Here is a 140999-nt window from a genome sequence, read left to right on the forward strand (position 1 = left end):
CTGCAATTAAAGCAGAGTTCTTAGGGTAAAACTTCGTGTTGTGGGAGAGGAAATGCTTACACTCCTCCCTCCTGCCTGCCTTGGTTGAGACAGTTCGCTCCACATGGGAAACCCTGCATATGGAAGTTCATTCGAGGTAGAGCGCAAAAAGTACACAGTGGGAGAATTGCTGCTTGTGTTCCACCTGCAACTAAAGCAGAGTTCTTCGGGTAAAACTGCGTGTTTTGGGAGAGGAAACTCTTTCGGGCAAAGGCCCTTTGGGTACACTGTGGGAGAAAAGCTGCTTGTGTTCCACCTGCAACTAAAGCAGAGTTCTTCAGGTAAAACTGCGTGTTTTGGGAGAGGACATGTTTACAGTCCTCGCTACAGCCTGCCGTGGTTGAGGCAGTTCGCTCCATGCGGGTAAACATTCTTATACAACAAGTTCAGTAGGGGAAGTGCCCGTTGTGTACACTGTGGGAGGAAAGCTGCTTGTGTTCCACCTGCAACTAAAGCAGAGCTCTTCCGATAAAACTGCGTGTTTTGGGAGACGAAATGCTTACAGTCCTACCTACTGCGTGCCATGGTTGAGGCAGTTCGCTCCACGCGGGTAAACATTCTTATACAACAAGTTCATTAGGGGATGTGCCCGTTGTGTACACTGTGGGAGAAAAGCTGCTTGTGTTCCACCTGCACCTAAAGCAGAGTTCTTCCGATAAAACTGCGTGTTTTGGGAGAGGAAATGCTTACAGTCCTCCCTCCTGCCGGCCTTGGTTGAGACAGTTCGTTCCACATGGGAAACCCTGCATATAGAAGTTCATTCGAGGTAGAGCGCAAAGAGTACACAGTGGGAGAAAAGCTGCTTGTGTTCCAGCTGCAACTAAAGCAGAGTTCTTCGGGTAAAACTGCGTGTTTTGGGAGAGGAAGTGCTTGCAGTCCTCGCTTCAGCCTGCGGTGGTTTAGGCCTTTCACTCCACGCGGCACACCTTGCGTATAGAATTTCTTTCGGGCAAAGGACAATTGGGTACACTGTGGGAGAAAAGCTGCTTGTGTTCCACCTGCAACTAAAGCAGAGTTCTTCGGGTAAAGCTGCGTGTTTGGGGAGAGGACATGTTTACAGTCCTCGCCATAGCCTGCCTTGGTTGAGGCAGTTCGCTCCACGTGGGAAGCCCGGAATGTAGAATTTCATTCGTGGAAGAGACCAAAGAGTACACAGTGGGAGAAAAGCTGCTTGTGTTCCACCTGCAACTAAAGCAGAGTTCTTCAGGTAAAACTGCGTGTTTTGGGAGAGGACATGTTTACAGTCCTCGCTACAGCCTGCCGTGGTTGAGGCAGTTCGCTCCACGCGGGTAAACATTCTTATACAACAAGTTCAGTAGGGGAAGTGCCCGTTGTGTACACTGTGGGAGGAAAGCTGCTTGTGTTCCACCTGCAACTAAAGCAGAGCTCTTCCGATAAAACTGCGTGTTTTGGGAGACGAAAGGCTTACAGTCCTACCTACTGCGTGCCATGGTTGAGGCAGTTCGCTCCACGCGGGTAAACATTCTTATACAACAAGTTCATTAGGGGATGTGCCCGTTGTGTACACTGTGGGAGAAAAGCTGCTTGTGTTCCACCTGCACCTAAAGCAGAGTTCTTCCGATAAAACTGCGTGTTTTGGGAGAGGAAATGCTTACAGTCCTCCCTCCTGCCGGCCTTGGTTGAGACAGTTCGTTCCACATGGGAAACCCTGCATATAGAAGTTCATTCGAGGTAGAGCGCAAAGAGTACACAGTGGGAGAAATGCTGCTTGTGTTCCACCTGCAACTAAAGCAGAGTTCTTCGGGTAAAACTGCGTGTTTTGGGAGAGGAAGTGCTTGCAGTCCTCGCTTCAGCCTGCGGTTGTTTAGGCCTTTCACTCCACGCGGCACACCTTGCGTATAGAATTTCTTTCGGGCAAAGGACAATTGGGTACACTGTGGGAGAAAAGCTGCTTGTGTTCCACCTGCAACTAAAGCAGAGTTCTTCGGGTAAAGCTGCGTGTTTGGGGAGAGGACATGCTTACAGTCCTCCCTCCTGCCTTGGTTGAGACAGTTCTCTCCACATGGGAAACTCTGCATATGGAAGTTCATTAGAGGTAGAGCACAAAGAGTACACAGTGGGAGAAATGCTGCTTGTGTTCCACCTGCAACTATAGCAGAGTTCTTCAGGTAAAACTGCGTGATTTCGGAGAGGAAACTCTTTCGGGCAAAGGCCCATTGGGTACAGTGTGGGAGAAAAGCTGCTTGTGTTCCACCTGCAACTAAAGCAGAGTTCTTCGGGTAAAACTGCTTGTTTTGGGAGAGGAAATGCTTACAGGCCTCCCTACTGCCTGCCTTGGTTGAGACAGTTCGCTCCACGTGGGAAACCCTGCATATAGAAGTTCATTCATGGAAGAGCCCAAAGAGTTCATAGTGGGAGAAATGCTTCTTGTGTTCCACCTGCAACTAAAGCAGAGTTCTTCCATTAAAACTGCGTGGTTTGGGAGAGGAAACCCTTTCGGGTAAAGGCCCTTTGGTTACACTGTGGGAGAAAAGCTGCTTGTGTTCCACCTGCAACTAAAGCAGAGTTCTTCCGTTAAAACTGCGTGTTTTGGGAGAGGAAATGCTTACAGTCCTCCCTCCTGCCTGCCATGGTTGAGGCAGTTCGCTCCACGCGGGTAACCATTCTTATAGAACAAGTTCATTTGGGGAAGTGCCCGTTGTGTACACTGTGGGAGAAAAGCTGCTTGTGTTCCACCTGCAACTAAAGCAGAGTTCTTCGGGTAAAACTGCGTGTTTTGGGAGAGGAAATGCTTACAGGCCTCCCTACAGCCTGCCTTGGTTGAGACAGTTCGCTCCACGTGGGAAAACATTCTTATAGAACAAGTTCATTAGGGGAAGTGCCCGTTGTGTACACTGTGGGAGAAAAGCTGCTTGTGTTCCACCTGCAACTAAAGCAGAGTTCTTCGGGTAAAACTGCATGTTTTGGGAGAGGAAACCCTTTCGGGCAAAGACCAATTGGGAACACAGCGGGAGAAAAGCTGCTTGTGTTCCACCTGCAATTAAAGCAGAGTTCTTAGGGTAAAACTTCGTGTTGTGGGAGAGGAAATGCTTACACTCCTCCCTCCTGCCTGCCTTGGTTGAGACAGTTCGCTCCACATGGGAAACCCTGCATATGGAAGTTCATTCGAGGTAGAGCGCAAAAAGTACACAGTGGGAGAATTGCTGCTTGTGTTCCACCTGCAACAAAAGCAGAGTTCTTCGGGTAAAACTGCGTGTTTTGGGAGAGGAAACTCTTTCGGGCAAAGGCCCTTTGGGTACACTGTGGGAGAAAAGCTGCTTGTGTTCCACCTGCAACTAAAGCAGAGTTCTTCAGGTAAAACTGCGTGTTTTGGGAGAGGACATGCTTACAGTCCTCGCTACAGCCTGCCGTGGTTGAGGCAGTTCGCTCCACCTGGTAAACACTGCATATAGAATTTTCTTCGTGGAAGAGACCAAAGAGTACACCGTGGGCAAATGCTGCGTGTGTTGCCCCTGCAACTAAAGCAGAGTTCATCGGGTAAAACTGCGTGTTTTGGGAGAGGACATGCTTACAGGCCTTCCTACTGCCTGCCTTGGTTGAGACAGTTCGCTCCACGTGGGAAACCCTGCATATAGAAGTTCATTTGAGGTAGAGCCCAAAGAGTACACAGTGGGAGAAATGCTGCTTGTGTTCCACCTGCAACTAAAGCAGAGTTCTTCGGGTAAAACTGCGTGTTTTGGGAGAGGAAACTCTTTCGGGCAAAGGCCCATTGGGTACCCTGTGGGAGAAAAGCTGCTTGTGTTCCACCTGCAACTAAAGCAGAGTTCTTCACGTAAAACTGCGTGTTTTGGGAGAGGACATGCTTACAATCCTCGCTACAGCCTGCCGTGGTTGAGGCAGTTGGCTCCACCTGAGAAACCCTGCATATAGTAGTTCATTTGTGGTAGAGACCAAAGAGTACACAGTGCGAGAAATGCTGCTTGTGTTCCACCTGCAACTAAAGCAGAGCCCTTCCGATTAAACTGCGTGTTTTGGGAGAGGAAATGCTTACAGTCCTTACTAGAGACTGCCATGGTTGAGGCAGTTCGCTCCACACGGGTTACCATTCTTATACAACAAGTTCATTAGGGGAAATGCCCGTTGTGTACACTGTGGGAGAAAAGCTGCTTGTGTTCCACCTGCAACTAAAGCAGAGTTCTTCGGGTAAAACTGCGTGTTTTGGGAGAGGAAATGCTTACAGGCCTCCCTACTGCCTGCCTTGGTTGAGACAGTTCGCTCCACATGGGAAACCCTGCATATAGAAGTTCATTCGAGGTAGACCGCAAAGAGTACACAGTGGGAGAAATGCTGCTTGTGTTCCACCTGCAACTAAAGCAGAGTTCTTCGGGTAAAACTGCGTGTTTTGGGAGAGGACATGCTTACAGGCCTCCCTACTGCCTTCCTTGGTTGAGACAGTTCGCTCCACATGGGAAACCATTCTTATAGAAAAAGTTCATTAGGGGAAGTGCCCGTTGTGTACACTGTGGAAGAAAAGCTGCTTGTGTTCCACATGCAACTAAAGCAGAGTTCTTCGGGTAAAACTGCGTGTTTTGGGAGAGGAAATGCTTACAGTCCTCGTTACAGCCTGCCATGCTTGAGGCAGTTCGCTCCACGAGGGAAACCATTCTTATAGAACATGTTCATTAGGGGAAGCGCCCATTGGGTACAATGTGGGAGAAAAGCTGCTTGTGTTCCACCTGCAACTAAAGCAGAGTTCTTCGGGTAAAACTGCGTGTTTTGGGAGAGGAAATGCTTACAGGCCTCCCTACAGGCTGCCTTGGTTGAGACAGTTCGCTCCACGTGGGAAAACATTCTTATAGAACAAGTTCATTAGGGGAAGTGCCCGTTGTGTACACTGTGGGAGAAAAGCTGCTTGTGTTCCACCTGCAACTAAAGCAGAGTTCTTCAGGTAAAACTGCATGTTTTGGGAGAGGACATGCTTACAGTCCTCGCTACAGCCTGCCGTGGTTTAGCAGTTCGCTCCACGTGGGAAACCCTGCATATAGAAGTTCATTCATGGAAGAGCCCAAAGAGTTCATAGTGGGAGAAATGCTTCTTGTGTTCCACCTGCAATTAAAGCAGAGTTCTTCCATTAAAACTGCGTGGTTTGGGAGAGGAAACCCTTTCGGGTAAAGGCCCTTTGGTTACACTGTGGGAGAAAAGCTGCTTGTGTTCCACCTGCAACTAAAGCAGAGTTCTTCCGTTAAAACTGTGTGTTTTGGGAGAGGAAATGCTTACAGTCCTCCCTCCTGCCTGCCATGGTTGAGGCAGTTCGCTCCACGCGGGTAACCATTCTTATAGAACAAGTTCATTCGGGGAAGTGCCCGTTGTGTACACTGGGGGAGAAAAGCTGCTTGTGTTCCACCTGCAACTAAAGCAGAGTTCTTCGGGTAAAACTGCGTGTTTTGGGAGAGGAAATGCTTACAGGCCTCCCTACAGCCTGCCTTGGTTGAGACAGTTCGCTCCACGTGGGAAAACATTCTTATAGAACAAGTTCATTAGGGGAAGTGCCCGTTGTGTACACTGTGGGAGAAAAGCTGCTTGTGTTCCACCTGCAACTAAAGCAGAGTTCTTCGGGTAAAACTGCATGTTTTGGGAGAGGAAACCCTTTCGGGCAAGGACCAATTGGGAACACAGCGGGAGAAAAGCTGCTTGTGTTCCACCTGCAATTAAAGCAGAGTTCTTAGGGTAAAACTTCGTGTTGTGGGAGAGGAAATGCTTACACTCCTCCCTCCTGCCTGCCTTGGTTGAGACAGTTCGCTCCACATGGGAAACCCTGCATATGGAAGTTCATTCGAGGTAGAGCGCAAAAAGTACACAGTGGGAGAATTGCTGCTTGTGTTCCACCTGCAACTAAAGCAGAGTTCTTCGGGTAAAACTGCGTGTTTTGGGAGAGGAAACTCTTTCGGGCAAAGGCCCTTTGGGTACACTGTGGGAGAAAAGCTGCTTGTGTTCCACCTGCAACTAAAGCAGAGTTCTTCAGGTAAAACTGCGTGTTTTGGGAGAGGACATGTTTACAGTCCTCGCTACAGCCTGCCGTGGTTGAGGCAGTTCGCTCCACGCGGGTAAACATTCTTATACAACAAGTTCAGTAGGGGAAGTGCCCGTTGCGTACACTGTGGGAGGAAAGCTGCTTGTGTTCCACCTGCAACTAAAGCAGAGCTCTTCCGATAAAACTGCGTGTTTTGGGAGACGAAATGCTTACAGTCCTACCTACTGCGTGCCATGGTTGAGGCAGTTCGCTCCACGCGGGTAAACATTCTTATACAACAAGTTCATTAGGGGATGTGCCCGTTGTGTACACTGTGGGAGAAAAGCTGCTTGTGTTCCACCTGCACCTAAAGCAGAGTTCTTCCGATAAAACTGCGTGTTTTGGGAGAGGAAATGCTTACAGTCCTCCCTCCTGCCGGCCTTGGTTGAGACAGTTCGTTCCACATGGGAAACCCTGCATATAGAAGTTCATTCGAGGTAGAGCGCAAAGAGTACACAGTGGGAGAAAAGCTGCTTGTGTTCCAGCTGCAACTAAAGCAGAGTTCTTCGGGTAAAACTGCGTGTTTTGGGAGAGGAAGTGCTTGCAGTCCTCGCTTCAGCCTGCGGTGGTTTAGGCCTTTCACTCCACGCGGCACACCTTGCGTATAGAATTTCTTTCGGGCAAAGGACAATTGGGTACACTGTGGGAGAAAAGCTGCTTGTGTTCCACCTGCAACTAAAGCAGAGTTCTTCGGGTAAAGCTGCGTGTTTGGGGAGAGGACATGTTTACAGTCCTCGCCATAGCCTGCCTTGGTTGAGGCAGTTCGCTCCACGTGGGAAGCCCGGCATGTAGAATTTCATTCGTGGAAGAGACCAAAGAGTACACAGTGGGAGAAAAGCTGCTTGTGTTCCACCTGCAACTAAAGCAGAGTTCTTCAGGTAAAACTGCGTGTTTTGGGAGAGGACATGTTTACAGTCCTCGCTACAGCCTGCCGTGGTTGAGGCAGTTCGCTCCACGCGGGTAAACATTCTTATACAACAAGTTCAGTAGGGGAAGTGCCCGTTGTGTACACTGTGGGAGGAAAGCTGCTTGTGTTCCACCTGCAACTAAAGCAGAGCTCTTCCGATAAAACTGCGTGTTTTGGGAGACGAAAGGCTTACAGTCCTACCTACTGCGTGCCATGGTTGAGGCAGTTCGCTCCACGCGGGTAAACATTCTTATACAACAAGTTCATTAGGGGATGTGCCCGTTGTGTACACTGTGGGAGAAAAGCTGCTTGTGTTCCACCTGCACCTAAAGCAGAGTTCTTCCGATAAAACTGCGTGTTTTGGGAGAGGAAATGCTTACAGTCCTCCCTCCTGCCGGCCTTGGTTGAGACAGTTCGTTCCACATGGGAAACCCTGCATATAGAAGTTCATTCGAGGTAGAGCGCAAAGAGTACACAGTGGGAGAAATGCTGCTTGTGTTCCACCTGCAACTAAAGCAGAGTTCTTCGGGTAAAACTGCGTGTTTTGGGAGAGGAAGTGCTTGCAGTCCTCGCTTCAGCCTGCGGTTGTTTAGGCCTTTCACTCCACGCGGCACACCTTGCGTATAGAATTTCTTTCGGGCAAAGGACAATTGGGTACACTGTGGGAGAAAAGCTGCTTGTGTTCCACCTGCAACTAAAGCAGAGTTCTTCGGGTAAAGCTGCGTGTTTGGGGAGAGGACATGCTTACAGTCCTCCCTCCTGCCTTGGTTGAGACAGTTCTCTCCACATGGGAAACTCTGCATATGGAAGTTCATTAGAGGTAGAGCACAAAGAGTACACAGTGGGAGAAATGCTGCTTGTGTTCCACCTGCAACTATAGCAGAGTTCTTCAGGTAAAACTGCGTGATTTCGGAGAGGAAACTCTTTCGGGCAAAGGCCCATTGGGTACAGTGTGGGAGAAAAGCTGCTTGTGTTCCACCTGCAACTAAAGCAGAGTTCTTCGGGTAAAACTGCTTGTTTTGGGAGAGGAAATGCTTACAGGCCTCCCTACTGCCTGCCTTGGTTGAGACAGTTCGCTCCACGTGGGAAACCCTGCATATAGAAGTTCATTCATGGAAGAGCCCAAAGAGTTCATAGTGGGAGAAATGCTTCTTGTGTTCCACCTGCAACTAAAGCAGAGTTCTTCCATTAAAACTGCGTGGTTTGGGAGAGGAAACCCTTTCGGGTAAAGGCCCTTTGGTTACACTGTGGGAGAAAAGCTGCTTGTGTTCCACCTGCAACTAAAGCAGAGTTCTTCCGTTAAAACTGCGTGTTTTGGGAGAGGAAATGCTTACAGTCCTCCCTCCTGCCTGCCATGGTTGAGGCAGTTCGCTCCACGCGGGTAACCATTCTTATAGAACAAGTTCATTTGGGGAAGTGCCCGTTGTGTACACTGTGGGAGAAAAGCTGCTTGTGTTCCACCTGCAACTAAAGCAGAGTTCTTCGGGTAAAACTGCGTGTTTTGGGAGAGGAAATGCTTACAGGCCTCCCTACAGCCTGCCTTGGTTGAGACAGTTCGCTCCACGTGGGAAAACATTCTTATAGAACAAGTTCATTAGGGGAAGTGCCCGTTGTGTACACTGTGGGAGAAAAGCTGCTTGTGTTCCACCTGCAACTAAAGCAGAGTTCTTCGGGTAAAACTGCATGTTTTGGGAGAGGAAACCCTTTCGGGCAAAGACCAATTGGGAACACAGCGGGAGAAAAGCTGCTTGTGTTCCACCTGCAATTAAAGCAGAGTTCTTAGGGTAAAACTTCGTGTTGTGGGAGAGGAAATGCTTACACTCCTCCCTCCTGCCTGCCTTGGTTGAGACAGTTCGCTCCACATGGGAAACCCTGCATATGGAAGTTCATTCGAGGTAGAGCGCAAAAAGTACACAGTGGGAGAATTGCTGCTTGTGTTCCACCTGCAACAAAAGCAGAGTTCTTCGGGTAAAACTGCGTGTTTTGGGAGAGGAAACTCTTTCGGGCAAAGGCCCTTTGGGTACACTGTGGGAGAAAAGCTGCTTGTGTTCCACCTGCAACTAAAGCAGAGTTCTTCAGGTAAAACTGCGTGTTTTGGGAGAGGACATGCTTACAGTCCTCGCTACAGCCTGCCGTGGTTGAGGCAGTTCGCTCCACCTGGTAAACACTGCATATAGAATTTTCTTCGTGGAAGAGACCAAAGAGTACACCGTGGGCAAATGCTGCGTGTGTTGCCCCTGCAACTAAAGCAGAGTTCATCGGGTAAAACTGCGTGTTTTGGGAGAGGACATGCTTACAGGCCTTCCTACTGCCTGCCTTGGTTGAGACAGTTCGCTCCACGTGGGAAACCCTGCATATAGAAGTTCATTTGAGGTAGAGCCCAAAGAGTACACAGTGGGAGAAATGCTGCTTGTGTTCCACCTGCAACTAAAGCAGAGTTCTTCGGGTAAAACTGCGTGTTTTGGGAGAGGAAACTCTTTCGGGCAAAGGCCCATTGGGTACCCTGTGGGAGAAAAGCTGCTTGTGTTCCACCTGCAACTAAAGCAGAGTTCTTCACGTAAAACTGCGTGTTTTGGGAGAGGACATGCTTACAATCCTCGCTACAGCCTGCCGTGGTTGAGGCAGTTGGCTCCACCTGAGAAACCCTGCATATAGTAGTTCATTTGTGGTAGAGACCAAAGAGTACACAGTGCGAGAAATGCTGCTTGTGTTCCACCTGCAACTAAAGCAGAGCCCTTCCGATTAAACTGCGTGTTTTGGGAGAGGAAATGCTTACAGTCCTTACTAGAGACTGCCATGGTTGAGGCAGTTCGCTCCACACGGGTTACCATTCTTATACAACAAGTTCATTAGGGGAAATGCCCGTTGTGTACACTGTGGGAGAAAAGCTGCTTGTGTTCCACCTGCAACTAAAGCAGAGTTCTTCGGGTAAAACTGCGTGTTTTGGGAGAGGAAATGCTTACAGGCCTCCCTCCTGCCGGCCTTGGTTGAGACAGTTCGTTCCACATGGGAAACACTGCATATAGAAGTTCATTCGAGGTAGAGCGCAAAGAGTACACAGTGGGAGAAATGCTGCTTGTGTTCCACCTGCAACTAAAGCAGAGTTCTTCGGGTAAAACTGCGTGTTTTGGGAGAGGAAGTGCTTGCAGTCCTCGCTTCAGCCTGCGGTGGTTTAGGCCTTTCACTCCACGCGGCACACCTTGCGTATAGAATTTCTTTCGGGCAAAGGACAATTGGGTACACTGTGGGAGAAAAGCTGCTTGTGTTCCACCTGCAACTAAAGCAGAGTTCTTCGGGTAAAGCTGCGTGTTTGGGGAGAGGACATGCTTACAGTCCTCCCTCCTGCCTTGGTTGAGACAGTTCTCTCCACATGGGAAACCCTGCATATGGAAGTTCATTAGAGGTAGAGCACAAAGAGTACACAGTGGGAGAAATGCTGCTTGTGTTCCACCTGCAACTATAGCAGAGTTCTTCAGGTAAAACTGCGTGATTTCGGAGAGGAAACTCTTTCGGGCAAAGGCCCATTGGGTACAGTGTGGGAGAAAAGCTGCTTGTGTTCCACCTGCAACTAAAGCAGAGTTCTTCGGGTAAAACTGCTTGTTTTGGGAGAGGAAATGCTTACAGGCCTCCCTACTGCCTGCCTTGGTTGAGACAGTTCGCTCCACGTGGGAAACCCTGCATATAGAAGTTCATTCATGGAAGAGCCCAAAGAGTTCATAGTGGGAGAAATGCTTCTTGTGTTCTACCTGCAACTAAAGCAGAGTTCTTCCATTAAAACTGCGTGGTTTGGGAGAGGAAACCCTTTCGGGTAAAGGCCCTTTGGTTACACTGTGGGAGAAAAGCTGCTTGTGTTCCACCTGCAACTAAAGCAGAGTTCTTCCTTTAAAACTGCGTGTTTTGGGAGAGGAAATGCTTACAGTCCTCCCTCCTGCCTGCCATGGTTGAGGCAGTTCGCTCCACGCGGGTAACCATTCTTATAGAACAAGTTCATTCGGGGAAGTGCCCGTTGTGTACACTGGGGGAGAAAAGCTGCTTGTGTTCCACCTGCAACTAAAGCAGAGTTCTTCGGGTAAAACTGCGTGTTTTGGGAGAGGAAATGCTTACAGGCCTCCCTACAGCCTGCCTTGGTTGAGACAGTTCGCTCCACGTGGGAAAACATTCTTATAGAACAAGTTCATTAGGGGAAGTGCCCGTTGTGTACACTGTGGGAGAAAAGCTGCTTGTGTTCCACCTGCAACTAAAGCAGAGTTCTTCGGGTAAAACTGCTTGTTTTGGGAGAGGAAACCCTTTCGGGCAAGGACCAATTGGGAACACAGCGGGAGAAAAGCTGCTTGTGTTCCACCTGCAATTAAAGCAGAGTTCTTAGGGTAAAACTTCGTGTTGTGGGAGAGGAAATGCTTACACTCCTCCCTCCTGCCTGCCTTGGTTGAGACAGTTCGCTCCACATGGGAAACCCTGCATATGGAAGTTCATTCGAGGTAGAGCGCAAAAAGTACACAGTGGGAGAATTGCTGCTTGTGTTCCACCTGCAACTAAAGCAGAGTTCTTCGGGTAAAACTGCGTGTTTTGGGAGAGGAAACTCTTTCGGGCAAAGGCCCTTTGGGTACACTGTGGGAGAAAAGCTGCTTGTGTTCCACCTGCAACTAAAGCAGAGTTCTTCAGGTAAAACTGCGTGTTTTGGGAGAGGACATGCTTACAGTCCTCGCTACAGCCTGCCGTGGTTGAGGCAGTTCGCTCCACGCGGGTAAACATTCTTATACAACAAGTTCAGTAGGGGAAGTGCCCGTTGTGTACACTGTGGGAGGAAAGCTGCTTGTGTTCCACCTGCAACTAAAGCAGAGCTCTTCCGATAAAACTGCGTGTTTTGGGAGACGAAATGCTTACAGTCCTACCTACTGCCTGCCATGGTTGAGGCAGTTCGCTCCACGCGGGTAAACATTCTTATAGAACAAGTTCATTCGGGGAAGTGCCCGTTGTGTACACTGTGGGAGAAAAGCTGCTTGTGTTCCACCTGCACCTAAAGCAGAGTTCTTCCGATAAAACTGCGTGTTTTGGGAGAGGAAATGCTTACAGTCCTCCCTCCTGCCGGCCTTGGTTGAGACAGTTCGTTCCACATGGGAAACCCTGCATATAGAAGTTCATTCGAGGTAGAGCGCAAAGAGTACACAGTGGGAGAAATGCTGCGTGTGTTCTACCTGCAACTAAAGCAGAGTTCTTCGGGTAAAACTGCGTGTTTTGGGAGAGGAAGTGCTTGCAGTCCTCGCTTCAGCCTGCGGTGGTTTAGGCCTTTCACTCCACGCGGCACACCTTGCGTATAGAATTTCTTTCGGGCAAAGGACAATTGGGTACACTGTGGGAGAAAAGCTGCTTGTGTTCCACCTGCAAATAAAGCAGAGTTCTTCGGGTAAAGCTGCGTGTTTGGGGAGAGGACATGCTTACAGTCCTCCTTCCTGCCTTGGTTGAGACAGTTCTCTCCACATGGGAAACCCTGCATATGGAAGTTCATTAGAGGTAGAGCACAAAGAGTACACAGTGGGAGAAATGCTGCTTGTGTTCCACCTGCAACTATAGCAGAGTTCTTCAGGTAAAACTGCGTGATTTCGGAGAGGAAACTCTTTCGGGCAAAGGCCCATTGGGTACAGTGTGGGAGAAAAGCTGCTTGTGTTCCACCTGCAACTAAAGCAGAGTTCTTCGGGTAAAACTGCTTGTTTTGGGAGAGGAAATGCTTACAGGCCTCCCTACTGCCTGCCTTGGTTGAGACAGTTCGCTCCACGTGGGAAACCCTGCATATAGAAGTTCATTCATGGAAGAGCCCAAAGAGTTCATAGTGGGAGAAATGCTTCTTGTGTTCCACCTGCAACTAAAGCAGAGTTCTTCCATTAAAACTGCGTGGTTTGGGAGAGGAAACCCTTTCGGGTAAAGGCCCTTTGGTTACACTGTGGGAGAAAAGCTGCTTGTGTTCCACCTGCAACTAAAGCAGAGTTCTTCCATTAAAACTGCGTGTTTTGGGAGAGGAAATGCTTACAGTCCTCCCTCCTGCCTGCCATGGTTGAGGCAGTTCGCTCCACGCGGGTAACCATTCTTATAGAACAAGTTCATTCGGGGAAGTGCCCGTTGTGTACACTGGGGGAGAAAAGCTGCTTGTGTTCCACCTGCAACTAAAGCAGAGTTCTTCGGGTAAAACTGCGTGTTTTGGGAGAGGAAATGCTTACAGGCCTCCCTACAGCCTGCCTTGGTTGAGACAGTTCGCTCCACGCGGGTAACCATTCTTATAGAACAAGTTCATTCGGGGAAGTGCCCGTTGTGTACACTGTGGGAGAAAAGCTGCTTGTGTTCCACCTGCAACTAAAGCAGAGTTCTTAGGGTAAAACTTCGTGTTGTGGGAGAGGAAATGCTTACACTCCTCCCTCCTGCCTGCCTTGGTTGAGACAGTTCTCTCCACATGGGAAACCCTGCATATGGAAGTTCATTAGAGGTAGAGCACAAAGAGTACACAGTGGGAGAATTGCTGCTTGTGTTCCACCTGCAACTAAAGCAGAGTTCTTCAGGTAAAACTGCGTGTTTTGGGAGAGGAAACTCTTTCAGGCAAAGGCCCTTTGGGTACACTGTGGGAGAAAAGCTGCTTGTGTTCCACCTGCAACTAAAGCAGAGTTCTTCAGGTAAAACTGCGTGTTTTGGGAGAGGACATGCTTACAGTCCTCTCTACAGCCTGCCGTGTTTGAGGCAGTTCGCTCAACATGGGAAACCCTGCATATAATAGTTCATTTGTGGAAGAGACCAAAGATTACACAGTGGGAGAAAAGCTGCTTCTGTTCCTCCTGCAACTAGAGCAGAGCTCTTCCGATAAAACTGCGTGTATTGGGAGACGAAATGCTTACAGTCCTTACTAGAGACTGCCATGGTTGAGGCAGTTGGCTCCACGCGGGTAAACATTCTTATCGAACAAGTTCATTAGGGGAAGTGCCCATTGTGTACACTGTGGGAGAAAAGCTGCTTGTGTTCCACCTGCAAATAAAGCAGAGTTGTTCCGCCAAAACTGCGTGTTTTGGGAGAGGAAATGCTTACAGTCCTCCCTACTGCCTGCCATGGTTGAGGCAGTTCGCTCCACGCGGGTAAACATTCTTACAGAACAAGTTCATTAGGGGAAGTACCCGTTGTGTACACTGTGGGAGAAAAGCTGCTAGTGTTCCACCTGCAACTAAACCAGAGTTCTTCGGGTAAAACTGCGTGTTTGGGGAGAGGACATGTTTACAGTCCTCGCCGTAGACTGCCTTGGTTGAGGCAGTTCGCTCCACGTGGGAAGCCCGGCATATAGAATTTCATTCGTGGAAGAGACCAAAGAGTACACAGTGGGAGAAAAGCTGCTTGTGTTCCACCTGCAACTAAAGCAGAGCTCTTCCGATAAAACTGCGTGTTTTGGTAGAGGAAATGCTTACAGTCCTCCCTCCTGCCTGCCTTGGTTGAGGCAGTTCGCTCCACGTGGGAAACTCTGCATATAGAAATTCAATTGTGGAAGAGCCCAAAGAGAACACAGTGGGAGAAATGCTGCTTGTGTTCCACCTGCAACTAAAGCAGAGTTCTTCGGGTAAAACTGCGTGTTTTGGCAGAGGACATGCTTACAGTCCTCGCTACAGCCTGCCGTGGTTGAGGCAGTTCGCTCCACCTGGTAAACACTGCATATAGACTTTTCTTCGTGGAAGAGACCAAAGAGTACACCGTGGGGAAATGCTGCGTGTGTTGCCCCTGCAACTAAAGCAGAGTTCATCGGGTAAAACTGCGTGTTTTGGGAGAGGACATGCTTATCGTCCTCGCTACACCCTGCCGTGGTTGAGGCAGTTCGTTCCACGTGGGAAACCCTGCATATAGAAGTTCATTTGTGGAAGAGCCCAAAGAGTACACAGTGGGAGAAAAGCTGCTTATCTTCCACCTACAAGTAAAGCAGAGCTCTTCCGATAAAACTGCGCGTTCTGGGAGAGGAAATGCTTATAGTCCTTACTAAAGACTGCCAAGGCTGAGGCAGTTCGCTCCACGCTGGTAACCATTCTTATACAACAAGTTCATTAGGGGAAGTGCGCATTGTGTACACTGTGGGAGAAAAGCTGCTTGTGTTCCACCTGCAACTAAAGCAGAGTTCTTCCGTTAAAACTGCGTGTTTGGGAGAGGAAATGCTTACAGTCCTCCCTCCTGCCTGCCATGGTTGAGGCAGTTCGCTCCACGCGGGTAACCATTCTTATAGAACAAGTTCATTCGGGGAAGTGCCCGTTGTGTACACTGTGGGAGAAAAGCTGCTTGTGTTCCACCTGCAACTAAAGCAGAGTTCTTCGGATAAAACTGCGTGTTTTGGGAGAGGAAATGCTTACAGGCCTCCCTACAGCCTGCCTTGGTTGAGACAGTTCGCTCCACGTGGGAAACCATTCTTATAGAACAAGTTCATTAGGGGAAGTGCCCGTTGTGTACACTGTGGGAGAAAAGCTGCTTGTGTTCCACCTGCAACTAAAGCAGAGTTCTTCGGGTAAAACTGCATGTTTTGGGAGAGGAAACCCTTTCGGGCAAGGACCAATTGGGAACACAGCGGGAGAAAAGCTGCTTGTGTTCCACCTGCAATTAAAGCAGAGTTCTTAGGGTAAAACTTCGTGTTGTGGGAGAGGAAATGCTTACACTCCTCCCTCCTGCCTGCCTTGGTTGAGACAGTTCGCTCCACATGGGAAACCCTGCATATGGAAGTTCATTCGAGGTAGAGCGCAAAGAGTACACAGTGGGAGAAATGCTGCTTGTGTTCCACATGCAACTAAAGCAGAGTTCTTCGGGTAAAACTGCGTGTTTTGGGAGAGGACATGCTTACAGTCCTCGCTACAGCCTGCCGTGGTTTAGCAGTTCGCTCCACGTGGGAAACCCTGCATATAGAAGTTCATTTGTGGAAGAGCCCAAAGAGTACACAGTGGTAGAAAAGCTGCTTCTGTTCCACCTGCAACTAAAGCAGATCTCTTCCAATAAAACTGCGTGTTTTGGGAGAGGAAATGCTTACACTCCTTACTAGAGACTGCCATGGTTGAGGCAGTTCGCTCCACGTGGGAAACCATTCTTATAGAACAAGTTCATTAGGGGAAGTGCCCATTGTGTACACTGTGGGAGAAAAGCAGCTTCTGTTCCACCTGCAACTAAAGCAGAGTTCTTCGGGTAAAACTGCGTGTTTTGGGAGAGGAAATGCTTACAGTCCTCCCTCCTGCCTGCCTTGGTTGAGACAGTTCTCTCCACATGGGAAACCCTGCATATGGAAGTTCATTAGAGGTAGAGCACAAAGAGTACACAGTGGGAGAAATGCTGCTTGTGTTCCACCTGCAACTATAGCAGAGTTCTTCAGGTAAAACTGCGTGATTTCGGAGAGGAAACTCTTTCGGGCAAAGGCCCTTTGGGTACACTGTGGGAGAAAAGCTGCTTGTGTTCCACCTGCAACTAAAGCAGAGTTCTTCGGGTAAAACTGCGTGTTTGGGGAGAGGACATGTTTAGAGTCCTCGCCATAGCCTGCCTTCGTTGAGGCAGTTCGCTCCACGTGGGAAGCCCGGCATATAGAATTTCATTCGTGGAAGAGACCAAAGAGTACACAGTGGGAGAAAAGCTGCTTGTGTTCCACCTGCAACTAAAGCAGAGTTCTTCCGTTAAGACTCCGTGTTTTGGGAGAGGAAATGCTTACAGGCCTCCCTACAGCCTGCCTTGGTTGAGACAGTTCGCTCCACGTGGGAAAACATTCATATAGAACAAGTTCATTAGGGGAAGTGCCCGTTGTGTACATTGTGGGAGAAAAGCTGCTTGTGTTCCACCTGCAACTAAAGCAGAGTTCTTCGGGTAAAACTGCATGTTTTGGGAGAGGAAACCCTTTCGGGCAAAGACCAATTGGGAACACAGCGGGAGAAAAGCTGCTTGTGTTCCACCTGCAACTAAAGCAGAGTTCTTAGGGTAAAACCTCGTGTTGTGGGAGAGGAAATGCTTACACTCCTCCCTCCTGCCTGCCTTGGTTGAGACAGTTCGCTCCACATGGGAAACCCTGCATATGGAAGTTCATTCGAGGTAGAGCGCAAAAAGTACACAGTGGGAGAATTGCTGCTTGTGTTCCACCTGCAACTAAAGCAGAGTTCTTCGGGTAAAACTGCGTGTTTTGGGAGAGGAAACTCTTTCGGGCAAAGGCCCTTTGGGTACACTGTGGGAGAAAAGCTGCTTGTGTTCCACCTGCAACTAAAGCAGAGTTCTTCAGGTAAAACTGCGTGTTTTGGGAGAGGACATGCTTACAGTCCTCGCTACAGCCTGCCGTGGTTGAGGCAGTTCGCTCCACGCGGGTAAACATTCTTATACAACAAGTTCAGTAGGGGAAGTGCCCGTTGTGTACACTGTGGGAGGAAAGCTGCTTGTGTTCCACCTGCAACTAAAGCAGAGCTCTTCCGATAAAACTGCGTGTTTTGGGAGACGAAATGCTTACAGTCCTACCTACTGCCTGCCATGGTTGAGGCAGTTCGCTCCACGCGGGTAAACATTCTTATAGAACAAGTTCATTCGGGGAAGTGCCCGTTGTGTACACTGTGGGAGAAAAGCTGCTTGTGTTCCACCTGCACCTAAAGCAGAGTTCTTCCGATAAAACTGCGTGTTTTGGGAGAGGAAATGCTTACAGTCCTCCCTCCTGCCGGCCTTGGTTGAGACAGTTCGTTCCACATGGGAAACCCTGCATATAGAAGTTCATTCGAGGTAGAGCGCAAAGAGTACACAGTGGGAGAAATGCTGCTTGTGTTCCACCTGCAACTAAAGCAGAGTTCTTCGGGTAAAACTGCGTGTTTTGGGAGAGGAAGTGCTTGCAGTCCTCGCTTCAGCCTGCGGTGGTTTAGGCCTTTCACTCCACGCGGCACACCTTGCGTATAGAATTTCTTTCGGGCAAAGGACAATTGGGTACACTGTGGGAGAAAAGCTGCTTGTGTTCCACCTGCAACTAAAGCAGAGTTCTTCGGGTAAAGCTGCGTGTTTGGGGAGAGGACATGCTTACAGTCCTCCCTCCTGCCTTGGTTGAGACAGTTCTCTCCACATGGGAAACCCTGCATATGGAAGTTCATTAGAGGTAGAGCACAAAGAGTACACAGTGGGAGAAATGCTGCTTGTGTTCCACCTGCAACTATAGCAGAGTTCTTCAGGTAAAACTGCGTGATTTCGGAGAGGAAACTCTTTCGGGCAAAGGCCCATTGGGTACAGTGTGGGAGAAAAGCTGCTTGTGTTCCACCTGCAACTAAAGCAGAGTTCTTCGGGTAAAACTGCTTGTTTTGGGAGAGGAAATGCTTACAGGCCTCCCTACTGCCTGCCTTGGTTGAGACAGTTCGCTCCACGTGGGAAACCCTGCATATAGAAGTTCATTCATGGAAGAGCCCAAAGAGTTCATAGTGGGAGAAATGCTTCTTGTGTTCTACCTGCAACTAAAGCAGAGTTCTTCCATTAAAACTGCGTGGTTTGGGAGAGGAAACCCTTTCGGGTAAAGGCCCTTTGGTTACACTGTGGGAGAAAAGCTGCTTGTGTTCCACCTGCAACTAAAGCAGAGTTCTTCCTTTAAAACTGCGTGTTTTGGGAGAGGAAATGCTTACAGTCCTCCCTCCTGCCTGCCATGGTTGAGGCAGTTCGCTCCACGCGGGTAACCATTCTTATAGAACAAGTTCATTCGGGGAAGTGCCCGTTGTGTACACTGGGGGAGAAAAGCTGCTTGTGTTCCACCTGCAACTAAAGCAGAGTTCTTCGAGTAAAACTGCGTGTTTTGGGAGAGGAAATGCTTACAGGCCTCCCTACAGCCTGCCTTGGTTGAGACAGTTCGCTCCACGTGGGAAAACATTCTTATAGAACAAGTTCATTAGGGGAAGTGCCCGTTGTGTACACTGTGGGAGAAAAGCTGCTTGTGTTCCACCTGCAACTAAAGCAGAGTTCTTCGGGTAAAACTGCTTGTTTTGGGAGAGGAAACCCTTTCGGGCAAGGACCAATTGGGAACACAGCGGGAGAAAAGCTGCTTGTGTTCCACCTGCAATTAAAGCAGAGTTCTTAGGGTAAAACTTCGTGTTGTGGGAGAGGAAATGCTTACACTCCTCCCTCCTGCCTGCCTTGGTTGAGACAGTTCGCTCCACATGGGAAACCCTGCATATGGAAGTTCATTCGAGGTAGAGCGCAAAAAGTACACAGTGGGAGAATTGCTGCTTGTGTTCCACCTGCAACTAAAGCAGAGTTCTTCGGGTAAAACTGCGTGTTTTGGGAGAGGAAACTCTTTCGTGCAAAGGCCCTTTGGGTACACTGTGGGAGAAAAGCTGCTTGTGTTCCACCTGCAACTAAAGCAGAGTTCTTCAGGTAAAACTGCGTGTTTTGGGAGAGGACATGCTTACAGTCCTCGCTACAGCCTGCCGTGGTTGAGGCAGTTCGCTCCACGCGGGTAAACATTCTTATACAACAAGTTCAGTAGGGGAAGTGCCCGTTGTGTACACTGTGGGAGGAAAGCTGCTTGTGTTCCACCTGCAACTAAAGCAGAGCTCTTCCGATAAAACTGCGTGTTTTGGGAGACGAAATGCTTACAGTCCTACCTACTGCCTGCCATGGTTGAGGCAGTTCGCTCCACGCGGGTAAACATTCTTATAGAACAAGTTCATTCGGGGAAGTGCCCGTTGTGTACACTGTGGGAGAAAAGCTGCTTGTGTTCCACCTGCACCTAAAGCAGAGTTCTTCCGATAAAACTGCGTGTTTTGGGAGAGGAAATGCTTACAGTCCTCCCTCCTGCCGGCCTTGGTTGAGACAGTTCGTTCCACATGGGAAACCCTGCATATAGAAGTTCATTCGAGGTAGAGCGCAAAGAGTACACAGTGGGAGAAATGCTGCTTGTGTTCCACCTGCAACTAAAGCAGAGTTCTTCGGGTAAAACTGCGTGTTTTGGGAGAGGAAGTGCTTGCAGTCCTCGCTTCAGCCTGCGGTGGTTTAGGCCTTTCACTCCACGCGGCACACCTTGCGTATAGAATTTCTTTCGGGCAAAGGACAATTGGGTACACTGTGGGAGAAAAGCTGCTTGTGTTCCACCTGCAACTAAAGCAGAGTTCTTCGGGTAAAGCTGCGTGTTTGGGGAGAGGACATGCTTACAGTCCTCCCTCCTGCCTTGGTTGAGACAGTTCTCTCCACATGGGAAACCCTGCATATGGAAGTTCATTAGAGGTAGAGCACAAAGAGTACACAGTGGGAGAAATGCTGCTTGTGTTCCACCTGCAACTATAGCAGAGTTCTTCAGGTAAAACTGCGTGATTTCGGAGAGGAAACTCTTTCGGGCAAAGGCCCATTGGGTACAGTGTGGGAGAAAAGCTGCTTGTGTTCCACCTGCAACTAAAGCAGAGTTCTTCGGGTAAAACTGCTTGTTTTGGGAGAGGAAATGCTTACAGGCCTCCCTACTGCCTGCCTTGGTTGAGACAGTTCGCTCCACGTGGGAAACCCTGCATATAGAAGTTCATTCATGGAAGAGCCCAAAGAGTTCATAGTGGGAGAAATGCTTCTTGTGTTCCACCTGCAACTAAAGCAGAGTTCTTCCATTAAAACTGCGTGGTTTGGGAGAGGAAACCCTTTCGGGTAAAGGCCCTTTGGTTACACTGTGGGAGAAAAGCTGCTTGTGTTCCACCTGCAACTAAAGCAGAGTTCTTCCGTTAAAACTGCGTGTTTTGGGAGAGGAAATGCTTACAGTCCTCCCTCCTGCCTGCCATGGTTGAGGCAGTTCGCTCCACGCGGGTAACCATTCTTATAGAACAAGTTCATTCGGGGAAGTGCCCGTTGTGTACACTGGGGGAGAAAAGCTGCTTGTGTTCCACCTGCAACTAAAGCAGAGTTCTTCGGGTAAAACTGCGTGTTTTGGGAGAGGAAATGCTTACAGGCCTCCCTACAGCCTGCCTTGGTTGAGACAGTTCGCTCCACGTGGAAAAACATTCTTATAGAACAAGTTCATTAGGGGAAGTGCCCGTTGTGTACACTGTGGGAGAAAAGCTGCTTGTGTTCCACCTGCAACTAAAGCAGAGTTCTTCGGGTAAAACTGCGTGTTTTGGGAGAGGAAACCCTTTCGGGCAAAGACCAATTGGGAACACAGCGGGAGCAAAGCTGCTTGTGTTCAACCTGCAATTAAAGCAGAGTTCTTAGGGTAAAACTTCGTGTTGTGGGAGAGGAAATGCTTACACTCCTCCTTCCTGCCTGCCTTGGTTGAGACAGTTCGCTCCACATGGGAAACCCTGCATATGGAAGTTCATTCGAGGTAGAGCGCAAAAAGTACACAGTGGGAGAATTGCTGCTTGTGTTCCACGTGCAACTAAAGCAGAGTTCTTCGGGTAAAACTGCGTGTTTTGGAAGAGGAAACTCTTTCGGGCAAAGGCCCTTTGGGTACACTGTGGGAGAAAAGCCGCTTGTGTTCCACCTGCAACTAAAGCAGAGTTCTTCGGGTAAAGCTGCGTGTTTTGGGAGAGGAAATGCTTACAGTCCTCCCTCCTGCCTTGGTTGAGACAGTTCTCTCCACATGGGAAACCCTGCATATGGAAGTTCATTAGAGGTAGAGCACAAAGAGTACACAGTGGGAGAAATGCTGCTTGTGTTCCACCTGCAACTATAGCAGAGTTCTTCAGGTAAAACTGCGTGTTTTGGGAGAGGACATGCTTACAGTCCTCGCTACAGCCTGCCGTGGTTGAGGCAGTTCGCTCCACGCAGGTAAACATTCTTATACAACAAGTTCATTAGGGGAAGTGCCCGTTGTGTACACTGTGGGAGGAAAGCTGCTTGTGTTCCACCTGCACCTAAAGCAGAGTTCTTCCGATAAAACTGCGTGTTTTGGGAGAGGAAATGCTTACAGTCCTCCCTCCTGCCGGCCTTGGTTGAGACAGTTTGTTCCACATGGGAAACCCTGCATATAGAAGTTCATTCGAGGTAGAGCGCAAAGAGTACACAGTGGGAGAAATGCTGCTTGTGTTCCACCTGCAACTAAAGCAGAGTTCTTCGGGTAAAACTGCGTGTTTTGGGAGAGGAAGTGCTTGCAGTCCTCGCTTCAGCCTGCGGTGGTTTAGGCCTTTCACTCCACGCGGCACACCTTGCGTATAGAATTTCTTTCGGGCAAAGGACAATTGGGTACACTGTGGGAGAAAAGCTGCTTGTGTTCCACCTGCAACTAAAGCAGAGTTCTTCGGGTAAAGCTGCGTGTTTGGGGAGAGGACATGCTTACAGTCCTCCCTCCTGCCTTGGTTGAGACAGTTCTCTCCACATGGGAAACCCTGCATATGGAAGTTCATTAGAGGTAGAGCACAAAGAGTACACAGTGGGAGAAATGCTGCTTGTGTTCCACCTGCAACTATAGCAGAGTTCTTCAGGTAAAACTGCGTGATTTCGGAGAGGAAACTCTTTCGGGCAAAGGCCCATTGGGTACAGTGTGGGAGAAAAGCTGCTTGTGTTCCACCTGCAACTAAAGCAGAGTTCTTCGGGTAAAACTGCTTGTTTTGGGAGAGGAAATGCTTACAGGCCTCCCTACTGCCTGCCTTGGTTGAGACAGTTCGCTCCACGTGGGAAACCCTGCATATAGAAGTTCATTCATGGAAGAGCCCAAAGAGTTCATAGTGGGAGAAATGCTTCTTGTGTTCCACCTGCAACTAAAGCAGAGTTCTTCCATTAAAACTGCGTGGTTTGGGAGAGGAAACCCTTTCGGGTAAAGGCCCTTTGGTTACACTGTGGGAGAAAAGCTGCTTGTGTTCCACCTGCAACTAAAGCAGAGTTCTTCCGTTAAAACTGCGTGTTTTGGGAGAGGAAATGCTTACAGTCCTCCCTCCTGCCTGCCATGGTTGAGGCAGTTCGCTCCACGCGGGTAACCATTCTTATAGAACAAGTTCATTCGGGGAAGTGCCCGTTGTGTACACTGTGGGAGAAAAGCTGCTTGTGTTCCACCTGCAACTAAAGCAGAGTTCTTCGGGTAAAACTGCGTGTTTTGGGAGAGGAAATGCTTACAGGCCTCCCTACAGCCTGCCTTGGTTGAGACAGTTCGCTCCACGTGGGAAAACATTCTTATAGAACAAGTTCATTAGGGGAAGCGCCTGTTGTGTACACTGTGGGAGAAAAGCTGCTTGTGTTCCACCTGCAACTAAAGCAGAGTTCTTCGGGTAAAACTGCATGTTTTGGGAGAGGAAACCCTTTCGGGCAAGGACCAATTGGGAACACAGCGGGAGAAAAGCTGCTTGTGTTCCACCTGCAATTAAAGCAGAGTTCTTAGGGTAAAACTTCGTGTTGTGGGAGAGGAAATGCTTACACTCCTCCCTCCTGCCTGCCTTGGTTGAGACAGTTCGCTCCACATGGGAAACCCTGCATATGGAAGTTCATTCGAGGTAGAGCGCAAAAAGTACACAGTGGGAGAATTGCTGCTTGTGTTCCACCTGCAACTAAAGCAGAGTTCTTCAGGTAAAACTGCGTGTTTTGGGAGAGGACATGTTTACAGTCCTCGCTACAGCCTGCCGTGGTTGAGGCAGTTCGCTCCACGCGGGTAAACATTCTTATACAACAAGTTCAGTAGGGGAAGTGCCCGTTGTGTACACTGTGGGAGGAAAGCTGCTTGTGTTCCACCTGCAACTAAAGCAGAGCTCTTCCGATAAAACTGCGTGTTTTGGGAGACGAAATGCTTACAGTCCTACCTACTGCGTGCCATGGTTGAGGCAGTTCGCTCCACGCGGGTAAACATTCTTATACAACAAGTTCAGTAGGGGAAGTGCCCGTTGTGTACACTGTGGGAGGAAAGCTGCTTGTGTTCCACCTGCAACTAAAGCAGAGCTCTTCCGATAAAACTGCGTGTTTTGGGAGACGAAATGCTTACAGTCCTACCTACTGCGTGCCATGGTTGAGGCAGTTCGCTCCACGCGGGTAAACATTCTTATACAACAAGTTCATTAGGGGATGTGCCCATTGTGTACACTGTGGGAGAAATGCTGCTTGTGTTCCACCTGCAACTAAAGCAGAGTTCTTCGGGTAAAACTGCGTGTTTTGGGAGAGGACATGCTTACAGGCCTCCCTACTGCCTTCCTTGGTTGAGACAGTTCGCTCCACATGGGAAACCATTCTTATAGAAAAAGTTCATTAGGGGAAGTGCCCGTTGTGTACACTGTGGAAGAAAAGCTGCTTGTGTTCCACATGCAACTAAAGCAGAGTTCTTCGGGTAAAACTGCGTGTTTTGGGAGAGGAAATGCTTACAGTCCTCGTTACAGCCTGCCATGCTTGAGGCAGTTCGCTCCACGAGGGAAACCATTCTTATAGAACATGTTCATTAGGGGAAGCGCCCATTGGGTACAATGTGGGAGAAAAGCTGCTTGTGTTCCACCTGCAACTAAAGCAGAGTTCTTCGGGTAAAACTGCGTGTTTTGGGAGAGGAAATGCTTACAGGCCTCCCTACAGGCTGCCTTGGTTGAGACAGTTCGCTCCACGTGGGAAAACATTCTTATAGAACAAGTTCATTAGGGGAAGTGCCCGTTGTGTACACTGTGGGAGAAAAGCTGCTTGTGTTCCACCTGCAACTAAAGCAGAGTTCTTCAGGTAAAACTGCATGTTTTGGGAGAGGACATGCTTACAGTCCTCGCTACAGCCTGCCGTGGTTTAGCAGTTCGCTCCACGTGGGAAACCCTGCATATAGAAGTTCATTCATGGAAGAGCCCAAAGAGTTCATAGTGGGAGAAATGCTTCTTGTGTTCCACCTGCAATTAAAGCAGAGTTCTTCCATTAAAACTGCGTGGTTTGGGAGAGGAAACCCTTTCGGGTAAAGGCCCTTTGGTTACACTGTGGGAGAAAAGCTGCTTGTGTTCCACCTGCAACTAAAGCAGAGTTCTTCCGTTAAAACTGTGTGTTTTGGGAGAGGAAATGCTTACAGTCCTCCCTCCTGCCTGCCATGGTTGAGGCAGTTCGCTCCACGCGGGTAACCATTCTTATAGAACAAGTTCATTCGGGGAAGTGCCCGTTGTGTACACTGGGGGAGAAAAGCTGCTTGTGTTCCACCTGCAACTAAAGCAGAGTTCTTCGGGTAAAACTGCGTGTTTTGGGAGAGGAAATGCTTACAGGCCTCCCTACAGCCTGCCTTGGTTGAGACAGTTCGCTCCACGTGGGAAAACATTCTTATAGAACAAGTTCATTAGGGGAAGTGCCCGTTGTGTACACTGTGGGAGAAAAGCTGCTTGTGTTCCACCTGCAACTAAAGCAGAGTTCTTCGGGTAAAACTGCATGTTTTGGGAGAGGAAACCCTTTCGGGCAAGGACCAATTGGGAACACAGCGGGAGAAAAGCTGCTTGTGTTCCACCTGCAATTAAAGCAGAGTTCTTAGGGTAAAACTTCGTGTTGTGGGAGAGGAAATGCTTACACTCCTCCCTCCTGCCTGCCTTGGTTGAGACAGTTCGCTCCACATGGGAAACCCTGCATATGGAAGTTCATTCGAGGTAGAGCGCAAAAAGTACACAGTGGGAGAATTGCTGCTTGTGTTCCACCTGCAACTAAAGCAGAGTTCTTCGGGTAAAACTGCGTGTTTTGGGAGAGGAAACTCTTTCGGGCAAAGGCCCTTTGGGTACACTGTGGGAGAAAAGCTGCTTGTGTTCCACCTGCAACTAAAGCAGAGTTCTTCAGGTAAAACTGCGTGTTTTGGGAGAGGACATGTTTACAGTCCTCGCTACAGCCTGCCGTGGTTGAGGCAGTTCGCTCCACGCGGGTAAACATTCTTATACAACAAGTTCAGTAGGGGATGTGCCCGTTGTGTACACTGTGGGAGAAAAGCTGCTTGTGTTCCACCTGCAACTAAAGCAGAGCTCTTCCGATAAAACTGCGTGTTTTGGGAGACGAAATGCTTACAGTCCTACCTACTGCCTGCCATGGTTGAGGCAGTTCGCTCCACGTGGGAAAACATTCTTATAGAACAAGTTCATTAGGGGAAGCGCCTGTTGTGTACACTGTGGGAGAAAAGCTGCTTGTGTTCCACCTGCAACTAAAGCAGAGTTCTTCGGGTAAAACTGCATGTTTTGGGAGAGGAAACCCTTTCGGGCAAGGACCAATTGGGAACACAGCGGGAGAAAAGCTGCTTGTGTTCCACCTGCAATTAAAGCAGAGTTCTTAGGGTAAAACTTCGTGTTGTGGGAGAGGAAATGCTTACACTCCTCCCTCCTGCCTGCCTTGGTTGAGACAGTTCGCTCCACATGGGAAACCCTGCATATGGAAGTTCATTCGAGGTAGAGCGCAAAAAGTACACAGTGGGAGAATTGCTGCTTGTGTTCCACCTGCAACTAAAGCAGAGTTCTTCGGGTAAAACTGCGTGTTTTGGGAGAGGAAACTCTTTCGGGCAAAGGCCCTTTGGGTACACTGTGGGAGAAAAGCTGCTTGTGTTCCACCTGCAACTAAAGCAGAGTTCTTCAGGTAAAACTGCGTGTTTTGGGAGAGGACATGTTTACAGTCCTCGCTACAGCCTGCCGTGGTTGAGGCAGTTCGCTCCATGCGGGTAAACATTCTTATACAACAAGTTCAGTAGGGGAAGTGCCCGTTGTGTACACTGTGGGAGGAAAGCTGCTTGTGTTCCACCTGCAACTAAAGCAGAGCTCTTCCGATAAAACTGCGTGTTTTGGGAGACGAAATGCTTACAGTCCTACCTACTGCGTGCCATGGTTGAGGCAGTTCGCTCCACGCGGGTAAACATTCTTATACAACAAGTTCATTAGGGGATGTGCCCGTTGTGTACACTGTGGGAGAAAAGCTGCTTGTGTTCCACCTGCACCTAAAGCAGAGTTCTTCCGATAAAACTGCGTGTTTTGGGAGAGGAAATGCTTACAGTCCTCCCTCCTGCCGGCCTTGGTTGAGACAGTTCGTTCCACATGGGAAACCCTGCATATAGAAGTTCATTCGAGGTAGAGCGCAAAGAGTACACAGTGGGAGAAAAGCTGCTTGTGTTCCAGCTGCAACTAAAGCAGAGTTCTTCGGGTAAAACTGCGTGTTTTGGGAGAGGAAGTGCTTGCAGTCCTCGCTTCAGCCTGCGGTGGTTTAGGCCTTTCACTCCACGCGGCACACCTTGCGTATAGAATTTCTTTCGGGCAAAGGACAATTGGGTACACTGTGGGAGAAAAGCTGCTTGTGTTCCACCTGCAACTAAAGCAGAGTTCTTCGGGTAAAGCTGCGTGTTTGGGGAGAGGACATGTTTACAGTCCTCGCCATAGCCTGCCTTGGTTGAGGCAGTTCGCTCCACGTGGGAAGCCCGGAATGTAGAATTTCATTCGTGGAAGAGACCAAAGAGTACACAGTGGGAGAAAAGCTGCTTGTGTTCCACCTGCAACTAAAGCAGAGTTCTTCAGGTAAAACTGCGTGTTTTGGGAGAGGACATGTTTACAGTCCTCGCTACAGCCTGCCGTGGTTGAGGCAGTTCGCTCCACGCGGGTAAACATTCTTATACAACAAGTTCAGTAGGGGAAGTGCCCGTTGTGTACACTGTGGAAGGAAAGCTGCTTGTGTTCCACCTGCAACTAAAGCAGAGCTCTTCCGATAAAACTGCGTGTTTTGGGAGACGAAAGGCTTACAGTCCTACCTACTGCGTGCCATGGTTGAGGCAGTTCGCTCCACGCGGGTAAACATTCTTATACAACAAGTTCATTAGGGGATGTGCCCGTTGTGTACACTGTGGGAGAAAAGCTGCTTGTGTTCCACCTGCACCTAAAGCAGAGTTCTTCCGATAAAACTGCGTGTTTTGGGAGAGGAAATGCTTACAGTCCTCCCTCCTGCCGGCCTTGGTTGAGACAGTTCGTTCCACATGGGAAACCCTGCATATAGAAGTTCATTCGAGGTAGAGCGCAAAGAGTACACAGTGGGAGAAATGCTGCTTGTGTTCCACCTGCAACTAAAGCAGAGTTCTTCGGGTAAAACTGCGTGTTTTGGGAGAGGAAGTGCTTGCAGTCCTCGCTTCAGCCTGCGGTTGTTTAGGCCTTTCACTCCACGCGGCACACCTTGCGTATAGAATTTCTTTCGGGCAAAGGACAATTGGGTACACTGTGGGAGAAAAGCTGCTTGTGTTCCACCTGCAACTAAAGCAGAGTTCTTCGGGTAAAGCTGCGTGTTTGGGGAGAGGACATGCTTACAGTCCTCCCTCCTGCCTTGGTTGAGACAGTTCTCTCCACATGGGAAACTCTGCATATGGAAGTTCATTAGAGGTAGAGCACAAAGAGTACACAGTGGGAGAAATGCTGCTTGTGTTCCACCTGCAACTATAGCAGAGTTCTTCAGGTAAAACTGCGTGATTTCGGAGAGGAAACTCTTTCGGGCAAAGGCCCATTGGGTACAGTGTGGGAGAAAAGCTGCTTGTGTTCCACCTGCAACTAAAGCAGAGTTCTTCGGGTAAAACTGCTTGTTTTGGGAGAGGAAATGCTTACAGGCCTCCCTACTGCCTGCCTTGGTTGAGACAGTTCGCTCCACGTGGGAAACCCTGCATATAGAAGTTCATTCATGGAAGAGCCCAAAGAGTTCATAGTGGGAGAAATGCTTCTTGTGTTCCACCTGCAACTAAAGCAGAGTTCTTCCATTAAAACTGCGTGGTTTGGGAGAGGAAACCCTTTCGGGTAAAGGCCCTTTGGTTACACTGTGGGAGAAAAGCTGCTTGTGTTCCACCTGCAACTAAAGCAGAGTTCTTCCGTTAAAACTGCGTGTTTTGGGAGAGGAAATGCTTACAGTCCTCCCTCCTGCCTGCCATGGTTGAGGCAGTTCGCTCCACGCGGGTAACCATTCTTATAGAACAAGTTCATTTGGGGAAGTGCCCGTTGTGTACACTGTGGGAGAAAAGCTGCTTGTGTTCCACCTGCAACTAAAGCAGAGTTCTTCGGGTAAAACTGCGTGTTTTGGGAGAGGAAATGCTTACAGGCCTCCCTACAGCCTGCCTTGGTTGAGACAGTTCGCTCCACGTGGGAAAACATTCTTATAGAACAAGTTCATTAGGGGAAGTGCCCGTTGTGTACACTGTGGGAGAAAAGCTGCTTGTGTTCCACCTGCAACTAAAGCAGAGTTCTTCGGGTAAAACTGCATGTTTTGGGAGAGGAAACCCTTTCGGGCAAAGACCAATTGGGAACACAGCGGGAGAAAAGCTGCTTGTGTTCCACCTGCAATTAAAGCAGAGTTCTTAGGGTAAAACTTCGTGTTGTGGGAGAGGAAATGCTTACACTCCTCCCTCCTGCCTGCCTTGGTTGAGACAGTTCGCTCCACATGGGAAACCCTGCATATGGAAGTTCATTCGAGGTAGAGCGCAAAAAGTACACAGTGGGAGAATTGCTGCTTGTGTTCCACCTGCAACAAAAGCAGAGTTCTTCGGGTAAAACTGCGTGTTTTGGGAGAGGAAACTCTTTCGGGCAAAGGCCCTTTGGGTACACTGTGGGAGAAAAGCTGCTTGTGTTCCACCTGCAACTAAAGCAGAGTTCTTCAGGTAAAACTGCGTGTTTTGGGAGAGGACATGCTTACAGTCCTCGCTACAGCCTGCCGTGGTTGAGGCAGTTCGCTCCACCTGGTAAACACTGCATATAGAATTTTCTTCGTGGAAGAGACCAAAGAGTACACCGTGGGCAAATGCTGCGTGTGTTGCCCCTGCAACTAAAGCAGAGTTCATCGGGTAAAACTGCGTGTTTTGGGAGAGGACATGCTTACAGGCCTTCCTACTGCCTGCCTTGGTTGAGACAGTTCGCTCCACGTGGGAAACCCTGCATATAGAAGTTCATTTGAGGTAGAGCCCAAAGAGTACACAGTGGGAGAAATGCTGCTTGTGTTCCACCTGCAACTAAAGCAGAGTTCTTCGGGTAAAACTGCGTGTTTTGGGAGAGGAAACTCTTTCGGGCAAAGGCCCATTGGGTACCCTGTGGGAGAAAAGCTGCTTGTGTTCCACCTGCAACTAAAGCAGAGTTCTTCACGTAAAACTGCGTGTTTTGGGAGAGGACATGCTTACAATCCTCGCTACAGCCTGCCGTGGTTGAGGCAGTTGGCTCCACCTGAGAAACCCTGCATATAGTAGTTCATTTGTGGTAGAGACCAAAGAGTACACAGTGCGAGAAATGCTGCTTGTGTTCCACCTGCAACTAAAGCAGAGCCCTTCCGATTAAACTGCGTGTTTTGGGAGAGGAAATGCTTACAGTCCTTACTAGAGACTGCCATGGTTGAGGCAGTTCGCTCCACACGGGTTACCATTCTTATACAACAAGTTCATTAGGGGAAATGCCCGTTGTGTACACTGTGGGAGAAAAGCTGCTTGTGTTCCACCTGCAACTAAAGCAGAGTTCTTCGGGTAAAACTGCGTGTTTTGGGAGAGGAAATGCTTACAGGCCTCCCTACTGCCTGCCTTGGTTGAGACAGTTCGCTCCACATGGGAAACCCTGCATATAGAAGTTCATTCGAGGTAGACCGCAAAGAGTACACAGTGGGAGAAATGCTGCTTGTGTTCCACCTGCAACTAAAGCAGAGTTCTTCGGGTAAAACTGCGTGTTTTGGGAGAGGACATGCTTACAGGCCTCCCTACTGCCTTCCTTGGTTGAGACAGTTCGCTCCACATGGGAAACCATTCTTATAGAAAAAGTTCATTAGGGGAAGTGCCCGTTGTGTACACTGTGGAAGAAAAGCTGCTTGTGTTCCACATGCAACTAAAGCAGAGTTCTTCGGGTAAAACTGCGTGTTTTGGGAGAGGAAATGCTTACAGTCCTCGTTACAGCCTGCCATGCTTGAGGCAGTTCGCTCCACGAGGGAAACCATTCTTATAGAACATGTTCATTAGGGGAAGCGCCCATTGGGTACAATGTGGGAGAAAAGCTGCTTGTGTTCCACCTGCAACTAAAGCAGAGTTCTTCGGGTAAAACTGCGTGTTTTGGGAGAGGAAATGCTTACAGGCCTCCCTACAGGCTGCCTTGGTTGAGACAGTTCGCTCCACGTGGGAAAACATTCTTATAGAACAAGTTCATTAGGGGAAGTGCCCGTTGTGTACACTGTGGGAGAAAAGCTGCTTGTGTTCCACCTGCAACTAAAGCAGAGTTCTTCAGGTAAAACTGCATGTTTTGGGAGAGGACATGCTTACAGTCCTCGCTACAGCCTGCCGTGGTTTAGCAGTTCGCTCCACGTGGGAAACCCTGCATATAGAAGTTCATTCATGGAAGAGCCCAAAGAGTTCATAGTGGGAGAAATGCTTCTTGTGTTCCACCTGCAATTAAAGCAGAGTTCTTCCATTAAAACTGCGTGGTTTGGGAGAGGAAACCCTTTCGGGTAAAGGCCCTTTGGTTACACTGTGGGAGAAAAGCTGCTTGTGTTCCACCTGCAACTAAAGCAGAGTTCTTCCGTTAAAACTGTGTGTTTTGGGAGAGGAAATGCTTACAGTCCTCCCTCCTGCCTGCCATGGTTGAGGCAGTTCGCTCCACGCGGGTAACCATTCTTATAGAACAAGTTCATTCGGGGAAGTGCCCGTTGTGTACACTGGGGGAGAAAAGCTGCTTGTGTTCCACCTGCAACTAAAGCAGAGTTCTTCGGGTAAAACTGCGTGTTTTGGGAGAGGAAATGCTTACAGGCCTCCCTACAGCCTGCCTTGGTTGAGACAGTTCGCTCCACGTGGGAAAACATTCTTATAGAACAAGTTCATTAGGGGAAGTGCCCGTTGTGTACACTGTGGGAGAAAAGCTGCTTGTGTTCCACCTGCAACTAAAGCAGAGTTCTTCGGGTAAAACTGCATGTTTTGGGAGAGGAAACCCTTTCGGGCAAGGACCAATTGGGAACACAGCGGGAGAAAAGCTGCTTGTGTTCCACCTGCAATTAAAGCAGAGTTCTTAGGGTAAAACTTCGTGTTGTGGGAGAGGAAATGCTTACACTCCTCCCTCCTGCCTGCCTTGGTTGAGACAGTTCGCTCCACATGGGAAACCCTGCATATGGAAGTTCATTCGAGGTAGAGCGCAAAAAGTACACAGTGGGAGAATTGCTGCTTGTGTTCCACCTGCAACTAAAGCAGAGTTCTTCGGGTAAAACTGCGTGTTTTGGGAGAGGAAACTCTTTCGGGCAAAGGCCCTTTGGGTACACTGTGGGAGAAAAGCTGCTTGTGTTCCACCTGCAACTAAAGCAGAGTTCTTCAGGTAAAACTGCGTGTTTTGGGAGAGGACATGTTTACAGTCCTCGCTACAGCCTGCCGTGGTTGAGGCAGTTCGCTCCACGCGGGTAAACATTCTTATACAACAAGTTCAGTAGGGGAAGTGCCCGTTGTGTACACTGTGGGAGGAAAGCTGCTTGTGTTCCACCTGCAACTAAAGCAGAGCTCTTCCGATAAAACTGCGTGTTTTGGGAGACGAAATGCTTACAGTCCTACCTACTGCGTGCCATGGTTGAGGCAGTTCGCTCCACGCGGGTAAACATTCTTATACAACAAGTTCATTAGGGGATGTGCCCGTTGTGTACACTGTGGGAGAAAAGCTGCTTGTGTTCCACCTGCACCTAAAGCAGAGTTCTTCCGATAAAACTGCGTGTTTTGGGAGAGGAAATGCTTACAGTCCTCCCTCCTGCCGGCCTTGGTTGAGACAGTTCGTTCCACATGGGAAACCCTGCATATAGAAGTTCATTCGAGGTAGAGCGCAAAGAGTACACAGTGGGAGAAAAGCTGCTTGTGTTCCAGCTGCAACTAAAGCAGAGTTCTTCGGGTAAAACTGCGTGTTTTGGGAGAGGAAGTGCTTGCAGTCCTCGCTTCAGCCTGCGGTGGTTTAGGCCTTTCACTCCACGCGGCACACCTTGCGTATAGAATTTCTTTCGGGCAAAGGACAATTGGGTACACTGTGGGAGAAAAGCTGCTTGTGTTCCACCTGCAACTAAAGCAGAGTTCTTCGGGTAAAGCTGCGTGTTTGGGGAGAGGACATGTTTACAGTCCTCGCCATAGCCTGCCTTGGTTGAGGCAGTTCGCTCCACGTGGGAAGCCCGGCATGTAGAATTTCATTCGTGGAAGAGACCAAAGAGTACACAGTGGGAGAAAAGCTGCTTGTGTTCCACCTGCAACTAAAGCAGAGTTCTTCAGGTAAAACTGCGTGTTTTGGGAGAGGACATGTTTACAGTCCTCGCTACAGCCTGCCGTGGTTGAGGCAGTTCGCTCCACGCGGGTAAACATTCTTATACAACAAGTTCAGTAGGGGAAGTGCCCGTTGTGTACACTGTGGGAGGAAAGCTGCTTGTGTTCCACCTGCAACTAAAGCAGAGCTCTTCCGATAAAACTGCGTGTTTTGGGAGACGAAAGGCTTACAGTCCTACCTACTGCGTGCCATGGTTGAGGCAGTTCGCTCCACGCGGGTAAACATTCTTATACAACAAGTTCATTAGGGGATGTGCCCGTTGTGTACACTGTGGGAGAAAAGCTGCTTGTGTTCCACCTGCACCTAAAGAAGAGTTCTTCCGATAAAACTGCGTGTTTTGGGAGAGGAAATGCTTACAGTCCTCCCTCCTGCCGGCCTTGGTTGAGACAGTTCGTTCCACATGGGAAACCCTGCATATAGAAGTTCATTCGAGGTAGAGCGCAAAGAGTACACAGTGGGAGAAATGCTGCTTGTGTTCCACCTGCAACTAAAGCAGAGTTCTTCGGGTAAAACTGCGTGTTTTGGGAGAGGAAGTGCTTGCAGTCCTCGCTTCAGCCTGCGGTTGTTTAGGCCTTTCACTCCACGCGGCACACCTTGCGTATAGAATTTCTTTCGGGCAAAGGACAATTGGGTACACTGTGGGAGAAAAGCTGCTTGTGTTCCACCTGCAACTAAAGCAGAGTTCTTCGGGTAAAGCTGCGTGTTTGGGGAGAGGACATGCTTACAGTCCTCCCTCCTGCCTTGGTTGAGACAGTTCTCTCCACATGGGAAACTCTGCATATGGAAGTTCATTAGAGGTAGAGCACAAAGAGTACACAGTGGGAGAAATGCTGCTTGTGTTCCACCTGCAACTATAGCAGAGTTCTTCAGGTAAAACTGCGTGATTTCGGAGAGGAAACTCTTTCGGGCAAAGGCCCATTGGGTACAGTGTGGGAGAAAAGCTGCTTGTGTTCCACCTGCAACTAAAGCAGAGTTCTTCGGGTAAAACTGCTTGTTTTGGGAGAGGAAATGCTTACAGGCCTCCCTACTGCCTGCCTTGGTTGAGACAGTTCGCTCCACGTGGGAAACCCTGCATATAGAAGTTCATTCATGGAAGAGCCCAAAGAGTTCATAGTGGGAGAAATGCTTCTTGTGTTCCACCTGCAACTAAAGCAGAGTTCTTCCATTAAAACTGCGTGGTTTGGGAGAGGAAACCCTTTCGGGTAAAGGCCCTTTGGTTACACTGTGGGAGAAAAGCTGCTTGTGTTCCACCTGCAACTAAAGCAGAGTTCTTCCGTTAAAACTGCGTGTTTTGGGAGAGGAAATGCTTACAGTCCTCCCTCCTGCCTGCCATGGTTGAGGCAGTTCGCTCCACGCGGGTAACCATTCTTATAGAACAAGTTCATTTGGGGAAGTGCCCGTTGTGTACACTGTGGGAGAAAAGCTGCTTGTGTTCCACCTGCAACTAAAGCAGAGTTCTTCGGGTAAAACTGCGTGTTTTGGGAGAGGAAATGCTTACAGGCCTCCCTACAGCCTGCCTTGGTTGAGACAGTTCGCTCCACGTGGGAAAACATTCTTATAGAACAAGTTCATTAGGGGAAGTGCCCGTTGTGTACACTGTGGGAGAAAAGCTGCTTGTGTTCCACCTGCAACTAAAGCAGAGTTCTTCGGGTAAAACTGCATGTTTTGGGAGAGGAAACCCTTTCGGGCAAAGACCAATTGGGAACACAGCGGGAGAAAAGCTGCTTGTGTTCCACCTGCAATTAAAGCAGAGTTCTTAGGGTAAAACTTCGTGTTGTGGGAGAGGAAATGCTTACACTCCTCCCTCCTGCCTGCCTTGGTTGAGACAGTTCGCTCCACATGGGAAACCCTGCATATGGAAGTTCATTCGAGGTAGAGCGCAAAAAGTACACAGTGGGAGAATTGCTGCTTGTGTTCCACCTGCAACAAAAGCAGAGTTCTTCGGGTAAAACTGCGTGTTTTGGGAGAGGAAACTCTTTCGGGCAAAGGCCCTTTGGGTACACTGTGGGAGAAAAGCTGCTTGTGTTCCACCTGCAACTAAAGCAGAGTTCTTCAGGTAAAACTGCGTGTTTTGGGAGAGGACATGCTTACAGTCCTCGCTACAGCCTGCCGTGGTTGAGGCAGTTCGCTCCACCTGGTAAACACTGCATATAGAATTTTCTTCGTGGAAGAGACCAAAGAGTACACCGTGGGCAAATGCTGCGTGTGTTGCCCCTGCAACTAAAGCAGAGTTCATCGGGTAAAACTGCGTGTTTTGGGAGAGGACATGCTTACAGGCCTTCCTACTGCCTGCCTTGGTTGAGACAGTTCGCTCCACGTGGGAAACCCTGCATATAGAAGTTCATTTGAGGTAGAGCCCAAAGAGTACACAGTGGGAGAAATGCTGCTTGTGTTCCACCTGCAACTAAAGCAGAGTTCTTCGGGTAAAACTGCGTGTTTTGGGAGAGGAAACTCTTTCGGGCAAAGGCCCATTGGGTACCCTGTGGGAGAAAAGCTGCTTGTGTTCCACCTGCAACTAAAGCAGAGTTCTTCACGTAAAACTGCGTGTTTTGGGAGAGGACATGCTTACAATCCTCGCTACAGCCTGCCGTGGTTGAGGCAGTTGGCTCCACCTGAGAAACCCTGCATATAGTAGTTCATTTGTGGTAGAGACCAAAGAGTACACAGTGCGAGAAATGCTGCTTGTGTTCCACCTGCAACTAAAGCAGAGCCCTTCCGATTAAACTGCGTGTTTTGGGAGAGGAAATGCTTACAGTCCTTACTAGAGACTGCCATGGTTGAGGCAGTTCGCTCCACACGGGTTACCATTCTTATACAACAAGTTCATTAGGGGAAATGCCCGTTGTGTACACTGTGGGAGAAAAGCTGCTTGTGTTCCACCTGCAACTAAAGCAGAGTTCTTCGGGTAAAACTGCGTGTTTTGGGAGAGGAAATGCTTACAGGCCTCCCTACTGCCTGCCTTGGTTGAGACAGTTCGCTCCACATGGGAAACCCTGCATATAGAAGTTCATTCGAGGTAGACCGCAAAGAGTACACAGTGGGAGAAATGCTGCTTGTGTTCCACCTGCAACTAAAGCAGAGTTCTTCGGGTAAAACTGCGTGTTTTGGGAGAGGACATGCTTACAGGCCTCCCTACTGCCTTCCTTGGTTGAGACAGTTCGCTCCACATGGGAAACCATTCTTATAGAAAAAGTTCATTAGGGGAAGTGCCCGTTGTGTACACTGTGGAAGAAAAGCTGCTTGTGTTCCACATGCAACTAAAGCAGAGTTCTTCGGGTAAAACTGCGTGTTTTGGGAGAGGAAATGCTTACAGTCCTCGTTACAGCCTGCCATGCTTGAGGCAGTTCGCTCCACGAGGGAAACCATTCTTATAGAACATGTTCATTAGGGGAAGCGCCCATTGGGTACAATGTGGGAGAAAAGCTGCTTGTGTTCCACCTGCAACTAAAGCAGAGTTCTTCGGGTAAAACTGCGTGTTTTGGGAGAGGAAATGCTTACAGGCCTCCCTACAGGCTGCCTTGGTTGAGACAGTTCGCTCCACGTGGGAAAACATTCTTATAGAACAAGTTCATTAGGGGAAGTGCCCGTTGTGTACACTGTGGGAGAAAAGCTGCTTGTGTTCCACCTGCAACTAAAGCAGAGTTCTTCAGGTAAAACTGCATGTTTTGGGAGAGGACATGCTTACAGTCCTCGCTACAGCCTGCCGTGGTTTAGCAGTTCGCTCCACGTGGGAAACCCTGCATATAGAAGTTCATTCATGGAAGAGCCCAAAGAGTTCATAGTGGGAGAAATGCTTCTTGTGTTCCACCTGCAATTAAAGCAGAGTTCTTCCATTAAAACTGCGTGGTTTGGGAGAGGAAACCCTTTCGGGTAAAGGCCCTTTGGTTACACTGTGGGAGAAAAGCTGCTTGTGTTCCACCTGCAACTAAAGCAGAGTTCTTCCGTTAAAACTGTGTGTTTTGGGAGAGGAAATGCTTACAGTCCTCCCTCCTGCCTGCCATGGTTGAGGCAGTTCGCTCCACGTGGGTAACCATTCTTATAGAACAAGTTCATTCGGGGAAGTGCCCGTTGTGTACACTGGGGGAGAAAAGCTGCTTGTGTTCCACCTGCAACTAAAGCAGAGTTCTTCGGGTAAAACTGCGTGTTTTGGGAGAGGAAATGCTTACAGGCCTCCCTACAGCCTGCCTTGGTTGAGACAGTTCGCTCCACGTGGGAAAACATTCTTATAGAACAAGTTCATTAGGGGAAGTGCCCGTTGTGTACACTGTGGGAGAAAAGCTGCTTGTGTTCCACCTGCAACTAAAGCAGAGTTCTTCGGGTAAAACTGCATGTTTTGGGAGAGGAAACCCTTTCGGGCAAGGACCAATTGGGAACACAGCGGGAGAAAAGCTGCTTGTGTTCCACCTGCAATTAAAGCAGAGTTCTTAGGGTAAAACTTCGTGTTGTGGGAGAGGAAATGCTTACACTCCTCCCTCCTGCCTGCCTTGGTTGAGACAGTTCGCTCCACATGGGAAACCCTGCATATGGAAGTTCATTCGAGGTAGAGCGCAAAAAGTACACAGTGGGAGAATTGCTGCTTGTGTTCCACCTGCAACTAAAGCAGAGTTCTTCGGGTAAAACTGCGTGTTTTGGGAGAGGAAACTCTTTCGGGCAAAGGCCCTTTGGGTACACTGTGGGAGAAAAGCTGCTTGTGTTCCACCTGCAACTAAAGCAGAGTTCTTCAGGTAAAACTGCGTGTTTTGGGAGAGGACATGTTTACAGTCCTCGCTACAGCCTGCCGTGGTTGAGGCAGTTCGCTCCACGCGGGTAAACATTCTTATACAACAAGTTCAGTAGGGGAAGTGCCCGTTGTGTACACTGTGGGAGGAAAGCTGCTTGTGTTCCACCTGCAACTAAAGCAGAGCTCTTCCGATAAAACTGCGTGTTTTGGGAGACGAAATGCTTACAGTCCTACCTACTGCGTGCCATGGTTGAGGCAGTTCGCTCCACGCGGGTAAACATTCTTATACAACAAGTTCATTAGGGGATGTGCCCGTTGTGTACACTGTGGGAGAAAAGCTGCTTGTGTTCCACCTGCACCTAAAGCAGAGTTCTTCCGATAAAACTGCGTGTTTTGGGAGAGGAAATGCTTACAGTCCTCCCTCCTGCCGGCCTTGGTTGAGACAGTTCGTTCCACATGGGAAACCCTGCATATAGAAGTTCATTCGAGGTAGAGCGCAAAGAGTACACAGTGGGAGAAAAGCTGCTTGTGTTCCAGCTGCAACTAAAGCAGAGTTCTTCGGGTAAAACTGCGTGTTTTGGGAGAGGAAGTGCTTGCAGTCCTCGCTTCAGCCTGCGGTGGTTTAGGCCTTTCACTCCACGCGGCACACCTTGCGTATAGAATTTCTTTCGGGCAAAGGACAATTGGGTACACTGTGGGAGAAAAGCTGCTTGTGTTCCACCTGCAACTAAAGCAGAGTTCTTCGGGTAAAGCTGCGTGTTTGGGGAGAGGACATGTTTACAGTCCTCGCCATAGCCTGCCTTGGTTGAGGCAGTTCGCTCCACGTGGGAAGCCCGGCATGTAGAATTTCATTCGTGGAAGAGACCAAAGAGTACACAGTGGGAGAAAAGCTGCTTGTGTTCCACCTGCAACTAAAGCAGAGTTCTTCGGGTAAAACTGCGTGTTTTGGCAGAGGACATGCTTACAGTCCTCGCTACAGCCTGCGTGGTTGAGGCAGTTTGCTCAACGTGGGAAACCCTGCATATAATAGTTCATTTGTGGAAGAGACCAAAGATTACACAGTGGGAGAAAAGCTGCTTCTGTTCCACCTGCAACTAGAGCAGAGCTCTTCCGATAAAACTGCGTGTATTTGGAGACGAAATGCTTACAGTCCTCCCTACTGCCTGCCATGGTTGAGGCAGTTCGCTCCACGCGGGTAAATATTCTTATAGAACAAGTTCATTAGGGGAAGTGCCCGTTGTGTACACTGTGGGAGAAAAGCTGCTTGTGTTCCACCTGCAACTAAAGCAGAGTTCTTCGGGTAAAACTGCGTGTTTTGGGAGAGGAAATGCTTACAGTCCTCGCTACAGCCTGCCGTGGTTGAGGCAGTTCGCTCCACCTGGTAAACACTGCATATAGAATTTCCTTCGTGGAAGAGACCAAAGAGTACACAGTGGGAAATGCTGCTTGTGTTGCCCCTGCAACTAAAGCAGAGTTCATCGGGTAAAACTGCGTGTTTTGGGAGAGGACATGCTTACCGTCCTCGCTACAGCCTGCCGTGGTTGAGGCAGTTCTCTCCACGTGGGAAACCCTGTATAAAGAAGTTCTTTGCGGAAGAGCCCAAAGAGTACACAGTGGGAGAAAAGCTGCTTGTCTTCCACCTGCAACTAAAGCAGAGTTCTTCCGGTAAAACTGCGTGTTTTGGGAGAGGAAATGCTTACAGGCCTCCCTACTGCCTGCCATGGTTGAGGCAGCTCGCTCCACGCGGGTAAACATTCTTACAGAACAAGTTCATTAGGGGAAGTGCCCGTTGTGTACACTGTGGGAGAAAAGCTGCTTGTGTTCCACCTGCAACTAAACCAGAGTTCTTCGGGTAAAACTGCGTGTTTGGGGAGAGGACATGTTTACAGTCCTCGCCGTAGACTGCCTTGGTTGAGGCAGTTCGCTCCACGTGGGAAGCCCGGCATATAGAATTTCATTCGTGGAAGAGACCAAAGTGTACACAGTGGGAGAAAAGCTGCTTGTGTTCCACCTGCAACTAAAGCAGAGCTCTTCCGATAAAACTGCGTGTTTTGGTAGAGGAAATGCTTACAGTCCTCCCTCCTGCCTGCCTTGGTTGAGGCAGTTCGCTCCACGTGGGAAACTCTGCATATAGAAATTCAATTGTGGAAGAGCCCAAAGAGAACACAGTGGGAGAAATGCTGCTTGTGTTCCACCTGCAACTGAAGCAGAGTTCTTCGGGTAAAACTGCGTGTTTTGGCAGAGGACATGCTTACAGTCCTCGCTACAGCCTGCCATGCTTGAGGCAGTTCGCTCCACGAGGGAAACCATTCTTATAGAACATGTTCATTAGGGGAAGCGCCCATTGGGTACAATGTGGGAGAAAAGCTGCTTGTGTTCCACCTGCAACTAAAGCAGAGTTCTTCGGGTAAAACTGCGTGTTTTGGGAGAGGAAATGCTTACAGGCCTCCCTACAGGCTGCCTTGGTTGAGACAGTTCGCTCCACGTGGGAAAACATTCTTATAGAACAAGTTCATTAGGGGAAGTGCCCGTTGTGTACACTGTGGGAGAAAAGCTGCTTGTGTTCCACCTGCAACTAAAGCAGAGTTCTTCAGGTAAAACTGCATGTTTTGGGAGAGGACATGCTTACAGTCCTCGCTACAGCCTGCCGTGGTTTAGCAGTTCGCTCCACGTGGGAAACCCTGCATATAGAAGTTCATTCATGGAAGAGCCCAAAGAGTTCATAGTGGGAGAAATGCTTCTTGTGTTCCACCTGCAATTAAAGCAGAGTTCTTCCATTAAAACTGCGTGGTTTGGGAGAGGAAACCCTTTCGGGTAAAGGCCCTTTGGTTACACTGTGGGAGAAAAGCTGCTTGTGTTCCACCTGCAACTAAAGCAGAGTTCTTCCGTTAAAACTGTGTGTTTTGGGAGAGGAAATGCTTACAGTCCTCCCTCCTGCCTGCCATGGTTGAGGCAGTTCGCTCCACGCGGGTAACCATTCTTATAGAACAAGTTCATTCGGGGAAGTGCCCGTTGTGTACACTGGGGGAGAAAAGCTGCTTGTGTTCCACCTGCAACTAAAGCAGAGTTCTTCGGGTAAAACTGCGTGTTTTGGGAGAGGAAATGCTTACAGGCCTCCCTACAGCCTGCCTTGGTTGAGACAGTTCGCTCCACGTGGGAAAACATTCTTATAGAACAAGTTCATTAGGGGAAGTGCCCGTTGTGTACACTGTGGGAGAAAAGCTGCTTGTGTTCCACCTGCAACTAAAGCAGAGTTCTTCGGGTAAAACTGCATGTTTTGGGAGAGGAAACCCTTTCGGGCAAGGACCAATTGGGAACACAGCGGGAGAAAAGCTGCTTGTGTTCCACCTGCAATTAAAGCAGAGTTCTTAGGGTAAAACTTCGTGTTGTGGGAGAGGAAATGCTTACACTCCTCCCTCCTGCCTGCCTTGGTTGAGACAGTTCGCTCCACATGGGAAACCCTGCATATGGAAGTTCATTCGAGGTAGAGCGCAAAAAGTACACAGTGGGAGAATTGCTGCTTGTGTTCCACCTGCAACTAAAGCAGAGTTCTTCGGGTAAAACTGCGTGTTTTGGGAGAGGAAACTCTTTCGGGCAAAGGCCCTTTGGGTACACTGTGGGAGAAAAGCTGCTTGTGTTCCACCTGCAACTAAAGCAGAGTTCTTCAGGTAAAACTGCGTGTTTTGGGAGAGGACATGTTTACAGTCCTCGCTACAGCCTGCCGTGGTTGAGGCAGTTCGCTCCACGCGGGTAAACATTCTTATACAACAAGTTCAGTAGGGGAAGTGCCCGTTGTGTACACTGTGGGAGGAAAGCTGCTTGTGTTCCACCTGCAACTAAAGCAGAGCTCTTCCGATAAAACTGCGTGTTTTGGGAGACGAAATGCTTACAGTCCTACCTACTGCGTGCCATGGTTGAGGCAGTTCGCTCCACGCGGGTAAACATTCTTATACAACAAGTTCATTAGGGGATGTGCCCGTTGTGTACACTGTGGGAGAAAAGCTGCTTGTGTTCCACCTGCACCTAAAGCAGAGTTCTTCCGATAAAACTGCGTGTTTTGGGAGAGGAAATGCTTACAGTCCTCCCTCCTGCCGGCCTTGGTTGAGACAGTTCGTTCCACATGGGAAACCCTGCATATAGAAGTTCATTCGAGGTAGAGCGCAAAGAGTACACAGTGGGAGAAAAGCTGCTTGTGTTCCAGCTGCAACTAAAGCAGAGTTCTTCGGGTAAAACTGCGTGTTTTGGGAGAGGAAGTGCTTGCAGTCCTCGCTTCAGCCTGCGGTGGTTTAGGCCTTTCACTCCACGCGGCACACCTTGCGTATAGAATTTCTTTCGGGCAAAGGACAATTGGGTACACTGTGGGAGAAAAGCTGCTTGTGTTCCACCTGCAACTAAAGCAGAGTTCTTCGGGTAAAGCTGCGTGTTTGGGGAGAGGACATGTTTACAGTCCTCGCCATAGCCTGCCTTGGTTGAGGCAGTTCGCTCCACGTGGGAAGCCCGGCATGTAGAATTTCATTCGTGGAAGAGACCAAAGAGTACACAGTGGGAGAAAAGCTGCTTGTGTTCCACCTGCAACTAAAGCAGAGTTCTTCGGGTAAAACTGCGTGTTTTGGCAGAGGACATGCTTACAGTCCTCGCTACAGCCTGCGTGGTTGAGGCAGTTTGCTCAACGTGGGAAACCCTGCATATAATAGTTCATTTGTGGAAGAGACCAAAGATTACACAGTGGGAGAAAAGCTGCTTCTGTTCCACCTGCAACTAGAGCAGAGCTCTTCCGATAAAACTGCGTGTATTTGGAGACGAAATGCTTACAGTCCTCCCTACTGCCTGCCATGGTTGAGGCAGTTCGCTCCACGCGGGTAAATATTCTTATAGAACAAGTTCATTAGGGGAAGTGCCCGTTGTGTACACTGTGGGAGAAAAGCTGCTTGTGTTCCACCTGCAACTAAAGCAGAGTTCTTCGGGTAAAACTGCGTGTTTTGGGAGAGGAAATGCTTACAGTCCTCGCTACAGCCTGCCGTGGTTGAGGCAGTTCGCTCCACCTGGTAAACACTGCATATAGAATTTCCTTCGTGGAAGAGACCAAAGAGTACACAGTGGGAAATGCTGCTTGTGTTGCCCCTGCAACTAAAGCAGAGTTCATCGGGTAAAACTGCGTGTTTTGGGAGAGGACATGCTTACCGTCCTCGCTACAGCCTGCCGTGGTTGAGGCAGTTCTCTCCACGTGGGAAACCCTGTATAAAGAAGTTCTTTGCGGAAGAGCCCAAAGAGTACACAGTGGGAGAAAAGCTGCTTGTCTTCCACCTGCAACTAAAGCAGAGTTCTTCCGGTAAAACTGCGTGTTTTGGGAGAGGAAATGCTTACAGGCCTCCCTACTGCCTGCCATGGTTGAGGCAGCTCGCTCCACGCGGGTAAACATTCTTACAGAACAAGTTCATTAGGGGAAGTGCCCGTTGTGTACACTGTGGGAGAAAAGCTGCTTGTGTTCCACCTGCAACTAAACCAGAGTTCTTCGGGTAAAACTGCGTGTTTGGGGAGAGGACATGTTTACAGTCCTCGCCGTAGACTGCCTTGGTTGAGGCAGTTCGCTCCACGTGGGAAGCCCGGCATATAGAATTTCATTCGTGGAAGAGACCAAAGTGTACACAGTGGGAGAAAAGCTGCTTGTGTTCCACCTGCAACTAAAGCAGAGCTCTTCCGATAAAACTGCGTGTTTTGGTAGAGGAAATGCTTACAGTCCTCCCTCCTGCCTGCCTTGGTTGAGGCAGTTCGCTCCACGTGGGAAACTCTGCATATAGAAATTCAATTGTGGAAGAGCCCAAAGAGAACACAGTGGGAGAAATGCTGCTTGTGTTCCACCTGCAACTGAAGCAGAGTTCTTCGGGTAAAACTGCGTGTTTTGGCAGAGGACATGCTTACAGTCCTCGCTACAGCCTGCCATGCTTGAGGCAGTTCGCTCCACGAGGGAAACCATTCTTATAGAACATGTTCATTAGGGGAAGCGCCCATTGGGTACAATGTGGGAGAAAAGCTGCTTGTGTTCCACCTGCAACTAAAGCAGAGTTCTTCGGGTAAAACTGCGTGTTTTGGGAGAGGAAATGCTTACAGGCCTCCCTACAGGCTGCCTTGGTTGAGACAGTTCGCTCCACGTGGGAAAACATTCTTATAGAACAAGTTCATTAGGGGAAGTGCCCGTTGTGTACACTGTGGGAGAAAAGCTGCTTGTGTTCCACCTGCAACTAAAGCAGAGTTCTTCAGGTAAAACTGCATGTTTTGGGAGAGGACATGCTTACAGTCCTCGCTACAGCCTGCCGTGGTTTAGCAGTTCGCTCCACGTGGGAAACCCTGCATATAGAAGTTCATTCATGGAAGAGCCCAAAGAGTTCATAGTGGGAGAAATGCTTCTTGTGTTCCACCTGCAATTAAAGCAGAGTTCTTCCATTAAAACTGCGTGGTTTGGGAGAGGAAACCCTTTCGGGTAAAGGCCCTTTGGTTACACTGTGGGAGAAAAGCTGCTTGTGTTCCACCTGCAACTAAAGCAGAGTTCTTCCGTTAAAACTGTGTGTTTTGGGAGAGGAAATGCTTACAGTCCTCCCTCCTGCCTGCCATGGTTGAGGCAGTTCGCTCCACGCGGGTAACCATTCTTATAGAACAAGTTCATTCGGGGAAGTGCCCGTTGTGTACACTGGGGGAGAAAAGCTGCTTGTGTTCCACCTGCAACTAAAGCAGAGTTCTTCGGGTAAAACTGCGTGTTTTGGGAGAGGAAATGCTTACAGGCCTCCCTACAGCCTGCCTTGGTTGAGACAGTTCGCTCCACGTGGGAAAACATTCTTATAGAACAAGTTCATTAGGGGAAGTGCCCGTTGTGTACACTGTGGGAGAAAAGCTGCTTGTGTTCCACCTGCAACTAAAGCAGAGTTCTTCGGGTAAAACTGCATGTTTTGGGAGAGGAAACCCTTTCGGGCAAGGACCAATTGGGAACACAGCGGGAGAAAAGCTGCTTGTGTTCCACCTGCAATTAAAGCAGAGTTCTTAGGGTAAAACTTCGTGTTGTGGGAGAGGAAATGCTTACACTCCTCCCTCCTGCCTGCCTTGGTTGAGACAGTTCGCTCCACATGGGAAACCCTGCATATGGAAGTTCATTCGAGGTAGAGCGCAAAAAGTACACAGTGGGAGAATTGCTGCTTGTGTTCCACCTGCAACTAAAGCAGAGTTCTTCGGGTAAAACTGCGTGTTTTGGGAGAGGAAACTCTTTCGGGCAAAGGCCCTTTGGGTACACTGTGGGAGAAAAGCTGCTTGTGTTCCACCTGCAACTAAAGCAGAGTTCTTCAGGTAAAACTGCGTGTTTTGGGAGAGGACATGTTTACAGTCCTCGCTACAGCCTGCCGTGGTTGAGGCAGTTCGCTCCACGCGGGTAAACATTCTTATACAACAAGTTCAGTAGGGGAAGTGCCCGTTGTGTACACTGTGGGAGGAAAGCTGCTTGTGTTCCACCTGCAACTAAAGCAGAGCTCTTCCGATAAAACTGCGTGTTTTGGGAGACGAAATGCTTACAGTCCTACCTACTGCGTGCCATGGTTGAGGCAGTTCGCTCCACGCGGGTAAACATTCTTATACAACAAGTTCATTAGGGGATGTGCCCGTTGTGTACACTGTGGGAGAAAAGCTGCTTGTGTTCCACCTGCACCTAAAGCAGAGTTCTTCCGATAAAACTGCGTGTTTTGGGAGAGGAAATGCTTACAGTCCTCCCTCCTGCCGGCCTTGGTTGAGACAGTTCGTTCCACATGGGAAACCCTGCATATAGAAGTTCATTCGAGGTAGAGCGCAAAGAGTACACAGTGGGAGAAAAGCTGCTTGTGTTCCAGCTGCAACTAAAGCAGAGTTCTTCGGGTAAAACTGCGTGTTTTGGGAGAGGAAGTGCTTGCAGTCCTCGCTTCAGCCTGCGGTGGTTTAGGCCTTTCACTCCACGCGGCACACCTTGCGTATAGAATTTCTTTCGGGCAAAGGACAATTGGGTACACTGTGGGAGAAAAGCTGCTTGTGTTCCACCTGCAACTAAAGCAGAGTTCTTCGGGTAAAGCTGCGTGTTTGGGGAGAGGACATGTTTACAGTCCTCGCCATAGCCTGCCTTGGTTGAGGCAGTTCGCTCCACGTGGGAAGCCCGGCATGTAGAATTTCATTCGTGGAAGAGACCAAAGAGTACACAGTGGGAGAAAAGCTGCTTGTGTTCCACCTGCAACTAAAGCAGAGTTCTTCGGGTAAAACTGCGTGTTTTGGCAGAGGACATGCTTACAGTCCTCGCTACAGCCTGCGTGGTTGAGGCAGTTTGCTCAACGTGGGAAACCCTGCATATAATAGTTCATTTGTGGAAGAGACCAAAGATTACACAGTGGGAGAAAAGCTGCTTCTGTTCCACCTGCAACTAGAGCAGAGCTCTTCCGATAAAACTGCGTGTATTTGGAGACGAAATGCTTACAGTCCTCCCTACTGCCTGCCATGGTTGAGGCAGTTCGCTCCACGCGGGTAAATATTCTTATAGAACAAGTTCATTAGGGGAAGTGCCCGTTGTGTACACTGTGGGAGAAAAGCTGCTTGTGTTCCACCTGCAACTAAAGCAGAGTTCTTCGGGTAAAACTGCGTGTTTTGGGAGAGGAAATGCTTACAGTCCTCGCTACAGCCTGCCGTGGTTGAGGCAGTTCGCTCCACCTGGTAAACACTGCATATAGAATTTCCTTCGTGGAAGAGACCAAAGAGTACACAGTGGGAAATGCTGCTTGTGTTGCCCCTGCAACTAAAGCAGAGTTCATCGGGTAAAACTGCGTGTTTTGGGAGAGGACATGCTTACCGTCCTCGCTACAGCCTGCCGTGGTTGAGGCAGTTCTCTCCACGTGGGAAACCCTGTATAAAGAAGTTCTTTGCGGAAGAGCCCAAAGAGTACACAGTGGGAGAAAAGCTGCTTGTCTTCCACCTGCAACTAAAGCAGAGTTCTTCCGGTAAAACTGCGTGTTTTGGGAGAGGAAATGCTTACAGGCCTCCCTACTGCCTGCCATGGTTGAGGCAGCTCGCTCCACGCGGGTAAACATTCTTACAGAACAAGTTCATTAGGGGAAGTGCCCGTTGTGTACACTGTGGGAGAAAAGCTGCTTGTGTTCCACCTGCAACTAAACCAGAGTTCTTCGGGTAAAACTGCGTGTTTGGGGAGAGGACATGTTTACAGTCCTCGCCGTAGACTGCCTTGGTTGAGGCAGTTCGCTCCACGTGGGAAGCCCGGCATATAGAATTTCATTCGTGGAAGAGACCAAAGTGTACACAGTGGGAGAAAAGCTGCTTGTGTTCCACCTGCAACTAAAGCAGAGCTCTTCCGATAAAACTGCGTGTTTTGGTAGAGGAAATGCTTACAGTCCTCCCTCCTGCCTGCCTTGGTTGAGGCAGTTCGCTCCACGTGGGAAACTCTGCATATAGAAATTCAATTGTGGAAGAGCCCAAAGAGAACACAGTGGGAGAAATGCTGCTTGTGTTCCACCTGCAACTGAAGCAGAGTTCTTCGGGTAAAACTGCGTGTTTTGGCAGAGGACATGCTTACAGTCCTCGCTACAGCCTGCCGTGGTTGAGGCAGTTCGCTCCACCTGGTAAACACTGCATATAGAATTTTCTTCGTGGAAGAGACCAAAGAGTACACAGTGGGAGAAATGCTGCTTGTGTTCCACCTGCAACTAAAGCAGAGTTCTTCGGGTAAAACTGCGTGTTTTGGGAGAGGAAACTCTTTCGGGCAAAGGCCCATTGGGTACACTGTGGGAGAAAAGCTGCTTGTGTTCCACCTGCAACTAAAGCAGAGTTCTTCACGTAAAACTGCGTGTTTTGGGAGAGGACATGCTTACAATCCTCGCTACAGCCTGCCGTGGTTGAGGCAGTTGGCTCCACCTGAGAAACCCTGCATATAGTAGTTCATTTGTGGTAGAGCCCAAAGAGTACACAGTGCGAGAAATGCTGCTTGTGTTCCACCTGCAACTAAAGCAGAGCCCTTCCGATTAAACTGCGTGTTTTGGGAGAGGAAATGCTTACAGTCCTTACTAGAGACTGCCATGGTTGAGGCAGTTCGCTCCACACGGGTAACCATTCTTATACAACAAGTTCATTAGGGGAAATGCCCGTTGTGTACACTGTGGGAGAAAAGCTGCTTGTGTTCCACGTGCAACTAAAGCAGAGTTCTTCGGGTAAAACTGCGTGTTTTGGGAGAGGAAACTCTTTCGGGCAAAGGCCCATTGGGTACACTGTGGGAGAAAAGCTGCTTGTGTTCCACCTGCAACTAAAGCAGAGTTCTTCACGTAAAACTGCGTGTTTTGGGAGAGGACATGCTTACAATCCTCGCTACAGCCTGCCGTGGTTGAGGCAGTTGGCTCCACCTGAGAAACCCTGCATATAGTAGTTCATTTGTGGTAGAGCCCAAAGAGTACACAGTGCGAGAAATGCTGCTTGTGTTCCACCTGCAACTAAAGCAGAGCCCTTCCGATTAAACTGCGTGTTTTGGGAGAGGAAATGCTTACAGTCCTTACTAGAGACTGCCATGGTTGAGGCAGTTCGCTCCACACGGGTAACCATTCTTATACAACAAGTTCATTAGGGGAAATGCCCGTTGTGTACACTGTGGGAGAAAAGCTGCTTGTGTTCCACCTGCAACTAAAGCAGAGTTCTTCGGGTAAAACTGCGTGTTTTGGGAGAGGAAATGCTTACAGTACTCCCTACTGCCTGCATGGTTGAGGCAGTTCGCTCCACGCGGGTAAACATTCTTATAGAACAAGTTCATTAGGTGAAGAGCACGTTGCGTACACTGTGGGAGAAATGCTTCTTTAGTTCCACCTGCAACTAAAGCAGAGTTCTTCGGGTAAAACTGCGTGTTTTGGGAGAGGAAATGCTTACAGGCCTCCCTACTGCCTGCCTTGGTTGAGACAGTTCGCTCCACGTGGGAAACCCTGCATATAGAAGTTCATTCATGGAAGAGCCCAAAGAGTTCATAGTGGGAGAAATGCTTCTTGTGTTCCACCTGCAACTAAAGCAGAGTTCTTCAGGTAAAACTGCGTGTTTTGGGAGAGGACATGCTTACAGGCCTCCCTACTCCCTGCCTTGGTTGAGACAGTTCGCTCCACATGGGAAACCATTCTTATAGAAAAAGTTCAATAGGGGAAGTGCCCGTTGTGTACACTGTGGGAGAAAAGCTGCTTGTGTTCCACATGCAACTAAAGCAGAGTTCTTCGGGTAAAACTGCGTGTTTTGGGAGAGGAAATGCTTACAGTCCTCGTTACAGCCTGCCATGCTTGAGGCAGTTCGCTCCACGAGGGAAACCATTCTTATAGAACATGTTCATTAGGGGAAGCGCCCATTGGGTACAATGTGGGAGAAAAGCTGCTTGTGTTCCACCTGCAACTAAAGCAGAGTTCTTCAGGTAAAACTGCATGTTTTGGGAGAGGACATGCTTACAGTCCTCGCTACAGCCTGCCGTGGTTTGGCAGTTCGCTCCACGTGGGAAACCCTGCATATAGAAGTTCATTCATGGAAGAGCCCAAAGAGTTCATAGTGGGAGAAATGCTTCTTGTGTTCCACCTGCAACTAAAGCAGAGTTCTTCCATTAAAACTGCGTGGTTTGGGAGAGGAAACCCTTTCGGGTAAAGGCCCTTTGGTTACACTGTGGGAGAAAAGCTGCTTGTGTTCCACCTGCAACTAAAGCAGAGTTCTTCCGTTAAAACTGCGTGTTTTGGGAGAGGAAATGCTTACAGTCCTCCCTCCTGCCTGCCATGGTTGAGGCAGTTCGCTCCACGCGGGTAACCATTCTTATAGAACAAGTTCATTTGGGGAAGTGCCCGTTGTGTACACTGTGGGAGAAAAGCTGCTTGTGTTCCACCTGCAACTAAAGCAGAGTTCTTCGGGTAAAACTGCGTGTTTTGGGAGAGGAAATGCTTACAGGCCTCCCTACAGCCTGCCTTGGTTGAGACAGTTCGCTCCACGTGGGAAAACATTCTTATAGAACAAGTTCATTAGGGGAAGTGCCCGTTGTGTACACTGTGGGAGAAAAGCTGCTTGTGTTCCACCTGCAACTAAAGCAGAGTTCTTCGGGTAAAACTGCATGTTTTGGGAGAGGAAACCCTTTCGGGCAAAGACCAATTGGGAACACAGCGGGAGAAAAGCTGCTTGTGTTCCACCTGCAATTAAAGCAGAGTTCTTAGGGTAAAACTTCGTGTTGTGGGAGAGGAAATGCTTACACTCCTCCCTCCTGCCTGCCTTGGTTGAGACAGTTCGCTCCACATGGGAAACCCTGCATATGGAAGTTCATTCGAGGTAGAGCGCAAAAAGTACACAGTGGGAGAATTGCTGCTTGTGTTCCACCTGCAACTAAAGCAGAGTTCTTCGGGTAAAACTGCGTGTTTTGGGAGAGGAAACTCTTTCGGGCAAAGGCCCTTTGGGTACACTGTGGGAGAAAAGCTGCTTGTGTTCCACCTGCAACTAAAGCAGAGTTCTTCAGGTAAAACTGCGTGTTTTGGGAGAGGACATGCTTACAGTCCTCGCTACAGCCTGCCGTGGTTGAGGCAGTTCGCTCCACCTGGTAAACACTGCATATAGAATTTTCTTCGTGGAAGAGACCAAAGAGTACACCGTGGGCAAATGCTGCGTGTGTTGCCCCTGCAACTAAAGCAGAGTTCATCGGGTAAAACTGCGTGTTTTGGGAGAGGACATGCTTACAGGCCTTCCTACTGCCTGCCTTGGTTGAGACAGTTCGCTCCACGTGGGAAACCCTGCATATAGAAGTTCATTTGAGGTAGAGCCCAAAGAGTACACAGTGGGAGAAATGCTGCTTGTGTTCCACCTGCAACTAAAGCAGAGTTCTTCGGGTAAAACTGCGTGTTTTGGGAGAGGAAACTCTTTCGGGCAAAGGCCCATTGGGTACCCTGTGGGAGAAAAGCTGCTTGTGTTCCACCTGCAACTAAAGCAGAGTTCTTCACGTAAAACTGCGTGTTTTGGGAGAGGACATGCTTACAATCCTCGCTACAGCCTGCCGTGGTTGAGGCAGTTGGCTCCACCTGAGAAACCCTGCATATAGTAGTTCATTTGTGGTAGAGACCAAAGAGTACACAGTGCGAGAAATGCTGCTTGTGTTCCACCTGCAACTAAAGCAGAGCCCTTCCGATTAAACTGCGTGTTTTGGGAGAGGAAATGCTTACAGTCCTTACTAGAGACTGCCATGGTTGAGGCAGTTCGCTCCACACGGGTTACCATTCTTATACAACAAGTTCATTAGGGGAAATGCCCGTTGTGTACACTGTGGGAGAAAAGCTGCTTGTGTTCCACCTGCAACTAAAGCAGAGTTCTTCGGGTAAAACTGCGTGTTTTGGGAGAGGAAATGCTTACAGGCCTCCCTACTGCCTGCCTTGGTTGAGACAGTTCGCTCCACATGGGAAACCCTGCATATAGAAGTTCATTCGAGGTAGACCGCAAAGAGTACACAGTGGGAGAAATGCTGCTTGTGTTCCACCTGCAACTAAAGCAGAGTTCTTCGGGTAAAACTGCGTGTTTTGGGAGAGGACATGCTTACAGGCCTCCCTACTGCCTTCCTTGGTTGAGACAGTTCGCTCCACATGGGAAACCATTCTTATAGAAAAAGTTCATTAGGGGAAGTGCCCGTTGTGTACACTGTGGAAGAAAAGCTGCTTGTGTTCCACATGCAACTAAAGCAGAGTTCTTCGGGTAAAACTGCGTGTTTTGGGAGAGGAAATGCTTACAGTCCTCGTTAAAGCCTGCCATGCTTGAGGCAGTTCGCTCCACGAGGGAAACCATTCTTATAGAACATGTTCATTAGGGGAAGCGCCCATTGGGTACAATGTGGGAGAAAAGCTGCTTGTGTTCCACCTGCAACTAAAGCAGAGTTCTTCGGGTAAAACTGCGTGTTTTGGGAGAGGAAATGCTTACAGGCCTCCCTACAGGCTGCCTTGGTTGAGACAGTTCGCTCCACGTGGGAAAACATTCTTATAGAACAAGTTCATTAGGGGAAGTGCCCGTTGTGTACACTGTGGGAGAAAAGCTGCTTGTGTTCCACCTGCAACTAAAGCAGAGTTCTTCAGGTAAAACTGCATGTTTTGGGAGAGGACATGCTTACAGTCCTCGCTACAGCCTGCCGTGGTTTAGCAGTTCGCTCCACGTGGGAAACCCTGCATATAGAAGTTCATTCATGGAAGAGCCCAAAGAGTTCATAGTGGGAGAAATGCTTCTTGTGTTCCACCTGCAATTAAAGCAGAGTTCTTCCATTAAAACTGCGTGGTTTGGGAGAGGAAACCCTTTCGGGTAAAGGCCCTTTGGTTACACTGTGGGAGAAAAGCTGCTTGTGTTCCACCTGCAACTAAAGCAGAGTTCTTCCGTTAAAACTGTGTGTTTTGGGAGAGGAAATGCTTACAGTCCTCCCTCCTGCCTGCCATGGTTGAGGCAGTTCGCTCCACGCGGGTAACCATTCTTATAGAACAAGTTCATTCGGGGAAGTGCCCGTTGTGTACACTGGGGGAGAAAAGCTGCTTGTGTTCCACCTGCAACTAAAGCAGAGTTCTTCGGGTAAAACTGCGTGTTTTGGGAGAGGAAATGCTTACAGGCCTCCCTACAGCCTGCCTTGGTTGAGACAGTTCGCTCCACGTGGGAAAACATTCTTATAGAACAAGTTCATTAGGGGAAGTGCCCGTTGTGTACACTGTGGGAGAAAAGCTGCTTGTGTTCCACCTGCAACTAAAGCAGAGTTCTTCGGGTAAAACTGCATGTTTTGGGAGAGGAAACCCTTTCGGGCAAGGACCAATTGGGAACACAGCGGGAGAAAAGCTGCTTGTGTTCCACCTGCAATTAAAGCAGAGTTCTTAGGGTAAAACTTCGTGTTGTGGGAGAGGAAATGCTTACACTCCTCCCTCCTGCCTGCCTTGGTTGAGACAGTTCGCTCCACATGGGAAACCCTGCATATGGAAGTTCATTCGAGGTAGAGCGCAAAAAGTACACAGTGGGAGAATTGCTGCTTGTGTTCCACCTGCAACTAAAGCAGAGTTCTTCGGGTAAAACTGCGTGTTTTGGGAGAGGAAACTCTTTCGGGCAAAGGCCCTTTGGGTACACTGTGGGAGAAAAGCTGCTTGTGTTCCACCTGCAACTAAAGCAGAGTTCTTCAGGTAAAACTGCGTGTTTTGGGAGAGGACATGCTTACAGTCCTCGCTACAGCCTGCCGTGGTTGAGGCAGTTCGCTCCACGCGGGTAAACATTCTTATACAACAAGTTCAGTAGGGGAAGTGCCCGTTGTGTACACTGTGGGAGAAAAGCTGCTTGTGTTCCACCTGCAACTAAAGCAGAGCTCTTCCGATAAAACTGCGTGTTTTGGGAGACGAAATGCTTACAGTCCTACCTACTGCCTGCCATGGTTGAGGCAGTTCGCTCCACGTGGGAAAACATTCTTATAGAACAAGTTCATTAGGGGAAGCGCCTGTTGTGTACACTGTGGGAGAAAAGCTGCTTGTGTTCCACCTGCAACTAAAGCAGAGTTCTTCGGGTAAAACTGCATGTTTTGGGAGAGGAAACCCTTTCGGGCAAGGACCAATTGGGAACACAGCGGGAGAAAAGCTGCTTGTGTTCCACCTGCAATTAAAGCAGAGTTCTTAGGGTAAAACTTCGTGTTGTGGGAGAGGAAATGCTTACACTCCTCCCTCCTGCCTGCCTTGGTTGAGACAGTTCGCTCCACATGGGAAACCCTGCATATGGAAGTTCATTCGAGGTAGAGCGCAAAAAGTACACAGTGGGAGAATTGCTGCTTGTGTTCCACCTGCAACTAAAGCAGAGTTCTTCGGGTAAAACTGCGTGTTTTGGGAGAGGAAACTCTTTCGGGCAAAGGCCCTTTGGGTACACTGTGGGAGAAAAGCTGCTTGTGTTCCACCTGCAACTAAAGCAGAGTTCTTCAGGTAAAACTGCGTGTTTTGGGAGAGGACATGTTTACAGTCCTCGCTACAGCCTGCCGTGGTTGAGGCAGTTCGCTCCACGCGGGTAAACATTCTTATACAACAAGTTCAGTAGGGGAAGTGCCCGTTGTGTACACTGTGGGAGGAAAGCTGCTTGTGTTCCATCTGCAACTAAAGCAGAGCTCTTCCGATAAAACTGCGTGTTTTGGGAGACGAAATGCTTACAGTCCTACCTACTGCGTGCCATGGTTGAGGCAGTTCGCTCCACGCGGGTAAACATTCTTATACAACAAGTTCATTAGGGGATGTGCCCGTTGTGTACACTGTAGGAGAAAATCTGCTTGTGTTCCACCTGCACCTAAAGCAGAGTTCTTCCGATAAAACTGCGTGTTTTGGGAGAGGAAATGCTTACAGTCCTCCCTCCTGCCGGCCTTGGTTGAGACAGTTCGTTCCACATGGGAAACCCTGCATATAGAAGTTCATTCGAGGTAGAGCGCAAAGAGTACACAGTGGGAGAAAAGCTGCTTGTGTTCCAGCTGCAACTAAAGCAGAGTTCTTCGGGTAAAACTGCGTGTTTTGGGAGAGGAAGTGCTTGCAGTCCTCGCTTCAGCCTGCGGTGGTTTAGGCCTTTCACTCCACGCGGCACACCTTGCGTATAGAATTTCTTTCGGGCAAAGGACAATTGGGTACACTGTGGGAGAAAAGCTGCTTGTGTTCCACCTGCAACTAAAGCAGAGTTCTTCGGGTAAAGCTGCGTGTTTGGGGAGAGGACATGTTTACAGTCCTCGCCATAGCCTGCCTTGGTTGAGGCAGTTCGCTCCACGTGGGAAGCCCGGCATGTAGAATTTCATTCGTGGAAGAGACCAAAGAGTACACAGTGGGAGAAAAGCTGCTTGTGTTCCACCTGCAACTAAAGCAGAGCTCTTCCGATAAAACTGCGTGTTTTGGGAGAGGAAATGCTTACAGTCCTCCCTCCTGCCTGCCTTGGTTGAGGCAGTTCGCTCCACGTGGGAAACCCTGCATATAGAAATTCAATTGTGGAAGAGCCCAAAGAGAACACAGTGGGAGAAATGCTGCTTGTGTTCCACCTGCAACTAAAGCAGAGTTCTTCGGGTAAAACTGCGTGTTTTGGCAGAGGACATGCTTACAGTCCTCGCTACAGCCTGCGTGGTTGAGGCAGTTTGCTCAACGTGGGAAACCCTGCATATAATAGTTCATTTGTGGAAGAGACCAAAGATTACACAGTGGGAGAAAAGCTGCTTCTGTTCCACCTGCAACTAGAGCAGAGCTCTTCCGATAAAACTGCGTGTATTTGGAGACGAAATGCTTACAGTCCTCCCTACTGCCTGCCATGGTTGAGGCAGTTCGCTCCACGCGGGTAAATATTCTTATAGAACAAGTTCATTAGGGGAAGTGCCCGTTGTGTACACTGTGGGAGAAAAGCTGCTTGTGTTCCACCTGCAACTAAAGCAGAGTTCTTCGGGTAAAACTGCGTGTTTTGGGAGAGGAAATGCTTACAGTCCTCGCTACAGCCTGCCGTGGTTGAGGCAGTTCGCTCCACCTGGTAAACACTGCATATAGAATTTCCTTCGTGGAAGAGACCAAAGAGTACACAGTGGGAAATGCTGCTTGTGTTGCCCCTGCAACTAAAGCAGAGTTCATCGGGTAAAACTGCGTGTTTTGGGAGAGGACATGCTTACCGTCCTCGCTACAGCCTGCCGTGGTTGAGGCAGTTCTCTCCACGTGGGAAACCCTGTATAAAGAAGTTCTTTGCGGAAGAGCCCAAAGAGTACACAGTGGGAGAAAAGCTGCTTGTCTTCCACCTGCAACTAAAGCAGAGTTCTTCCGATAAAACTGCGTGTTTTGGGAGAGGAAATGCTTACAGTCCTCCCTACTGCCTGCCATGGTTGAGGCAGCTCGCTCCACGCGGGTAAACATTCTTACAGAACAAGTTCATTAGGGGAAGTGCCCGTTGTGTACACTGTGGGAGAAAAGCTGCTTGTGTTCCACCTGCAACTAAACCAGAGTTCTTCGGGTAAAACTGCGTGTTTGGGGAGAGGACATGTTTACAGTCCTCGCCGTAGACTGCCTTGGTTGAGGCAGTTCGCTCCACGTGGGAAGCCCGGCATATAGAATTTCATTCGTGGAAGAGACCAAAGTGTACACAGTGGGAGAAAAGCTGCTTGTGTTCCACCTGCAACTAAAGCAGAGCTCTTCCGATAAAACTGCGTGTTTTGGTAGAGGAAATGCTTACAGTCCTCCCTCCTGCCTGCCTTGGTTGAGGCAGTTCGCTCCACGTGGGAAACTCTGCATATAGAAATTCAATTGTGGAAGAGCCCAAAGAGAACACAGTGGGAGAAATGCTGCTTGTGTTCCACCTGCAACTGAAGCAGAGTTCTTCGGGTAAAACTGCGTGTTTTGGCAGAGGACATGCTTACAGTCCTCGCTACAGCCTGCCGTGGTTGAGGCAGTTCGCTCCACCTGGTAAACACTGCATATAGAATTTTCTTCGTGGAAGAGACCAAAGAGTACACCGTGGGGAAATGCTGCGTGTGTTGCCCCTGCAACTAAAGCAGAGTTCATCGGGTAAAACTGCGTGTTTTGGGAGAGGACATGCTTACAGGCCTTCCTACTGCCTGCCTTGGTTGAGACAGTTCGCTCCACGTGGGAAACCCTGCATATAGAAGTTCATTTGAGGTAGAGCCCAAAGAGTACACAGTGGGAGAAATGCTGCTTGTGTTCCACCTGCAACTAAAGCAGAGTTCTTCGGGTAAAACTGCGTGTTTTGGGAGAGGAAACTCTTTCGGGCAAAGGCCCATTGGGTACACTGTGGGAGAAAAGCTGCTTGTGTTCCACCTGCAACTAAAGCAGAGTTCTTCACGTAAAACTGCGTGTTTTGGGAGAGGACATGCTTACAATCCTCGCTACAGCCTGCCGTGGTTGAGGCAGTTGGCTCCACCTGAGAAACCCTGCATATAGTAGTTCATTTGTGGTAGAGCCCAAAGAGTACACAGTGCGAGAAATGCTGCTTGTGTTCCACCTGCAACTAAAGCAGAGCCCTTCCGATTAAACTGCGTGTTTTGGGAGAGGAAATGCTTACAGTCCTTACTAGAGACTGCCATGGTTGAGGCAGTTCGCTCCACACGGGTAACCATTCTTATACAACAAGTTCATTAGGGGAAATGCCCGTTGTGTACACTGTGGGAGAAAAGCTGCTTGTGTTCCACCTGCAACTAAAGCAGAGTTCTTCGGGTAAAACTGCGTGTTTTGGGAGAGGAAATGCTTACAGTACTCCCTACTGCCTGCATGGTTGAGGCAGTTCGCTCCACGCGGGTAAACATTCTTATAGAACAAGTTCATTAGGTGAAGAGCACGTTGCGTACACTGTGGGAGAAATGCTTCTTTAGTTCCACCTGCAACTAAAGCAGAGTTCTTCGGGTAAAACTGCGTGTTTTGGGAGAGGAAATGCTTACAGGCCTCCCTACTGCCTGCCTTGGTTGAGACAGTTCGCTCCACGTGGGAAACCCTGCATATAGAAGTTCATTCATGGAAGAGCCCAAAGAGTTCATAGTGGGAGAAATGCTTCTTGTGTTCCACCTGCAACTAAAGCAGAGTTCTTCAGGTAAAACTGCGTGTTTTGGGAGAGGACATGCTTACAGGCCTCCCTACTCCCTGCCTTGGTTGAGACAGTTCGCTCCACATGGGAAACCATTCTTATAGAAAAAGTTCATTAGGGGAAGTGCCCGTTGTGTACACTGTGGGAGAAAAGCTGCTTGTGTTCCACATGCAACTAAAGCAGAGTTCTTCGGGTAAAACTGCGTGTTTTGGGAGAGGAAATGCTTACAGTCCTCGTTCCAGCCTGCCATGCTTGAGGCAGTTCGCTCCACGAGGGAAACCATTCTTATAGAACATGTTCATTAGGGGAAGCGCCCATTGGGTACAATGTGGGAGAAAAGCTGCTTGTGTTCCACCTGCAACTAAAGCAGAGTTCTTCAGGTAAAACTGCATGTTTTGGGAGAGGACATGCTTACAGTCCTCGCTACAGCCTGCCGTGGTTTGGCAGTTCGCTCCACGTGGGAAACCCTGCATATAGAAGTTCATTCATGGAAGAGCCCAAAGAGTTCATAGTGGGAGAAATGCTTCTTGTGTTCCACCTGCAACTAAAGCAGAGTTCTTCCATTAAAACTGCGTGGTTTGGGAGAGGAAACCCTTTCGGGTAAAGGCCCTTTGGTTACACTGTGGGAGAAAAGCTGCTTGTGTTCCACCTGCAACTAAAGCAGAGTTCTTCCGTTAAAACTGCGTGTTTTGGGAGAGGAAATGCTTACAGTCCTCCCTCCTGCCTGCCATGGTTGAGGCAGTTCGCTCCACGCGGGTAACCATTCTTATAGAACAAGTTCATTTGGGGAAGTGCCCGTTGTGTACACTGTGGGAGAAAAGCTGCTTGTGTTCCACCTGCAACTAAAGCAGAGTTCTTCGGGTAAAACTGCGTGTTTTGGGAGAGGAAATGCTTACAGGCCTCCCTACAGCCTGCCTTGGTTGAGACAGTTCGCTCCACGTGGGAAACCATTCTTATAGAACAAGTTCATTAGGGGAAGTGCCCGTTGTGTACACTGTGGGAGAAAAGCTGCTTGTGTTCCACCTGCAACTAAAGCAGAGTTCTTCGGGTAAAACTGCATGTTTTGGGAGAGGAAACCCTTTCGGGCAAAGACCAATTGGGAACACAGCGGGAGAAAAGCTGCTTGTGTTCCACCTGCAATTAAAGCAGAGTTCTTAGGGTAAAACTTCGTGTTGTGGGAGAGGAAATGCTTACACTCCTCCCTCCTGCCTGCCTTGGTTGAGACAGTTCGCTCCACATGGGAAACCCTGCATATGGAAGTTCATTCGAGGTAGAGCGCAAAATGTACACAGTGGGAGAATTGCTGCTTGTGTTCCACCTGCAACTAAAGCAGAGTTCTTCGGGTAAAACTGCGTGTTTTGGGAGAGGAAACTCTTTCGGGCAAAGGCCCTTTGGGTACACTGTGGGAGAAAAGCTGCTTGTGTTCCACCTGCAACTAAAGCAGAGTTCTTCAGGTAAAACTGCGTGTTTTGGGAGAGGACATGCTTACAGTCCTCGCTACAGCCTGCCGTGGTTGAGGCAGTTCGCTCCACCTGGTAAACACTGCATATAGAATTTTCTTCGTGGAAGAGACCAAAGAGTACACCGTGGGCAAATGCTGCGTGTGTTGCCCCTGCAACTAAAGCAGAGTTCATCGGGTAAAACTGCGTGTTTTGGGAGAGGACATGCTTACAGGCCTTCCTACTGCCTGCCTTGGTTGAGACAGTTCGCTCCACGTGGGAAACCCTGCATATAGAAGTTCATTTGAGGTAGAGCCCAAAGAGTACACAGTGGGAGAAATGCTGCTTGTGTTCCACCTGCAACTAAAGCAGAGTTCTTCGGGTAAAACTGCGTGTTTTGGGAGAGGAAACTCTTTCGGGCAAAGGCCCATTGGGTACCCTGTGGGAGAAAAGCTGCTTGTGTTCCACCTGCAACTAAAGCAGAGTTCTTCACGTAAAACTGCGTGTTTTGGGAGAGGACATGCTTACAATCCTCGCTACAGCCTGCCGTGGTTGAGGCAGTTGGCTCCACCTGAGAAACCCTGCATATAGTAGTTCATTTGTGGTAGAGACCAAAGAGTACACAGTGCGAGAAATGCTGCTTGTGTTCCACCTGCAACTAAAGCAGAGCCCTTCCGATTAAACTGCGTGTTTTGGGAGAGGAAATGCTTACAGTCCTTACTAGAGACTGCCATGGTTGAGGCAGTTCGCTCCACACGGGTTACCATTCTTATACAACAAGTTCATTAGGGGAAATGCCCGTTGTGTACACTGTGGGAGAAAAGCTGCTTGTGTTCCACCTGCAACTAAAGCAGAGTTCTTCGGGTAAAACTGCGTGTTTTGGGAGAGGAAATGCTTACAGGCCTCCCTACTGCCTGCCTTGGTTGAGACAGTTCGCTCCACGCGGGAAACCCTGCATATAGAAGTTCATTCATGGAAGAGCCCAAAGAGTTCATAGTGGGAGAAATGCTTCTTGTGTTCCACCTGCAACTAAAGCAGAGTTCTTCAGGTAAAACTGCGTGTTTTGGGAGAGGACATGCTTACAGGCCTCCCTACTGCCTGCCTTGGTTGAGACAGTTCGCTCCACATGGGAAACCATTCTTATAGAAAAAGTTCATTAGGGGAAGTGCCCGTTGTGTACACTGTGGAAGAAAAGCTGCTTGTGTTCCACATGCAACTAAAGCAGAGTTCTTCGGGTAAAACTGCGTGTTTTGGGAGAGGAAATGCTTACAGTCCTCGTTACAGCCTGCCATGCTTGAGGCAGTTCGCTCCACGAGGGAAACCATTCTTATAGAACATGTTCATTAGGGGAAGCGCCCATTGGGTACAATGTGGGAGAAAAGCTGCTTGTGTTCCACCTGCAACTAAAGCAGAGTTCTTCGGGTAAAACTGCGTGTTTTGGGAGAGGAAATGCTTACAGGCCTCCCTACAGGCTGCCTTGGTTGAGACAGTTCGCTCCACGTGGGAAAACATTCTTATAGAACAAGTTCATTAGGGGAAGTGCCCGTTGTGTACACTGTGGGAGAAAAGCTGCTTGTGTTCCACCTGCAACTAAAGCAGAGTTCTTCAGGTAAAACTGCATGTTTTGGGAGAGGACATGCTTACAGTCCTCGCTACAGCCTGCCGTGGTTTAGCAGTTCGCTCCACGTGGGAAACCCTGCATATAGAAGTTCATTCATGGAAGAGCCCAAAGAGTTCATAGTGGGAGAAATGCTTCTTGTGTTCCACCTGCAATTAAAGCAGAGTTCTTCCATTAAAACTGCGTGGTTTGGGAGAGGAAACCCTTTCGGGTAAAGGCCCTTTGGTTACACTGTGGGAGAAAAGCTGCTTGTGTTCCACCTGCAACTAAAGCAGAGTTCTTCCGTTAAAACTGTGTGTTTTGGGAGAGGAAATGCTTACAGTCCTCCCTCCTGCCTGCCATGGTTGAGGCAGTTCGCTCCACGCGGGTAACCATTCTTATAGAACAAGTTCATTCGGGGAAGTGCCCGTTGTGTACACTGGGGGAGAAAAGCTGCTTGTGTTCCACCTGCAACTAAAGCAGAGTTCTTCGGGTAAAACTGCGTGTTTTGGGAGAGGAAATGCTTACAGGCCTCCCTACAGCCTGCCTTGGTTGAGACAGTTCGCTCCACGTGGGAAAACATTCTTATAGAACAAGTTCATTAGGGGAAGTGCCCGTTGTGTACACTGTGGGAGAAAAGCTGCTTGTGTTCCACCTGCAACTAAAGCAGAGTTCTTCGGGTAAAACTGCATGTTTTGGGAGAGGAAACCCTTTCGGGCAAGGACCAATTGGGAACACAGCGGGAGAAAAGCTGCTTGTGTTCCACCTGCAATTAAAGCAGAGTTCTTAGGGTAAAACTTCGTGTTGTGGGAGAGGAAATGCTTACACTCCTCCCTCCTGCCTGCCTTGGTTGAGACAGTTCGCTCCACATGGGAAACCCTGCATATGGAAGTTCATTCGAGGTAGAGCGCAAAAAGTACACAGTGGGAGAATTGCTGCTTGTGTTCCACCTGCAACTAAAGCAGAGTTCTTCGGGTAAAACTGCGTGTTTTGGGAGAGGAAACTCTTTCGGGCAAAGGCCCTTTGGGTACACTGTGGGAGAAAAGCTGCTTGTGTTCCACCTGCAACTAAAGCAGAGTTCTTCAGGTAAAACTGCGTGTTTTGGGAGAGGACATGCTTACAGTCCTCGCTACAGCCTGCCGTGGTTGAGGCAGTTCGCTCCACGCGGGTAAACATTCTTATACAACAAGTTCAGTAGGGGAAGTGCCCGTTGTGTACACTGTGGGAGAAAAGCTGCTTGTGTTCCACCTGCAACTAAAGCAGAGCTCTTCCGATAAAACTGCGTGTTTTGGGAGACGAAATGCTTACAGTCCTACCTACTGCCTGCCATGGTTGAGGCAGTTCGCTCCACGTGGGAAAACATTCTTATAGAACAAGTTCATTAGGGGAAGCGCCTGTTGTGTACACTGTGGGAGAAAAGCTGCTTGTGTTCCACCTGCAACTAAAGCAGAGTTCTTCGGGTAAAACTGCATGTTTTGGGAGAGGAAACCCTTTCGGGCAAGGACCAATTGGGAACACAGCGGGAGAAAAGCTGCTTGTGTTCCACCTGCAATTAAAGCAGAGTTCTTAGGGTAAAACTTCGTGTTGTGGGAGAGGAAATGCTTACACACCTCCCTCCTGCCTGCCTTGGTTGAGACAGTTCGCTCCACATGGGAAACCCTGCATATGGAAGTTCATTCGAGGTAGAGCGCAAAAAGTACACAGTGGGAGAATTGCTGCTTGTGTTCCACCTGCAACTAAAGCAGAGTTCTTCGGGTAAAACTGCGTGTTTTGGGAGAGGAAACTCTTTCGGGCAAAGGCCCTTTGGGTACACTGTGGGAGAAAAGCTGCTTGTGTTCCACCTGCAACTAAAGCAGAGTTCTTCAGGTAAAACTGCGTGTTTTGGGAGAGGACATGTTTACAGTCCTCGCTACAGCCTGCCGTGGTTGAGGCAGTTCGCTCCACGCGGGTAAACATTCTTATACAACAAGTTCAGTAGGGGAAGTGCCCGTTGTGTACACTGTGGGAGGAAAGCTGCTTGTGTTCCACCTGCAACTAAAGCAGAGCTCTTCCGATAAAACTGCGTGTTTAGGGAGACGAAATGCTTACAGTCCTACCTACTGCGTGCCATGGTTGAGGCAGTTCGCTCCACGCGGGTAAACATTCTTATACAACAAGTTCATTAGGGGATGTGCCCGTTGTGTACACTGTGGGAGAAAAGCTGCTTGTGTTCCACCTGCACCTAAAGCAGAGTTCTTCCGATAAAACTGCGTGTTTTGGGAGAGGAAATGCTTACAGTCCTCCCTCCTGCCGGCCTTGGTTGAGACAGTTCGTTCCACATGGGAAACCCTGCATATAGAAGTTCATTCGAGGTAGAGCGCAAAGAGTACACAGTGGGAGAAATGCTGCTTGTGTTCCACCTGCAACTAAAGCAGAGTTCTTCGGGTAAAACTGCGTGTTTTGGGAGAGGAAGTGCTTGCAGTCCTCGCTTCAGCCTGCGGTGGTTTAGGCCTTTCACTCCACGCGGCACACCTTGCGTATAGAATTTCTTTCGGGCAAAGGACAATTGGGTACACTGTGGGAGAAAAGCTGCTTGTGTTCCACCTGCAACTAAAGCAGAGTTCTTCGGGTAAAGCTGCGTGTTTGGGGAGAGGACATGTTTACAGTCCTCGCCATAGCCTGCCTTGGTTGAGGCAGTTCGCTCCACGTGGGAAGCCCGGCATGTAGTATTTCATTCGTGGAAGAGACCAAAGAGTACACAGTGGGAGAAAAGCTGCTTGTGTTCCACCTGCAACTAAAGCAGAGCTCTTCCGATAAAACTGCGTGTTTTGGGAGAGGAAATGCTTACAGTCCTCCCTCCTGCCTGCCTTGGTTGAGGCAGTTCGCTCCACGTGGGAAACCCTGCATATAGAAATTCAATTGTGGAAGAGCCCAAAGAGAACACAGTGGGAGAAATGCTGCTTGTGTTCCACCTGCAACTAAAGCAGAGTTCTTCGGGTAAAACTGCGTGTTTTGGCAGAGGACATGCTTACAGTCCTCGCTACAGCCTGCGTGGTTGAGGCAGTTTGCTCAACGTGGGAAACCCTGCATATAATAGTTCATTTGTGGAAGAGACCAAAGATTACACAGTGGGAGAAAAGCTGCTTCTGTTCCACCTGCAACTAGAGCAGAGCTCTTCCGATAAAACTGCGTGTATTTGGAGACGAAATGCTTACAGTCCTCCCTACTGCCTGCCATGGTTGAGGCAGTTCGCTCCACGCGGGTAAATATTCTTATAGAACAAGTTCATTAGGGGAAGTGCCCGTTGTGTACACTGTGGGAGAAAAGCTGCTTGTGTTCCACCTGCAACTAAAGCAGAGTTCTTCGGGTAAAACTGCGTGTTTTGGGAGAGGAAATGCTTACAGTCCTCGCTACAGCCTGCCGTGGTTGAGGCAGTTCGCTCCACCTGGTAAACACTGCATATAGAATTTCCTTCGTGGAAGAGACCAAAGAGTACACAGTGGGAAATGCTGCTTGTGTTGCCCCTGCAACTAAAGCAGAGTTCATCGGGTAAAACTGCGTGTTTTGGGAGAGGACATGCTTACCGTCCTCGCTACAGCCTGCCGTGGTTGAGGCAGTTCTCTCCACGTGGGAAACCCTGTATAAAGAAGTTCTTTGCGGAAGAGCCCAAAGAGTACACAGTGGGAGAAAAGCTGCTTGTCTTCCACCTGCAACTAAAGCAGAGTTCTTCCGATAAAACTGCGTGTTTTGGGAGAGGAAATGCTTACAGTCCTCCCTACTGCCTGCCATGGTTGAGGCAGCTCGCTCCACGCGGGTAAACATTCTTACAGAACAAGTTCATTAGGGGAAGTGCCCGTTGTGTACACTGTGGGAGAAAAGCTGCTTGTGTTCCACCTGCAACTAAACCAGAGTTCTTCGGGTAAAACTGCGTGTTTGGGGAGAGGACATGTTTACAGTCCTCGCCGTAGACTGCCTTGGTTGAGGCAGTTCGCTCCACGTGGGAAGCCCGGCATATAGAATTTCATTCGTGGAAGAGACCAAAGTGTACACAGTGGGAGAAAAGCTGCTTGTGTTCCACCTGCAACTAAAGCAGAGCTCTTCCGATAAAACTGCGTGTTTTGGTAGAGGAAATGCTTACAGTCCTCCCTCCTGCCTGCCTTGGTTGAGGCAGTTCGCTCCACGTGGGAAACTCTGCATATAGAAATTCAATTGTGGAAGAGCCCAAAGAGAACACAGTGGGAGAAATGCTGCTTGTGTTCCACCTGCAACTGAAGCAGAGTTCTTCGGGTAAAACTGCGTGTTTTGGCAGAGGACATGCTTACAGTCCTCGCTACAGCCTGCCGTGGTTGAGGCAGTTCGCTCCACCTGGTAAACACTGCATATAGAATTTTCTTCGTGGAAGAGACCAAAGAGTACACCGTGGGGAAATGCTGCGTGTGTTGCCCCTGCAACTAAAGCAGAGTTCATCGGGTAAAACTGCGTGTTTTGGGAGAGGACATGCTTACAGGCCTTCCTACTGCCTGCCTTGGTTGAGACAGTTCGCTCCACGTGGGAAACCCTGCATATAGAAGTTCATTTGAGGTAGAGCCCAAAGAGTACACAGTGGGAGAAATGCTGCTTGTGTTCCACCTGCAACTAAAGCAGAGTTCTTCGGGTAAAACTGCGTGTTTTGGGAGAGGAAACTCTTTCGGGCAAAGGCCCATTGGGTACCCTGTGGGAGAAAAGCTGCTTGTGTTCCACCTGCAACTAAAGCAGAGTTCTTCACGTAAAACTGCGTGTTTTGGGAGAGGACATGCTTACAATCCTTGCTACAGCCTGCCGTGGTTGAGGCAGTTGGCTCCACCTGAGAAACCCTGCATATAGTAGTTCATTTGTGGTAGAGCCCAAAGAGTACACAGTGCGAGAAATGCTGCTTGTGTTCCACCTGCAACTAAAGCAGAGCCCTTCCGATTAAACTGCGTGTTTTGGGAGAGGAAATGCTTACAGTCCTTACTAGAGACTGCCATGGTTGAGGCAGTTCGCTCCACACGGGTAACCATTCTTATACAACAAGTTCATTAGGGGAAATGCCCGTTGTGTACACTGTGGGAGAAAAGCTGCTTGTGTTCCACCTGCAACTAAAGCAGAGTTCTTCGGGTAAAACTGCGTGTTTTGGGAGAGGAAATGCTTACAGTACTCCCTACTGCCTGCATGGTTGAGGCAGTTCGCTCCACGCGGGTAAACATTCTTATAGAACAAGTTCATTAGGTGAAGAGCACGTTGCGTACACTGTGGGAGAAATGCTTCTTTAGTTCCACCTGCAACTAAAGCAGAGTTCTTCGGGTAAAACTGCGTGTTTTGGGAGAGGAAATGCTTACAGGCCTCCCTACTGCCTGCCTTGGTTGAGACAGTTCGCTCCACGTGGGAAACCCTGCATATAGAAGTTCATTCATGGAAGAGCCCAAAGAGTTCATAGTGGGAGAAATGCTTCTTGTGTTCCACCTGCAACTAAAGCAGAGTTCTTCAGGTAAAACTGCGTGTTTTGGGAGAGGACATGCTTACAGGCCTCCCTACTCCCTGCCTTGGTTGAGACAGTTCGCTCCACATGGGAAACCATTCTTATAGAAAAAGTTCATTAGGGGAAGTGCCCGTTGTGTACACTGTGGGAGAAAAGCTGCTTGTGTTCCACATGCAACTAAAGCAGAGTTCTTCGGGTAAAACTGCGTGTTTTGGGAGAGGAAATGCTTACAGTCCTCGTTCCAGCCTGCCATGCTTGAGGCAGTTCGCTCCACGAGGGAAACCATTCTTATAGAACATGTTCATTAGGGGAAGCGCCCATTGGGTACAATGTGGGAGAAAAGCTGCTTGTGTTCCACCTGCAACTAAAGCAGAGTTCTTCAGGTAAAACTGCATGTTTTGGGAGAGGACATGCTTACAGTCCTCGCTACAGCCTGCCGTGGTTTGGCAGTTCGCTCCACGTGGGAAACCCTGCATATAGAAGTTCATTCATGGAAGAGCCCAAAGAGTTCATAGTGGGAGAAATGCTTCTTGTGTTCCACCTGCAACTAAAGCAGAGTTCTTCCATTAAAACTGCGTGGTTTGGGAGAGGAAACCCTTTCGGGTAAAGGCCCTTTGGTTACACTGTGGGAGAAAAGCTGCTTGTGTTCCACCTGCAACTAAAGCAGAGTTCTTCCGTTAAAACTGCGTGTTTTGGGAGAGGAAATGCTTACAGTCCTCCCTCCTGCCTGCCATGGTTGAGGCAGTTCGCTCCACGCGGGTAACCATTCTTATAGAACAAGTTCATTTGGGGAAGTGCCCGTTGTGTACACTGTGGGAGAAAAGCTGCTTGTGTTCCACCTGCAACTAAAGCAGAGTTCTTCGGGTAAAACTGCGTGTTTTGGGAGAGGAAATGCTTACAGGCCTCCCTACAGCCTGCCTTGGTTGAGACAGTTCACTCCACGTGGGAAACCATTCTTATAGAACAAGTTCATTAGGGGAAGTGCCCGTTGTGTACACTGTGGGAGAAAAGCTGCTTGTGTTCCACCTGCAACTAAAGCAGAGTTCTTCGGGTAAAACTGCATGTTTTGGGAGAGGAAACCCTTTCGGGCAAAGACCAATTGGGAACACAGCGGGAGAAAAGCTGCTTGTGTTCCACCTGCAATTAAAGCAGAGTTCTTAGGGTAAAACTTCGTGTTGTGGGAGAGGAAATGCTTACACTCCTCCCTCCTGCCTGCCTTGGTTGAGACAGTTCGCTCCACATGGGAAACCCTGCATATGGAAGTTCATTCGAGGTAGAGCGCAAAAAGTACACAGTGGGAGAATTGCTGCTTGTGTTCCACCTGCAACTAAAGCAGAGTTCTTCGGGTAAAACTGCGTGTTTTGGGAGAGGAAACTCTTTCGGGCAAAGGCCCTTTGGGTACACTGTGGGAGAAAAGCTGCTTGTGTTCCACCTGCAACTAAAGCAGAGTTCTTCAGGTAAAACTGCGTGTTTTGGGAGAGGACATGCTTACAGTCCTCGCTACAGCCTGCCGTGGTTGAGGCAGTTCGCTCCACCTGGTAAACACTGCATATAGAATTTTCTTCGTGGAAGAGACCAAAGAGTACACCGTGGGCAAATGCTGCGTGTGTTGCCCCTGCAACTAAAGCAGAGTTCATCGGGTAAAACTGCGTGTTTTGGGAGAGGACATGCTTACAGGCCTTCCTACTGCCTGCCTTGGTTGAGACAGTTCGCTCCACGTGGGAAACCCTGCATATAGAAGTTCATTTGAGGTAGAGCCCAAAGAGTACACAGTGGGAGAAATGCTGCTTGTGTTCCACCTGCAACTAAAGCAGAGTTCTTCGGGTAAAACTGCGTGTTTTGGGAGAGGAAACTCTTTCGGGCAAAGGCCCATTGGGTACCCTGTGGGAGAAAAGCTGCTTGTGTTCCACCTGCAACTAAAGCAGAGTTCTTCACGTAAAACTGCGTGTTTTGGGAGAGGACATGCTTACAATCCTCGCTACAGCCTGCCGTGGTTGAGGCAGTTGGCTCCACCTGAGAAACCCTGCATATAGTAGTTCATTTGTGGTAGAGCCCAAAGAGTACACAGTGCGAGAAATGCTGCTTGTGTTCCACCTGCAACTAAAGCAGAGCCCTTCCGATTAAACTGCGTGTTTTGGGAGAGGAAATGCTTACAGTCCTTACTAGAGACTGCCATGGTTGAGGCAGTTCGCTCCACACGGGTTACCATTCTTATACAACAAGTTCATTAGGGGAAATGCCCGTTGTGTACACTGTGGGAGAAAAGCTGCTTGTGTTCCACCTGCAACTAAAGCAGAGTTCTTCGGGTAAAACTGCGTGTTTTGGGAGAGGAAATGCTTACAGGCCTCCCTACTGCCTGCCTTGGTTGAGACAGTTCGTTCCACGCGGGAAACCCTGCATATAGAAGTTCATTCATGGAAGAGCCCAAAGAGTTCATAGTGGGAGAAATGCTTCTTGTGTTCCACCTGCAACTAAAGCAGAGTTCTTCAGGTAAAACTGCGTGTTTTGGGAGAGGACATGCTTACAGGCCTCCCTACTGCCTGCCTTGGTTGAGACAGTTCGCTCCACATGGGAAACCATTCTTATAGAAAAAGTTCATTAGGGGAAGTGCCCGTTGTGTACACTGTGGAAGAAAAGCTGCTTGTGTTCCACATGCAACTAAAGCAGAGTTCTTCGGGTAAAACTGCGTGTTTTGGGAGAGGAAATGCTTACAGTCCTCGTTACAGCCTGCCATGCTTGAGGCAGTTCGCTCCACGAGGGAAACCATTCTTATAGAACATGTTCATTAGGGGAAGCGCCCATTGGGTACAATGTGGGAGAAAAGCTGCTTGTGTTCCACCTGCAACTAAAGCAGAGTTCTTCGGGTAAAACTGCGTGTTTTGGGAGAGGAAATGCTTACAGGCCTCCCTACAGGCTGCCTTGGTTGAGACAGTTCGCTCCACGTGGGAAAACATTCTTATAGAACAAGTTCATTAGGGGAAGTGCCCGTTGTGTACACTGTGGGAGAAAAGCTGCTTGTGTTCCACCTGCAACTAAAGCAGAGTTCTTCAGGTAAAACTGCATGTTTTGGGAGAGGACATGCTTACAGTCCTCGCTACAGCCTGCCGTGGTTTAGCAGTTCGCTCCACGTGGGAAACCCTGCATATAGAAGTTCATTCATGGAAGAGCCCAAAGAGTTCATAGTGGGAGAAATGCTTCTTGTGTTCCACCTGCAATTAAAGCAGAGTTCTTCCATTAAAACTGCGTGGTTTGGGAGAGGAAACCCTTTCGGGTAAAGGCCCTTTGGTTACACTGTGGGAGAAAAGCTGCTTGTGTTCCACCTGCAACTAAAGCAGAGTTCTTCCGTTAAAACTGTGTGTTTTGGGAGAGGAAATGCTTACAGTCCTCCCTCCTGCCTGCCATGGTTGAGGCAGTTCGCTCCACGCGGGTAACCATTCTTATAGAACAAGTTCATTCGGGGAAGTGCCCGTTGTGTACACTGGGGGAGAAAAGCTGCTTGTGTTCCACCTGCAACTAAAGCAGAGTTCTTCGGGTAAAACTGCGTGTTTTGGGAGAGGAAATGCTTACAGGCCTCCCTACAGCCTGCCTTGGTTGAGACAGTTCGCTACACGTGGGAAAACATTCTTATAGAACAAGTTCATTAGGGGAAGTGCCCGTTGTGTACACTGTGGGAGAAAAGCTGCTTGTGTTCCACCTGCAACTAAAGCAGAGTTCTTCGGGTAAAACTGCATGTTTTGGGAGAGGAAACCCTTTCGGGCAAGGACCAATTGGGAACACAGCGGGAGAAAAGCTGCTTGTGTTCCACCTGCAATTAAAGCAGAGTTCTTAGGGTAAAACTTCGTGTTGTGGGAGAGGAAATGCTTACACTCCTCCCTCCTGCCTGCCTTGGTTGAGACAGTTCGCTCCACATGGGAAACCCTGCATATGGAAGTTCATTAGAGGTAGAGCACAAAGAGTACACAGTGGGAGAAATGCTGCTTGTGTTCCACCTGCAACTATAGCAGAGTTCTTCAGGTAAAACTGCGTGATTTCGGAGAGGAAACTCTTTCGGGCAAAGGCCCATTGGGTACAGTGTGGGAGAAAAGCTGCTTGTGTTCCACCTGCAACTAAAGCAGAGTTCTTCGGGTAAAACTGCTTGTTTTGGGAGAGGAAATGCTTACAGGCCTCCCTACTGCCTGCCTTGGTTGAGACAGTTCGCTCCACGTGGGAAACCCTGCATATAGAAGTTCATTCATGGAAGAGCCCAAAGAGTTCATAGTGGGAGAAATGCTTCTTGTGTTCCACCTGCAACTAAAGCAGAGTTCTTCCATTAAAACTGCGTGGTTTGGGAGAGGAAACTCTTTCGGGTAAAGGCCCTTTGGTTACACTGTGGGAGAAAAGCTGCTTGTGTTCCACCTGCAACTAAAGCAGAGTTCTTCCGTTAAAACTGCGTGTTTGGGAGAAGAAATGCTTACAGTCCTCCCTCCTGCCTGCCATGGTTGAGGCAGTTCGCTCCACGCGGGTAACCATTCTTATAGAACAAGTTCATTCGGGGAAGTGCCCGTTGTGTACACTGTGGGAGAAAAGCTGCTTGGGTTCCACCTGCAACTAAAGCAGAGTTCTTCGGGTAAAACTGCGTGTTTTGGGAGAGGAAATGCTTACAGGCCTCCGTACAGCCTGCCTTGGTTGAGACAGTTCGCTCCACGTGGGAAAACATTCTTATAGAACAAGTTCATTCGGGGAAGTGCCCGTTGTGTACACTGTGGGAGAAAAGCTGCTTGTGTTCCACCTGCAACTAAAGCAGAGTTCTTCGGGTAAAACTGCATGTTTTGGGAGAGGAAACCCTTTCGGGCAAAGACCAATTGGGAACACAGCGGGAGAAAAGCTGCTTGTGTTCCACCTGCAATTAAAGCAGAGTTCTTAGGGTAAAACTTCGTGTTGTGGGAGAGGAAATGCTTACACTCCTCCCTCCTGCCTGCCTTGGTTGAGACAGTTCGCTCCACATGGGAAACCCTGCATATGGAAGTTCATTCGAGGTAGAGCGCAAAGAGTACACAGTGGGAGAAATGCTGCTTGTGTTCCACATGCAACTAAAGCAGAGTTCTTCGGGTAAAACTGCGTGTTTTGGGAGAGGACATGCTTACAGTCCTCGCTACAGCCTGCCGTGGTTTAGCAGTTCGCTCCACGTGGGAAACCCTGCATATAGAAGTTCATTTGTGGAAGAGCCCAAAGAGTACACAGTGGTAGAAAAGCTGCTTCTGTTCCACCTGCAACTAAAGCAGATCTCTTCCAATAAAACTGCGTGTTTTGGGAGAGGAAATGCTTACACTCCTTACTAGAGACTGCCATGGTTGAGGCAGTTCGCTCCACGTGGGAAACCATTCTTATAGAAAAAGTTCATTAGGGGAAGTGCCCGTTGTGTACACTGTGGGAGAAAAGCTGCTTGTGTTCCACCTGCAACTAAAGCAGAGTTCTTCGGGTAAAACTGCGTGTTTTGGGAGAGGAAATGCTTACAGTCCTCGCTACAGCCTGCCATGGTTGAGGCAGTTCGCTCCACGAGGGAAACCATTCTTATAGAACATGTTCATTAGGGGAAGCGCCCATTGGGTACACTGTGGGAGAAAAGCTGCTTGTGTTCCACCTGCAACTAAACCAGAGTTCTTCGGGTAAAACTGCATGTTTTGGCAGAGGACATGCTTACAGGCCTCCCTACTGCCTGCCTTGGTTGAGACAGTTCCTCCACGTGGGAAACCCTGCATATAGAAGTTCATTCATGGAAGAGCCCAAAGAGTTCATAGTGGGAGAAATGCTTCTTGTGTTCCACCTGCAACTAAAGCAGAGTTCTTCCATTAAAACTGCGTGGTTTGGGAGAGGAAACTCTTTCGGGTAAAGGCCCATTGGTTACACTGTGGGAGAAAAGCTGCTTGTGTTCCACCTGCAACTAAAGCAGAGTTCTTCAGGTAAAACTGCGTGTTTTGGGAGAGGAAGTGCTTACAGTCCTCACTTCAGCCTGCGTTGGTTTAGGCCTTTCACTCCACGCGGCACACACTGCGTATAGAATTTCTTTCGGGCAAAGGACAATTGTGTACACTGTGGGAGAAAAGCTGCTTGTGTTCCACCTGCAATTAAAGCAGAGTTCTTAGGGTAAAACTTCGTGTTGTGGGAGAGGAAATGCTTACACTCCTCCCTCCTGCCTGCCTTGGTTGAGACAGTTCGCTCCACATGGGAAACCCTGCATATGGAAGTTCATTCGAGGTAGAGCGCAAAAAGTACACAGTGGGAGAATTGCTGCTTGTGTTCCACCTGCAACTAAAGCAGAGTTCTTCGGGTAAAACTGCGTGTTTTGGGAGAGGAAACTCTTTCGGGCAAAGGCCCTTTGGGTACACTGTGGGAGAAAAGCTGCTTGTGTTCCACCTGCAACTAAAGCAGAGTTCTTCAGGTAAAACTGCGTGTTTTGGGAGAGGACATGTTTACAGTCCTCGCTACAGCCTGCCGTGGTTGAGGCAGTTCGCTCCACGCGGGTAAACATTCTTATACAACAAGTTCAGTAGGGGAAGTGCCCGTTGTGTACACTGTGGGAGGAAAGCTGCTTGTGTTCCACCTGCAACTAAAGCAGAGCTCTTCCGATAAAACTGCGTGTTTTGGGAGACGAAATGCTTACAGTCCTACCTACTGCCTGCCATGGTTGAGGCAGTTCGCTCCACGCGGGTAAACATTCTTATACAACAAGTTCATTAGGGGAAGTGCCCGTTGTGTACACTGTGGGAGAAAAGCTGCTTGTGTTCCACCTGCACCTAAAGCAGAGTTCTTCCGATAAAACTGCGTGTTTTGGGAGAGGAAATGCTTACAGTCCTCCCTCCTGCCGGCCTTGGTTGAGACAGTTCGTTCCACATGGGAAACCCTGCATATAGAAGTTCATTCGAGGTAGAGCGCAAAGAGTACACAGTGGGAGAAATGCTGCTTGTGTTCCACCTGCAACTAAAGCAGAGTTCTTCGGGTAAAACTGCGTGTTTTGGGAGAGGAAGTGCTTGCAGTCCTCGCTTCAGCCTGCGGTGGTTTAGGCCTTTCACTCCACGCGGCACACCTTGCGTATAGAATTTCTTTCGGGCAAAGGACAATTGGGTACACTGTGGGAGAAAAGCTGCTTGTGTTCCACCTGCAACTAAAGCAGAGTTCTTCGGGTAAAGCTGCGTGTTTGGGGAGAGGACATGCTTACAGTCCTCCCTCCTGCCTTGGTTGAGACAGTTCTCTCCACATGGGAAACCCTGCATATGGAAGTTCATTAGAGGTAGAGCACAAAGAGTACACAGTGGGAGAAATGCTGCTTGTGTTCCACCTGCAACTATAGCAGAGTTCTTCAGGTAAAACTGCGTGATTTCGGAGAGGAAACTCTTTCGGGCAAAGGCCCATTGGGTACAGTGTGGGAGAAAAGCTGCTTGTGTTCCACCTGCAACTAAAGCAGAGTTCTTCGGGTAAAACTGCTTGTTTTGGGAGAGGAAATGCTTACAGGCCTCCCTACTGCCTGCCTTGGTTGAGACAGTTCGCTCCACGTGGGAAACCCTGCATATAGAAGTTCATTCATGGAAGAGCCCAAAGAGTTCATAGTGGGAGAAATGCTTCTTGTGTTCCACCTGCAACTAAAGCAGAGTTCTTCCATTAAAACTGCGTGGTTTGGGAGAGGAAACCCTTTCGGGTAAAGGCCCTTTGGTTACACTGTGGGAGAAAAGCTGCTTGTGTTCCACCTGCAACTAAAGCAGAGTTCTTCCGTTAAAACTGCGTGTTTTGGGAGAGGAAATGCTTACAGTCCTCCCTCCTGCCTGCCATGGTTGAGGCAGTTCGCTCCACGCGGGTAACCATTCTTATAGAACAAGTTCATTCGGGGAAGTGCCCGTTGTGTACACTGGGGGAGAAAAGCTGCTTGTGTTCCACCTGCAACTAAAGCAGAGTTCTTCGGGTAAAACTGCGTGTTTTGGGAGAGGAAATGCTTACAGGCCTCCCTACAGCCTGCCTTGGTTGAGACAGTTCGCTCCACGTGGAAAAACATTCTTATAGAACAAGTTCATTAGGGGAAGTGCCCGTTGTGTACACTGTGGGAGAAAAGCTGCTTGTGTTCCACCTGCAACTAAAGCAGAGTTCTTCGGGTAAAACTGCGTGTTTTGGGAGAGGAAACCCTTTCGGGCAAAGACCAATTGGGAACACAGCGGGAGCAAAGCTGCTTGTGTTCAACCTGCAATTAAAGCAGAGTTCTTAGGGTAAAACTTCGTGTTGTGGGAGAGGAAATGCTTACACTCCTCCTTCCTGCCTGCCTTGGTTGAGACAGTTCGCTCCACATGGGAAACCCTGCATATGGAAGTTCATTCGAGGTAGAGCGCAAAAAGTACACAGTGGGAGAATTGCTGCTTGTGTTCCACGTGCAACTAAAGCAGAGTTCTTCGGGTAAAACTGCGTGTTTTGGAAGAGGAAACTCTTTCGGGCAAAGGCCCTTTGGGTACACTGTGGGAGAAAAGCCGCTTGTGTTCCACCTGCAACTAAAGCAGAGTTCTTCGGGTAAAGCTGCGTGTTTTGGGAGAGGAAATGCTTACAGTCCTCCCTCCTGCCTTGGTTGAGACAGTTCTCTCCACATGGGAAACCCTGCATATGGAAGTTCATTAGAGGTAGAGCACAAAGAGTACACAGTGGGAGAAATGCTGCTTGTGTTCCACCTGCAACTATAGCAGAGTTCTTCAGGTAAAACTGCGTGTTTTGGGAGAGGACATGCTTACAGTCCTCGCTACAGCCTGCCGTGGTTGAGGCAGTTCGCTCCACGCAGGTAAACATTCTTATACAACAAGTTCATTAGGGGAAGTGCCCGTTGTGTACACTGTGGGAGGAAAGCTGCTTGTGTTCCACCTGCACCTAAAGCAGAGTTCTTCCGATAAAACTGCGTGTTTTGGGAGAGGAAATGCTTACAGTCCTCCCTCCTGCCGGCCTTGGTTGAGACAGTTTGTTCCACATGGGAAACCCTGCATATAGAAGTTCATTCGAGGTAGAGCGCAAAGAGTACACAGTGGGAGAAATGCTGCTTGTGTTCCACCTGCAACTAAAGCAGAGTTCTTCGGGTAAAACTGCGTGTTTTGGGAGAGGAAGTGCTTGCAGTCCTCGCTTCAGCCTGCGGTGGTTTAGGCCTTTCACTCCACGCGGCACACCTTGCGTATAGAATTTCTTTCGGGCAAAGGACAATTGGGTACACTGTGGGAGAAAAGCTGCTTGTGTTCCACCTGCAACTAAAGCAGAGTTCTTCGGGTAAAGCTGCGTGTTTGGGGAGAGGACATGCTTACAGTCCTCCCTCCTGCCTTGGTTGAGACAGTTCTCTCCACATGGGAAACCCTGCATATGGAAGTTCATTAGAGGTAGAGCACAAAGAGTACACAGTGGGAGAAATGCTGCTTGTGTTCCACCTGCAACTATAGCAGAGTTCTTCAGGTAAAACTGCGTGATTTCGGAGAGGAAACTCTTTCGGGCAAAGGCCCATTGGGTACAGTGTGGGAGAAAAGCTGCTTGTGTTCCACCTGCAACTAAAGCAGAGTTCTTCGGGTAAAACTGCTTGTTTTGGGAGAGGAAATGCTTACAGGCCTCCCTACTGCCTGCCTTGGTTGAGACAGTTCGCTCCACGTGGGAAACCCTGCATATAGAAGTTCATTCATGGAAGAGCCCAAAGAGTTCATAGTGGGAGAAATGCTTCTTGTGTTCCACCTGCAACTAAAGCAGAGTTCTTCCATTAAAACTGCGTGGTTTGGGAGAGGAAACCCTTTCGGGTAAAGGCCCTTTGGTTACACTGTGGGAGAAAAGCTGCTTGTGTTCCACCTGCAACTAAAGCAGAGTTCTTCCGTTAAAACTGCGTGTTTTGGGAGAGGAAATGCTTACAGTCCTCCCTCCTGCCTGCCATGGTTGAGGCAGTTCGCTCCACGCGGGTAACCATTCTTATAGAACAAGTTCATTCGGGGAAGTGCCCGTTGTGTACACTGTGGGAGAAAAGCTGCTTGTGTTCCACCTGCAACTAAAGCAGAGTTCTTCGGGTAAAACTGCGTGTTTTGGGAGAGGAAATGCTTACAGGCCTCCCTACAGCCTGCCTTGGTTGAGACAGTTCGCTCCACGTGGGAAAACATTCTTATAGAACAAGTTCATTAGGGGAAGCGCCTGTTGTGTACACTGTGGGAGAAAAGCTGCTTGTGTTCCACCTGCAACTAAAGCAGAGTTCTTCGGGTAAAACTGCATGTTTTGGGAGAGGAAACCCTTTCGGGCAAGGACCAATTGGGAACACAGCGGGAGAAAAGCTGCTTGTGTTCCACCTGCAATTAAAGCAGAGTTCTTAGGGTAAAACTTCGTGTTGTGGGAGAGGAAATGCTTACACTCCTCCCTCCTGCCTGCCTTGGTTGAGACAGTTCGCTCCACATGGGAAACCCTGCATATGGAAGTTCATTCGAGGTAGAGCGCAAAAAGTACACAGTGGGAGAATTGCTGCTTGTGTTCCACCTGCAACTAAAGCAGAGTTCTTCAGGTAAAACTGCGTGTTTTGGGAGAGGACATGTTTACAGTCCTCGCTACAGCCTGCCGTGGTTGAGGCAGTTCGCTCCACGCGGGTAAACATTCTTATACAACAAGTTCAGTAGGGGAAGTGCCCGTTGTGTACACTGTGGGAGGAAAGCTGCTTGTGTTCCACCTGCAACTAAAGCAGAGCTCTTCCGATAAAACTGCGTGTTTTGGGAGACGAAATGCTTACAGTCCTACCTACTGCGTGCCATGGTTGAGGCAGTTCGCTCCACGCGGGTAAACATTCTTATACAACAAGTTCATTAGGGGATGTGCCCATTGTGTACACTGTGGGAGAAATGCTGCTTGTGTTCCACCTGCAACTAAAGCAGAGTTCTTCGGGTAAAACTGCGTGTTTTGGGAGAGGACATGCTTACAGGCCTCCCTACTGCCTTCCTTGGTTGAGACAGTTCGCTCCACATGGGAAACCATTCTTATAGAAAAAGTTCATTAGGGGAAGTGCCCGTTGTGTACACTGTGGAAGAAAAGCTGCTTGTGTTCCACATGCAACTAAAGCAGAGTTCTTCGGGTAAAACTGCGTGTTTTGGGAGAGGAAATGCTTACAGTCCTCGTTACAGCCTGCCATGCTTGAGGCAGTTCGCTCCACGAGGGAAACCATTCTTATAGAACATGTTCATTAGGGGAAGCGCCCATTGGGTACAATGTGGGAGAAAAGCTGCTTGTGTTCCACCTGCAACTAAAGCAGAGTTCTTCGGGTAAAACTGCGTGTTTTGGGAGAGGAAATGCTTACAGGCCTCCCTACAGGCTGCCTTGGTTGAGACAGTTCGCTCCACGTGGGAAAACATTCTTATAGAACAAGTTCATTAGGGGAAGTGCCCGTTGTGTACACTGTGGGAGAAAAGCTGCTTGTGTTCCACCTGCAACTAAAGCAGAGTTCTTCAGGTAAAACTGCATGTTTTGGGAGAGGACATGCTTACAGTCCTCGCTACAGCCTGCCGTGGTTTAGCAGTTCGCTCCACGTGGGAAACCCTGCATATAGAAGTTCATTCATGGAAGAGCCCAAAGAGTTCATAGTGGGAGAAATGCTTCTTGTGTTCCACCTGCAATTAAAGCAGAGTTCTTCCATTAAAACTGCGTGGTTTGGGAGAGGAAACCCTTTCGGGTAAAGGCCCTTTGGTTACACTGTGGGAGAAAAGCTGCTTGTGTTCCACCTGCAACTAAAGCAGAGTTCTTCCGTTAAAACTGTGTGTTTTGGGAGAGGAAATGCTTACAGTCCTCCCTCCTGCCTGCCATGGTTGAGGCAGTTCGCTCCACGCGGGTAACCATTCTTATAGAACAAGTTCATTCGGGGAAGTGCCCGTTGTGTACACTGGGGGAGAAAAGCTGCTTGTGTTCCACCTGCAACTAAAGCAGAGTTCTTCGGGTAAAACTGCGTGTTTTGGGAGAGGAAATGCTTACAGGCCTCCCTACAGCCTGCCTTGGTTGAGACAGTTCGCTCCACGTGGGAAAACATTCTTATAGAACAAGTTCATTAGGGGAAGTGCCCGTTGTGTACACTGTGGGAGAAAAGCTGCTTGTGTTCCACCTGCAACTAAAGCAGAGTTCTTCGGGTAAAACTGCATGTTTTGGGAGAGGAAACCCTTTCGGGCAAGGACCAATTGGGAACACAGCGGGAGAAAAGCTGCTTGTGTTCCACCTGCAATTAAAGCAGAGTTCTTAGGGTAAAACTTCGTGTTGTGGGAGAGGAAATGCTTACACTCCTCCCTCCTGCCTGCCTTGGTTGAGACAGTTCGCTCCACATGGGAAACCCTGCATATGGAAGTTCATTCGAGGTAGAGCGCAAAAAGTACACAGTGGGAGAATTGCTGCTTGTGTTCCACCTGCAACTAAAGCAGAGTTCTTCGGGTAAAACTGCGTGTTTTGGGAGAGGAAACTCTTTCGGGCAAAGGCCCTTTGGGTACACTGTGGGAGAAAAGCTGCTTGTGTTCCACCTGCAACTAAAGCAGAGTTCTTCAGGTAAAACTGCGTGTTTTGGGAGAGGACATGTTTACAGTCCTCGCTACAGCCTGCCGTGGTTGAGGCAGTTCGCTCCACGCGGGTAAACATTCTTATACAACAAGTTCAGTAGGGGATTTGCCCGTTGTGTACACTGTGGGAGAAAAGCTGCTTGTGTTCCACCTGCAACTAAAGCAGAGCTCTTCCGATAAAACTGCGTGTTTTGGGAGACGAAATGCTTACAGTCCTACCTACTGCCTGCCATGGTTGAGGCAGTTCGCTCCACGTGGGAAAACATTCTTATAGAACAAGTTCATTAGGGGAAGCGCCTGTTGTGTACACTGTGGGAGAAAAGCTGCTTGTGTTCCACCTGCAACTAAAGCAGAGTTCTTCGGGTAAAACTGCATGTTTTGGGAGAGGAAACCCTTTCGGGCAAGGACCAATTGGGAACACAGCGGGAGAAAAGCTGCTTGTGTTCCACCTGCAATTAAAGCAGAGTTCTTAGGGTAAAACTTCGTGTTGTGGGAGAGGAAATGCTTACACTCCTCCCTCCTGCCTGCCTTGGTTGAGACAGTTCGCTCCACATGGGAAACCCTGCATATGGAAGTTCATTCGAGGTAGAGCGCAAAAAGTACACAGTGGGAGAATTGCTGCTTGTGTTCCACCTGCAACTAAAGCAGAGTTCTTCGGGTGAAACTGCGTGTTTTGGGAGAGGAAACTCTTTCGGGCAAAGGCCCTTTGGGTACACTGTGGGAGAAAAGCTGCTTGTGTTCCACCTGCAACTAAAGCAGAGTTCTTCAGGTAAAACTGCGTGTTTTGGGAGAGGACATGTTTACAGTCCTCGCTACAGCCTGCCGTGGTTGAGGCAGTTCGCTCCATGCGGGTAAACATTCTTATACAACAAGTTCAGTAGGGGAAGTGCCCGTTGTGTACACTGTGGGAGGAAAGCTGCTTGTGTTCCACCTGCAACTAAAGCAGAGCTCTTCCGATAAAACTGCGTGTTTTGGGAGACGAAATGCTTACAGTCCTACCTACTGCGTGCCATGGTTGAGGCAGTTCGCTCCACGCGGGTAAACATTCTTATACAACAAGTTCATTAGGGGATGTGCCCGTTGTGTACACTGTGGGAGAAAAGCTGCTTGTGTTCCACCTGCACCTAAAGCAGAGTTCTTCCGATAAAACTGCGTGTTTTGGGAGAGGAAATGCTTACAGTCCTCCCTCCTGCCGGCCTTGGTTGAGACAGTTCGTTCCACATGGGAAACCCTGCATATAGAAGTTCATTCGAGGTAGAGCGCAAAGAGTACACAGTGGGAGAAAAGCTGCTTGTGTTCCAGCTGCAACTAAAGCAGAGTTCTTCGGGTAAAACTGCGTGTTTTGGGAGAGGAAGTGCTTGCAGTCCTCGCTTCAGCCTGCGGTGGTTTAGGCCTTTCACTCCACGCGGCACACCTTGCGTATAGAATTTCTTTCGGGCAAAGGACAATTGGGTACACTGTGGGAGAAAAGCTGCTTGTGTTCCACCTGCAACTAAAGCAGAGTTCTTCGGGTAAAGCTGCGTGTTTGGGGAGAGGACATGTTTACAGTCCTCGCCATAGCCTGCCTTGGTTGAGGCAGTTCGCTCCACGTGGGAAGCCCGGAATGTAGAATTTCATTCGTGGAAGAGACCAAAGAGTACACAGTGGGAGAAAAGCTGCTTGTGTTCCACCTGCAACTAAAGCAGAGTTCTTCAGGTAAAACTGCGTGTTTTGGGAGAGGACATGTTTACAGTCCTCGCTACAGCCTGCCGTGGTTGAGGCAGTTCGCTCCACGCGGGTAAACATTCTTATACAACAAGTTCAGTAGGGGAAGTGCCCGTTGTGTACACTGTGGGAGGAAAGCTGCTTGTGTTCCACCTGCAACTAAAGCAGAGCTCTTCCGATAAAACTGCGTGTTTTGGGAGACGAAAGGCTTACAGTCCTACCTACTGCGTGCCATGGTTGAGGCAGTTCGCTCCACGCGGGTAAACATTCTTATACAACAAGTTCATTAGGGGATGTGCCCGTTGTGTACACTGTGGGAGAAAAGCTGCTTGTGTTCCACCTGCACCTAAAGCAGAGTTCTTCCGATAAAACTGCGTGTTTTGGGAGAGGAAATGCTTACAGTCCTCCCTCCTGCCGGCCTTGGTTGAGACAGTTCGTTCCACATGGGAAACCCTGCATATAGAAGTTCATTCGAGGTAGAGCGCAAAGAGTACACAGTGGGAGAAATGCTGCTTGTGTTCCACCTGCAACTAAAGCAGAGTTCTTCGGGTAAAACTGCGTGTTTTGGGAGAGGAAGTGCTTGCAGTCCTCGCTTCAGCCTGCGGTTGTTTAGGCCTTTCACTCCACGCGGCACACCTTGCGTATAGAATTTCTTTCGGGCAAAGGACAATTGGGTACACTGTGGGAGAAAAGCTGCTTGTGTTCCACCTGCAACTAAAGCAGAGTTCTTCGGGTAAAGCTGCGTGTTTGGGGAGAGGACATGCTTACAGTCCTCCCTCCTGCCTTGGTTGAGACAGTTCTCTCCACATGGGAAACTCTGCATATGGAAGTTCATTAGAGGTAGAGCACAAAGAGTACACAGTGGGAGAAATGCTGCTTGTGTTCCACCTGCAACTATAGCAGAGTTCTTCAGGTAAAACTGCGTGATTTCGGAGAGGAAACTCTTTCGGGCAAAGGCCCATTGGGTACAGTGTGGGAGAAAAGCTGCTTGTGTTCCACCTGCAACTAAAGCAGAGTTCTTCGGGTAAAACTGCTTGTTTTGGGAGAGGAAATGCTTACAGGCCTCCCTACTGCCTGCCTTGGTTGAGACAGTTCGCTCCACGTGGGAAACCCTGCATATAGAAGTTCATTCATGGAAGAGCCCAAAGAGTTCATAGTGGGAGAAATGCTTCTTGTGTTCCACCTGCAACTAAAGCAGAGTTCTTCCATTAAAACTGCGTGGTTTGGGAGAGGAAACCCTTTCGGGTAAAGGCCCTTTGGTTACACTGTGGGAGAAAAGCTGCTTGTGTTCCACCTGCAACTAAAGCAGAGTTCTTCCGTTAAAACTGCGTGTTTTGGGAGAGGAAATGCTTACAGTCCTCCCTCCTGCCTGCCATGGTTGAGGCAGTTCGCTCCACGCGGGTAACCATTCTTATAGAACAAGTTCATTTGGGGAAGTGCCCGTTGTGTACACTGTGGGAGAAAAGCTGCTTGTGTTCCACCTGCAACTAAAGCAGAGTTCTTCGGGTAAAACTGCGTGTTTTGGGAGAGGAAATGCTTACAGGCCTCCCTACAGCCTGCCTTGGTTGAGACAGTTCGCTCCACGTGGGAAAACATTCTTATAGAACAAGTTCATTAGGGGAAGTGCCCGTTGTGTACACTGTGGGAGAAAAGCTGCTTGTGTTCCACCTGCAACTAAAGCAGAGTTCTTCGGGTAAAACTGCATGTTTTGGGAGAGGAAACCCTTTCGGGCAAAGACCAATTGGGAACACAGCGGGAGAAAAGCTGCTTGTGTTCCACCTGCAATTAAAGCAGAGTTCTTAGGGTAAAACTTCGTGTTGTGGGAGAGGAAATGCTTACACTCCTCCCTCCTGCCTGCCTTGGTTGAGACAGTTCGCTCCACATGGGAAACCCTGCATATGGAAGTTCATTCGAGGTAGAGCGCAAAAAGTACACAGTGGGAGAATTGCTGCTTGTGTTCCACCTGCAACAAAAGCAGAGTTCTTCGGGTAAAACTGCGTGTTTTGGGAGAGGAAACTCTTTCGGGCAAAGGCCCTTTGGGTACACTGTGGGAGAAAAGCTGCTTGTGTTCCACCTGCAACTAAAGCAGAGTTCTTCAGGTAAAACTGCGTGTTTTGGGAGAGGACATGCTTACAGTCCTCGCTACAGCCTGCCGTGGTTGAGGCAGTTCGCTCCACCTGGTAAACACTGCATATAGAATTTTCTTCGTGGAAGAGACCAAAGAGTACACCGTGGGCAAATGCTGCGTGTGTTGCCCCTGCAACTAAAGCAGAGTTCATCGGGTAAAACTGCGTGTTTTGGGAGAGGACATGCTTACAGGCCTTCCTACTGCCTGCCTTGGTTGAGACAGTTCGCTCCACGTGGGAAACCCTGCATATAGAAGTTCATTTGAGGTAGAGCCCAAAGAGTACACAGTGGGAGAAATGCTGCTTGTGTTCCACCTGCAACTAAAGCAGAGTTCTTCGGGTAAAACTGCGTGTTTTGGGAGAGGAAACTCTTTCGGGCAAAGGCCCATTGGGTACCCTGTGGGAGAAAAGCTGCTTGTGTTCCACCTGCAACTAAAGCAGAGTTCTTCACGTAAAACTGCGTGTTTTGGGAGAGGACATGCTTACAATCCTCGCTACAGCCTGCCGTGGTTGAGGCAGTTGGCTCCACCTGAGAAACCCTGCATATAGTAGTTCATTTGTGGTAGAGACCAAAGAGTACACAGTGCGAGAAATGCTGCTTGTGTTCCACCTGCAACTAAAGCAGAGCCCTTCCGATTAAACTGCGTGTTTTGGGAGAGGAAATGCTTACAGTCCTTACTAGAGACTGCCATGGTTGAGGCAGTTCGCTCCACACGGGTTACCATTCTTATACAACAAGTTCATTAGGGGAAATGCCCGTTGTGTACACTGTGGGAGAAAAGCTGCTTGTGTTCCACCTGCAACTAAAGCAGAGTTCTTCGGGTAAAACTGCGTGTTTTGGGAGAGGAAATGCTTACAGGCCTCCCTACTGCCTGCCTTGGTTGAGACAGTTCGCTCCACATGGGAAACCCTGCATATAGAAGTTCATTCGAGGTAGACCGCAAAGAGTACACAGTGGGAGAAATGCTGCTTGTGTTCCACCTGCAACTAAAGCAGAGTTCTTCGGGTAAAACTGCGTGTTTTGGGAGAGGACATGCTTACAGGCCTCCCTACTGCCTTCCTTGGTTGAGACAGTTCGCTCCACATGGGAAACCATTCTTATAGAAAAAGTTCATTAGGGGAAGTGCCCGTTGTGTACACTGTGGAAGAAAAGCTGCTTGTGTTCCACATGCAACTAAAGCAGAGTTCTTCGGGTAAAACTGCGTGTTTTGGGAGAGGAAATGCTTACAGTCCTCGTTACAGCCTGCCATGCTTGAGGCAGTTCGCTCCACGAGGGAAACCATTCTTATAGAACATGTTCATTAGGGGAAGCGCCCATTGGGTACAATGTGGGAGAAAAGCTGCTTGTGTTCCACCTGCAACTAAAGCAGAGTTCTTCGGGTAAAACTGCGTGTTTTGGGAGAGGAAATGCTTACAGGCCTCCCTACAGGCTGCCTTGGTTGAGACAGTTCGCTCCACGTGGGAAAACATTCTTATAGAACAAGTTCATTAGGGGAAGTGCCCGTTGTGTACACTGTGGGAGAAAAGCTGCTTGTGTTCCACCTGCAACTAAAGCAGAGTTCTTCAGGTAAAACTGCATGTTTTGGGAGAGGACATGCTTACAGTCCTCGCTACAGCCTGCCGTGGTTTAGCAGTTCGCTCCACGTGGGAAACCCTGCATATAGAAGTTCATTCATGGAAGAGCCCAAAGAGTTCATAGTGGGAGAAATGCTTCTTGTGTTCCACCTGCAATTAAAGCAGAGTTCTTCCATTAAAACTGCGTGGTTTGGGAGAGGAAACCCTTTCGGGTAAAGGCCCTTTGGTTACACTGTGGGAGAAAAGCTGCTTGTGTTCCACCTGCAACTAAAGCAGAGTTCTTCCGTTAAAACTGTGTGTTTTGGGAGAGGAAATGCTTACAGTCCTCCCTCCTGCCTGCCATGGTTGAGGCAGTTCGCTCCACGTGGGTAACCATTCTTATAGAACAAGTTCATTCGGGGAAGTGCCCGTTGTGTACACTGGGGGAGAAAAGCTGCTTGTGTTCCACCTGCAACTAAAGCAGAGTTCTTCGGGTAAAACTGCGTGTTTTGGGAGAGGAAATGCTTACAGGCCTCCCTACAGCCTGCCTTGGTTGAGACAGTTCGCTCCACGTGGGAAAACATTCTTATAGAACAAGTTCATTAGGGGAAGTGCCCGTTGTGTACACTGTGGGAGAAAAGCTGCTTGTGTTCCACCTGCAACTAAAGCAGAGTTCTTCGGGTAAAACTGCATGTTTTGGGAGAGGAAACCCTTTCGGGCAAGGACCAATTGGGAACACAGCGGGAGAAAAGCTGCTTGTGTTCCACCTGCAATTAAAGCAGAGTTCTTAGGGTAAAACTTCGTGTTGTGGGAGAGGAAATGCTTACACTCCTCCCTCCTGCCTGCCTTGGTTGAGACAGTTCGCTCCACATGGGAAACCCTGCATATGGAAGTTCATTCGAGGTAGAGCGCAAAAAGTACACAGTGGGAGAATTGCTGCTTGTGTTCCACCTGCAACTAAAGCAGAGTTCTTCGGGTAAAACTGCGTGTTTTGGGAGAGGAAACTCTTTCGGGCAAAGGCCCTTTGGGTACACTGTGGGAGAAAAGCTGCTTGTGTTCCACCTGCAACTAAAGCAGAGTTCTTCAGGTAAAACTGCGTGTTTTGGGAGAGGACATGTTTACAGTCCTCGCTACAGCCTGCCGTGGTTGAGGCAGTTCGCTCCACGCGGGTAAACATTCTTATACAACAAGTTCAGTAGGGGAAGTGCCCGTTGTGTACACTGTGGGAGGAAAGCTGCTTGTGTTCCACCTGCAACTAAAGCAGAGCTCTTCCGATAAAACTGCGTGTTTTGGGAGACGAAATGCTTACAGTCCTACCTACTGCGTGCCATGGTTGAGGCAGTTCGCTCCACGCGGGTAAACATTCTTATACAACAAGTTCATTAGGGGATGTGCCCGTTGTGTACACTGTGGGAGAAAAGCTGCTTGTGTTCCACCTGCACCTAAAGCAGAGTTCTTCCGATAAAACTGCGTGTTTTGGGAGAGGAAATGCTTACAGTCCTCCCTCCTGCCGGCCTTGGTTGAGACAGTTCGTTCCACATGGGAAACCCTGCATATAGAAGTTCATTCGAGGTAGAGCGCAAAGAGTACACAGTGGGAGAAAAGCTGCTTGTGTTCCAGCTGCAACTAAAGCAGAGTTCTTCGGGTAAAACTGCGTGTTTTGGGAGAGGAAGTGCTTGCAGTCCTCGCTTCAGCCTGCGGTGGTTTAGGCCTTTCACTCCACGCGGCACACCTTGCGTATAGAATTTCTTTCGGGCAAAGGACAATTGGGTACACTGTGGGAGAAAAGCTGCTTGTGTTCCACCTGCAACTAAAGCAGAGTTCTTCGGGTAAAGCTGCGTGTTTGGGGAGAGGACATGTTTACAGTCCTCGCCATAGCCTGCCTTGGTTGAGGCAGTTCGCTCCACGTGGGAAGCCCGGAATGTAGAATTTCATTCGTGGAAGAGACCAAAGAGTACACAGTGGGAGAAAAGCTGCTTGTGTTCCACCTGCAACTAAAGCAGAGTTCTTCAGGTAAAACTGCGTGTTTTGGGAGAGGACATGTTTACAGTCCTCGCTACAGCCTGCCGTGGTTGAGGCAGTTCGCTCCACGCGGGTAAACATTCTTATACAACAAGTTCAGTAGGGGAAGTGCCCGTTGTGTACACTGTGGGAGGAAAGCTGCTTGTGTTCCACCTGCAACTAAAGCAGAGCTCTTCCGATAAAACTGCGTGTTTTGGGAGACGAAAGGCTTACAGTCCTACCTACTGCGTGCCATGGTTGAGGCAGTTCGCTCCACGCGGGTAAACATTCTTATACAACAAGTTCATTAGGGGATGTGCCCGTTGTGTACACTGTGGGAGAAAAGCTGCTTGTGTTCCACCTGCACCTAAAGCAGAGTTCTTCCGATAAAACTGCGTGTTTTGGGAGAGGAAATGCTTACAGTCCTCCCTCCTGCCGGCCTTGGTTGAGACAGTTCGTTCCACATGGGAAACCCTGCATATAGAAGTTCATTCGAGGTAGAGCGCAAAGAGTACACAGTGGGAGAAATGCTGCTTGTGTTCCACCTGCAACTAAAGCAGAGTTCTTCGGGTAAAACTGCGTGTTTTGGGAGAGGAAGTGCTTGCAGTCCTCGCTTCAGCCTGCGGTTGTTTAGGCCTTTCACTCCACGCGGCACACCTTGCGTATAGAATTTCTTTCGGGCAAAGGACAATTGGGTACACTGTGGGAGAAAAGCTGCTTGTGTTCCACCTGCAACTAAAGCAGAGTTCTTCGGGTAAAGCTGCGTGTTTGGGGAGAGGACATGCTTACAGTCCTCCCTCCTGCCTTGGTTGAGACAGTTCTCTCCACATGGGAAACTCTGCATATGGAAGTTCATTAGAGGTAGAGCACAAAGAGTACACAGTGGGAGAAATGCTGCTTGTGTTCCACCTGCAACTATAGCAGAGTTCTTCAGGTAAAACTGCGTGATTTCGGAGAGGAAACTCTTTCGGGCAAAGGCCCATTGGGTACAGTGTGGGAGAAAAGCTGCTTGTGTTCCACCTGCAACTAAAGCAGAGTTCTTCGGGTAAAACTGCTTGTTTTGGGAGAGGAAATGCTTACAGGCCTCCCTACTGCCTGCCTTGGTTGAGACAGTTCGCTCCACGTGGGAAACCCTGCATATAGAAGTTCATTCATGGAAGAGCCCAAAGAGTTCATAGTGGGAGAAATGCTTCTTGTGTTCCACCTGCAACTAAAGCAGAGTTCTTCCATTAAAACTGCGTGGTTTGGGAGAGGAAACCCTTTCGGGTAAAGGCCCTTTGGTTACACTGTGGGAGAAAAGCTGCTTGTGTTCCACCTGCAACTAAAGCAGAGTTCTTCCGTTAAAACTGCGTGTTTTGGGAGAGGAAATGCTTACAGTCCTCCCTCCTGCCTGCCATGGTTGAGGCAGTTCGCTCCACGCGGGTAACCATTCTTATAGAACAAGTTCATTTGGGGAAGTGCCCGTTGTGTACACTGTGGGAGAAAAGCTGCTTGTGTTCCACCTGCAACTAAAGCAGAGTTCTTCGGGTAAAACTGCGTGTTTTGGGAGAGGAAATGCTTACAGGCCTCCCTACAGCCTGCCTTGGTTGAGACAGTTCGCTCCACGTGGGAAAACATTCTTATAGAACAAGTTCATTAGGGGAAGTGCCCGTTGTGTACACTGTGGGAGAAAAGCTGCTTGTGTTCCACCTGCAACTAAAGCAGAGTTCTTCGGGTAAAACTGCATGTTTTGGGAGAGGAAACCCTTTCGGGCAAAGACCAATTGGGAACACAGCGGGAGAAAAGCTGCTTGTGTTCCACCTGCAATTAAAGCAGAGTTCTTAGGGTAAAACTTCGTGTTGTGGGAGAGGAAATGCTTACACTCCTCCCTCCTGCCTGCCTTGGTTGAGACAGTTCGCTCCACATGGGAAACCCTGCATATGGAAGTTCATTCGAGGTAGAGCGCAAAAAGTACACAGTGGGAGAATTGCTGCTTGTGTTCCACCTGCAACAAAAGCAGAGTTCTTCGGGTAAAACTGCGTGTTTTGGGAGAGGAAACTCTTTCGGGCAAAGGCCCTTTGGGTACACTGTGGGAGAAAAGCTGCTTGTGTTCCACCTGCAACTAAAGCAGAGTTCTTCAGGTAAAACTGCGTGTTTTGGGAGAGGACATGCTTACAGTCCTCGCTACAGCCTGCCGTGGTTGAGGCAGTTCGCTCCACCTGGTAAACACTGCATATAGAATTTTCTTCGTGGAAGAGACCAAAGAGTACACCGTGGGCAAATGCTGCGTGTGTTGCCCCTGCAACTAAAGCAGAGTTCATCGGGTAAAACTGCGTGTTTTGGGAGAGGACATGCTTACAGGCCTTCCTACTGCCTGCCTTGGTTGAGACAGTTCGCTCCACGTGGGAAACCCTGCATATAGAAGTTCATTTGAGGTAGAGCCCAAAGAGTACACAGTGGGAGAAATGCTGCTTGTGTTCCACCTGCAACTAAAGCAGAGTTCTTCGGGTAAAACTGCGTGTTTTGGGAGAGGAAACTCTTTCGGGCAAAGGCCCATTGGGTACCCTGTGGGAGAAAAGCTGCTTGTGTTCCACCTGCAACTAAAGCAGAGTTCTTCACGTAAAACTGCGTGTTTTGGGAGAGGACATGCTTACAATCCTCGCTACAGCCTGCCGTGGTTGAGGCAGTTGGCTCCACCTGAGAAACCCTGCATATAGTAGTTCATTTGTGGTAGAGACCAAAGAGTACACAGTGCGAGAAATGCTGCTTGTGTTCCACCTGCAACTAAAGCAGAGCCCTTCCGATTAAACTGCGTGTTTTGGGAGAGGAAATGCTTACAGTCCTTACTAGAGACTGCCATGGTTGAGGCAGTTCACTCCACACGGGTTACCATTCTTATACAACAAGTTCATTAGGGGAAATGCCCGTTGTGTACACTGTGGGAGAAAAGCTGCTTGTGTTCCACCTGCAACTAAAGCAGAGTTCTTCGGGTAAAACTGCGTGTTTTGGGAGAGGAAATGCTTACAGGCCTCCCTACTGCCTGCCTTGGTTGAGACAGTTCGCTCCACATGGGAAACCCTGCATATAGAAGTTCATTCGAGGTAGACCGCAAAGAGTACACAGTGGGAGAAATGCTGCTTGTGTTCCACCTGCAACTAAAGCAGAGTTCTTCGGGTAAAACTGCGTGTTTTGGGAGAGGACATGCTTACAGGCCTCCCTACTGCCTTCCTTGGTTGAGACAGTTCGCTCCACATGGGAAACCATTCTTATAGAAAAAGTTCATTAGGGGAAGTGCCCGTTGTGTACACTGTGGAAGAAAAGCTGCTTGTGTTCCACATGCAACTAAAGCAGAGTTCTTCGGGTAAAACTGCGTGTTTTGGGAGAGGAAATGCTTACAGTCCTCGTTACAGCCTGCCATGCTTGAGGCAGTTCGCTCCACGAGGGAAACCATTCTTATAGAACATGTTCATTAGGGGAAGCGCCCATTGGGTACAATGTGGGAGAAAAGCTGCTTGTGTTCCACCTGCAACTAAAGCAGAGTTCTTCGGGTAAAACTGCGTGTTTTGGGAGAGGAAATGCTTACAGGCCTCCCTACAGGCTGCCTTGGTTGAGACAGTTCGCTCCACGTGGGAAAACATTCTTATAGAACAAGTTCATTAGGGGAAGTGCCCGTTGTGTACACTGTGGGAGAAAAGCTGCTTGTGTTCCACCTGCAACTAAAGCAGAGTTCTTCAGGTAAAACTGCATGTTTTGGGAGAGGACATGCTTACAGTCCTCGCTACAGCCTGCCGTGGTTTAGCAGTTCGCTCCACGTGGGAAACCCTGCATATAGAAGTTCATTCATGGAAGAGCCCAAAGAGTTCATAGTGGGAGAAATGCTTCTTGTGTTCCACCTGCAATTAAAGCAGAGTTCTTCCATTAAAACTGCGTGGTTTGGGAGAGGAAACCCTTTCGGGTAAAGGCCCTTTGGTTACACTGTGGGAGAAAAGCTGCTTGTGTTCCACCTGCAACTAAAGCAGAGTTCTTCCGTTAAAACTGTGTGTTTTGGGAGAGGAAATGCTTACAGTCCTCCCTCCTGCCTGCCATGGTTGAGGCAGTTCGCTCCACGTGGGTAACCATTCTTATAGAACAAGTTCATTCGGGGAAGTGCCCGTTGTGTACACTGGGGGAGAAAAGCTGCTTGTGTTCCACCTGCAACTAAAGCAGAGTTCTTCGGGTAAAACTGCGTGTTTTGGGAGAGGAAATGCTTACAGGCCTCCCTACAGCCTGCCTTGGTTGAGACAGTTCGCTCCACGTGGGAAAACATTCTTATAGAACAAGTTCATTAGGGGAAGTGCCCGTTGTGTACACTGTGGGAGAAAAGCTGCTTGTGTTCCACCTGCAACTAAAGCAGAGTTCTTCGGGTAAAACTGCATGTTTTGGGAGAGGAAACCCTTTCGGGCAAGGACCAATTGGGAACACAGCGGGAGAAAAGCTGCTTGTGTTCCACCTGCAATTAAAGCAGAGTTCTTAGGGTAAAACTTCGTGTTGTGGGAGAGGAAATGCTTACACTCCTCCCTCCTGCCTGCCTTGGTTGAGACAGTTCGCTCCACATGGGAAACCCTGCATATGGAAGTTCATTCGAGGTAGAGCGCAAAAAGTACACAGTGGGAGAATTGCTGCTTGTGTTCCACCTGCAACTAAAGCAGAGTTCTTCGGGTAAAACTGCGTGTTTTGGGAGAGGAAACTCTTTCGGGCAAAGGCCCTTTGGGTACACTGTGGGAGAAAAGCTGCTTGTGTTCCACCTGCAACTAAAGCAGAGTTCTTCAGGTAAAACTGCGTGTTTTGGGAGAGGACATGTTTACAGTCCTCGCTACAGCCTGCCGTGGTTGAGGCAGTTCGCTCCACGCGGGTAAACATTCTTATACAACAAGTTCAGTAGGGGAAGTGCCCGTTGTGTACACTGTGGGAGGAAAGCTGCTTGTGTTCCACCTGCAACTAAAGCAGAGCTCTTCCGATAAAACTGCGTGTTTTGGGAGACGAAATGCTTACAGTCCTACCTACTGCGTGCCATGGTTGAGGCAGTTCGCTCCACGCGGGTAAACATTCTTATACAACAAGTTCATTAGGGGATGTGCCCGTTGTGTACACTGTGGGAGAAAAGCTGCTTGTGTTCCACCTGCACCTAAAGCAGAGTTCTTCCGATAAAACTGCGTGTTTTGGGAGAGGAAATGCTTACAGTCCTCCCTCCTGCCGGCCTTGGTTGAGACAGTTCGTTCCACATGGGAAACCCTGCATATAGAAGTTCATTCGAGGTAGAGCGCAAAGAGTACACAGTGGGAGAAAAGCTGCTTGTGTTCCAGCTGCAACTAAAGCAGAGTTCTTCGGGTAAAACTGCGTGTTTTGGGAGAGGAAGTGCTTGCAGTCCTCGCTTCAGCCTGCGGTGGTTTAGGCCTTTCACTCCACGCGGCACACCTTGCGTATAGAATTTCTTTCGGGCAAAGGACAATTGGGTACACTGTGGGAGAAAAGCTGCTTGTGTTCCACCTGCAACTAAAGCAGAGTTCTTCGGGTAAAGCTGCGTGTTTGGGGAGAGGACATGTTTACAGTCCTCGCCATAGCCTGCCTTGGTTGAGGCAGTTCGCTCCACGTGGGAAGCCCGGCATGTAGAATTTCATTCGTGGAAGAGACCAAAGAGTACACAGTGGGAGAAAAGCTGCTTGTGTTCCACCTGCAACTAAAGCAGAGTTCTTCGGGTAAAACTGCGTGTTTTGGCAGAGGACATGCTTACAGTCCTCGCTACAGCCTGCGTGGTTGAGGCAGTTTGCTCAACGTGGGAAACCCTGCATATAATAGTTCATTTGTGGAAGAGACCAAAGATTACACAGTGGGAGAAAAGCTGCTTCTGTTCCACCTGCAACTAGAGCAGAGCTCTTCCGATAAAACTGCGTGTATTTGGAGACGAAATGCTTACAGTCCTCCCTACTGCCTGCCATGGTTGAGGCAGTTCGCTCCACGCGGGTAAATATTCTTATAGAACAAGTTCATTAGGGGAAGTGCCCGTTGTGTACACTGTGGGAGAAAAGCTGCTTGTGTTCCACCTGCAACTAAAGCAGAGTTCTTCGGGTAAAACTGCGTGTTTTGGGAGAGGAAATGCTTACAGTCCTCGCTACAGCCTGCCGTGGTTGAGGCAGTTCGCTCCACCTGGTAAACACTGCATATAGAATTTCCTTCGTGGAAGAGACCAAAGAGTACACAGTGGGAAATGCTGCTTGTGTTGCCCCTGCAACTAAAGCAGAGTTCATCGGGTAAAACTGCGTGTTTTGGGAGAGGACATGCTTACCGTCCTCGCTACAGCCTGCCGTGGTTGAGGCAGTTCTCTCCACGTGGGAAACCCTGTATAAAGAAGTTCTTTGCGGAAGAGCCCAAAGAGTACACAGTGGGAGAAAAGCTGCTTGTCTTCCACCTGCAACTAAAGCAGAGTTCTTCCGGTAAAACTGCGTGTTTTGGGAGAGGAAATGCTTACAGGCCTCCCTACTGCCTGCCATGGTTGAGGCAGCTCGCTCCACGCGGGTAAACATTCTTACAGAACAAGTTCATTAGGGGAAGTGCCCGTTGTGTACACTGTGGGAGAAAAGCTGCTTGTGTTCCACCTGCAACTAAACCAGAGTTCTTCGGGTAAAACTGCGTGTTTGGGGAGAGGACATGTTTACAGTCCTCGCCGTAGACTGCCTTGGTTGAGGCAGTTCGCTCCACGTGGGAAGCCCGGCATATAGAATTTCATTCGTGGAAGAGACCAAAGTGTACACAGTGGGAGAAAAGCTGCTTGTGTTCCACCTGCAACTAAAGCAGAGCTCTTCCGATAAAACTGCGTGTTTTGGTAGAGGAAATGCTTACAGTCCTCCCTCCTGCCTGCCTTGGTTGAGGCAGTTCGCTCCACGTGGGAAACTCTGCATATAGAAATTCAATTGTGGAAGAGCCCAAAGAGAACACAGTGGGAGAAATGCTGCTTGTGTTCCACCTGCAACTGAAGCAGAGTTCTTCGGGTAAAACTGCGTGTTTTGGCAGAGGACATGCTTACAGTCCTCGCTACAGCCTGCCATGCTTGAGGCAGTTCGCTCCACGAGGGAAACCATTCTTATAGAACATGTTCATTAGGGGAAGCGCCCATTGGGTACAATGTGGGAGAAAAGCTGCTTGTGTTCCACCTGCAACTAAAGCAGAGTTCTTCGGGTAAAACTGCGTGTTTTGGGAGAGGAAATGCTTACAGGCCTCCCTACAGGCTGCCTTGGTTGAGACAGTTCGCTCCACGTGGGAAAACATTCTTATAGAACAAGTTCATTAGGGGAAGTGCCCGTTGTGTACACTGTGGGAGAAAAGCTGCTTGTGTTCCACCTGCAACTAAAGCAGAGTTCTTCAGGTAAAACTGCATGTTTTGGGAGAGGACATGCTTACAGTCCTCGCTACAGCCTGCCGTGGTTTAGCAGTTCGCTCCACGTGGGAAACCCTGCATATAGAAGTTCATTCATGGAAGAGCCCAAAGAGTTCATAGTGGGAGAAATGCTTCTTGTGTTCCACCTGCAATTAAAGCAGAGTTCTTCCATTAAAACTGCGTGGTTTGGGAGAGGAAACCCTTTCGGGTAAAGGCCCTTTGGTTACACTGTGGGAGAAAAGCTGCTTGTGTTCCACCTGCAACTAAAGCAGAGTTCTTCCGTTAAAACTGTGTGTTTTGGGAGAGGAAATGCTTACAGTCCTCCCTCCTGCCTGCCATGGTTGAGGCAGTTCGCTCCACGCGGGTAACCATTCTTATAGAACAAGTTCATTCGGGGAAGTGCCCGTTGTGTACACTGGGGGAGAAAAGCTGCTTGTGTTCCACCTGCAACTAAAGCAGAGTTCTTCGGGTAAAACTGCGTGTTTTGGGAGAGGAAATGCTTACAGGCCTCCCTACAGCCTGCCTTGGTTGAGACAGTTCGCTCCACGTGGGAAAACATTCTTATAGAACAAGTTCATTAGGGGAAGTGCCCGTTGTGTACACTGTGGGAGAAAAGCTGCTTGTGTTCCACCTGCAACTAAAGCAGAGTTCTTCGGGTAAAACTGCATGTTTTGGGAGAGGAAACCCTTTCGGGCAAGGACCAATTGGGAACACAGCGGGAGAAAAGCTGCTTGTGTTCCACCTGCAATTAAAGCAGAGTTCTTAGGGTAAAACTTCGTGTTGTGGGAGAGGAAATGCTTACACTCCTCCCTCCTGCCTGCCTTGGTTGAGACAGTTCGCTCCACATGGGAAACCCTGCATATGGAAGTTCATTCGAGGTAGAGCGCAAAAAGTACACAGTGGGAGAATTGCTGCTTGTGTTCCACCTGCAACTAAAGCAGAGTTCTTCGGGTAAAACTGCGTGTTTTGGGAGAGGAAACTCTTTCGGGCAAAGGCCCTTTGGGTACACTGTGGGAGAAAAGCTGCTTGTGTTCCACCTGCAACTAAAGCAGAGTTCTTCAGGTAAAACTGCGTGTTTTGGGAGAGGACATGTTTACAGTCCTCGCTACAGCCTGCCGTGGTTGAGGCAGTTCGCTCCACGCGGGTAAACATTCTTATACAACAAGTTCAGTAGGGGAAGTGCCCGTTGTGTACACTGTGGGAGGAAAGCTGCTTGTGTTCCACCTGCAACTAAAGCAGAGCTCTTCCGATAAAACTGCGTGTTTTGGGAGACGAAATGCTTACAGTCCTACCTACTGCGTGCCATGGTTGAGGCAGTTCGCTCCACGCGGGTAAACATTCTTATACAACAAGTTCATTAGGGGATGTGCCCGTTGTGTACACTGTGGGAGAAAAGCTGCTTGTGTTCCACCTGCACCTAAAGCAGAGTTCTTCCGATAAAACTGCGTGTTTTGGGAGAGGAAATGCTTACAGTCCTCCCTCCTGCCGGCCTTGGTTGAGACAGTTCGTTCCACATGGGAAACCCTGCATATAGAAGTTCATTCGAGGTAGAGCGCAAAGAGTACACAGTGGGAGAAAAGCTGCTTGTGTTCCAGCTGCAACTAAAGCAGAGTTCTTCGGGTAAAACTGCGTGTTTTGGGAGAGGAAGTGCTTGCAGTCCTCGCTTCAGCCTGCGGTGGTTTAGGCCTTTCACTCCACGCGGCACACCTTGCGTATAGAATTTCTTTCGGGCAAAGGACAATTGGGTACACTGTGGGAGAAAAGCTGCTTGTGTTCCACCTGCAACTAAAGCAGAGTTCTTCGGGTAAAGCTGCGTGTTTGGGGAGAGGACATGTTTACAGTCCTCGCCATAGCCTGCCTTGGTTGAGGCAGTTCGCTCCACGTGGGAAGCCCGGCATGTAGAATTTCATTCGTGGAAGAGACCAAAGAGTACACAGTGGGAGAAAAGCTGCTTGTGTTCCACCTGCAACTAAAGCAGAGTTCTTCGGGTAAAACTGCGTGTTTTGGCAGAGGACATGCTTACAGTCCTCGCTACAGCCTGCGTGGTTGAGGCAGTTTGCTCAACGTGGGAAACCCTGCATATAATAGTTCATTTGTGGAAGAGACCAAAGATTACACAGTGGGAGAAAAGCTGCTTCTGTTCCACCTGCAACTAGAGCAGAGCTCTTCCGATAAAACTGCGTGTATTTGGAGACGAAATGCTTACAGTCCTCCCTACTGCCTGCCATGGTTGAGGCAGTTCGCTCCACGCGGGTAAATATTCTTATAGAACAAGTTCATTAGGGGAAGTGCCCGTTGTGTACACTGTGGGAGAAAAGCTGCTTGTGTTCCACCTGCAACTAAAGCAGAGTTCTTCGGGTAAAACTGCGTGTTTTGGGAGAGGAAATGCTTACAGTCCTCGCTACAGCCTGCCGTGGTTGAGGCAGTTCGCTCCACCTGGTAAACACTGCATATAGAATTTCCTTCGTGGAAGAGACCAAAGAGTACACAGTGGGAAATGCTGCTTGTGTTGCCCCTGCAACTAAAGCAGAGTTCATCGGGTAAAACTGCGTGTTTTGGGAGAGGACATGCTTACCGTCCTCGCTACAGCCTGCCGTGGTTGAGGCAGTTCTCTCCACGTGGGAAACCCTGTATAAAGAAGTTCTTTGCGGAAGAGCCCAAAGAGTACACAGTGGGAGAAAAGCTGCTTGTCTTCCACCTGCAACTAAAGCAGAGTTCTTCCGGTAAAACTGCGTGTTTTGGGAGAGGAAATGCTTACAGGCCTCCCTACTGCCTGCCATGGTTGAGGCAGCTCGCTCCACGCGGGTAAACATTCTTACAGAACAAGTTCATTAGGGGAAGTGCCCGTTGTGTACACTGTGGGAGAAAAGCTGCTTGTGTTCCACCTGCAACTAAACCAGAGTTCTTCGGGTAAAACTGCGTGTTTGGGGAGAGGACATGTTTACAGTCCTCGCCGTAGACTGCCTTGGTTGAGGCAGTTCGCTCCACGTGGGAAGCCCGGCATATAGAATTTCATTCGTGGAAGAGACCAAAGTGTACACAGTGGGAGAAAAGCTGCTTGTGTTCCACCTGCAACTAAAGCAGAGCTCTTCCGATAAAACTGCGTGTTTTGGTAGAGGAAATGCTTACAGTCCTCCCTCCTGCCTGCCTTGGTTGAGGCAGTTCGCTCCACGTGGGAAACTCTGCATATAGAAATTCAATTGTGGAAGAGCCCAAAGAGAACACAGTGGGAGAAATGCTGCTTGTGTTCCACCTGCAACTGAAGCAGAGTTCTTCGGGTAAAACTGCGTGTTTTGGCAGAGGACATGCTTACAGTCCTCGCTACAGCCTGCCATGCTTGAGGCAGTTCGCTCCACGAGGGAAACCATTCTTATAGAACATGTTCATTAGGGGAAGCGCCCATTGGGTACAATGTGGGAGAAAAGCTGCTTGTGTTCCACCTGCAACTAAAGCAGAGTTCTTCGGGTAAAACTGCGTGTTTTGGGAGAGGAAATGCTTACAGGCCTCCCTACAGGCTGCCTTGGTTGAGACAGTTCGCTCCACGTGGGAAAACATTCTTATAGAACAAGTTCATTAGGGGAAGTGCCCGTTGTGTACACTGTGGGAGAAAAGCTGCTTGTGTTCCACCTGCAACTAAAGCAGAGTTCTTCAGGTAAAACTGCATGTTTTGGGAGAGGACATGCTTACAGTCCTCGCTACAGCCTGCCGTGGTTTAGCAGTTCGCTCCACGTGGGAAACCCTGCATATAGAAGTTCATTCATGGAAGAGCCCAAAGAGTTCATAGTGGGAGAAATGCTTCTTGTGTTCCACCTGCAATTAAAGCAGAGTTCTTCCATTAAAACTGCGTGGTTTGGGAGAGGAAACCCTTTCGGGTAAAGGCCCTTTGGTTACACTGTGGGAGAAAAGCTGCTTGTGTTCCACCTGCAACTAAAGCAGAGTTCTTCCGTTAAAACTGTGTGTTTTGGGAGAGGAAATGCTTACAGTCCTCCCTCCTGCCTGCCATGGTTGAGGCAGTTCGCTCCACGCGGGTAACCATTCTTATAGAACAAGTTCATTCGGGGAAGTGCCCGTTGTGTACACTGGGGGAGAAAAGCTGCTTGTGTTCCACCTGCAACTAAAGCAGAGTTCTTCGGGTAAAACTGCGTGTTTTGGGAGAGGAAATGCTTACAGGCCTCCCTACAGCCTGCCTTGGTTGAGACAGTTCGCTCCACGTGGGAAAACATTCTTATAGAACAAGTTCATTAGGGGAAGTGCCCGTTGTGTACACTGTGGGAGAAAAGCTGCTTGTGTTCCACCTGCAACTAAAGCAGAGTTCTTCGGGTAAAACTGCATGTTTTGGGAGAGGAAACCCTTTCGGGCAAGGACCAATTGGGAACACAGCGGGAGAAAAGCTGCTTGTGTTCCACCTGCAATTAAAGCAGAGTTCTTAGGGTAAAACTTCGTGTTGTGGGAGAGGAAATGCTTACACTCCTCCCTCCTGCCTGCCTTGGTTGAGACAGTTCGCTCCACATGGGAAACCCTGCATATGGAAGTTCATTCGAGGTAGAGCGCAAAAAGTACACAGTGGGAGAATTGCTGCTTGTGTTCCACCTGCAACTAAAGCAGAGTTCTTCGGGTAAAACTGCGTGTTTTGGGAGAGGAAACTCTTTCGGGCAAAGGCCCTTTGGGTACACTGTGGGAGAAAAGCTGCTTGTGTTCCACCTGCAACTAAAGCAGAGTTCTTCAGGTAAAACTGCGTGTTTTGGGAGAGGACATGTTTACAGTCCTCGCTACAGCCTGCCGTGGTTGAGGCAGTTCGCTCCACGCGGGTAAACATTCTTATACAACAAGTTCAGTAGGGGAAGTGCCCGTTGTGTACACTGTGGGAGGAAAGCTGCTTGTGTTCCACCTGCAACTAAAGCAGAGCTCTTCCGATAAAACTGCGTGTTTTGGGAGACGAAATGCTTACAGTCCTACCTACTGCGTGCCATGGTTGAGGCAGTTCGCTCCACGCGGGTAAACATTCTTATACAACAAGTTCATTAGGGGATGTGCCCGTTGTGTACACTGTGGGAGAAAAGCTGCTTGTGTTCCACCTGCACCTAAAGCAGAGTTCTTCCGATAAAACTGCGTGTTTTGGGAGAGGAAATGCTTACAGTCCTCCCTCCTGCCGGCCTTGGTTGAGACAGTTCGTTCCACATGGGAAACCCTGCATATAGAAGTTCATTCGAGGTAGAGCGCAAAGAGTACACAGTGGGAGAAAAGCTGCTTGTGTTCCAGCTGCAACTAAAGCAGAGTTCTTCGGGTAAAACTGCGTGTTTTGGGAGAGGAAGTGCTTGCAGTCCTCGCTTCAGCCTGCGGTGGTTTAGGCCTTTCACTCCACGCGGCACACCTTGCGTATAGAATTTCTTTCGGGCAAAGGACAATTGGGTACACTGTGGGAGAAAAGCTGCTTGTGTTCCACCTGCAACTAAAGCAGAGTTCTTCGGGTAAAGCTGCGTGTTTGGGGAGAGGACATGTTTACAGTCCTCGCCATAGCCTGCCTTGGTTGAGGCAGTTCGCTCCACGTGGGAAGCCCGGCATGTAGAATTTCATTCGTGGAAGAGACCAAAGAGTACACAGTGGGAGAAAAGCTGCTTGTGTTCCACCTGCAACTAAAGCAGAGTTCTTCGGGTAAAACTGCGTGTTTTGGCAGAGGACATGCTTACAGTCCTCGCTACAGCCTGCGTGGTTGAGGCAGTTTGCTCAACGTGGGAAACCCTGCATATAATAGTTCATTTGTGGAAGAGACCAAAGATTACACAGTGGGAGAAAAGCTGCTTCTGTTCCACCTGCAACTAGAGCAGAGCTCTTCCGATAAAACTGCGTGTATTTGGAGACGAAATGCTTACCCTCCCTACTGCCTGCCATGGTTGAGGCAGTTCGCTCCACGCGGGTAAATATTCTTATAGAACAAGTTCATTAGGGGAAGTGCCCGTTGTGTACACTGTGGGAGAAAAGCTGCTTGTGTTGCCCCTGCAACTAAAGCAGAGTTCTTCGGGTAAAACTGCGTGTTTTGGGAGAGGAAATGCTTACAGTCCTCGCTACAGCCTGCCGTGGTTGAGGCAGTTCGCTCCACCTGGTAAACACTGCATATAGAATTTCCTTCGTGGAAGAGACCAAAGAGTACACAGTGGGAAATGCTGCTTGTGTTGCCCCTGCAACTAAAGCAGAGTTCATCGGGTAAAACTGCGTGTTTTGGGAGAGGACATGCTTACCGTCCTCGCTACAGCCTGCCGTGGTTGAGGCAGTTCTCTCCACGTGGGAAACCCTGTATAAAGAAGTTCTTTGCGGAAGAGCCCAAAGAGTACACAGTGGGAGAAAAGCTGCTTGTCTTCCACCTGCAACTAAAGCAGAGTAATTCCGGTAAAACTGCGTGTTTTGGGAGAGGAAATGCTTACAGGCCTCCCTACTGCCTGCCATGGTTGAGGCAGCTCGCTCCACGCGGGTAAACATTCTTACAGAACAAGTTCATTAGGGGAAGTGCCCGTTGTGTACACTGTGGGAGAAAAGCTGCTTGTGTTCCACCTGCAACTAAACCAGAGTTCTTCGGGTAAAACTGCGTGTTTGGGGAGAGGACATGTTTACAGTCCTCGCCGTAGACTGCCTTGGTTGAGGCAGTTCGCTCCACGTGGGAAGCCCGGCATATAGAATTTCATTCGTGGAAGAGACCAAAGTGTACACAGTGGGAGAAAAGCTGCTTGTGTTCCACCTGCAACTAAAGCAGAGCTCTTCCGATAAAACTGCGTGTTTTGGTAGAGGAAATGCTTACAGTCCTCCCTCCTGCCTGCCTTGGTTGAGGCAGTTCGCTCCACGTGGGAAACTCTGCATATAGAAATTCAATTGTGGAAGAGCCCAAAGAGAACACAGTGGGAGAAATGCTGCTTGTGTTCCACCTGCAACTGAAGCAGAGTTCTTCGGGTAAAACTGCGTGTTTTGGCAGAGGACATGCTTACAGTCCTCGCTACAGCCTGCCGTGGTTGAGGCAGTTCGCTCCACCTGGTAAACACTGCATATAGAATTTTCTTCGTGGAAGAGACCAAAGAGTACACAGTGGGAGAAATGCTGCTTGTGTTCCACCTGCAACTAAAGCAGAGTTCTTCGGGTAAAACTGCGTGTTTTGGGAGAGGAAACTCTTTCGGGCAAAGGCCCATTGGGTACACTGTGGGAGAAAAGCTGCTTGTGTTCCACCTGCAACTAAAGCAGAGTTCTTCACGTAAAACTGCGTGTTTTGGGAGAGGACATGCTTACAATCCTCGCTACAGCCTGCCGTGGTTGAGGCAGTTGGCTCCACCTGAGAAACCCTGCATATAGTAGTTCATTTGTGGTAGAGCCCAAAGAGTACACAGTGCGAGAAATGCTGCTTGTGTTCCACCTGCAACTAAAGCAGAGCCCTTCCGATTAAACTGCGTGTTTTGGGAGAGGAAATGCTTACAGTCCTTACTAGAGACTGCCATGGTTGAGGCAGTTCGCTCCACACGGGTAACCATTCTTATACAACAAGTTCATTAGGGGAAATGCCCGTTGTGTACACTGTGGGAGAAAAGCTGCTTGTGTTCCACGTGCAACTAAAGCAGAGTTCTTCGGGTAAAACTGCGTGTTTTGGGAGAGGAAACTCTTTCGGGCAAAGGCCCATTGGGTACACTGTGGGAGAAAAGCTGCTTGTGTTCCACCTGCAACTAAAGCAGAGTTCTTCACGTAAAACTGCGTGTTTTGGGAGAGGACATGCTTACAATCCTCGCTACAGCCTGCCGTGGTTGAGGCAGTTGGCTCCACCTGAGAAACCCTGCATATAGTAGTTCATTTGTGGTAGAGCCCAAAGAGTACACAGTGCGAGAAATGCTGCTTGTGTTCCACCTGCAACTAAAGCAGAGCCCTTCCGATTAAACTGCGTGTTTTGGGAGAGGAAATGCTTACAGTCCTTACTAGAGACTGCCATGGTTGAGGCAGTTCGCTCCACACGGGTAACCATTCTTATACAACAAGTTCATTAGGGGAAATGCCCGTTGTGTACACTGTGGGAGAAAAGCTGCTTGTGTTCCACCTGCAACTAAAGCAGAGTTCTTCGGGTAAAACTGCGTGTTTTGGGAGAGGAAATGCTTACAGTACTCCCTACTGCCTGCATGGTTGAGGCAGTTCGCTCCACGCGGGTAAACATTCTTATAGAACAAGTTCATTAGGTGAAGAGCACGTTGCGTACACTGTGGGAGAAATGCTTCTTTAGTTCCACCTGCAACTAAAGCAGAGTTCTTCGGGTAAAACTGCGTGTTTTGGGAGAGGAAATGCTTACAGGCCTCCCTACTGCCTGCCTTGGTTGAGACAGTTCGCTCCACGTGGGAAACCCTGCATATAGAAGTTCATTCATGGAAGAGCCCAAAGAGTTCATAGTGGGAGAAATGCTTCTTGTGTTCCACCTGCAACTAAAGCAGAGTTCTTCAGGTAAAACTGCGTGTTTTGGGAGAGGACATGCTTACAGGCCTCCCTACTCCCTGCCTTGGTTGAGACAGTTCGCTCCACATGGGAAACCATTCTTATAGAAAAAGTTCATTAGGGGAAGTGCCCGTTGTGTACACTGTGGGAGAAAAGCTGCTTGTGTTCCACATGCAACTAAAGCAGAGTTCTTCGGGTAAAACTGCGTGTTTTGGGAGAGGAAATGCTTACAGTCCTCGTTACAGCCTGCCATGCTTGAGGCAGTTCGCTCCACGAGGGAAACCATTCTTATAGAACATGTTCATTAGGGGAAGCGCCCATTGGGTACAATGTGGGAGAAAAGCTGCTTGTGTTCCACCTGCAACTAAAGCAGAGTTCTTCAGGTAAAACTGCATGTTTTGGGAGAGGACATGCTTACAGTCCTCGCTACAGCCTGCCGTGGTTTGGCAGTTCGCTCCACGTGGGAAACCCTGCATATAGAAGTTCATTCATGGAAGAGCCCAAAGAGTTCATAGTGGGAGAAATGCTTCTTGTGTTCCACCTGCAACTAAAGCAGAGTTCTTCCATTAAAACTGCGTGGTTTGGGAGAGGAAACCCTTTCGGGTAAAGGCCCTTTGGTTACACTGTGGGAGAAAAGCTGCTTGTGTTCCACCTGCAACTAAAGCAGAGTTCTTCCGTTAAAACTGCGTGTTTTGGGAGAGGAAATGCTTACAGTCCTCCCTCCTGCCTGCCATGGTTGAGGCAGTTCGCTCCACGCGGGTAACCATTCTTATAGAACAAGTTCATTTGGGGAAGTGCCCGTTGTGTACACTGTGGGAGAAAAGCTGCTTGTGTTCCACCTGCAACTAAAGCAGAGTTCTTCGGGTAAAACTGCGTGTTTTGGGAGAGGAAATGCTTACAGGCCTCCCTACAGCCTGCCTTGGTTGAGACAGTTCGCTCCACGTGGGAAAACATTCTTATAGAACAAGTTCATTAGGGGAAGTGCCCGTTGTATACACTGTGGGAGAAAAGCTGCTTGTGTTCCACCTGCAACTAAAGCAGAGTTCTTCGGGTAAAACTGCATGTTTTGGGAGAGGAAACCCTTTCGGGCAAAGACCAATTGGGAACACAGCGGGAGAAAAGCTGCTTGTGTTCCACCTGCAATTAAAGCAGAGTTCTTAGGGTAAAACTTCGTGTTGTGGGAGAGGAAATGCTTACACTCCTCCCTCCTGCCTGCCTTGGTTGAGACAGTTCGCTCCACATGGGAAACCCTGCATATGGAAGTTCATTCGAGGTAGAGCGCAAAAAGTACACAGTGGGAGAATTGCTGCTTGTGTTCCACCTGCAACTAAAGCAGAGTTCTTCGGGTAAAACTGCGTGTTTTGGGAGAGGAAACTCTTTCGGGCAAAGGCCCTTTGGGTACACTGTGGGAGAAAAGCTGCTTGTGTTCCACCTGCAACTAAAGAAGAGTTCTTCAGGTAAAACTGCGTGTTTTGGGAGAGGACATGCTTACAGTCCTCGCTACAGCCTGCCGTGGTTGAGGCAGTTCGCTCCACCTGGTAAACACTGCATATAGAATTTTCTTCGTGGAAGAGACCAAAGAGTACACCGTGGGCAAATGCTGCGTGTGTTGCCCCTGCAACTAAAGCAGAGTTCTTCGGGTAAAACTGCGTGTTTTGGGAGAGGAAATGCTTACAGTCCTCGCTACAGCCTGCCGTGGTTGAGGCAGTTCGCTCCACCTGGTAAACACTGCATATAGAATTTCCTTCGTGGAAGAGACCAAAGAGTACACAGTGGGAAATGCTGCTTGTGTTGCCCCTGCAACTAAAGCAGAGTTCATCGGGTAAAACTGCGTGTTTTGGGAGAGGACATGCTTACCGTCCTCGCTACAGCCTGCCGTGGTTGAGGCAGTTCTCTCCACGTGGGAAACCCTGTATAAAGAAGTTCTTTGCGGAAGAGCCCAAAGAGTACACAGTGGGAGAAAAGCTGCTTGTCTTCCACCTGCAACTAAAGCAGAGTTCTTCCGGTAAAACTGCGTGTTTTGGGAGAGGAAATGCTTACAGGCCTCCCTACTGCCTGCCATGGTTGAGGCAGCTCGCTCCACGCGGGTAAACATTCTTACAGAACAAGTTCATTAGGGGAAGTGCCCGTTGTGTACACTGTGGGAGAAAAGCTGCTTGTGTTCCACCTGCAACTAAACCAGAGTTCTTCGGGTAAAACTGCGTGTTTGGGGAGAGGACATGTTTACAGTCCTCGCCGTAGACTGCCTTGGTTGAGGCAGTTCGCTCCACGTGGGAAGCCCGGCATATAGAATTTCATTCGTGGAAGAGACCAAAGTGTACACAGTGGGAGAAAAGCTGCTTGTGTTCCACCTGCAACTAAAGCAGAGCTCTTCCGATAAAACTGCGTGTTTTGGTAGAGGAAATGCTTACAGTCCTCCCTCCTGCCTGCCTTGGTTGAGGCAGTTCGCTCCACGTGGGAAACTCTGCATATAGAAATTCAATTGTGGAAGAGCCCAAAGAGAACACAGTGGGAGAAATGCTGCTTGTGTTCCACCTGCAACTGAAGCAGAGTTCTTCGGGTAAAACTGCGTGTTTTGGCAGAGGACATGCTTACAGTCCTCGCTACAGCCTGCCATGCTTGAGGCAGTTCGCTCCACGAGGGAAACCATTCTTATAGAACATGTTCATTAGGGGAAGCGCCCATTGGGTACAATGTGGGAGAAAAGCTGCTTGTGTTCCACCTGCAACTAAAGCAGAGTTCTTCGGGTAAAACTGCGTGTTTTGGGAGAGGAAATGCTTACAGGCCTCCCTACAGGCTGCCTTGGTTGAGACAGTTCGCTCCACGTGGGAAAACATTCTTATAGAACAAGTTCATTAGGGGAAGTGCCCGTTGTGTACACTGTGGGAGAAAAGCTGCTTGTGTTCCACCTGCAACTAAAGCAGAGTTCTTCAGGTAAAACTGCATGTTTTGGGAGAGGACATGCTTACAGTCCTCGCTACAGCCTGCCGTGGTTTAGCAGTTCGCTCCACGTGGGAAACCCTGCATATAGAAGTTCATTCATGGAAGAGCCCAAAGAGTTCATAGTGGGAGAAATGCTTCTTGTGTTCCACCTGCAATTAAAGCAGAGTTCTTCCATTAAAACTGCGTGGTTTGGGAGAGGAAACCCTTTCGGGTAAAGGCCCTTTGGTTACACTGTGGGAGAAAAGCTGCTTGTGTTCCACCTGCAACTAAAGCAGAGTTCTTCCGTTAAAACTGTGTGTTTTGGGAGAGGAAATGCTTACAGTCCTCCCTCCTGCCTGCCATGGTTGAGGCAGTTCGCTCCACGCGGGTAACCATTCTTATAGAACAAGTTCATTCGGGGAAGTGCCCGTTGTGTACACTGGGGGAGAAAAGCTGCTTGTGTTCCACCTGCAACTAAAGCAGAGTTCTTCGGGTAAAACTGCGTGTTTTGGGAGAGGAAATGCTTACAGGCCTCCCTACAGCCTGCCTTGGTTGAGACAGTTCGCTCCACGTGGGAAAACATTCTTATAGAACAAGTTCATTAGGGGAAGTGCCCGTTGTGTACACTGTGGGAGAAAAGCTGCTTGTGTTCCACCTGCAACTAAAGCAGAGTTCTTCGGGTAAAACTGCATGTTTTGGGAGAGGAAACCCTTTCGGGCAAGGACCAATTGGGAACACAGCGGGAGAAAAGCTGCTTGTGTTCCACCTGCAATTAAAGCAGAGTTCTTAGGGTAAAACTTCGTGTTGTGGGAGAGGAAATGCTTACACTCCTCCCTCCTGCCTGCCTTGGTTGAGACAGTTCGCTCCACATGGGAAACCCTGCATATGGAAGTTCATTCGAGGTAGAGCGCAAAAAGTACACAGTGGGAGAATTGCTGCTTGTGTTCCACCTGCAACTAAAGCAGAGTTCTTCGGGTAAAACTGCGTGTTTTGGGAGAGGAAACTCTTTCGGGCAAAGGCCCTTTGGGTACACTGTGGGAGAAAAGCTGCTTGTGTTCCACCTGCAACTAAAGCAGAGTTCTTCAGGTAAAACTGCGTGTTTTGGGAGAGGACATGTTTACAGTCCTCGCTACAGCCTGCCGTGGTTGAGGCAGTTCGCTCCACGCGGGTAAACATTCTTATACAACAAGTTCAGTAGGGGAAGTGCCCGTTGTGTACACTGTGGGAGGAAAGCTGCTTGTGTTCCACCTGCAACTAAAGCAGAGCTCTTCCGATAAAACTGCGTGTTTTGGGAGACGAAATGCTTACAGTCCTACCTACTGCGTGCCATGGTTGAGGCAGTTCGCTCCACGCGGGTAAACATTCTTATACAACAAGTTCATTAGGGGATGTGCCCGTTGTGTACACTGTGGGAGAAAAGCTGCTTGTGTTCCACCTGCACCTAAAGCAGAGTTCTTCCGATAAAACTGCGTGTTTTGGGAGAGGAAATGCTTACAGTCCTCCCTCCTGCCGGCCTTGGTTGAGACAGTTCGTTCCACATGGGAAACCCTGCATATAGAAGTTCATTCGAGGTAGAGCGCAAAGAGTACACAGTGGGAGAAAAGCTGCTTGTGTTCCAGCTGCAACTAAAGCAGAGTTCTTCGGGTAAAACTGCGTGTTTTGGGAGAGGAAGTGCTTGCAGTCCTCGCTTCAGCCTGCGGTGGTTTAGGCCTTTCACTCCACGCGGCACACCTTGCGTATAGAATTTCTTTCGGGCAAAGGACAATTGGGTACACTGTGGGAGAAAAGCTGCTTGTGTTCCACCTGCAACTAAAGCAGAGTTCTTCGGGTAAAGCTGCGTGTTTGGGGAGAGGACATGTTTACAGTCCTCGCCATAGCCTGCCTTGGTTGAGGCAGTTCGCTCCACGTGGGAAGCCCGGCATGTAGAATTTCATTCGTGGAAGAGACCAAAGAGTACACAGTGGGAGAAAAGCTGCTTGTGTTCCACCTGCAACTAAAGCAGAGTTCTTCGGGTAAAACTGCGTGTTTTGGCAGAGGACATGCTTACAGTCCTCGCTACAGCCTGCGTGGTTGAGGCAGTTTGCTCAACGTGGGAAACCCTGCATATAATAGTTCATTTGTGGAAGAGACCAAAGATTACACAGTGGGAGAAAAGCTGCTTCTGTTCCACCTGCAACTAGAGCAGAGCTCTTCCGATAAAACTGCGTGTATTTGGAGACGAAATGCTTACCCTCCCTACTGCCTGCCATGGTTGAGGCAGTTCGCTCCACGCGGGTAAATATTCTTATAGAACAAGTTCATTAGGGGAAGTGCCCGTTGTGTACACTGTGGGAGAAAAGCTGCTTGTGTTCCACCTGCAACTAAAGCAGAGTTCTTCGGGTAAAACTGCGTGTTTTGGGAGAGGAAATGCTTACAGTCCTCGCTACAGCCTGCCGTGGTTGAGGCAGTTCGCTCCACCTGGTAAACACTGCATATAGAATTTCCTTCGTGGAAGAGACCAAAGAGTACACAGTGGGAAATGCTGCTTGTGTTGCCCCTGCAACTAAAGCAGAGTTCATCGGGTAAAACTGCGTGTTTTGGGAGAGGACATGCTTACCGTCCTCGCTACAGCCTGCCGTGGTTGAGGCAGTTCTCTCCACGTGGGAAACCCTGTATAAAGAAGTTCTTTGCGGAAGAGCCCAAAGAGTACACAGTGGGAGAAAAGCTGCTTGTCTTCCACCTGCAACTAAAGCAGAGTAATTCCGGTAAAACTGCGTGTTTTGGGAGAGGAAATGCTTACAGGCCTCCCTACTGCCTGCCATGGTTGAGGCAGCTCGCTCCACGCGGGTAAACATTCTTACAGAACAAGTTCATTAGGGGAAGTGCCCGTTGTGTACACTGTGGGAGAAAAGCTGCTTGTGTTCCACCTGCAACTAAACCAGAGTTCTTCGGGTAAAACTGCGTGTTTGGGGAGAGGACATGTTTACAGTCCTCGCCGTAGACTGCCTTGGTTGAGGCAGTTCGCTCCACGTGGGAAGCCCGGCATATAGAATTTCATTCGTGGAAGAGACCAAAGTGTACACAGTGGGAGAAAAGCTGCTTGTGTTCCACCTGCAACTAAAGCAGAGCTCTTCCGATAAAACTGCGTGTTTTGGTAGAGGAAATGCTTACAGTCCTCCCTCCTGCCTGCCTTGGTTGAGGCAGTTCGCTCCACGTGGGAAACTCTGCATATAGAAATTCAATTGTGGAAGAGCCCAAAGAGAACACAGTGGGAGAAATGCTGCTTGTGTTCCACCTGCAACTGAAGCAGAGTTCTTCGGGTAAAACTGCGTGTTTTGGCAGAGGACATGCTTACAGTCCTCGCTACAGCCTGCCGTGGTTGAGGCAGTTCGCTCCACCTGGTAAACACTGCATATAGAATTTTCTTCGTGGAAGAGACCAAAGAGTACACAGTGGGAGAAATGCTGCTTGTGTTCCACCTGCAACTAAAGCAGAGTTCTTCGGGTAAAACTGCGTGTTTTGGGAGAGGAAACTCTTTCGGGCAAAGGCCCATTGGGTACACTGTGGGAGAAAAGCTGCTTGTGTTCCACCTGCAACTAAAGCAGAGTTCTTCACGTAAAACTGCGTGTTTTGGGAGAGGACATGCTTACAATCCTCGCTACAGCCTGCCGTGGTTGAGGCAGTTGGCTCCACCTGAGAAACCCTGCATATAGTAGTTCATTTGTGGTAGAGCCCAAAGAGTACACAGTGCGAGAAATGCTGCTTGTGTTCCACCTGCAACTAAAGCAGAGCCCTTCCGATTAAACTGCGTGTTTTGGGAGAGGAAATGCTTACAGTCCTTACTAGAGACTGCCATGGTTGAGGCAGTTCGCTCCACACGGGTAACCATTCTTATACAACAAGTTCATTAGGGGAAATGCCCGTTGTGTACACTGTGGGAGAAAAGCTGCTTGTGTTCCACGTGCAACTAAAGCAGAGTTCTTCGGGTAAAACTGCGTGTTTTGGGAGAGGAAACTCTTTCGGGCAAAGGCCCATTGGGTACACTGTGGGAGAAAAGCTGCTTGTGTTCCACCTGCAACTAAAGCAGAGTTCTTCACGTAAAACTGCGTGTTTTGGGAGAGGACATGCTTACAATCCTCGCTACAGCCTGCCGTGGTTGAGGCAGTTGGCTCCACCTGAGAAACCCTGCATATAGTAGTTCATTTGTGGTAGAGCCCAAAGAGTACACAGTGCGAGAAATGCTGCTTGTGTTCCACCTGCAACTAAAGCAGAGCCCTTCCGATTAAACTGCGTGTTTTGGGAGAGGAAATGCTTACAGTCCTTACTAGAGACTGCCATGGTTGAGGCAGTTCGCTCCACACGGGTAACCATTCTTATACAACAAGTTCATTAGGGGAAATGCCCGTTGTGTACACTGTGGGAGAAAAGCTGCTTGTGTTCCACCTGCAACTAAAGCAGAGTTCTTCGGGTAAAACTGCGTGTTTTGGGAGAGGAAATGCTTACAGTACTCCCTACTGCCTGCATGGTTGAGGCAGTTCGCTCCACGCGGGTAAACATTCTTATAGAACAAGTTCATTAGGTGAAGAGCACGTTGCGTACACTGTGGGAGAAATGCTTCTTTAGTTCCACCTGCAACTAAAGCAGAGTTCTTCGGGTAAAACTGCGTGTTTTGGGAGAGGAAATGCTTACAGGCCTCCCTACTGCCTGCCTTGGTTGAGACAGTTCGCTCCACGTGGGAAACCCTGCATATAGAAGTTCATTCATGGAAGAGCCCAAAGAGTTCATAGTGGGAGAAATGCTTCTTGTGTTCCACCTGCAACTAAAGCAGAGTTCTTCAGGTAAAACTGCGTGTTTTGGGAGAGGACATGCTTACAGGCCTCCCTACTCCCTGCCTTGGTTGAGACAGTTCGCTCCACATGGGAAACCATTCTTATAGAAAAAGTTCATTAGGGGAAGTGCCCGTTGTGTACACTGTGGGAGAAAAGCTGCTTGTGTTCCACATGCAACTAAAGCAGAGTTCTTCGGGTAAAACTGCGTGTTTTGGGAGAGGAAATGCTTACAGTCCTCGTTCCAGCCTGCCATGCTTGAGGCAGTTCGCTCCACGAGGGAAACCATTCTTATAGAACATGTTCATTAGGGGAAGCGCCCATTGGGTACAATGTGGGAGAAAAGCTGCTTGTGTTCCACCTGCAACTAAAGCAGAGTTCTTCAGGTAAAACTGCATGTTTTGGGAGAGGACATGCTTACAGTCCTCGCTACAGCCTGCCGTGGTTTGGCAGTTCGCTCCACGTGGGAAACCCTGCATATAGAAGTTCATTCATGGAAGAGCCCAAAGAGTTCATAGTGGGAGAAATGCTTCTTGTGTTCCACCTGCAACTAAAGCAGAGTTCTTCCATTAAAACTGCGTGGTTTGGGAGAGGAAACCCTTTCGGGTAAAGGCCCTTTGGTTACACTGTGGGAGAAAAGCTGCTTGTGTTCCACCTGCAACTAAAGCAGAGTTCTTCCGTTAAAACTGCGTGTTTTGGGAGAGGAAATGCTTACAGTCCTCCCTCCTGCCTGCCATGGTTGAGGCAGTTCGCTCCACGCGGGTAACCATTCTTATAGAACAAGTTCATTTGGGGAAGTGCCCGTTGTGTACACTGTGGGAGAAAAGCTGCTTGTGTTCCACCTGCAACTAAAGCAGAGTTCTTCGGGTAAAACTGCGTGTTTTGGGAGAGGAAATGCTTACAGGCCTCCCTACAGCCTGCCTTGGTTGAGACAGTTCGCTCCACGTGGGAAAACATTCTTATAGAACAAGTTCATTAGGGGAAGTGCCCGTTGTGTACACTGTGGGAGAAAAGCTGCTTGTGTTCCACCTGCAACTAAAGCAGAGTTCTTCGGGTAAAACTGCATGTTTTGGGAGAGGAAACCCTTTCGGGCAAAGACCAATTGGGAACACAGCGGGAGAAAAGCTGCTTGTGTTCCACCTGCAATTAAAGCAGAGTTCTTAGGGTAAAACTTCGTGTTGTGGGAGAGGAAATGCTTACACTCCTCCCTCCTGCCTGCCTTGGTTGAGACAGTTCGCTCCACATGGGAAACCCTGCATATGGAAGTTCATTCGAGGTAGAGCGCAAAAAGTACACAGTGGGAGAATTGCTGCTTGTGTTCCACCTGCAACTAAAGCAGAGTTCTTCGGGTAAAACTGCGTGTTTTGGGAGAGGAAACTCTTTCGGGCAAAGGCCCTTTGGGTACACTGTGGGAGAAAAGCTGCTTGTGTTCCACCTGCAACTAAAGCAGAGTTCTTCAGGTAAAACTGCGTGTTTTGGGAGAGGACATGCTTACAGTCCTCGCTACAGCCTGCCGTGGTTGAGGCAGTTCGCTCCACCTGGTAAACACTGCATATAGAATTTTCTTCGTGGAAGAGACCAAAGAGTACACCGTGGGCAAATGCTGCGTGTGTTGCCCCTGCAACTAAAGCAGAGTTCATCGGGTAAAACTGCGTGTTTTGGGAGAGGACATGCTTACAGGCCTTCCTACTGCCTGCCTTGGTTGAGACAGTTCGCTCCACGTGGGAAACCCTGCATATAGAAGTTCATTTGAGGTAGAGCCCAAAGAGTACACAGTGGGAGAAATGCTGCTTGTGTTCCACCTGCAACTAAAGCAGAGTTCTTCGGGTAAAACTGCGTGTTTTGGGAGAGGAAACTCTTTCGGGCAAAGGCCCATTGGGTACCCTGTGGGAGAAAAGCTGCTTGTGTTCCACCTGCAACTAAAGCAGAGTTCTTCACGTAAAACTGCGTGTTTTGGGAGAGGACATGCTTACAATCCTCGCTACAGCCTGCCGTGGTTGAGGCAGTTGGCTCCACCTGAGAAACCCTGCATATAGTAGTTCATTTGTGGTAGAGACCAAAGAGTACACAGTGCGAGAAATGCTGCTTGTGTTCCACCTGCAACTAAAGCAGAGCCCTTCCGATTAAACTGCGTGTTTTGGGAGAGGAAATGCTTACAGTCCTTACTAGAGACTGCCATGGTTGAGGCAGTTCGCTCCACACGGGTTACCATTCTTATACAACAAGTTCATTAGGGGAAATGCCCGTTGTGTACACTGTGGGAGAAAAGCTGCTTGTGTTCCACCTGCAACTAAAGCAGAGTTCTTCGGGTAAAACTGCGTGTTTTGGGAGAGGAAATGCTTACAGGCCTCCCTACTGCCTGCCTTGGTTGAGACAGTTCGCTCCACATGGGAAACCCTGCATATAGAAGTTCATTCGAGGTAGACCGCAAAGAGTACACAGTGGGAGAAATGCTGCTTGTGTTCCACCTGCAACTAAAGCAGAGTTCTTCGGGTAAAACTGCGTGTTTTGGGAGAGGACATGCTTACAGGCCTCCCTACTGCCTTCCTTGGTTGAGACAGTTCGCTCCACATGGGAAACCATTCTTATAGAAAAAGTTCATTAGGGGAAGTGCCCGTTGTGTACACTGTGGAAGAAAAGCTGCTTGTGTTCCACATGCAACTAAAGCAGAGTTCTTCGGGTAAAACTGCGTGTTTTGGGAGAGGAAATGCTTACAGTCCTCGTTACAGCCTGCCATGCTTGAGGCAGTTCGCTCCACGAGGGAAACCATTCTTATAGAACATGTTCATTAGGGGAAGCGCCCATTGGGTACAATGTGGGAGAAAAGCTGCTTGTGTTCCACCTGCAACTAAAGCAGAGTTCTTCGGGTAAAACTGCGTGTTTTGGGAGAGGAAATGCTTACAGGCCTCCCTACACGCTGCCTTGGTTGAGACAGTTCGCTCCACGTGGGAAAACATTCTTATAGAACAAGTTCATTAGGGGAAGTGCCCGTTGTGTACACTGTGGGAGAAAAGCTGCTTGTGTTCCACCTGCAACTAAAGCAGAGTTCTTCAGGTAAAACTGCATGTTTTGGGAGAGGACATGCTTACAGTCCTCGCTACAGCCTGCCGTGGTTTAGCAGTTCGCTCCACGTGGGAAACCCTGCATATAGAAGTTCATTCATGGAAGAGCCCAAAGAGTTCATAGTGGGAGAAATGCTTCTTGTGTTCCACCTGCAATTAAAGCAGAGTTCTTCCATTAAAACTGCGTGGTTTGGGAGAGGAAACCCTTTCGGGTAAAGGCCCTTTGGTTACACTGTGGGAGAAAAGCTGCTTGTGTTCCACCTGCAACTAAAGCAGAGTTCTTCCGTTAAAACTGTGTGTTTTGGGAGAGGAAATGCTTACAGTCCTCCCTCCTGCCTGCCATGGTTGAGGCAGTTCGCTCCACGCGGGTAACCATTCTTATAGAACAAGTTCATTCGGGGAAGTGCCCGTTGTGTACACTGGGGGAGAAAAGCTGCTTGTGTTCCACCTGCAACTAAAGCAGAGTTCTTCGGGTAAAACTGCGTGTTTTGGGAGAGGAAATGCTTACAGGCCTCCCTACAGCCTGCCTTGGTTGAGACAGTTCGCTCCACGTGGGAAAACATTCTTATAGAACAAGTTCATTAGGGGAAGTGCCCGTTGTGTACACTGTGGGAGAAAAGCTGCTTGTGTTCCACCTGCAACTAAAGCAGAGTTCTTCGGGTAAAACTGCATGTTTTGGGAGAGGAAACCCTTTCGGGCAAGGACCAATTGGGAACACAGCGGGAGAAAAGCTGCTTGTGTTCCACCTGCAATTAAAGCAGAGTTCTTAGGGTAAAACTTCGTGTTGTGGGAGAGGAAATGCTTACACTCCTCCCTCCTGCCTGCCTTGGTTGAGACAGTTCGCTCCACATGGGAAACCCTGCATATGGAAGTTCATTCGAGGTAGAGCGCAAAAAGTACACAGTGGGAGAATTGCTGCTTGTGTTCCACCTGCAACTAAAGCAGAGTTCTTCGGGTAAAACTGCGTGTTTTGGGAGAGGAAACTCTTTCGGGCAAAGGCCCTTTGGGTACACTGTGGGAGAAAAGCTGCTTGTGTTCCACCTGCAACTAAAGCAGAGTTCTTCAGGTAAAACTGCGTGTTTTGGGAGAGGACATGCTTACAGTCCTCGCTACAGCCTGCCGTGGTTGAGGCAGTTCGCTCCACCTGGTAAACACTGCATATAGAATTTTCTTCGTGGAAGAGACCAAAGAGTACACCGTGGGCAAATGCTGCGTGTGTTGCCCCTGCAACTAAAGCAGAGTTCATCGGGTAAAACTGCGTGTTTTGGGAGAGGACATGCTTACAGGCCTTCCTACTGCCTGCCTTGGTTGAGACAGTTCGCTCCACGTGGGAAACCCTGCATATAGAAGTTCATTTGAGGTAGAGCCCAAAGAGTACACAGTGGGAGAAATGCTGCTTGTGTTCCACCTGCAACTAAAGCAGAGTTCTTCGGGTAAAACTGCGTGTTTTGGGAGAGGAAACTCTTTCGGGCAAAGGCCCATTGGGTACCCTGTGGGAGAAAAGCTGCTTGTGTTCCACCTGCAACTAAAGCAGAGTTCTTCACGTAAAACTGCGTGTTTTGGGAGAGGACATGCTTACAATCCTCGCTACAGCCTGCCGTGGTTGAGGCAGTTGGCTCCACCTGAGAAACCCTGCATATAGTAGTTCATTTGTGGTAGAGACCAAAGAGTACACAGTGCGAGAAATGCTGCTTGTGTTCCACCTGCAACTAAAGCAGAGCCCTTCCGATTAAACTGCGTGTTTTGGGAGAGGAAATGCTTACAGTCCTTACTAGAGACTGCCATGGTTGAGGCAGTTCGCTCCACACGGGTTACCATTCTTATACAACAAGTTCATTAGGGGAAATGCCCGTTGTGTACACTGTGGGAGAAAAGCTGCTTGTGTTCCACCTGCAACTAAAGCAGAGTTCTTCGGGTAAAACTGCGTGTTTTGGGAGAGGAAATGCTTACAGGCCTCCCTACTGCCTGCCTTGGTTGAGACAGTTCGCTCCACATGGGAAACCCTGCATATAGAAGTTCATTCGAGGTAGACCGCAAAGAGTACACAGTGGGAGAAATGCTGCTTGTGTTCCACCTGCAACTAAAGCAGAGTTCTTCGGGTAAAACTGCGTGTTTTGGGAGAGGACATGCTTACAGGCCTCCCTACTGCCTTCCTTGGTTGAGACAGTTCGCTCCACATGGGAAACCATTCTTATAGAAAAAGTTCATTAGGGGAAGTGCCCGTTGTGTACACTGTGGAAGAAAAGCTGCTTGTGTTCCACATGCAACTAAAGCAGAGTTCTTCGGGTAAAACTGCGTGTTTTGGGAGAGGAAATGCTTACAGTCCTCGTTACAGCCTGCCATGCTTGAGGCAGTTCGCTCCACGAGGGAAACCATTCTTATAGAACATGTTCATTAGGGGAAGCGCCCATTGGGTACAATGTGGGAGAAAAGCTGCTTGTGTTCCACCTGCAACTAAAGCAGAGTTCTTCGGGTAAAACTGCGTGTTTTGGGAGAGGAAATGCTTACAGGCCTCCCTACAGGCTGCCTTGGTTGAGACAGTTCGCTCCACGTGGGAAAACATTCTTATAGAACAAGTTCATTAGGGGAAGTGCCCGTTGTGTACACTGTGGGAGAAAAGCTGCTTGTGTTCCACCTGCAACTAAAGCAGAGTTCTTCAGGTAAAACTGCATGTTTTGGGAGAGGACATGCTTACAGTCCTCGCTACAGCCTGCCGTGGTTTAGCAGTTCGCTCCACGTGGGAAACCCTGCATATAGAAGTTCATTCATGGAAGAGCCCAAAGAGTTCATAGTGGGAGAAATGCTTCTTGTGTTCCACCTGCAATTAAAGCAGAGTTCTTCCATTAAAACTGCGTGGTTTGGGAGAGGAAACCCTTTCGGGTAAAGGCCCTTTGGTTACACTGTGGGAGAAAAGCTGCTTGTGTTCCACCTGCAACTAAAGCAGAGTTCTTCCGTTAAAACTGTGTGTTTTGGGAGAGGAAATGCTTACAGTCCTCCCTCCTGCCTGCCATGGTTGAGGCAGTTCGCTCCACGCGGGTAACCATTCTTATAGAACAAGTTCATTCGGGGAAGTGCCCGTTGTGTACACTGGGGGAGAAAAGCTGCTTGTGTTCCACCTGCAACTAAAGCAGAGTTCTTCGGGTAAAACTGCGTGTTTTGGGAGAGGAAATGCTTACAGGCCTCCCTACAGCCTGCCTTGGTTGAGACAGTTCGCTCCACGTGGGAAAACATTCTTATAGAACAAGTTCATTAGGGGAAGTGCCCGTTGTGTACACTGTGGGAGAAAAGCTGCTTGTGTTCCACCTGCAACTAAAGCAGAGTTCTTCGGGTAAAACTGCATGTTTTGGGAGAGGAAACCCTTTCGGGCAAGGACCAATTGGGAACACAGCGGGAGAAAAGCTGCTTGTGTTCCACCTGCAATTAAAGCAGAGTTCTTAGGGTAAAACTTCGTGTTGTGGGAGAGGAAATGCTTACACTCCTCCCTCCTGCCTGCCTTGGTTGAGACAGTTCGCTCCACATGGGAAACCCTGCATATGGAAGTTCATTCGAGGTAGAGCGCAAAAAGTACACAGTGGGAGAATTGCTGCTTGTGTTCCACCTGCAACTAAAGCAGAGTTCTTCGGGTAAAACTGCGTGTTTTGGGAGAGGAAACTCTTTCGGGCAAAGGCCCTTTGGGTACACTGTGGGAGAAAAGCTGCTTGTGTTCCACCTGCAACTAAAGCAGAGTTCTTCAGGTAAAACTGCGTGTTTTGGGAGAGGACATGCTTACAGTCCTCGCTACAGCCTGCCGTGGTTGAGGCAGTTCGCTCCACGCGGGTAAACATTCTTATACAACAAGTTCAGTAGGGGAAGTGCCCGTTGTGTACACTGTGGGAGAAAAGCTGCTTGTGTTCCACCTGCAACTAAAGCAGAGCTCTTCCGATAAAACTGCGTGTTTTGGGAGACGAAATGCTTACAGTCCTACCTACTGCCTGCCATGGTTGAGGCAGTTCGCTCCACGTGGGAAAACATTCTTATAGAACAAGTTCATTAGGGGAAGCGCCTGTTGTGTACACTGTGGGAGAAAAGCTGCTTGTGTTCCACCTGCAACTAAAGCAGAGTTCTTCGGGTAAAACTGCATGTTTTGGGAGAGGAAACCCTTTCGGGCAAGGACCAATTGGGAACACAGCGGGAGAAAAGCTGCTTGTGTTCCACCTGCAATTAAAGCAGAGTTCTTAGGGTAAAACTTCGTGTTGTGGGAGAGGAAATGCTTACACTCCTCCCTCCTGCCTGCCTTGGTTGAGACAGTTCGCTCCACATGGGAAACCCTGCATATGGAAGTTCATTCGAGGTAGAGCGCAAAAAGTACACAGTGGGAGAATTGCTGCTTGTGTTCCACCTGCAACTAAAGCAGAGTTCTTCGGGTAAAACTGCGTGTTTTGGGAGAGGAAACTCTTTCGGGCAAAGGCCCTTTGGGTACACTGTGGGAGAAAAGCTGCTTGTGTTCCACCTGCAACTAAAGCAGAGTTCTTCAGGTAAAACTGCGTGTTTTGGGAGAGGACATGTTTACAGTCCTCGCTACAGCCTGCCGTGGTTGAGGCAGTTCGCTCCACGCGGGTAAACATTCTTATACAACAAGTTCAGTAGGGGAAGTGCCCGTTGTGTACACTGTGGGAGGAAAGCTGCTTGTGTTCCACCTGCAACTAAAGCAGAGCTCTTCCGATAAAACTGCGTGTTTTGGGAGACGAAATGCTTACAGTCCTACCTACTGCGTGCCATGGTTGAGGCAGTTCGCTCCACGCGGGTAAACATTCTTATACAACAAGTTCATTAGGGGATGTGCCCGTTGTGTACACTGTGGGAGAAAATCTGCTTGTGTTCCACCTGCACCTAAAGCAGAGTTCTTCCGATAAAACTGCGTGTTTTGGGAGAGGAAATGCTTACAGTCCTCCCTCCTGCCGGCCTTGGTTGAGACAGTTCGTTCCACATGGGAAACCCTGCATATAGAAGTTCATTCGAGGTAGAGCGCAAAGAGTACACAGTGGGAGAAAAGCTGCTTGTGTTCCAGCTGCAACTAAAGCAGAGTTCTTCGGGTAAAACTGCGTGTTTTGGGAGAGGAAGTGCTTGCAGTCCTCGCTTCAGCCTGCGGTGGTTTAGGCCTTTCACTCCACGCGGCACACCTTGCGTATAGAATTTCTTTCGGGCAAAGGACAATTGGGTACACTGTGGGAGAAAAGCTGCTTGTGTTCCACCTGCAACTAAAGCAGAGTTCTTCGGGTAAAGCTGCGTGTTTGGGGAGAGGACATGTTTACAGTCCTCGCCATAGCCTGCCTTGGTTGAGGCAGTTCGCTCCACGTGGGAAGCCCGGCATGTAGAATTTCATTCGTGGAAGAGACCAAAGAGTACACAGTGGGAGAAAAGCTGCTTGTGTTCCACCTGCAACTAAAGCAGAGCTCTTCCGATAAAACTGCGTGTTTTGGGAGAGGAAATGCTTACAGTCCTCCCTCCTGCCTGCCTTGGTTGAGGCAGTTCGCTCCACGTGGGAAACCCTGCATATAGAAATTCAATTGTGGAAGAGCCCAAAGAGAACACAGTGGGAGAAATGCTGCTTGTGTTCCACCTGCAACTAAAGCAGAGTTCTTCGGGTAAAACTGCGTGTTTTGGCAGAGGACATGCTTACAGTCCTCGCTACAGCCTGCGTGGTTGAGGCAGTTTGCTCAACGTGGGAAACCCTGCATATAATAGTTCATTTGTGGAAGAGACCAAAGATTACACAGTGGGAGAAAAGCTGCTTCTGTTCCACCTGCAACTAGAGCAGAGCTCTTCCGATAAAACTGCGTGTATTTGGAGACGAAATGCTTACAGTCCTCCCTACTGCCTGCCATGGTTGAGGCAGTTCGCTCCACGCGGGTAAATATTCTTATAGAACAAGTTCATTAGGGGAAGTGCCCGTTGTGTACACTGTGGGAGAAAAGCTGCTTGTGTTCCACCTGCAACTAAAGCAGAGTTCTTCGGGTAAAACTGCGTGTTTTGGGAGAGGAAATGCTTACAGTCCTCGCTACAGCCTGCCGTGGTTGAGGCAGTTCGCTCCACCTGGTAAACACTGCATATAGAATTTCCTTCGTGGAAGAGACCAAAGAGTACACAGTGGGAAATGCTGCTTGTGTTGCCCCTGCAACTAAAGCAGAGTTCATCGGGTAAAACTGCGTGTTTTGGGAGAGGACATGCTTACCGTCCTCGCTACAGCCTGCCGTGGTTGAGGCAGTTCTCTCCACGTGGGAAACCCTGTATAAAGAAGTTCTTTGCGGAAGAGCCCAAAGAGTACACAGTGGGAGAAAAGCTGCTTGTCTTCCACCTGCAACTAAAGCAGAGTTCTTCCGATAAAACTGCGTGTTTTGGGAGAGGAAATGCTTACAGTCCTCCCTACTGCCTGCCATGGTTGAGGCAGCTCGCTCCACGCGGGTAAACATTCTTACAGAACAAGTTCATTAGGGGAAGTGCCCGTTGTGTACACTGTGGGAGAAAAGCTGCTTGTGTTCCACCTGCAACTAAACCAGAGTTCTTCGGGTAAAACTGCGTGTTTGGGGAGAGGACATGTTTACAGTCCTCGCCGTAGACTGCCTTGGTTGAGGCAGTTCGCTCCACGTGGGAAGCCCGGCATATAGAATTTCATTCGTGGAAGAGACCAAAGTGTACACAGTGGGAGAAAAGCTGCTTGTGTTCCACCTGCAACTAAAGCAGAGCTCTTCCGATAAAACTGCGTGTTTTGGTAGAGGAAATGCTTACAGTCCTCCCTCCTGCCTGCCTTGGTTGAGGCAGTTCGCTCCACGTGGGAAACTCTGCATATAGAAATTCAATTGTGGAAGAGCCCAAAGAGAACACAGTGGGAGAAATGCTGCTTGTGTTCCACCTGCAACTGAAGCAGAGTTCTTCGGGTAAAACTGCGTGTTTTGGCAGAGGACATGCTTACAGTCCTCGCTACAGCCTGCCGTGGTTGAGGCAGTTCGCTCCACCTGGTAAACACTGCATATAGAATTTTCTTCGTGGAAGAGACCAAAGAGTACACCGTGGGGAAATGCTGCGTGTGTTGCCCCTGCAACTAAAGCAGAGTTCATCGGGTAAAACTGCGTGTTTTGGGAGAGGACATGCTTACAGGCCTTCCTACTGCCTGCCTTGGTTGAGACAGTTCGCTCCACGTGGGAAACCCTGCATATAGAAGTTCATTTGAGGTAGAGCCCAAAGAGTACACAGTGGGAGAAATGCTGCTTGTGTTCCACCTGCAACTAAAGCAGAGTTCTTCGGGTAAAACTGCGTGTTTTGGGAGAGGAAACTCTTTCGGGCAAAGGCCCATTGGGTACACTGTGGGAGAAAAGCTGCTTGTGTTCCACCTGCAACTAAAGCAGAGTTCTTCACGTAAAACTGCGTGTTTTGGGAGAGGACATGCTTACAATCCTCGCTACAGCCTGCCGTGGTTGAGGCAGTTGGCTCCACCTGAGAAACCCTGCATATAGTAGTTCATTTGTGGTAGAGCCCAAAGAGTACACAGTGCGAGAAATGCTGCTTGTGTTCCACCTGCAACTAAAGCAGAGCCCTTCCGATTAAACTGCGTGTTTTGGGAGAGGAAATGCTTACAGTCCTTACTAGAGACTGCCATGGTTGAGGCAGTTCGCTCCACACGGGTAACCATTCTTATACAACAAGTTCATTAGGGGAAATGCCCGTTGTGTACACTGTGGGAGAAAAGCTGCTTGTGTTCCACCTGCAACTAAAGCAGAGTTCTTCGGGTAAAACTGCGTGTTTTGGGAGAGGAAATGCTTACAGTACTCCCTACTGCCTGCATGGTTGAGGCAGTTCGCTCCACGCGGGTAAACATTCTTATAGAACAAGTTCATTAGGTGAAGAGCACGTTGCGTACACTGTGGGAGAAATGCTTCTTTAGTTCCACCTGCAACTAAAGCAGAGTTCTTCGGGTAAAACTGCGTGTTTTGGGAGAGGAAATGCTTACAGGCCTCCCTACTGCCTGCCTTGGTTGAGACAGTTCGCTCCACGTGGGAAACCCTGCATATAGAAGTTCATTCATGGAAGAGCCCAAAGAGTTCATAGTGGGAGAAATGCTTCTTGTGTTCCACCTGCAACTAAAGCAGAGTTCTTCAGGTAAAACTGCGTGTTTTGGGAGAGGACATGCTTACAGGCCTCCCTACTCCCTGCCTTGGTTGAGACAGTTCGCTCCACATGGGAAACCATTCTTATAGAAAAAGTTCATTAGGGGAAGTGCCCGTTGTGTACACTGTGGGAGAAAAGCTGCTTGTGTTCCACATGCAACTAAAGCAGAGTTCTTCGTGTAAAACTGCGTGTTTTGGGAGAGGAAATGCTTACAGTCCTCGTTCCAGCCTGCCATGCTTGAGGCAGTTCGCTCCACGAGGGAAACCATTCTTATAGAACATGTTCATTAGGGGAAGCGCCCATTGGGTACAATGTGGGAGAAAAGCTGCTTGTGTTCCACCTGCAACTAAAGCAGAGTTCTTCAGGTAAAACTGCATGTTTTGGGAGAGGACATGCTTACAGTCCTCGCTACAGCCTGCCGTGGTTTGGCAGTTCGCTCCACGTGGGAAACCCTGCATATAGAAGTTCATTCATGGAAGAGCCCAAAGAGTTCATAGTGGGAGAAATGCTTCTTGTGTTCCACCTGCAACTAAAGCAGAGTTCTTCCATTAAAACTGCGTGGTTTGGGAGAGGAAACCCTTTCGGGTAAAGGCCCTTTGGTTACACTGTGGGAGAAAAGCTGCTTGTGTTCCACCTGCAACTAAAGCAGAGTTCTTCCGTTAAAACTGCGTGTTTTGGGAGAGGAAATGCTTACAGTCCTCCCTCCTGCCTGCCATGGTTGAGGCAGTTCGCTCCACGCGGGTAACCATTCTTATAGAACAAGTTCATTTGGGGAAGTGCCCGTTGTGTACACTGTGGGAGAAAAGCTGCTTGTGTTCCACCTGCAACTAAAGCAGAGTTCTTCGGGTAAAACTGCGTGTTTTGGGAGAGGAAATGCTTACAGGCCTCCCTACAGCCTGCCTTGGTTGAGACAGTTCGCTCCACGTGGGAAACCATTCTTATAGAACAAGTTCATTAGGGGAAGTGCCCGTTGTGTACACTGTGGGAGAAAAGCTGCTTGTGTTCCACCTGCAACTAAAGCAGAGTTCTTCGGGTAAAACTGCATGTTTTGGGAGAGGAAACCCTTTCGGGCAAAGACCAATTGGGAACACAGCGGGAGAAAAGCTGCTTGTGTTCCACCTGCAATTAAAGCAGAGTTCTTAGGGTAAAACTTCGTGTTGTGGGAGAGGAAATGCTTACACTCCTCCCTCCTGCCTGCCTTGGTTGAGACAGTTCGCTCCACATGGGAAACCCTGCATATGGAAGTTCATTCGAGGTAGAGCGCAAAAAGTACACAGTGGGAGAATTGCTGCTTGTGTTCCACCTGCAACTAAAGCAGAGTTCTTCGGGTAAAACTGCGTGTTTTGGGAGAGGAAACTCTTTCGGGCAAAGGCCCTTTGGGTACACTGTGGGAGAAAAGCTGCTTGTGTTCCACCTGCAACTAAAGCAGAGTTCTTCAGGTAAAACTGCGTGTTTTGGGAGAGGACATGCTTACAGTCCTCGCTACAGCCTGCCGTGGTTGAGGCAGTTCGCTCCACCTGGTAAACACTGCATATAGAATTTTCTTCGTGGAAGAGACCAAAGAGTACACCGTGGGCAAATGCTGCGTGTGTTGCCCCTGCAACTAAAGCAGAGTTCATCGGGTAAAACTGCGTGTTTTGGGAGAGGACATGCTTACAGGCCTTCCTACTGCCTGCCTTGGTTGAGACAGTTCGCTCCACGTGGGAAACCCTGCATATAGAAGTTCATTTGAGGTAGAGCCCAAAGAGTACACAGTGGGAGAAATGCTGCTTGTGTTCCACCTGCAACTAAAGCAGAGTTCTTCGGGTAAAACTGCGTGTTTTGGGAGAGGAAACTCTTTCGGGCAAAGGCCCATTGGGTACCCTGTGGGAGAAAAGCTGCTTGTGTTCCACCTGCAACTAAAGCAGAGTTCTTCACGTAAAACTGCGTGTTTTGGGAGAGGACATGCTTACAATCCTCGCTACAGCCTGCCGTGGTTGAGGCAGTTGGCTCCACCTGAGAAACCCTGCATATAGTAGTTCATTTGTGGTAGAGACCAAAGAGTACACAGTGCGAGAAATGCTGCTTGTGTTCCACCTGCAACTAAAGCAGAGCCCTTCCGATTAAACTGCGTGTTTTGGGAGAGGAAATGCTTACAGTCCTTACTAGAGACTGCCATGGTTGAGGCAGTTCGCTCCACACGGGTTACCATTCTTATACAACAAGTTCATTAGGGGAAATGCCCGTTGTGTACACTGTGGGAGAAAAGCTGCTTGTGTTCCACCTGCAACTAAAGCAGAGTTCTTCGGGTAAAACTGCGTGTTTTGGGAGAGGAAATGCTTACAGGCCTCCCTACTGCCTGCCTTGGTTGAGACAGTTCGCTCCACGCGGGAAACCCTGCATATAGAAGTTCATTCATGGAAGAGCCCAAAGAGTTCATAGTGGGAGAAATGCTTCTTGTGTTCCACCTGCAACTAAAGCAGAGTTCTTCAGGTAAAACTGCGTGTTTTGGGAGAGGACATGCTTACAGGCCTCCCTACTGCCTGCCTTGGTTGAGACAGTTCGCTCCACATGGGAAACCATTCTTATAGAAAAAGTTCATTAGGGGAAGTGCCCGTTGTGTACACTGTGGAAGAAAAGCTGCTTGTGTTCCACATGCAACTAAAGCAGAGTTCTTCGGGTAAAACTGCGTGTTTTGGGAGAGGAAATGCTTACAGTCCTCGTTACAGCCTGCCATGCTTGAGGCAGTTCGCTCCACGAGGGAAACCATTCTTATAGAACATGTTCATTAGGGGAAGCGCCCATTGGGTACAATGTGGGAGAAAAGCTGCTTGTGTTCCACCTGCAACTAAAGCAGAGTTCTTCGGGTAAAACTGCGTGTTTTGGGAGAGGACATGCTTACAGGCCTCCCTACAGGCTGCCTTGGTTGAGACAGTTCGCTCCACGTGGGAAAACATTCTTATAGAACAAGTTCATTAGGGGAAGTGCCCGTTGTGTACACTGTGGGAGAAAAGCTGCTTGTGTTCCACCTGCAACTAAAGCAGAGTTCTTCAGGTAAAACTGCATGTTTTGGGAGAGGACATGCTTACAGTCCTCGCTACAGCCTGCCGTGGTTTAGCAGTTCGCTCCACGTGGGAAACCCTGCATATAGAAGTTCATTCATGGAAGAGCCCAAAGAGTTCATAGTGGGAGAAATGCTTCTTGTGTTCCACCTGCAATTAAAGCAGAGTTCTTCCATTAAAACTGCGTGGTTTGGGAGAGGAAACCCTTTCGGGTAAAGGCCCTTTGGTTACACTGTGGGAGAAAAGCTGCTTGTGTTCCACCTGCAACTAAAGCAGAGTTCTTCCGTTAAAACTGTGTGTTTTGGGAGAGGAAATGCTTACAGTCCTCCCTCCTGCCTGCCATGGTTGAGGCAGTTCGCTCCACGCGGGTAACCATTCTTATAGAACAAGTTCATTCGGGGAAGTGCCCGTTGTGTACACTGGGGGAGAAAAGCTGCTTGTGTTCCACCTGCAACTAAAGCAGAGTTCTTCGGGTAAAACTGCGTGTTTTGGGAGAGGAAATGCTTACAGGCCTCCCTACAGCCTGCCTTGGTTGAGACAGTTCGCTCCACGTGGGAAAACATTCTTATAGAACAAGTTCATTAGGGGAAGTGCCCGTTGTGTACACTGTGGGAGAAAAGCTGCTTGTGTTCCACCTGCAACTAAAGCAGAGTTCTTCGGGTAAAACTGCATGTTTTGGGAGAGGAAACCCTTTCGGGCAAGGACCAATTGGGAACACAGCGGGAGAAAAGCTGCTTGTGTTCCACCTGCAATTAAAGCAGAGTTCTTAGGGTAAAACTTCGTGTTGTGGGAGAGGAAATGCTTACACTCCTCCCTCCTGCCTGCCTTGGTTGAGACAGTTCGCTCCACATGGGAAACCCTGCATATGGAAGTTCATTCGAGGTAGAGCGCAAAAAGTACACAGTGGGAGAATTGCTGCTTGTGTTCCACCTGCAACTAAAGCAGAGTTCTTCGGGTAAAACTGCGTGTTTTGGGAGAGGAAACTCTTTCGGGCAAAGGCCCTTTGGGTACACTGTGGGAGAAAAGCTGCTTGTGTTCCACCTGCAACTAAAGCAGAGTTCTTCAGGTAAAACTGCGTGTTTTGGGAGAGGACATGCTTACAGTCCTCGCTACAGCCTGCCGTGGTTGAGGCAGTTCGCTCCACGCGGGTAAACATTCTTATACAACAAGTTCAGTAGGGGAAGTGCCCGTTGTGTACACTGTGGGAGAAAAGCTGCTTGTGTTCCACCTGCAACTAAAGCAGAGCTCTTCCGATAAAACTGCGTGTTTTGGGAGACGAAATGCTTACAGTCCTACCTACTGCCTGCCATGGTTGAGGCAGTTCGCTCCACGTGGGAAAACATTCTTATAGAACAAGTTCATTAGGGGAAGCGCCTGTTGTGTACACTGTGGGAGAAAAGCTGCTTGTGTTCCACCTGCAACTAAAGCAGAGTTCTTCGGGTAAAACTGCATGTTTTGGGAGAGGAAACCCTTTCGGGCAAGGACCAATTGGGAACACAGCGGGAGAAAAGCTGCTTGTGTTCCACCTGCAATTAAAGCAGAGTTCTTAGGGTAAAACTTCGTGTTGTGGGAGAGGAAATGCTTACACACCTCCCTCCTGCCTGCCTTGGTTGAGACAGTTCGCTCCACATGGGAAACCCTGCATATGGAAGTTCATTCGAGGTAGAGCGCAAAAAGTACACAGTGGGAGAATTGCTGCTTGTGTTCCACCTGCAACTAAAGCAGAGTTCTTCGGGTAAAACTGCGTGTTTTGGGAGAGGAAACTCTTTCGGGCAAAGGCCCTTTGGGTACACTGTGGGAGAAAAGCTGCTTGTGTTCCACCTGCAACTAAAGCAGAGTTCTTCAGGTAAAACTGCGTGTTTTGGGAGAGGACATGTTTACAGTCCTCGCTACAGCCTGCCGTGGTTGAGGCAGTTCGCTCCACGCGGGTAAACATTCTTATACAACAAGTTCAGTAGGGGAAGTGCCCGTTGTGTACACTGTGGGAGGAAAGCTGCTTGTGTTCCACCTGCAACTAAAGCAGAGCTCTTCCGATAAAACTGCGTGTTTAGGGAGACGAAATGCTTACAGTCCTACCTACTGCGTGCCATGGTTGAGGCAGTTCGCTCCACGCGGGTAAACATTCTTATACAACAAGTTCATTAGGGGATGTGCCCGTTGTGTACACTGTGGGAGAAAGGCTGCTTGTGTTCCACCTGCACCTAAAGCAGAGTTCTTCCGATAAAACTGCGTGTTTTGGGAGAGGAAATGCTTACAGTCCTCCCTCCTGCCGGCCTTGGTTGAGACAGTTCGTTCCACATGGGAAACCCTGCATATAGAAGTTCATTCGAGGTAGAGCGCAAAGAGTACACAGTGGGAGAAATGCTGCTTGTGTTCCACCTGCAACTAAAGCAGAGTTCTTCGGGTAAAACTGCGTGTTTTGGGAGAGGAAGTGCTTGCAGTCCTCGCTTCAGCCTGCGGTGGTTTAGGCCTTTCACTCCACGCGGCACACCTTGCGTATAGAATTTCTTTCGGGCAAAGGACAATTGGGTACACTGTGGGAGAAAAGCTGCTTGTGTTCCACCTGCAACTAAAGCAGAGTTCTTCGGGTAAAGCTGCGTGTTTGGGGAGAGGACATGTTTACAGTCCTCGCCATAGCCTGCCTTGGTTGAGGCAGTTCGCTCCACGTGGGAAGCCCGGCATGTAGTATTTCATGCGTGGAAGAGACCAAAGAGTACACAGTGGGAGAAAAGCTGCTTGTGTTCCACCTGCAACTAAAGCAGAGCTCTTCCGATAAAACTGCGTGTTTTGGGAGAGGAAATGCTTACAGTCCTCCCTCCTGCCTGCCTTGGTTGAGGCAGTTCGCTCCACGTGGGAAACCCTGCATATAGATATTCAATTGTGGAAGAGCCCAAAGAGAACACAGTGGGAGAAATGCTGCTTGTGTTCCACCTGCAACTAAAGCAGAGTTCTTCGGGTAAAACTGCGTGTTTTGGCAGAGGACATGCTTACAGTCCTCGCTACAGCCTGCGTGGTTGAGGCAGTTTGCTCAACGTGGGAAACCCTGCATATAATAGTTCATTTGTGGAAGAGACCAAAGATTACACAGTGGGAGAAAAGCTGCTTCTGTTCCACCTGCAACTAGAGCAGAGCTCTTCCGATAAAACTGCGTGTATTTGGAGACGAAATGCTTACAGTCCTCCCTACTGCCTGCCATGGTTGAGGCAGTTCGCTCCACGCGGGTAAATATTCTTATAGAACAAGTTCATTAGGGGAAGTGCCCGTTGTGTACACTGTGGGAGAAAAGCTGCTTGTGTTCCACCTGCAACTAAAGCAGAGTTCTTCGGGTAAAACTGCGTGTTTTGGGAGAGGAAATGCTTACAGTCCTCGCTACAGCCTGCCGTGGTTGAGGCAGTTCGCTCCACCTGGTAAACACTGCATATAGAATTTCCTTCGTGGAAGAGACCAAAGAGTACACAGTGGGAAATGCTGCTTGTGTTGCCCCTGCAACTAAAGCAGAGTTCATCGGGTAAAACTGCGTGTTTTGGGAGAGGACATGCTTACCGTCCTCGCTACAGCCTGCCGTGGTTGAGGCAGTTCTCTCCACGTGGGAAACCCTGTATAAAGAAGTTCTTTGCGGAAGAGCCCAAAGAGTACACAGTGGGAGAAAAGCTGCTTGTCTTCCACCTGCAACTAAAGCAGAGTTCTTCCGATAAAACTGCGTGTTTTGGGAGAGGAAATGCTTACAGTCCTCCCTACTGCCTGCCATGGTTGAGGCAGCTCGCTCCACGCGGGTAAACATTCTTACAGAACAAGTTCATTAGGGGAAGTGCCCGTTGTGTACACTGTGGGAGAAAAGCTGCTTGTGTTCCACCTGCAACTAAACCAGAGTTCTTCGGGTAAAACTGCGTGTTTGGGGAGAGGACATGTTTACAGTCCTCGCCGTAGACTGCCTTGGTTGAGGCAGTTCGCTCCACGTGGGAAGCCCGGCATATAGAATTTCATTCGTGGAAGAGACCAAAGTGTACACAGTGGGAGAAAAGCTGCTTGTGTTCCACCTGCAACTAAAGCAGAGCTCTTCCGATAAAACTGCGTGTTTTGGTAGAGGAAATGCTTACAGTCCTCCCTCCTGCCTGCCTTGGTTGAGGCAGTTCGCTCCACGTGGGAAACTCTGCATATAGAAATTCAATTGTGGAAGAGCCCAAAGAGAACACAGTGGGAGAAATGCTGCTTGTGTTCCACCTGCAACTGAAGCAGAGTTCTTCGGGTAAAACTGCGTGTTTTGGCAGAGGACATGCTTACAGTCCTCGCTACAGCCTGCCGTGGTTGAGGCAGTTCGCTCCACCTGGTAAACACTGCATATAGAATTTTCTTCGTGGAAGAGACCAAAGAGTACACCGTGGGGAAATGCTGCGTGTGTTGCCCCTGCAACTAAAGCAGAGTTCATCGGGTAAAACTGCGTGTTTTGGGAGAGGACATGCTTACAGGCCTTCCTACTGCCTGCCTTGGTTGAGACAGTTCGCTCCACGTGGGAAACCCTGCATATAGAAGTTCATTTGAGGTAGAGCCCAAAGAGTACACAGTGGGAGAAATGCTGCTTGTGTTCCACCTGCAACTAAAGCAGAGTTCTTCGGGTAAAACTGCGTGTTTTGGGAGAGGAAACTCTTTCGGGCAAAGGCCCATTGGGTACACTGTGGGAGAAAAGCTGCTTGTGTTCCACCTGCAACTAAAGCAGAGTTCTTCACGTAAAACTGCGTGTTTTGGGAGAGGACATGCTTACAATCCTCGCTACAGCCTGCCGTGGTTGAGGCAGTTGGCTCCACCTGAGAAACCCTGCATATAGTAGTTCATTTGTGGTAGAGCCCAAAGAGTACACAGTGCGAGAAATGCTGCTTGTGTTCCACCTGCAACTAAAGCAGAGCCCTTCCGATTAAACTGCGTGTTTTGGGAGAGGAAATGCTTACAGTCCTTACTAGAGACTGCCATGGTTGAGGCAGTTCGCTCCACACGGGTAACCATTCTTATACAACAAGTTCATTAGGGGAAATGCCCGTTGTGTACACTGTGGGAGAAAAGCTGCTTGTGTTCCACCTGCAACTAAAGCAGAGTTCTTCGGGTAAAACTGCGTGTTTTGGGAGAGGAAATGCTTACAGTACTCCCTACTGCCTGCATGGTTGAGGCAGTTCGCTCCACGCGGGTAAACATTCTTATAGAACAAGTTCATTAGGTGAAGAGCACGTTGCGTACACTGTGGGAGAAATGCTTCTTTAGTTCCACCTGCAACTAAAGCAGAGTTCTTCGGGTAAAACTGCGTGTTTTGGGAGAGGAAATGCTTACAGGCCTCCCTACTGCCTGCCTTGGTTGAGACAGTTCGCTCCACGTGGGAAACCCTGCATATAGAAGTTCATTCATGGAAGAGCCCAAAGAGTTCATAGTGGGAGAAATGCTTCTTGTGTTCCACCTGCAACTAAAGCAGAGTTCTTCAGGTAAAACTGCGTGTTTTGGGAGAGGACATGCTTACAGGCCTCCCTACTCCCTGCCTTGGTTGAGACAGTTCGCTCCACATGGGAAACCATTCTTATAGAAAAAGTTCATTAGGGGAAGTGCCCGTTGTGTACACTGTGGGAGAAAAGCTGCTTGTGTTCCACATGCAACTAAAGCAGAGTTCTTCGGGTAAAACTGCGTGTTTTGGGAGAGGAAATGCTTACAGTCCTCGTTACAGCCTGCCATGCTTGAGGCAGTTCGCTCCACGAGGGAAACCATTCTTATAGAACATGTTCATTAGGGGAAGCGCCCATTGGGTACAATGTGGGAGAAAAGCTGCTTGTGTTCCACCTGCAACTAAAGCAGAGTTCTTCAGGTAAAACTGCATGTTTTGGGAGAGGACATGCTTACAGTCCTCGCTACAGCCTGCCGTGGTTTGGCAGTTCGCTCCACGTGGGAAACCCTGCATATAGAAGTTCATTCATGGAAGAGCCCAAAGAGTTCATAGTGGGAGAAATGCTTCTTGTGTTCCACCTGCAACTAAAGCAGAGTTCTTCCATTAAAACTGCGTGGTTTGGGAGAGGAAACCCTTTCGGGTAAAGGCCCTTTGGTTACACTGTGGGAGAAAAGCTGCTTGTGTTCCACCTGCAACTAAAGCAGAGTTCTTCCGTTAAAACTGCGTGTTTTGGGAGAGGAAATGCTTACAGTCCTCCCTCCTGCCTGCCATGGTTGAGGCAGTTCGCTCCACGCGGGTAACCATTCTTATAGAACAAGTTCATTTGGGGAAGTGCCCGTTGTGTACACTGTGGGAGAAAAGCTGCTTGTGTTCCACCTGCAACTAAAGCAGAGTTCTTCGGGTAAAACTGCGTGTTTTGGGAGAGGAAATGCTTACAGGCCTCCCTACAGCCTGCCTTGGTTGAGACAGTTCGCTCCACGTGGGAAACCATTCTTATAGAACAAGTTCATTAGGGGAAGTGCCCGTTGTGTACACTGTGGGAGAAAAGCTGCTTGTGTTCCACCTGCAACTAAAGCAGAGTTCTTCGGGTAAAACTGCATGTTTTGGGAGAGGAAACCCTTTCGGGCAAAGACCAATTGGGAACACAGCGGGAGAAAAGCTGCTTGTGTTCCACCTGCAATTAAAGCAGAGTTCTTAGGGTAAAACTTCGTGTTGTGGGAGAGGAAATGCTTACACTCCTCCCTCCTGCCTGCCTTGGTTGAGACAGTTCGCTCCACATGGGAAACCCTGCATATGGAAGTTCATTCGAGGTAGAGCGCAAAAAGTACACAGTGGGAGAATTGCTGCTTGTGTTCCACCTGCAACTAAAGCAGAGTTCTTCGGGTAAAACTGCGTGTTTTGGGAGAGGAAACTCTTTCGGGCAAAGGCCCTTTGGGTACACTGTGGGAGAAAAGCTGCTTGTGTTCCACCTGCAACTAAAGCAGAGTTCTTCAGGTAAAACTGCGTGTTTTGGGAGAGGACATGCTTACAGTCCTCGCTACAGCCTGCCGTGGTTGAGGCAGTTCGCTCCACCTGGTAAACACTGCATATAGAATTTTCTTCGTGGAAGAGACCAAAGAGTACACCGTGGGCAAATGCTGCGTGTGTTGCCCCTGCAACTAAAGCAGAGTTCATCGGGTAAAACTGCGTGTTTTGGGAGAGGACATGCTTACAGGCCTTCCTACTGCCTGCCTTGGTTGAGACAGTTCGCTCCACGTGGGAAACCCTGCATATAGAAGTTCATTTGAGGTAGAGCCCAAAGAGTACACAGTGGGAGAAATGCTGCTTGTGTTCCACCTGCAACTAAAGCAGAGTTCTTCGGGTAAAACTGCGTGTTTTGGGAGAGGAAACTCTTTCGGGCAAAGGCCCATTGGGTACCCTGTGGGAGAAAAGCTGCTTGTGTTCCACCTGCAACTAAAGCAGAGTTCTTCACGTAAAACTGCGTGTTTTGGGAGAGGACATGCTTACAATCCTCGCTACAGCCTGCCGTGGTTGAGGCAGTTGGCTCCACCTGAGAAACCCTGCATATAGTAGTTCATTTGTGGTAGAGCCCAAAGAGTACACAGTGCGAGAAATGCTGCTTGTGTTCCACCTGCAACTAAAGCAGAGCCCTTCCGATTAAACTGCGTGTTTTGGGAGAGGAAATGCTTACAGTCCTTACTAGAGACTGCCATGGTTGAGGCAGTTCGCTCCACACGGGTTACCATTCTTATACAACAAGTTCATTAGGGGAAATGCCCGTTGTGTACACTGTGGGAGAAAAGCTGCTTGTGTTCCACCTGCAACTAAAGCAGAGTTCTTCGGGTAAAACTGCGTGTTTTGGGAGAGGAAATGCTTACAGGCCTCCCTACTGCCTGCCTTGGTTGAGACAGTTCGCTCCACGCGGGAAACCCTGCATATAGAAGTTCATTCATGGAAGAGCCCAAAGAGTTCATAGTGGGAGAAATGCTTCTTGTGTTCCACCTGCAACTAAAGCAGAGTTCTTCAGGTAAAACTGCGTGTTTTGGGAGAGGACATGCTTACAGGCCTCCCTACTGCCTGCCTTGGTTGAGACAGTTCGCTCCACATGGGAAACCATTCTTATAGAAAAAGTTCATTAGGGGAAGTGCCCGTTGTGTACACTGTGGAAGAAAAGCTGCTTGTGTTCCACATGCAACTAAAGCAGAGTTCTTCGGGTAAAACTGCGTGTTTTGGGAGAGGAAATGCTTACAGTCCTCGTTACAGCCTGCCATGCTTGAGGCAGTTCGCTCCACGAGGGAAACCATTCTTATAGAACATGTTCATTAGGGGAAGCGCCCATTGGGTACAATGTGGGAGAAAAGCTGCTTGTGTTCCACCTGCAACTAAAGCAGAGTTCTTCGGGTAAAACTGCGTGTTTTGGGAGAGGAAATGCTTACAGGCCTCCCTACAGGCTGCCTTGGTTGAGACAGTTCGCTCCACGTGGGAAAACATTCTTATAGAACAAGTTCATTAGGGGAAGTGCCCGTTGTGTACACTGTGGGAGAAAAGCTGCTTGTGTTCCACCTGCAACTAAAGCAGAGTTCTTCAGGTAAAACTGCATGTTTTGGGATGGGACATGCTTACAGTCCTCGCTACAGCCTGCCGTGGTTTAGCAGTTCGCTCCACGTGGGAAACCCTGCATATAGAAGTTCATTCATGGAAGAGCCCAAAGAGTTCATAGTGGGAGAAATGCTTCTTGTGTTCCACCTGCAATTAAAGCAGAGTTCTTCCATTAAAACTGCGTGGTTTGGGAGAGGAAACCCTTTCGGGTAAAGGCCCTTTGGTTACACTGTGGGAGAAAAGCTGCTTGTGTTCCACCTGCAACTAAAGCAGAGTTCTTCCGTTAAAACTGTGTGTTTTGGGAGAGGAAATGCTTACAGTCCTCCCTCCTGCCTGCCATGGTTGAGGCAGTTCGCTCCACGCGGGTAACCATTCTTATAGAACAAGTTCATTCGGGGAAGTGCCCGTTGTGTACACTGGGGGAGAAAAGCTGCTTGTGTTCCACCTGCAACTAAAGCAGAGTTCTTCGGGTAAAACTGCGTGTTTTGGGAGAGGAAATGCTTACAGGCCTCCCTACAGCCTGCCTTGGTTGAGACAGTTCGCTACACGTGGGAAAACATTCTTATAGAACAAGTTCATTAGGGGAAGTGCCCGTTGTGTACACTGTGGGAGAAAAGCTGCTTGTGTTCCACCTGCAACTAAAGCAGAGTTCTTCGGGTAAAACTGCATGTTTTGGGAGAGGAAACCCTTTCGGGCAAGGACCAATTGGGAACACAGCGGGAGAAAAGCTGCTTGTGTTCCACCTGCAATTAAAGCAGAGTTCTTAGGGTAAAACTTCGTGTTGTGGGAGAGGAAATGCTTACACTCCTCCCTCCTGCCTGCCTTGGTTGAGACAGTTCGCTCCACATGGGAAACCCTGCATATGGAAGTTCATTAGAGGTAGAGCACAAAGAGTACACAGTGGGAGAAATGCTGCTTGTGTTCCACCTGCAACTATAGCAGAGTTCTTCAGGTAAAACTGCGTGATTTCGGAGAGGAAACTCTTTCGGGCAAAGGCCCATTGGGTACAGTGTGGGAGAAAAGCTGCTTGTGTTCCACCTGCAACTAAAGCAGAGTTCTTCGGGTAAAACTGCTTGTTTTGGGAGAGGAAATGCTTACAGGCCTCCCTACTGCCTGCCTTGGTTGAGACAGTTCGCTCCACGTGGGAAACCCTGCATATAGAAGTTCATTCATGGAAGAGCCCAAAGAGTTCATAGTGGGAGAAATGCTTCTTGTGTTCCACCTGCAACTAAAGCAGAGTTCTTCCATTAAAACTGCGTGGTTTGGGAGAGGAAACTCTTTCGGGTAAAGGCCCTTTGGTTACACTGTGGGAGAAAAGCTGCTTGTGTTCCACCTGCAACTAAAGCAGAGTTCTTCCGTTAAAACTGCGTGTTTGGGAGAAGAAATGCTTACAGTCCTCCCTCCTGCCTGCCATGGTTGAGGCAGTTCGCTCCACGCGGGTAACCATTCTTATAGAACAAGTTCATTCGGGGAAGTGCCCGTTGTGTACACTGTGGGAGAAAAGCTGCTTGGGTTCCACCTGCAACTAAAGCAGAGTTCTTCGGGTAAAACTGCGTGTTTTGGGAGAGGAAATGCTTACAGGCCTCCGTACAGCCTGCCTTGGTTGAGACAGTTCGCTCCACGTGGGAAAACATTCTTATAGAACAAGTTCATTCGGGGAAGTGCCCGTTGTGTACACTGTGGGAGAAAAGCTGCTTGTGTTCCACCTGCAACTAAAGCAGAGTTCTTCGGGTAAAACTGCATGTTTTGGGAGAGGAAACCCTTTCGGGCAAAGACCAATTGGGAACACAGCAGGAGAAAAGCTGCTTGTGTTCCACCTGCAATTAAAGAAGATTTCTTAGGGTAAAACTTCGTGTTTTGGGAGAGGAAATGCTTACACTCCTCCCTCCTGCCTGCCTTGGTTGAGACAGTTCGCTCCACATGGGAAACCCTGCATATGGAAGTTCATTCGAGGTAGAGCGCAAAGAGTACACAGTGGGAGAAATGCTGCTTGTGTTCCACATGCAACTAAAGCAGAGTTCTTCGGGTAAAACTGCGTGTTTTGGGAGAGGACATGCTTACAGTCCTCGCTACAGCCTGCCGTGGTTTAGCAGTTCGCTCCACGTGGGAAACCCTGCATATAGAAGTTCATTTGTGGAAGAGCCCAAAGAGTACACAGTGGTAGAAAAGCTGCTTCTGTTCCACCTGCAACTAAAGCAGATCTCTTCCAATAAAACTGCGTGTTTTGGGAGAGGAAATGCTTACACTCCTTACTAGAGACTGCCATGGTTGAGGCAGTTCGCTCCACGTGGGAAACCATTCTTATAGAAAAAGTTCATTAGGGGAAGTGCCCGTTGTGTACACTGTGGGAGAAAAGCTGCTTGTGTTCCACCTGCAACTAAAGCAGAGTTCTTCGGGTAAAACTGCGTGTTTTGGGAGAGGAAATGCTTACAGTCCTCGCTACAGCCTGCCATGGTTGAGGCAGTTCGCTCCACGAGGGAAACCATTCTTATAGAACATGTTCATTAGGGGAAGCGCCCATTGGGTACACTGTGGGAGAAAAGCTGCTTGTGTTCCACCTGCAACTAAACCAGAGTTCTTCGGGTAAAACTGCATGTTTTGGCAGAGGACATGCTTACAGGCCTCCCTACTGCCTGCCTTGGTTGAGACAGTTCCTCCACGTGGGAAACCCTGCATATAGAAGTTCATTCATGGAAGAGCCCAAAGAGTTCATAGTGGGAGAAATGCTTCTTGTGTTCCACCTGCAACTAAAGCAGAGTTCTTCCATTAAAACTGCGTGGTTTGGGAGAGGAAACTCTTTCGGGTAAAGGCCCATTGGTTACACTGTGGGAGAAAAGCTGCTTGTGTTCCACCTGCAACTAAAGCAGAGTTCTTCAGGTAAAACTGCGTGTTTTGGGAGAGGAAGTGCTTACAGTCCTCACTTCAGCCTGCGTTGGTTTAGGCCTTTCACTCCACGCGGCACACACTGCGTATAGAATTTCTTTCGGGCAAAGGACAATTGTGTACACTGTGGGAGAAAAGCTGCTTGTGTTCCACCTGCAATTAAAGCAGAGTTCTTAGGGTAAAACTTCGTGTTGTGGGAGAGGAAATGCTTACACTCCTCCCTCCTGCCTGCCTTGGTTGAGACAGTTCGCTCCACATGGGAAACCCTGCATATGGAAGTTCATTCGAGGTAGAGCGCAAAAAGTACACAGTGGGAGAATTGCTGCTTGTGTTCCACCTGCAACTAAAGCAGAGTTCTTCGGGTAAAACTGCGTGTTTTGGGAGAGGAAACTCTTTCGGGCAAAGGCCCTTTGGGTACACTGTGGGAGAAAAGCTGCTTGTGTTCCACCTGCAACTAAAGCAGAGTTCTTCAGGTAAAACTGCGTGTTTTGGGAGAGGACATGTTTACAGTCCTCGCTACAGCCTGCCGTGGTTGAGGCAGTTCGCTCCACGCGGGTAAACATTCTTATACAACAAGTTCAGTAGGGGAAGTGCCCGTTGTGTACACTGTGGGAGGAAAGCTGCTTGTGTTCCACCTGCAACTAAAGCAGAGCTCTTCCGATAAAACTGCGTGTTTTGGGAGACGAAATGCTTACAGTCCTACCTACTGCGTGCCATGGTTGAGGCAGTTCGCTCCACGCGGGTAAACATTCTTATACAACAAGTTCATTAGGGGATGTGCCCGTTGTGTACACTGTGGGAGAAAAGCTGCTTGTGTTCCACCTGCACCTAAAGCAGAGTTCTTCCGATAAAACTGCGTGTTTTGGGAGAGGAAATGCTTACAGTCCTCCCTCCTGCCGGCCTTGGTTGAGACAGTTCGTTCCACATGGGAAACCCTGCATATAGAAGTTCATTCGAGGTAGAGCGCAAAGAGTACACAGTGGGAGAAATGCTGCTTGTGTTCCACCTGCAACTAAAGCAGAGTTCTTCGGGTAAAACTGCGTGTTTTGGGAGAGGAAGTGCTTGCAGTCCTCGCTTCAGCCTGTGGTGGTTTAGGCCTTTCACTCCACGCGGCACACCTTGCGTATAGAATTTCTTTCGGGCAAAGGACAATTGGGTACACTGTGGGAGAAAAGCTGCTTGTGTTCCACCTGCAACTAAAGCAGAGTTCTTCGGGTAAAGCTGCGTGTTTGGGGAGAGGACATGTTTACAGTCCTTGCCATAGCCTGCCTTGGTTGAGGCAGTTCGCTCCACGTGGGAAGCCCGGCATGTAGAATTTCATTCGTGGAAGAGACCAAAGAGTACACAGTGGGAGAAAAGCTGCTTGTGTTCCACCTGCAACTAAAGCAGAGCTCTTCCGATAAAACTGCGTGTTTTGGGAGAGGAAATGCTTACAGTCCTCCCTCCTGCCTGCCTTGGTTGAGGCAGTTCGCTCCACGTGGGAAACCCTGCATATAGAAATTCAATTGTGGAAGAGCCCAAAGAGAACACAGTGGGAGAAATGCTGCTTGTGTTCCACCTGCAACTAAAGCAGAGTTCTTCCTTTAAAACTGCGTGTTTTGGCAGAGGACATGCTTACAGTCCTCGCTACAGCCTGCGTGGTTGAGGCAGTTTGCTCAACGTGGGAAACCCTGCATATAATAGTTCATTTGTGGAAGAGACCAAAGATTACACAGTGGGAGAAAAGCTGCTTCTGTTCCACCTGCAACTAGAGCAGAGCTCTTCCGATAAAACTGCGTGTATTTGGAGACGAAATGCTTACAGTCCTCCCTACTGCCTGCAATGGTTGAGGCAGTTCGCTCCACGCGGGTAAATATTCTTATAGAACAAGTTCATTAGGGGAAGTGCCCGTTGTGTACACTGTGGGAGAAAAGCTGCTTGTGTTCCACCTGCAACTAAAGCAGAGTTCTTCGGGTAAAACTGCGTGTTTTGGGAGAGGAAATGCTTACAGTACTCCCTACTGCCTGCATGGTTGAGGCAGTTCGCTCCACGCGGGTAAACATTCTTATAGAACAAGTTCATTAGGTGAAGAGCACGTTGCGTACACTGTGGGAGAAATGCTTCTTTAGTTCCACCTGCAACTAAAGCAGAGTTCTTCGGGTAAAACTGCGTGTTTTGGGAGAGGAAATGCTTACAGGCCTCCCTACTGCCTGCCTTGGTTGAGACAGTTCGCTCCACGTGGGAAACCCTGCATATAGAAGTTCATTCATGGAAGAGCCCAAAGAGTTCATAGTGGGAGAAATGCTTCTTGTGTTCCACCTGCAACTAAAGCAGAGTTCTTCAGGTAAAACTGCGTGTTTTGGGAGAGGACATGCTTACAGGCCTCCCTACTCCCTGCCTTGGTTGAGACAGTTCGCTCCACATGGGAAACCATTCTTATAGAAAAAGTTCATTAGGGGAAGTGCCCGTTGTGTACACTGTGGGAGAAAAGCTGCTTGTGTTCCACATGCAACTAAAGCAGAGTTCTTCGGGTAAAACTGCGTGTTTTGGGAGAGGAAATGCTTACAGTCCTCGTTCCAGCCTGCCATGCTTGAGGCAGTTCGCTCCACGAGGGAAACCATTCTTATAGAACATGTTCATTAGGGGAAGCGCCCATTGGGTACAATGTGGGAGAAAAGCTGCTTGTGTTCCACCTGCAACTAAAGCAGAGTTCTTCAGGTAAAACTGCATGTTTTGGGAGAGGACATGCTTACAGTCCTCGCTACAGCCTGCCGTGGTTTGGCAGTTCGCTCCACGTGGGAAACCCTGCATATAGAAGTTCATTCATGGAAGAGCCCAAAGAGTTCATAGTGGGAGAAATGCTTCTTGTGTTCCACCTGCAACTAAAGCAGAGTTCTTCCATTAAAACTGCGTGGTTTGGGAGAGGAAACCCTTTCGGGTAAAGGCCCTTTGGTTACACTGTGGGAGAAAAGCTGCTTGTGTTCCACCTGCAACTAAAGCAGAGTTCTTCCGTTAAAACTGCGTGTTTTGGGAGAGGAAATGCTTACAGTCCTCCCTCCTGCCTGCCATGGTTGAGGCAGTTCGCTCCACGCGGGTAACCATTCTTATAGAACAAGTTCATTTGGGGAAGTGCCCGTTGTGTACACTGTGGGAGAAAAGCTGCTTGTGTTCCACCTGCAACTAAAGCAGAGTTCTTCGGGTAAAACTGCGTGTTTTGGGAGAGGAAATGCTTACAGGCCTCCCTACAGCCTGCCTTGGTTGAGACAGTTCGCTCCACGTGGGAAACCATTCTTATAGAACAAGTTCATTAGGGGAAGTGCCCGTTGTGTACACTGTGGGAGAAAAGCTGCTTGTGTTCCACCTGCAACTAAAGCAGAGTTCTTCGGGTAAAACTGCATGTTTTGGGAGAGGAAACCCTTTCGGGCAAAGACCAATTGGGAACACAGCGGGAGAAAAGCTGCTTGTGTTCCACCTGCAATTAAAGCAGAGTTCTTAGGGTAAAACTTCGTGTTGTGGGAGAGGAAATGCTTACACTCCTCCCTCCTGCCTGCCTTGGTTGAGACAGTTCGCTCCACATGGGAAACCCTGCATATGGAAGTTCATTCGAGGTAGAGCGCAAAAAGTACACAGTGGGAGAATTGCTGCTTGTGTTCCACCTGCAACTAAAGCAGAGTTCTTCGGGTAAAACTGCGTGTTTTGGGAGAGGAAACTCTTTCGGGCAAAGGCCCTTTGGGTACACTGTGGGAGAAAAGCTGCTTGTGTTCCACCTGCAACTAAAGCAGAGTTCTTCAGGTAAAACTGCGTGTTTTGGGAGAGGACATGCTTACAGTCCTCGCTACAGCCTGCCGTGGTTGAGGCAGTTCGCTCCACCTGGTAAACACTGCATATAGAATTTTCTTCGTGGAAGAGACCAAAGAGTACACCGTGGGCAAATGCTGCGTGTGTTGCCCCTGCAACTAAAGCAGAGTTCATCGGGTAAAACTGCGTGTTTTGGGAGAGGACATGCTTACAGGCCTTCCTACTGCCTGCCTTGGTTGAGACAGTTCGCTCCACGTGGGAAACCCTGCATATAGAAGTTCATTTGAGGTAGAGCCCAAAGAGTACACAGTGGGAGAAATGCTGCTTGTGTTCCACCTGCAACTAAAGCAGAGTTCTTCGGGTAAAACTGCGTGTTTTGGGAGAGGAAACTCTTTCGGGCAAAGGCCCATTGGGTACCCTGTGGGAGAAAAGCTGCTTGTGTTCCACCTGCAACTAAAGCAGAGTTCTTCACGTAAAACTGCGTGTTTTGGGAGAGGACATGCTTACAATCCTCGCTACAGCCTGCCGTGGTTGAGGCAGTTGGCTCCACCTGAGAAACCCTGCATATAGTAGTTCATTTGTGGTAGAGACCAAAGAGTACACAGTGCGAGAAATGCTGCTTGTGTTCCACCTGCAACTAAAGCAGAGCCCTTCCGATTAAACTGCGTGTTTTGGGAGAGGAAATGCTTACAGTCCTTACTAGAGACTGCCATGGTTGAGGCAGTTCGCTCCACACGGGTTACCATTCTTATACAACAAGTTCATTAGGGGAAATGCCCGTTGTGTACACTGTGGGAGAAAAGCTGCTTGTGTTCCACCTGCAACTAAAGCAGAGTTCTTCGGGTAAAACTGCGTGTTTTGGGAGAGGAAATGCTTACAGGCCTCCCTACTGCCTGCCTTGGTTGAGACAGTTCGCTCCACGCGGGAAACCCTGCATATAGAAGTTCATTCATGGAAGAGCCCAAAGAGTTCATAGTGGGAGAAATGCTTCTTGTGTTCCACCTGCAACTAAAGCAGAGTTCTTCAGGTAAAACTGCGTGTTTTGGGAGAGGACATGCTTACAGGCCTCCCTACTGCCTGCCTTGGTTGAGACAGTTCGCTCCACATGGGAAACCATTCTTATAGAAAAAGTTCATTAGGGGAAGTGCCCGTTGTGTACACTGTGGAAGAAAAGCTGCTTGTGTTCCACATGCAACTAAAGCAGAGTTCTTCGGGTAAAACTGCGTGTTTTGGGAGAGGAAATGCTTACAGTCCTCGTTACAGCCTGCCATGCTTGAGGCAGTTCGCTCCACGAGGGAAACCATTCTTATAGAACATGTTCATTAGGGGAAGCGCCCATTGGGTACAATGTGGGAGAAAAGCTGCTTGTGTTCCACCTGCAACTAAAGCAGAGTTCTTCGGGTAAAACTGCGTGTTTTGGGAGAGGAAATGCTTACAGGCCTCCCTACAGGCTGCCTTGGTTGAGACAGTTCGCTCCACGTGGGAAAACATTCTTATAGAACAAGTTCATTAGGGGAAGTGCCCGTTGTGTACACTGTGGGAGAAAAGCTGCTTGTGTTCCACCTGCAACTAAAGCAGAGTTCTTCAGGTAAAACTGCATGTTTTGGGAGAGGACATGCTTACAGTCCTCGCTACAGCCTGCCGTGGTTTAGCAGTTCGCTCCACGTGGGAAACCCTGCATATAGAAGTTCATTCATGGAAGAGCCCAAAGAGTTCATAGTGGGAGAAATGCTTCTTGTGTTCCACCTGCAATTAAAGCAGAGTTCTTCCATTAAAACTGCGTGGTTTGGGAGAGGAAACCCTTTCGGGTAAAGGCCCTTTGGTTACACTGTGGGAGAAAAGCTGCTTGTGTTCCACCTGCAACTAAAGCAGAGTTCTTCCGTTAAAACTGTGTGTTTTGGGAGAGGAAATGCTTACAGTCCTCCCTCCTGCCTGCCATGGTTGAGGCAGTTCGCTCCACGCGGGTAACCATTCTTATAGAACAAGTTCATTCGGGGAAGTGCCCGTTGTGTACACTGGGGGAGAAAAGCTGCTTGTGTTCCACCTGCAACTAAAGCAGAGTTCTTCGGGTAAAACTGCGTGTTTTGGGAGAGGAAATGCTTACAGGCCTCCCTACAGCCTGCCTTGGTTGAGACAGTTCGCTCCACGTGGGAAAACATTCTTATAGAACAAGTTCATTAGGGGAAGTGCCCGTT

This window comes from Hyperoodon ampullatus, assembly GCF_949752795.1.
Source record: "Hyperoodon ampullatus genome assembly, contig: scaffold_107, whole genome shotgun sequence".
NCBI lineage: Eukaryota > Metazoa > Chordata > Mammalia > Artiodactyla > Ziphiidae > Hyperoodon > Hyperoodon ampullatus.